Below are 144,179 nucleotides of genomic sequence, written 5' to 3'. Positions count from 1 at the left end.
TGAAGGGTAAACAGACTTTATTTATGAATTGACAAATAATAGTAATGCCTATAAAAACCAAACAACACAGAAAAATAAAGTAGCAAGTAAAAACTATCCAGGATATCTCCACAGGGCCATACTATTAACTTCTGGGTGAACATTCTTTTGTAAATATATATATTTCTTTCTCCCTCCCTCCCATTCCCATTCCCACCCCCACCCCCACACCTTTACATGCTTAGCAGGGTCAGGGAGTTAATGTGGAGGCCTGTTTCTGAAAATAAAGATTTGCCAGAACATAGCCACGCTCACTTGCCTATACATTGTCCACAGCTACTTTCACGCAGCCACAGGAGAGCTGAGTGGTGACAGGGCCTGTATGACTGGCAAACGTAAAATATGTACCACCTGGACCTGGCCAGTGTGCTCAGTGGTTGAACATCAAACTATGAACCAGGAGGTCAGGGTTTGATTCCTGGTCAGGGCACATGCCCGGGTTGCAGGCTTCATCCCCAGTAGTGTGTGTGTGTGTGTGTGTGTGTGTGTGTGCGTGGCGGGGGGGGGATGGCGGGGGGATGTGCAGGAGGAAGCCGATCAATGATTCTCTCTTATCGTTGATGTTTCTCTCTTTCCTTCTCCCTTCCTCTCTAAAAAAAAGTACTACCTGGCCTTTTACAGCAGAAGTTATACAGAATCATAGTACACATGCTATCTTATAAACTTTTTTTCATCCAACAATATATTATTAATATATTTACAGATCAATGAATGTAGATCATCATTTTAATGGCTGCATAGAATTTCATTATATAAAGAAGCATAGTTTATTTAGTAAATCTCTATTGATGGATAGAGAGTTCAAACTCTTCTATATAATAATCAATGCTGCCACAAACATCCTTACAAAGAAATCTTACCACATTTGATTATCACCTTAACATAACTTCTTAAAGTTAGAATTCTGGGATCAAATGCTCCATAAATATTACATTTGAAACATTTCCAAACTGCTTCACAGAATGAATTGAGTAATTTTCACTTTTTTAAAACAGAAGAGAAAGTGTACATTTTTCTCTACTCATTTGCCAATGCTGAGCATAAGCATGTGTTTGAATCATTGAAAAAAAGATATACCATTTGTTTCCATTTGTATTGTTTGCTTTATGATTATTGGCCATTTGAACTTCTTTCTTTGTGAAATAATGTACTGCATTACATTATTCTTACACAAAAATGTATGTCATGGACTTTGCCAATTTTCTGTTGGAGAACTTCATAAACTGATTGTAAGTGTGCTATATTTTAAATCATTCAACAAATATCTACTGAAGATAAAAGACAGGAAACACGGCTACTTGCCATCTAAAGAAGGAAATGGATATGGCTGCTGAATTCACAGTGACCATCTAGTAAAGAAAGGAGTTATCGTTTTGTTTGATGTATGAAATGTAAGGAGCTTCCTAAAATTCAGTGAATTATTTCAAAAACATGTCCTGGAAAGAGCAACATTATGAACAAGTCAAATCAATTCATTTGAAAATTAATATAATCACAGAGATACGGGCTTGTCTCTAAAGCCTGTACATTAATTAACAACCTCACCAATCAAGTTCTTAAAGTTTCCAGATGTTAATACTAGTTTTTTTTGCAAGCAGAATACCACCCCCCATTTTTCTAATGCTTATAAACCTAAACAATACAGAAAACACAAAGGAGAAAGTAAAATCTACCTGAATCCATCACACCAACATGCTTTTGTGTTTATTTTTACTTCTCCCACTGATTGTTACATAGATCTGAGCAAATGGTAGGGGATGAGGATAATAAAAGAGTGACATAAAGAAAGGGAAAGTTAAGAGAGACCGGAAAAGAAGGAAATCTGTCCAGAGAGCAGAATATAATAAAACCATCATCTCTGCTCCTGGCATTTTTTCTGGGGTTACAAAAACAGGCAGTTAGGAATTGAATTTCATACACAGAGTTACATTTTGAAATTCCACAATGCCTAGCCTGATCATTTGCTACAACTTTTCAAAATAAACCAAATAAAAAAGCATCCTCATATTTAAATTTATGGATCCTGGAAAAATACTATTGCACATGAAAACATTTTTTTAACTCTAAACATTCTTTCATTACCTGTTATAAAAACCTAATAGGTTACCATAAGCTTATAGTGCTGACAAAATGTACAAGGGAAATCAATAATAAAAAGCCACTGATGACAGATATTTATATCAAATTCACATAACTATTCCTAATTATAAATATAGATATACATTCCAGGATTGCCCACAAGTGTGTATTCCTATTAATACTTATCGCAGTTACATGTGCACATTGAAAGGAGATCTGCCCTTTCACCTTTTATGTACTACTCAGAAATATTCAGTATCACCAGCTGCCACAGAGGTCACACTGAATTTTGGGTGCTAATTGTGGTAGACTCCTATACATCACTTAATTTAAAAATAAGGATGTCATTTTAAATCTGCATTCTCATCTAATTCCTCCTGCTTACATGAAAACTAAAACAAAGTTTAGTACGAGGCCATGGCTCTATGGTGACTGGTCTAGGCAGCGTGTGAAACTTGATAGAGAAGTGAGTTAGCTTGAGCTGTCGCACGGAGCTGCCCCAGAATTCCCACTGACTCGATCAAGAATAGAGCCTTGTGCATGCATGTCCCGGGCTTGGGTTTGGAACATAATGTGGCATGTGGGTTGAGGTCAATGTGGGGTTAGGGGGCAAGAAATATTACTCTTTTAGCAAATGGTGTTGAGTATAAAGTTCATGCTAAGGTACACGATCTTTCCAAGGGCCACTTTAAGTGCTTGTATTTTAGTGCATGCAATAAAATGGCTCTCAAATTCCAGTCGTGGAATTTTGGACCTGTGTTACATTGAATTTCACACGTAAGTAAATTAACGTTTTTATAACATAATAATATTTATAACTTTTAAAAACTTTGGTGCTTTAACAAAACTTCGCTGAGTACAGCTACACAGTACTAACTCCCCTAAATGCCATTGCTTTCATCTGGGTGTTGTGGCTCCTTTTTCCTCTCTTGGTTTCAAAAGCCTTTCAATGCCTAAAGTCTAGCCCTCCAAGAGGCCCTACCCCCATGCTCCAGGCTGAGTTGTTTTTTCTCTGCCTGCTTTCTGCACTTGCCGTGGGCTCTCTCTTCGCCATCTGTTACATTGTGCCTGGAGAGTGGTTAGCAGCTCACACGGCAGCCCCTTGCTAGACCAGCTTACAGGTAGTAGACTGTAACTTACTTGAAGGCAAGAAATGGTTTTATTAACTTAGGCATCCAGTGAAGTGCCACCCACTAAAGGTTCAAAGGTTCATTCAATTCAATAAGCCTTTTCTCAGAACGACTGTGTGCAAGACATCATGCCAGCGAGCCAGGTATTTGTCATCTACACATTCACACCGTTTGTTCTCCCTCGAACCACTGGGACCAATACCTTGAAAACAACGTTTTCCAGAGTCCATTGCCAAAGCCATTCTGGCTAGACCCTGCCATTGGAAGGCACTCACACGAGATGAGAAGGTAGGAATCAGGTGCCATTCTTTTTTTGTTTCTGGAAGCTGCAAAACCTCCCAGGTCTTATAAGGCCATTAGGAGTGTTGGTTCCTCATCTCTGGTTAATAGAATCTTTCCTCTCTACTCCTCTCACTCTTCTAACCATCCCTCCTTCCCCGCCAAAAAAAAGCCAGTGTTGACAAACCCAACTTGGTTTCTTTCTGAACTCTAACTGATGTAGCTGGATGCTGGGGATGCAAAGATTTCACAGCCAAATAGGCTTTGTGGGCTACATTTTGTTGTCACATATTCTCTTCCTCCCTCCCTTTTCCTCTTTCTTAACAATTCTTTAAAAATGTAAAGCCAATAAGATAATAATTACCCGCATCATAGCTTTCTTATAAAGCTTTAATGTGATCAAGAATGGAAGTGGAGAGATTAAAAATGGCGGCAGAGTAGGAGGATGCTGCACGGACATGCTCCCAGGAACAAGCTGGAATTACAACTGAAATACGGAAAGGCTTCCTGAATAATCAATGGAAAACTCACAGGAGAGAACCCTGATACCCAAGGACCGAAGGTGGAGACCACATAGAGACTGGCAGGAGGGGTGGAGGCGCGAAAGGGCTGGCTGGGCACCCACATACGGGTAACTGAAGCCCCGGAGAGATATCTCAGCTGGGGGGGGTGGGACTGAGAACTCTGGGATCTAATCCCGAAGCTGGGCTCCCCAGCAGAGAGCACCAAACTGAGGAGGGTACACACATAACATCTAGCTGTGAAAAGCAGTGGGGTGTTGTCTGCCAGGGAGTGGCAGCTGAAAGTTCGGGCACCTTCTTGAAGGGCCAACACACAAAAATTCCCTGTGGAGCCACTCACCTTGTGCTCTGGTAGAGGGAGGGTGAAGTGGACTGGAGCTGTGAGACCAGAACCCAGGACTGGGGACTCGGAGAATAGAGCTCAGAAGGCAGACACCCCAAGTGTCCTGGGCAAAGTCATTCCCTCACACAGCAGAAGACATCTTTCCCACAAAGACATCTGCTTTGCCTGGGGGAAGACAGCCAACACACCCTATTGGAAAACACCTTGCCCTGAGGCCACTGAAGAGACTAAAAGTAACAATTAGCCTCCAGGCAGAAGCAACTGCCCCACACTATTGAAAAAACTCTCACCACACTTGAGGATGATTGCCTGGGGGCAATTCAAGTTGGAATCCTATCAGTCTGTAGACAGAGGCGTCTCTGGAGGCTTTGAGCCTTTGCCTGATCTAATTAGTCAGAAACAGCCTTTAACACTGTCCTGCACTAGAGATTGAGAGGTGTAAAGGATCTACCTAAAACATAGTCACAAACCCAAACAGACAATCAAAATGAGGAAACAAAGAAACAACCCCCAAATGAAAGAACTAGTGAATTCTCCAGAAGAAGAGAAAAATGAAGCAGAGATAAGAAATTTATCTGAAACAGAGTTCAGAGTAATGATGTTAAAAATGCTCAACAGTATGAAAAAAGATATAGTAACTATGAAAAAAGAACAGTCTGAGATAAAGAATGACATAACACAAAGAATACATTGAAAGGAATACACAGCAGATTAGGGAAAGCTGAGGACTGAATCAGTGAATTAGAAAACAGAGTTGAAAATATCACTCAATTAGAGAATATTAAAAAAATTAAAAAACAGGAGGACAGCTTAAGGGCACTATGGGACAATGTGAAACATAACAATATTAGGACAGTAGGTGTGCCAGAGGAAGCAGAAAGGGAGAAAGGAATAGAGAAGGTGTTGGAAGAAATAATGGTAGAAAACTTCCCTAACCTGGTAAAGGAAAGAGTCACACAAATTAAGGAGGCACAGAGAACCCCAAACAAGAAGAACCCAAACAGGCCCATGCCCAGACACATCATAATTAAAATGCCAAAAATTAAAGACAAAAAGAGAATCTTAAAGGCTGCAAGAGAAAAGAAAACCGTTGCCTACAAAAAAGTTCCCATAAGGCTGATACCTGATTTCTCATCAGAAACTCTACAGGCCATAAGTGAATGGCATGAAGTACTCAAGGTAATGGAAAGCAAGGATCTGAGACCAAGATTACTATATCCAGCAAGGCTATCATTCAAAATACACAGTCAAATAAAGAGCTTCCCAGACAAAAAAAGGGGCTAAAGGAGTTCATCACCACCAAGCCAGCATTACAAGAAATGCTAAAGGGATTGCTATAAGGGATTGCTAAGAAGGAGAAACAGAGAGAGAAACCTAGCCATACGGAATTAAAATGGCTATAAGTACCTCTCGATAATAACCCTAAATGAAAATGGATGAAATGCTTCAATCAAAAGGTATAGGGTAGCTGAATGGATACAAAAACATGACCCAACTATATGCTGTCTACAAGAGACCCACCTCAAAACAAAAGTCACACAGGATGAAAGTGAAGGGATGGAAAAAAATTTTCCATGAAAATGGAAAAGAAAAAAAAGCTGGAGTAACAATACTCATATCTGACAAAATAGACTTTAAAAGCATCATGCTAAGCGAAATAAGCCAGTCGGAGAAAGATAAATATCATATGATCTCACTCATTTGTGGAATATAATGAACAACATAAACTGATGAACAAAAATAGAGCCAGAGGGGGGAAAATATACTAGAATATAATAGAAGTAATCCTGTTATTTGAAAATTTTTAATATTTCTTACAACTTTTGTGATATTATACTATGTTAGTACAGTTTTGGTAATATTATCATACTTAAAATCCTTTTATTCTTGAAATATTAATGTTTATTGCATGTAATATTATTATATGTAAGATCATTTTTCTTGAATAATTGGTGTTTATTGCATGTAACATTATCATATTAAAAATCATTTTTCTTGAGATATTAATGTTTATTGCATGTAACATTATACTTAAGATTGTTTTTCTTGAAATATTAAAAAAGCCAATTTATATATATATATATATATATTTATTTTCATTTTTATTTTTTTTCAGAAATGAAAATAATTTCTAAAGCCATTCTTAGTTCCAGGTGTCCAAGCACAAGGAGGCAGGGGTTGCAGGAGTGGCTGTTGGATGCAGCCTATAGCCATAGTTTGCATATTGCAATGCACTATAGTAAGTATTATAGAAAAGAGGGTGCCTAACTTTGCCTAGAATGGTCATGTCGTGTTGAGAAAGAAGTCAAAAATGAGTAGACGTCCAGTAGACTAATAAGGCATTCCAGAAATAAAGAATGCCCAGTCAGGAGGACCTGAGCGGTTACAGACAGAGATGTCTTGCTGAGCGTAAATATGAATGGTTCAAAACTAGTCATATGCACAACAGCATGAGTGGATTTAAATCCATGAGGTTAAGTGAAAGAAACCAGACTCGAAAGGCAACGTGCTATGCATCTACTCCCATGCCACCCTGGGAAAGGCAGAGCTGTGGGGACGAGACTCGGGTCAGAGGTCCCCAAAGGTTGGGATGGGGATGGGGAGAGAGGTCAACGGCAACGAGACAGCAGGAGGTGACCTTTGGCGGTAATGAAACTTTCTGTGGCTCTTTTAGTCAGATAGTTTACTAGTACTTTGAGGCTAGGGTAAGTCTAGCTTAGAAAATATATATTTCTCAGTTATGTCTAGAAATATTGTCAAGGAATGCTTCCTTCATAACTGCAATTGTTTAATATTCTCCAGTTCTAGTGCTCATTTGCACCTCCACTGGACGATAGTAAAAGCTCTTCTGTACTGAGCACCAATATAGTACACCAGATATTGCAAAGAAAGAGGCTAAAGGGACACAAATTCAGATTTGAAACAGTTCCTGCTTCCCTTCTTCCCAACCCCAACTAAACTGACCAAGGACAATGTAAAAATAAGGAAAAGTTAAGCTGTGGTTCAAGGTAAGGGAAGAATGGCTGGTGCTCCTGTTACCATTGCAATGACCTAGTTATTACCCATGGGGAAAAGCAAAGGGAAGGCCAGACGTTGTAAGCGTGGTCGTCTGGGCAGTTTCCTGCAAATCACCTGGGGAAGGGACTGGACATGGGGAAGATGGGAGCATGCTCAGTAAAGTCAGGTGACATGGGAAGGTGCTGTCTGTTCAGCCTGGTCGAGGTACAAGAACAAAAGGTAGTTGTAATGAATCATCAGTGGTTTGGCGACTGATACCTTGGAAATAACAAAAAGGATGTCCCAAGACGATATCCTGTTTCTAATCTCTCCATAGGTGTCTTGGTTCCTAGACTGCTAGAAGTCTAGCTACTTAACTCTTACTCTGATTCTGTGGACAAGTCAGTATATATTCATAAATTTTCTTTTTTTAAAAAGTTTAGAGGAGAAACCAAGATGGCGGCATAGATAAATACCAGAGTTTGCTGCCTCGAACAACCACTTCAAAAATACAACTAAAAGACGAAACGGACATCATCCAGAACCACAGGAAGGCTGGCTGAGTGGAAATTCCACAACTAGAAGGACAGAGAAAAGCACACCGAGACTCAGAGGAGGCGCAGTGCGGAAGTAAAATACTAAGGTGCGGAGGTACATGCGGAGAGGGCTGGCGATTGAGGGCGCAGTTGTCTTTTTCAATTGGGAGGGAGTCTGAGCTCCAGTTCCAGGAGAGTCTCTGGGGACCCAGACTCAGATGGGAGAAGCAGGACTGTCTGGCATCGGTCAGAACTCGAGGGCAGCTTTCTCTCTGAGGGGCTAGCAGCGATTGCCCAGACACTGAGAAGCAGAGCCTCTGAGAGCAGCCATAACTGCTAGCCCTGCCCTGTTGATCCCGTGGGACCCGCCCTGCCCAAGCCCTGAAGGGAGGCTTTTGCTGGATAGCCTAAGGCAGAGGCTAGATTAGCACCTCCCTAGAGATCCAGGAGCCAGGAGCCACCCAGAGGTCAGAGTGGGACCATCCAGTTTGCAGCTCCGTGGAACCACAAAGGACACACTCAGGGGGCAGACTCAATGAGCACCAAAGCCCCATTGAAGCAAGTCTTGCCCCAGAGGGGTGTCTCCAGCACAGAAGTTCTCCCACTGCAGACACAGCTGATTCTCACAGCCAATTGGCCTGGAGGTCAATTCCTCCCAGTGATACCTACAACAATCAAGGCTTAACTACAACAAGACTGTGCACAAGGCCACAAGGGGGTGCACCAAGAGTGTCCTCCTCAGGTAATTGGGGAGGCTGAACCACTGGGCCCTAGAGGACACTTAGCACAGAAAACCACTTTATCAACACAGGGAAGCATAAAAAATGCGGAGACAAAGAAAAAGGACACAAATCACATAAATGGAGGAAAGCAAACTACTGGATATAGAGTTCAAAACCACACTTTTAAGGTTTTTCAAGAATTTTCTAGAAACTGCCGATAAACTTAATGAGACCTACAAGAAATCTAATGAGACCCTCGAGGCTGTGATAAAGGACCAACTAGAAATTAAGCATACATTGACTGAAATAAAGAATATTATACAGAATCCCAACAGCAGACTAGAGGATCGCAAGAATCAAGTCAACGATTTGAAAGACAAAGAAGCACAAAACACCCAACCGGAAAAGCAAAATGAAAAAAGAATCCAAAAATACGAAGATAGTGTAAGGAGCCTCTGGGACAGCTTCAAGCGTACCAACATCCGAATTATAGGGGTGCCAGAAGAAGAGAGAGAGCAAGATATTGAAAACCTATTTGAAGAAATAATGACAGAAAACTTCCCCTACCTGGTGAAAGAAAGAGACTTACAAGTCCAGGAAGCGCAGAGAACCCCAAACAAAAGGAACCCAAAGAGGACCACCCCAAGACACATCATAATTAAAATGCCAAGAGCAAAAGACAAAGAGAGAATCTTAAAAGCAGCAAGAGAAAGAAACTCAGTTACCTACAAGGGAGCACCCATACGACTGTCAGCTGATTTCTCAACAGAAACTTTGCAGGCCAGAAGGGGGTGGCAAGAAATATTCAAAGTGATGAATACCAAGAACTTACAACCAAGATTACTTTATCCAGCAAAGCTATCATTCAGAATTGAAGGTCAGATAAAGAGCTTCAGAGATAAGGAAAAGCTAAAGGAGTTCATCACCACCAAACCAGTATTATATGAAATGCTGAAAGGTATCCTTTAAGAAGAGGAAGAAGAAGAAAAAGGTAAAGATACAAATTATGAAGAACAAATACACATCTATCAACAAGTGAATCTGAAAATCAAGTGAATAATCTGATGAACAGTGCCGGGGGCCAACCCCAGCAGGTCCAGGGGTCCCCAAAGGTGTGGACGGAGTCGGCGAAGAAGGAATGACATGGAGACAGCTTTCAGTTGATCAGCAGCCTAGCCAGGATCTCCAGCCAGGATCTCCAGCCAAGTTCTGGTCTGGATCTCCAGAGAGGTTCTGCTTAGGATCTCCTGCCAGGGTCTGTGTCCATGTTCTCTTGCTAGGTTCTCCAGGTTCTCCAGCCAGGTTCTGTAGCCATGTTCCCTTGCTAGGTTCTCCAGCCAGGTTCTGTCCAGGTTCTCCAGCTGGGTTCAGTCACCAGGTTCTAGTCAGGTTCTCTTGCCAATTTCTGTAGTCAGGTTCAGTCCAGGATCTTTTGCCATGTTCTCTCGCTAGGTTCTGTCTCTAGATTCTGTGTAGGTTCTGTGTCGAGGTTCTGAGTGTAGGTTCTGTCTTCCTAGTTCTGTGTTCTAAGCTCTGTATTCTAAGTTCTGACTCTTGCTGTCTTGTTACATCTGTATTTATACCAGTTGATTCAATCCTATCAATCTCTATTACAAAGGTTAGGGCGTTTCTTATCTCCATTCCAGGGAGTAAAGATTATGTAGCTTAAGCATGATTGTTCGTAGTTAAAGTGATTAATTACCCACCTGGCACTTAGTTAAGAGGTTTTATTCCCTCCCTAACTTCAGGGGAAAATCCCTACCTGGGGAAACAACCTTTCTCAGAGACCTTGGTTAAAACACATAGTGCCAAGAAGGTGAGCAAACATATTAAGAACAGTATGCCATATATGCCAGGTCCTTTGAAACAGCAAGGATGGACCGGCTCCTGGCAGAACAGAATGAACTGGTGAATATAATAGAATCAGGGGCATAGAAAGGGAGTGGACTGATTATTCTTGGGGGGGAAAGGGGTGAGGGGGATGCAGGAAGAGATTGGACAACAATCGTGCACCTATGGATGAGGACAGTGGATGGGGAGTGAGGGAGGAGGGTGGGGTGGGAACTGGGTGGAGGGGAGTTATGGGGGGAAAAAGAGGAACAAATGTAATAATCTGAACAATAAAGATTTAATTAATAAAAAAAGTTTAAATTGATTTTTAGAGAGAGAGAGGAAAGGAGAGAGAGACAGAGAGAAACATCGATTTGTTGTTCCACTTATTGATGTGTTCATTGATTACTGTATGTGCCCTGACTGGAGATCTAACCCACAACCTTGGCATATCAGGGTGATGCGCTAACCACCTGGCCAGGGCTCCATATATTTTCTTTAATTGTCTATGTTAAGAACAACTTCTGTTGTGTGCATGCCCAAACTCTACAACTGAACTAGTTTCAGAGGCTCTCATAAGAGTCCATGTTACTTCAAATGTCCAAGAAAATTAGGTTTTTGTCAAAATTCATGCCTTACCCTGAACAGTAATAAACCAAGACTTTCATGGAAGGAGGACTCTGAGAGTTCATGGTCCCAAAATGTACAGTTGCCTGACTGGACACCTACAGCTTCTTAGATACCTGTTCTCTAGAGTGTCAGAAAGGAAAGTCAACTAGCCAGAGGCAGGGCAGATCAAATCAAGTCAAATCACCCCAGATAAGTGAGTCTGAGAGAATCACTGCTGGCATGCCCGCCCCACAAAGGCAGTGAGGAAAGCCCCCGGCTGAAAGGAAGGGCACCACACCACAACTCAATCCAGAGAGAATCAAGAGCAGCAAAATGGGAATTGTGTGCTGATATAAAAGACTCTAAAAATCTATTTTTCCCACAGGCAGTTATGTTTCTGACAACAAAGGAATTAAATTCAAAATTGGTGAGTTTAGTTCATTACATTTATTGAGAGTATTTACATTTCTGGACTTGTTTCTATAATCTTACCTTGTGCTATTTGTCCAGCCTTTCCTTTGCTTCTACTACTTTCTTGTCCTTTTTGGCAAAATAGGAGGATTGAGATTTTTATACCAGAAATTATGCACTCTATTCTTTTAGTGGTTACCCTTGAGATGTATCATGTGTGCATAACAACGTCTGAACTAAGACACTCTTAGCGTTCTGAATTAGGGGAAAGGCTCAGATGCTCAAAGATACAGCAGCTCGAGGAAAAGTTCCTTTCTTTTTCACGTAACAGTCTGCAGTGAGCAGCCCAGGTGAGCACGTGGCTCTGCTCCGTGCGACCACTCGGGCCTGCGCTACCTGCACGCCACTGTATTGCCCCCTGCAGGATGTGTCCTCTGCAGGGGCAACGGCAGACTGCTGCCATGGTGACATCCGAGCAAAGGGGAAGGGAGAATCCCGTGCAAGCAATTTTCTTCTATGCCACAGAGGTCGAAGTGGCACACATCACTTCTGTCCAATATCAAGAAGTGAGTAACATGACAATATATTGCTGCAACTCTGACTGGGAAATACAGTCTCTTGCTGATAATACCAACTACCTAGAAAGAAGGGAGAAGAGTTTTTGGGGGACACTAGAAGTCTGGCCATCAAAACACCTATGTCTACTTTCTTCCCATACATAGAAAAGACTTGAATGACTCTCTTTGGAGCATAATTCAAGATCCCATCTAGTCCAGGATCCAAATTCTCCACATTTCAAATGACTGCTCATAGTCCTGGGAGCAATATATTAATAGTCAAGTTATATAAACCTGAACCCTAGCATATGATGATGGAACACCTGTTAGATAAAGAAAGGAAGGATAAAAGATAAAGGAAGAATGGAAGATACAGAGCAGTCCTGGACCCACAGACAGGAAGAACACCATGCCGCACAGGAATGCTAACAAACCCTTTGGCCTGGTATTAAAAGAGGGCTCCTTGTTTACACATGGGTTCTGATATCTTACAAAAGTTCCTTTATCATCTGCAGTCTCTTTGCCTTCTAAGGTTCTTCACTGTCCAGAATCTGTGGTCATGTCTGGTTTTGGAGAGAATGTAGGTATGGTAGAGTGGAAATGGCCGGGGGGGGGGGGGGGCAGAGGTGTACTGTTTTAATAGCCCCTTCTTCACTATAGTAGGTTCGGAAGCCTGAGGGTTGCTCTAAGGTTTAAACAACCAAAACTCTTCACAAGATCTGACTTATAGACTCATTGACAATTCTCAAAACCCCTTACTAGGCTTTGGTTCTATTTTTTTCCTATTTGTTTATATGTCAGTTACCACATCAAATATTTTTGTTTTGTTTTTCAGAACAAGGTTTTGAAGCTAGCCTTTCTCTGACTTCCTGGCTCCCTCTCTCCTTTTAATGACAGCAATGTTGAGGCTATCTGAACAATATGTTTAGGTTGGAGGCAACATTCTTAATTTGCTATTTGTCAAAGGATTGCCTCTCTTTCTTTGAGGAAGCTTTAGGGAAAGTGTTTGAGTCAGAGTTTACTCCATGCTGTTTCCTCTAATGCGTTTCTGAAAGCATCGGGGAGTGTGTGTTGGCTGCTCTTGCTGCGTTTAGCAAGGTATTATAAGAAAAAGATGAGCTCAGGCGAGAATATGCCAGTTTGCAAGCAGAGAAGGAAGAGGATAGAGAATCCAGAAATTTGAGCCTCACAGGCTGGAAAAGCCAACTACTTCTGTCCCCCAAACAGCATAAGACCTACTGCCTCAATGCTAAGCCCTAGCGTTTGCCAAGCCAAATGCCCCGTATTTTAGGTTTCTGCGATTGTTGCCCATCAGTTCCAGGGACTGATTTAGTTAAGGTCGAGCTACTCTAGGAAAGACATCTACAAATACAAAGGGTTAGTGCACATTTCTCCCTCGTGCAATGGCCCCAGACACAGTCAGGTTAGCAGTACGGCTCAGTTCTACCGTGGCATTCAGGGACCCAGATGATTCCATGTCGCTACACCGTCTCCTACAGTCTGAATGCGTATGGTCAAAGCAAAGTCTCTCCACTGTCCATGTTCAGAGAAGAGAGAATGAGAAGTCCAAGACAAGCAATTTCCTTTTAAGCAAATCATGTGACAGGTGGCACGACTCCAGTTCACATCACATTGGTGATAACTCGATGCATGGCCATACCTCGCTGTACGGGACGCAGGGACGTGTGGTCTCTGGCTGAATGGACATTTGCCTAAGCAGGAGGGGGATCAGGGTTTAGGAAGGACAAATCCCTGTCCCCCAAAACAAAGCCCCTAGGATACTTTAACTATGGTCAGTGCTCTTTCAACTTACAGGCTTTTGCTCAGGATGGTATTTTTGTCTTTTGAAGATCCCCCCCCCCAATAGATAATATGGTTATTTTTACACAGATGTTAGTGTAGATTTACTTACATGTTTACCAATTTATATACACCTTTTTTGGTATTGTATTAGTTTTCTTTTGCTGCATAACAAATTACCGCAAACTTAGCAGCTTAAGACAACACTCACTCATTAGCAGGCAGTTCCGCAGGTCAGAAGTCTCGTGAAGCATGGAGGGTTCTAGAGCATCACAAGGCTGAGATCAAGCTGTCAGCTACATTGAGTTCTCATCAGAACGCTCTGGGGAGAATCCTCTTCCAAACTCATTCTTTTGGTTGACAGAAGGCCGTTCCTCGGTCCCCCTTTCCTTGCTGACCATCATCATGGGCCACTCTCAGCTCCTTCCTACGTGGCCTCCTGAGGCCGGTCACAGCCTGGCATGTGCTTTTGAGGCCATGGCGTGTCTCTCTCTGACTTCCTTTTCTATAATCAGATGAAGAAATACATCTACTTATATACATAACATGCAGACGTCAGTTTCTCAACTGCTCTTTGTATCAGTCATAACATCTTACTGAGTCAAATAAAATCTCTCATACTTGTTCATTTATATTTGTATGAATCTGAAAGTTACACTTTAATAGTTGCATCCCATAAAAGCTAGCTTGCCACAGGTTGCCCTATAGTAGAACTCCTAGTCATCAAGGCCCATAGATACGTAAGTGCCTACAATCAGCCTTTTGGTGCCTCGCCATTAAATCTGAATAAGTTTACATTTGGAGAAAGCCTCCAATATGAAAATATAGAAAAAAAAAATCAAATCAAAAGGAAACTGAGAGAATACTAGGAGCAGAAGAAAAGTTTAAAGAAATGATTTTTAAATCCTTAGAGAAACTTCTAGTTCTTGGTAAGATGGAGTAAGCATATTCAACCCCATCCTTGCTCAAGATTACAACAACCAAGCTGTGGGCAAAATACATACAGCAATTATCAGAAGACCCGGAAAGGTGGAGACCATGGGACCTGAGAAATGACCTGTGTGGGTGTGTGGGGTTTTGTTTTTCTTCTTTGTTTGCCCCCTATATACGTACTTGGCACAGACCCTCTAAATAAAGAAATAAATAAGTGCGCCCCAATGAAAACCCATTTTCTCCATCCAAAGGACTAGCAAGGAGGCATCTCTGCAGAACAGAACTCTTAACTGTACCCCCAATGCCAGGCAAACCTCATGGAAGAAGTAGTGCCCCTTCTCCTCCACACCAGTCACTGTGGCTAGAGCCCTGCCAACCGTTCCTGCCCTGCACCGAGGAAGTCCTGGGCACACCCCCAAGTGGCCCTGTATGAAGCCAATGAGAATCAACACAGAGAAAATTCTGAGAATTTAACTATGGTATAGACATTCCCAGGTTTCAAATTAACCTTTGTGAGGCAGGCCAGATTTACACTGCAATTGCTCTGGAAACTAATTTGACATTCAAGACATAGCCACCAAAAATGGGACAGGATGCATATTCTGAACCTAAAAGTATGACTGGCTGCTAGAAGATAAGACTTAAATAGAAAATATGGTACCGCCCGGCCGGTGTGGCTCAGTGGTTGATCTATGAAGAAGAAGGTCATGATTCAATTCTGGTCAAGGGCACCTGCCTGGGTTGCTGGCTCTATCCCCAGTGTGGGGTGTGCAGGAGGCAGCCAATCAATGATTCTCTCATCACTGATGTTTCTCTCTCTCCCTTCCTCTCTGAAATCAATAAAAATATATTTAAAAGAAAATATATTCTCATAGCATAATACTCAAAATATACATAATATTCAACAACCAAAAGTTATATTTCATATCAGGAAAATCTTGAATGAGAAAAGACAATCAATAAGACACCATGACTGAGATAATATAGCTGTTGGAATGATCAAACAAGGATTTTAAAGAGTTAGCATACAAATGCTCCAAGAAGCAATTAGAAACACTCTTGAGATAAAGGGGTCAAGGACTATAATATACATATGTGGTTATATATGCGTATAAACACAATAAAAAACACAATAAAAAGAGTGGCACATTTTTTAAATGCGGAAGGGAAAAAACACACCCTGTTATTCAGAATTCTATATCAAGTGAAAAATACAAATGCAATTACATAGAAAAAGAACAGTATTACAACAATACTTGGATGCCTAATAGGCATCATTGTCAATAACAGCATTCCATATTTGATATTGTAAGCTCCATTAGGTAAGGATGGTGATCTATCTTATTTACCATTATATATTCAGTTTCTAGCACATGAAGGCACAACAAATATTTGCTATTTCAGTAAATAAATTTGTGCTAGCATGAGTTTTCTTTCCTTTAGCCTGCAGTGGGAGTTCATCGCTAGCCTGTTAACGACTGACTTTAAAAAGGCACCTCTATAAGCCCATTGTAACTTTACAGAATGTATCGTAAATGTCAAGGGAGCAGGTCACACAGAGGTGGGGACAAGGACCATATACTATCCTGATTTTAATACCCCCTGGCTAGTCACATGGTAGGTCTCACTAGAAAGCTGTCTATTATCAATGCATCCCTTTTTAAAAAATATATATTTTTATTGATTCCAGAGAAGAAGGGGGAGAGAGAGAGAAACAATGATGAGAGAGATCATTGATCGGCTGCCGCCTGCACACCTCCTACTGGGGATTGAGCCCACACCCTGGCCAGGAATGGAACCATGACCTCCTGGTTCATAAGTCGATGCTCAAACACTGAGCCACACCAGCCGAGCCAATGTATTCCTTTTTTATGACATTGTGAGTCTCTGCCAGAAACTAACAAGCTTAATTAAATGTCCAGGAATCCTGCTAATTTATTCTATCTTCCAGAAGAAGCAGGAAAGAATCTGCTCTTCCAAGCATTAGAATCACTCTTTTGCTTTGCCCTGAGTGGATCATAGCAATCTATGGATCAACAGATTAGAAATGAACGTGTTATGATGGGAGGTGCAGGGCAGAGAAGCCCTGAGAGCTCTCCTCTCTTTTCCAGGTCCCTCCACTCTGCTCTCCCTGAGTGTAAGTACTTCCGGGGGTGGGGCTGCCACGCCCTCTATTCCACTCTAGTCCTGGATCTGAGGACTCTGGCTCTGAAACTGGTTTCAGATACAAGACAATCCTATATAATAAAAGGCTAATATGGAAATTGTCCCCTTGAACAGGAGTTCGACCGGGAGTTCAACCAGGAATTTGACCAGGGGGCGGCCCCTCCCCTCGGCTGGCCCCACCCCCAATTGGTCCAATTGGGGTGGGCTGGCCGGACCCCACCTATGCACGAATTCGTGCACTGGGCCTCTAGTCTAATAAGAAAAGTGATTTGGATTTTCTGCTTGCAGTCGTCTCACTGCTACCTTCTCCCTCAGGAACCTTGTGAGGATGGATACATCAGCCACGGCAAGATTTAGAGACCTGGGTCTCTTGAGCTAACACCTAACAGACAGCTACTACTATTTCAATAAATAATAGTAACGATCAAACATCGGTGTATGCCCAAGACAGAAGTTAATGTAGCCCAGTCTGGAACTGGTTCTGCCAAGTTGAACTTCGACTGCACAAACATAACTTCATTCATTCTTCCCATCCTTTCAGATGCCTATAGGCAGAAGTGGCTCAGTTGTTTTTTCCTGTGAAAAAAATATCTACACAAATGTTACATTAACATTCTTTGCATTTTTTGAAGAAGCCATTGAATATAATAAGTAATGACACCACACACATTTCTGGGTATTTTTTTTTCTCATTTCAAATGAATATAGCATTATCTACTGCCTCCAATAAAAATTATAAATGGATTTTAAGCTAACAAATCATGAAATATTTTCGTTGAGTTACAAGTGAACCAAATGGTCATACTTATTTTAACACCTGGAAAAAGTCAGGCTCTGCACAGCTGGCTGCTAGCTTGTCACACATTCCTGCGTTTACAATTACCACGCGTGTTCTCAGAGCGCACTGACAAGCAGGTGCAGGTGGCCGCGCTGTTTGTGCGGGGAACAGCTTTACTCAGCAAAACCCAATCACGTATCAATAATAGCATTTCCTTTGGAAAATGTCAGTCTTTAAGAATGGAAATTTCTAAATATTTTCTCACAATTATTTAAAGCATGCTTAGGACTGCTAATGGGAAATTTATAAATATCACTCCAATTTTGAAAAAAAATTCAAGTGACATTGTCTCCATTATTTTATTTTATTTCCAAGAAAGAGTTGATCTGCTAAAAAGAGTCTAATTGCTTAGAAAATTTCTATGGTGAAAATAGCCACCACCTTTATAACAGACGCATTCTCCTGAACATTGTTTCTGGATGTAAGGCAGCTAGTCTCCCAAAGAAACACATCCTTTCATAAGAGAATCACTTTCAGGTTTTTAGATTATATAAAGAGCTAAATTTCTATATTAAATATCTATACTAATAAAAGGGTAATATGCTAATTAGATCAGACATCTTCTGGACGTCCTTCTGGACAAAGCCGCAGCAGCTCAGGTGGCTGCGAGGCCAGGGGCTCACGGCTCAGGCAGCTGTGAGTCCCGGTGGCTGCAAAGCTTAGGGCTCAGTGAGCCATGAGCCCCAGCGGCTGCGAGGCCCAGGGCTCAGAACTTGCAGCCTCAGTAGCTGGCAGTGTCAGCAGCAGTGGGGTGATGGGGGCAGCGCCTTCCCCTGATTGGCCCAGTCGCCTCCCACAGAGGGAAGCCAGACTGCAGCTTAGGCCCACTCCCCGCATTAGTAGGACATTCCTTGTGGGCTCCCGGACTGTTAGAGAGGGCAGGTTGGGCTGAGGGACCCCCCCCTCCAGTGCACGACTTTTCGTGCACCGGGCCTCTAGTTTTATATAATTATTTAGAACTTTAAAAGAAAATATTGATAGAAAATAATATGTACAAAGAACATAACATGTAAATGATAACAAGAATGTTTACACAGCCGCACCCAGGTTAACAGCATGATGTCATCCTTGTGTTGTGTGTCCTCCTGAACCAACTGCCTTCCCCCTGTCCCTCAGAGGCCATCACTCCCCTGGATTTTGTGTTCTTTGTTTTCTTGCTTTTCTTCAGGGTTGAACTCCATAAGGTCTCATTCCTAATCAATTTATTGTTTACTTGTGAACATTCTAAACTTTATATAAATTAAGCAATTTTGTGAGTGTCCTTTTTTATTTTATTTTTTCCTTGGACACTGTATTCCTAAGATTCATTCAAATTATTACATGCAGCTGTAACTCATGCATTTTCATTGCAGCACTGCACTATGTAAAAGTAACACTATATTTTATCCATCCGATTGTTGATAGACATTAAGGCTTGTTTGCAGTTTTTCCTATTATCTAGTTTGCTAACGATTTTGCACAACTCTCTTGGTGCACATATGCAAGAATTTCTATTGGGGATATAATGACATATGTGTGTGTGTGTGTGTATATATGATGTCATCCTTGTGCTGTGTGTCCTCCTGAACCAACTGCCTTCCCCCTGTCCCTCAGAGGCCATCACTCCCCTGGATTTTGTGTTCTTTGTTTTCTTGCTTTTCTTCAGGGTTGAACTCCATAAGGTGAAATGTATATATATATACACACACATATACACACACACACACACACATATATATATAAATATAAAATGCCAAAATTATATGTACTATGTAAATTACTATATTTATGTCAAATTATTTTCCAATGTGCTTTTTATCAATTTATACTTTCACCAGCAGTACTCCCAATTGATCCATACTCTTGTCAATATTTGATGTTACCAGGCTTTAAATGTAAGCCACGCTGGTAGGTGTACAGCAGTATCTAGCTGGGGTTTTAGCTTTCACTTCTCCTGTTAACAATGAGGTTGAGTACCTTTTTGTTTATCAGTCATATTGATAAACTCTTATGAAGTGCTTGTTCAAGTCTCTTGTTTATTTCCTATGGTGTTGCTTGTCTTTTCTTAGTTGAGTGGGGAATGGTTCTTTATGTATTTTGGAGATTAATCCTTTGTGAATTATATGGCACAAAAATATTTTCCATGGCTTGTCTTTTCACTCTTTTTATGTCTTTTGATGAACAGTTCTTAATTTTAATGTAGGACTATTTAAGCATCTTTTCTTTGTTCAAAAGTATTTTTCATACTGTTATGAAATATGAAAAAAGATTCTTAATACAAAAGCTACAGTATACTATACTATAGAAATTAGGGAAATGTTATTCTATTATATAATATATATTTTATTAAATAACAAGTTAATATAAAAATTGTGGCTCAAATGATTGTTTAAATGATTATTCTTCTCTGTTCTTGGTGGCAGCTGACTTACTAACAAACTAGTTTGTTTGGCTGATAAATCTATAGCTACAAATAGCACAGATTTCTGAAGTTTTGTATAACTTATCACTTAACTGCAAGAAAACACCAGTGAAGACTGGTTGCAAAGACACACTTGCAGCATGTGAGTGAATAATGGAGCTGAGGTCATTTGTTTATCAACAGGGATCTGTGTGCATAAGCACAGAAGCATCTATGTAATGGAGTGAGGCTGGGGAAAGAGGACATTTTTTACTTTTCACATCTTAACATCACACCACACGCATGGATACCTTTGCAGTGAAAATCATGTCTGATATTCTTCAAGTGGAAGTGAAAATTATTATAAAAATGCTAAAATATTGTAACTGTATGTGGAATGAAAACTGCGATTTTACTAGAGGGCAGAAAAGACTAATTTTATGTTTTATGTAAGGTTTGGGAGTCTTATAACTGGTCTTAAAAATATACTAAGCAAAGTAAGCTTAAAAAGGCTAAAGCATTAAGTTGAAAATGCCCATAATTCTTAAGACTTTCTGGAAGGTCTTGAGATTGTGGATCTTGTTATTTCCAAAATGAAGACGACTTCCACATTAGAATCATCTGTGAAAATCTCTTATATCCAAATTTAGAAGAACAAAAGTTATAATGTTGGCAAGGCAAGGGAATGCGCCAAGCAAACAGTTAACAATGACAGTCATGTGACATAGATCAAACATATCTGGTTTAAGCTAGTTCTGTGTTAATTTTCTGAGGTACATTAAGTTTTTTTTAGTATATTTTATTGATTTTTTTATGGGTTGGCTCAGTGGTACATTAAGTTTTAAGGTATTTACATTGGGTTCTGTTTTTTAAAGACCCTGCCTGTGTGGGATGATGCAGCAAAGACATAAGATCTGTTTTGATGCTTCTCTTCCTGCTTTGTCACAGGATGGTGTTTATGAGAAATTTGGTGTTCTAAAATCACATCCTGATTAAAATGTGCTGGTTGGGTAGGTTAAAGATAAACTTTGTATAGGTCAAAGATACCAGAATGTATGTAACGATTATGGCAATTTAAACATCAGTAATGAACACACAAAAGTGCATAACTAAATGGTCTAATTCTGAGCAAAAATGCAGAAATTATTTTTGCTGATAATGTTTGAATGCTAGAAAAGTCACTGAAGGTCATTAATAAAAGAACTTATACAACTCAACTCCAGGTAGCAAACAATCCAACTGAACACTGGGTAAAGGACCTGAGTAGACGCTTCTCCAAAGAGGACATACTGACAGGCACATGAAAAAATGCTCAACGTCACTAATCATCAGAAAGATGCAAATTAAAACCACAATGAGATATCACTCATACCTATCAGAATGGCTACCAACAAATGACAAGTGCTGGCGAGGATGTGGAGGAAAGGGAACACTTGTACACTGCTGGTGGGAATGCAGACTGGTGCAGTTACTGTCAAAAGCAGTATGGAGTTTCCCCAAAAAATTAAAACTGGAACTGCCTTATGACCCAGCGATCCCACTTCTGGGAATATATCCTAAGAATCCCAAAACAATATTTTGAAAGAATATATGCATTCCTATGTTTATTTCAGCACAAATTACAATAGCTAAGATCTGGAAACAGCCCAAGTGCCCATCAGTAGATGAGTGGATAAAAAAGTAGTGGACATTTGCACGAGGGAATACTATGTACAAAAGGAACTCTTACCTTTTGCAACAGCATGGGGGAGCCTGGTGATTATTATGCTAAGTGAAATAAGCCAGTCAGAGAAAGACACACTCTATGACCTCACTTATATGTATAATCTAATGAACAAAATAAACTGACAAACAAAATAGAACCAGTGGCATAGATACATGGAACAGACTGACAGTATTGGAGGGGAGGGGGGTGGGAAGGACTGGATGAAAGAAGGTAAAGGGATTAGCCAAAGAACATATATGCATAACCCATAGACACAGACAACAGTGTGGTGATGGCCAGAGGGAAGGGGGTGGGGGCTGGTTGGAGATGGGCAAATGGCAGGGGGCGGGGGGGGGGATGGGGACATCTGTCACAGTGTCAACAATAAAAATAAAGTTAAAAAACTTCAATATTCCAAATGGATTATTCTGAGATATGCCAACAGATATCTGAAAAAAATAATAATTAAGTGAACTGAATTAGTCACTGATAAAAATGATGCAAAAATGTGTTACTTGTAAGAGTTTTTTAAAAATCTGTTGAATATTCAAGCACAAAATGATTTAGTGTTTATATATTTGTATGGTTTCTCATATAAACATATCAATAAACCAGAATAGAAATTTGGTCAAACCATGTACACTAATGATTTGCAAAATAAGTTACCATAGATTTAACTAGTGTGTGTGCATATGCAAATTTATCAAATTGTTACTTAAAATCAACTATATAAGACTGTGACTTCATTAAGTAATTTTCTTATAAGAAAATAAAATTTGATGAAGTAGATGTGCCTCTTAAAGTTTATACCAAGAGAGTTAGGAAGAAGGGACTTGAAGAATGGTTTTTGCTTCTAGAAATACCTGACTTAGATTATATCTCTTTTCTTCCCTTTCTCTTTCCTTCTCCGTAACATTGATCCTCAACTTGGATGTTCTTATACCTACCACAGTGGTCGGCAAACTGCGGCTCACGAGCCACTTGCGGATCTTCGGCCCCTTGAGTGTGGCCAAGAAATTTCAATCGCACTGTACGTGCACGCCCGCACGTGGTATTTTGTGGAAGAGCCACACTCAAGGGGCTGGAGTTTGCCGACCACTGACCTACCACATCGTCACCTAATCTCTTTTAACCCTCTGACTGTTTTCATTTTGGTAATGCAATTGAGGGATTCATTCATTCATTCAACATCACAAACAATAAACAAAATGGGTAGCCTGGTGGTTAAGACCTGGAACCTGAAGTCACATGACTTCCCTGCATCTTGGTTTTCACAATTATTTATTAGCCTTCAGACCATGGAAAAGTAATTTATCTTCCGCGTATGTTTCCTCATCTGTAAAAAGAGGGTATGAACGATGCCTATCTCATAGGTTGTTGTGAGGAATGAACCAATCAATATATGTAAAAGTCTTATAACTGTGCCTAACATGAAGTAAAAATCATATAAATGTCAGTTGCTTGTATTATTATTGCTGTTGTTGTTGTTTTAGCATCTATGTGCCAAGCATTCTACTACATATGTGGATTATATTGGTGAATTAGATAGGCAAGGCCTTTGGAAAGTCCTTTTAGATGCAAACTGTCCCAAGCTTACTATCTCAGATTCTTTCTCTTTTAATGTTATTTACTGATTTGAGGAGAGAGATAGAAACATCAACAATGAGAGAATCAACAATGAGAGAGAATCATCCTATTGGGGATTGAGCCCGCAGCTGGGGCATGTGACCTGACCTGGAATCAAACTGGAAACCTTTTGGTGCATGGATGATGCTCAATCAACTGAATCCCACCTACCATTGCTCTATCTCAGATTCTTAAGTGGAGCCTTGACAAAAAGTCTAGGCATGCTCTCACATTTAACAGCAGATACCAAAAATGTTAAATTTAAAACATCAAGAAAGATACAGTCCTAGGACTGGCACAGATAACAAACCCATCTGACCACCTATTTCTCATTTCTGTTGCTATCACCACATTTTTGTCCTTTGTTTTGACATTAATTCTAGCTTACACTTTCCCCCTTTCCATCATTCAACCTACAATTTTCAAATCCTAAACTATAAGTAACTCAATTATAGTGAAGACCGATCATTATTACAGTTACACAAGAATCAGCTTGTTAGATCGCCAAAAATAACACGGGAACACCCTCTGACTGTATATTCAATAAATTGTAAGATGTGGCGTTCCCCATCAAAAGATAAAATGTTCTTAAAAAGACACATGGCTGTATCCTAAGTATGGTGGAACTATTCGTCTTCAAAATTTTCATAAAAACTACAGCGGGATTTTTTAGATATTAAAAGGCTGCTCTTTCCACTCCTTGTTAACTTTCATTTACCTATTTATCTTCATTTATAAATATTGCCTTCAGGGAAAAGAATGAATAAAACCTTAAAAGAGCTAAATCCTAGGCTTAGAATTCCAAAATAGACATTCATAGTATGAGCTTTCCTCGCCCCCCCCCCTCCCCCCACCCCCCCCCCCCCCAAGACTGAGGAACTCACTGCAGGAGAAAATGGTTTTGCTTCAGTTCCTTCCACAAGGGCCTGATTGCGAAGCTCAGAAGCTCCAGCTCTGAGGCTATATCCCTGACCACCTTGGGGGGCAGGGAAGACCTCAGGGCTACCCTCAGCCCTTCCATGCTTCCAGTGAAGGCTCTGCTGAAGGTGAGACGGGATGATCTGTAACCTCACAGACGCTCTAACTTGGAGGCCCGAGCAGGGTATCTGGGGAAATACTTGAGGACAGCGAAATAAACGTTGGTAACCGATATCCAGTTTACCTACAGATATACTTCCCTACCCTCCATATTTGGCTTTCATTTAACGAAAAATTGAAGAGTTCAATGTAAAGACAGAACCATAAAAGAACAGCAAAGATATAAACAAGTATATAAGCTTGGGATGAAAGGCTTTCTGAGCCCAGCACCGAAGTCCACCCAAAGGAAAAAGCATGGATGCGCTTCCAACGGGCTGCGGGGGCTGGAGCGCGCTTCCGAGACGGCTCCCTCACGGGGCTTGGGCGCGGCCTCTGCTCTTGGCTGGTTTGGGCCACAGACCTGAGCTCCTAACCACCGGCCCATCCCTGAGCTCCTAACCACCGGCCCATCCCGCCGGGCTGCCCGAGAGCCCAGGCCCGCGCCGAGGCCTTCCCCAGCTCCCCGGGCCCTGAAACACAGACACACCTCCGACCACAGCACGTCAGCATCGAGGACTTTCCTGCCAGTCCCGCGAGGGCCCGCTCCTCGCCTCTGGCCTCAGCAGTGGGTTTTTGTCGTGTGTGTGTGTGTGTGTGTGTGTTTAATGTTGTTCATGAAGCTGCTGGGGTCATGCACAGTTACAGGAGCCGCGTGCCCTGGATTAGCAAGCTGACGTCCTTCTTTCTGCACGGGGGGCGGAAGCTCTGCCACGGGCAGGCAGGAAGGCGAGTAAGGACGAAGACCGAGGCCCCCACAAAGCCGCCCTCAGGGGCTGCCGAGAAAGGCGGCACCGCGTTGTTAAATGGCTGAGACGCGGCCCTGCTCCAGTCTGGACATCGTCTTCCCTGCGTGTGGCCTGGAGCTCCTCTCCTGTGCGGATGCTGGTCCAGTCTGCTCCTCCCGCGGCACCTGCCTCGGGGCCTAGTGAGCTGGAGAGAGCCCTCCTCCTCCTCATGGCTGACAGCCCGGCTCCTGCCCTTCTGCCCGGAGGAGCTGGGCTTCTGTCCCTGCTGGTGCTTGCGCTTCCTAGGCTAGAACCTCAGAAATGGAGCCACGTCGTATGCAGCTTGTGTGTAAGGCCTTCGCGTGGCCTGCTTTTGAGTTCAATCCTGTTGTGTCAGTAGATCATTTCTTCTTATTGCTGAATAGAGTTTCATTATCTAGATAGATCTCAAAAACACTCCATTATTATTATACTTTGAATTTCATCAATAATATAGTTGTAGACATAGTGCTTTTTCCTCTTGCTATGTCAACAACTGCATAATATCTTCATTTTGCTTCTCAGCCTGCAGACACTAAAATATTTCCTACCTAACCCTTAAAGAAAAAGTGTGCTGACCTGAGACTGACAGGGGGGTCTTTAGCTAGGAGCCCCACCCTAAAACTATTGAATCAAATCTGGATTTTAACAAGCTCCCAGGTAATTCATACGCACATCAAAGACTAAGAAGCACTGGTGCTTCCCCCACCCTCACAATTCCAGCAAGAAACAGTACATATTGTGTATGCAAAAGGGTACAAGCTTGTGTGTATGTTTATCGATAAGCACAATAGTGTCATTCATATCTATGACTTTCAGAAAATTATTATCCAAAATAAACTCATAAAAACCCCACAAAATATATAGATATGTACAGGTTGGAAATTCTAATTCTTATTTTAAAATTACCTTTTTAGATATAAAATATTCCATAATCTTACGAGTATAAAGTAGTTTTTACAAGTTCCTTGTTGAAGCATTTTCCAAAAGAGCAAATGCAGCACAAATAACTATTCTGTCTTCTATACAAGGAAGTGCCAGTGATTAGTAGAGATTAACAGGTGATCATCTTCATGCATGTGATCAACAAGACCAAAGGTCACCAGGGTTTTAGTTTACCATATGCTGCAAAATTCATGCAGCAAACCCACTTGGCATGTGCTTCCATTATACACACCTTTTAACCCACAAATTAAAGTTAAATATCAAACCATTTACTTGCATTCCTAGTAATATTTGCTCAAAAGGTATCTGGAACTGAAGCTTTTTCTCCTCTCTATGCAAAACTATTTTCAAAAACAGAGAAAACAAATTTGTATGTACTAATTTTAAATGTACAGTAAGCAATAACAAACAGCAGTTTATTATGAAACTCAGATAGATGTGCAGTTGGTAATCATCTAACCAACAGCTGTAATCTTTCTGGATTTCCTAGATAACATTTGAAATTAAATGGTATTTATGTAACTACAATTTTAGATAAAGTTTCACGCTTTCACTGATTCAGTTCTATCAATTTTAAGTTCCCATTTGAGGCTCTTCATAAAATCCTTCAAAATAAATCTCGTTTCCTTATTTATTTCATTAATGCTAGCCAGAAAATAGAAATTTGTCCTTTTCAAACAATCTTTTCCAGAATTTCTTGATTCACTTTGTATCTTTTTGCACACGTTAGTTCTAAATATACATCTGAACTCTAAATGACTTCTGTTCATATTAATAGTCCATAACAAGCTATTAAATCTTCCTTACAACAGGCAACAATATGCCAGGACATTTGCTCTGTATTTTGGTACTTTCATGAAAAGAACCTACAAACACCTCCAAAATAATAATACTAGCATTTCTTCATTAATGAATATTGTGTTTTCTATTATTATCACAAATTTTAGCAATAGTCAGAAACTGTCATAGAAATTGTTCAAAAACAAGGACTTTTTGGATTTATTTAATCTTACTTGATAATGTATATGCATTATGCTTAGAGAGAGTATTTGGGCCCTTTAAGTCCCTCAGATAGTCACCTAAGTTAGTCCTATTCTGGAAGATAAAGTTGTTTCCGTGTTATTGTTAAGATCTTAGCAGAATAAAATAAGTAATATGAGAGTACATCTTTTTGTTTCTGTTTGGGGTTCTACTAATATTTATTACTTACTCTTCAGAGAGCAAGTTGAATTTGTAAAAAACAAAGCAGATATATTATATTCTATAATATCTAGTTTTTAAAGTGTTAATTTAAAAATAGAAAAAATGTAATTAAAAGAGGGTTACAGTTAAAATGATGTGCTTCTCTGGAAAATACAAAGGGAAAATGAAGTATATAAAACCCATATCTGACAAAAATGTTGAAAAGGGCGCGCTAAAATAAAATTCTAGTTAAATATAAGTGATTAGAGAATTTATAGGTCAGAATGCGATAAGCTCTAATTTTAAAAAATCACCAAAGTGCTTCATCTGACAGACAGCCTTTCAGATGTGCAAGGCAAGGATGGAGAGAAGCAGGAGTCATTAATGATGCCTGAGTCAGAACATCAGTTTAGAGGAAAAGCCAATTACAATGTGGAATCTGCATCTGTTCGTTACAACGCTGTCCGTTTCCAGAACATGAGACCAGGCGGTTTTCACAAATGACGTCAATGGAAATTGTTTAGAAACAGCTAAGCAATGTGTGCAACATGCAAAAAATGTGATGTTACAGCTGAAAAGGAATCCACTCTTCTTCACATTGCTATTTATATAGACTCCTCTGGGTTCTATTTCTATGGACCTTTTTCTTACTTGGTATAATTAAAAGACTGACTCAACATTCCTTGAATGTTTAAAATTTCTACTACTGTTAGGCTACAAAATATCTTCTACCAAGGTGTATGGAATGGCTTACAGAGAGCCTCAATGATTTTGAAAACTGCATTAAATTTGCCTGGTGAGTGTGTGACAAATGTTTAGATGAGTAATCTTCTTATGGTCATTTCCATTTCAAGGGCTCAGCTTTAGAGGAAATCAATAGACCTCTTAGGGCATGTCATATTTGGGGGCACTGTCCTTCCCTAAGAGGTTCACAGTGTACAAAAACACATGAAAGGCTCAGTGAGCAAAGTGCAGAAAAATTACCAACCTCATTTGTTCTACAGGGAATTCCTACCCCACTTTGAAAATGTCAACCCCCCGCCCCCCTCCCGAGAACACAGTTTGGGAATGCTTTAATAGATAGAGATATTTAGGCAGCAAAATGTTAAAATGGCCTGGATGTGAAAAACTATTAAGTTAAAAAATAATCTAAAGGAATTCGAGATAAAAGAAATTGTCGGGGAGCCTTTCCCCTTGCTATTATCCATTCGTTCGACGGATGTTGACTGAGCACAAGTAGGGCCCAACAGAGCGCTAGGCACTGGGTATGCGGCTTAGCCTTCCTGGAAGGTGCTCCCACCCCACCCTCATATTCTTGCCCGCCCCCCCAGACTAGGAACCTTTTGGAGAAAGACTTCTGTACACGAATAAATGCCAATTTCAACTCTTATGTAGTGTCAACCTTGTTTCACAAGCACTAACATTAGCAAAGGCACTTAACAATCAAGAAAATAACTAAATGCCGATTATATGAAAGCTCTCTCAAAGTTGAAAAGTGAACATGAAGCAGCGAACCTTTGCCCAAGTTAAGCATGACAAAGCAATGTCAGTGAAAATACCTTGTTCTCAACAATGGCCAAGAGAGGGAGGATAATTGAGAAATGCTGATAAGCACATGATGAATAATCTTTACTTTTTAGGAATATAATGATGATTCCCATATTTTAAATAGCTTTATGATTCAATAGATAAAAAATGCCATAAACCATACGATTTTTAAGTAATTAAATGGTAGCAATGCTGCAAAACAACCCCATTTTTTAAAAAAATATATTTTATTGTTTTTTTACAGAGAGGAAGGGAGAGGGATAGAGAGAAACATCGATGAGAGAGAAGCATCGATCAGCTGCCTCCCGCACACTCCCTACTGGGGATGTGCCTGCAACCAAGGTACATGCCCTTGACTGGAATCGAACCTGGGACCCTTCAGTCCCCAGGCTGAGGCTCTATCCAGTGAGCCAAACCGGCCAGGGCAACAACCCCATTTTTATAGGGGATGTGTTTAATCAGAATATAAACCAGCCGAGAAGGCTCTAACTCTTCAAATCTGGGATAATTTGAGCACAAAATAAATGATAGTAATGAATTTTTAACTATAGAACGAAAGACTTCATGAGTTCCTACCAATATAAGTAAATAAATAAAGGAGACAAAGTTTTTTCTTAAAATAGAATTTCAACTAATAAAAGTGGTAGAAATGATAGAATTAGAAAAAAAAATAATTTGTCATGAATACCCCAGACTGGAGGAGACTAACAGAGATGTGCCAACTGAATGAAATAGGGTCCTGGACCAAAATGAGAACAGCGGAATACTTAACAAGATTTGGAACAACTCTTTTTTCTTTTTCTAGAAAGGGCACTGGTGGGACAACTGGCACAGTTTGAATGTCTAGAGCAGTGGCTTCCAATGTGGGGCACAAGCCCCTGTGGGGCTTGTGCCCCACAGGGGGGAAATTTGAATTTTAAGGGGGAGTAATTCGAGAATGAGTTATTAACAGTGAATTTTTGACATTTCTTATGGTTCTAGGGGCCTCATATACAGTATATATAGTGACATATTTTTGCATTTCAGTTCTCTATTATATGTTTTGAAACTTTATTTGCTATTTTTTCATATCATTTCATTTTATTATTATTTTTAAGCAATTTCTCAGTGATTTCTTCCTCAGTACTTCAACTGTCCTTTCGTTCTTTTATTTCTCTCTTTCATGGATGCCATGTTCTTTGGAAGCTTGTTTAGGCCAAGTTAATGGCCTTTTAGGCTTCCTCCCTGTGAATAGTTCTCTTTTTGAATAATAAGAATTATATGTCACAGGGGGGACATCAGGGTTTTAGAGATGCTTAGGTGGGGCATGGCCAAAAAAGGTTGGGAACCACTGGCCTAGAACATTACTGTGCAACAGAACTTTATGCAATGATATGTGTGGTTTCTACATCTGCGTCCTCCAATACCACAGTCACTGGATGCTGAGTGCTTGAAATGTGACCAGTGTGATGGAGAAACTGAGTCTCTAATTTAATTGTACTTAATTTAAATGTAAACAACCACATTTACATTTGGCTAGTGACTATCATATTGGATGGCACAGGTTTATAGATTAGATAATAGCATTATGTCAATGTCAATTTTCTGATTTTGATAATTGTATTGAGATAGTGAGACTCCTTATTTTTAGGGTGCACATAGTGAAGTTTTTAGAGGTTCAGGAGAATTTGTGTGTAACCTCAAGACTTTAAAAAGTTTCAAAAAAAAGAAAGGAGAGAAAATGCTAAAGCAAGTATGGTGAAGTGTTAATATCTGGAGGAAAGGGCATACAGAAATCATTGTACTATTTTTGCAACTCTTGTTTAAGTCTAAGATTATTTCAAATTAAAAAGAAAAGAATAAAAAAGTTGCATAAAATTAATGTTGTTTTCACCAGAACTTATTTGTAAATATAAATTAACCAAATTCCTATTCATTACTATATTTTTAACTTAGTTTTTTTTTTTTTTTTTACTGATTTGAGCGAGAGAAGAAGGGAAAGAGAAAGAGAGAGAGGAACACTGATCGTTGCCTCCGTACATGCCTCTGACAGGGATGGAACCCACAACCTGGGTATGTGCCCTGGCTGGGAATTGAACCGGCCACCTTCTGGTGTACAGGACGACGCTCCAACCAACTGAGACACCCCAGCCCAGAGCTTTTCACTTAATTTTTGCAATGGGAGTTTTCAACTATTAATTTAATTTTCATAAAAAACTCCTCCATCACTCAAACAAGTATTCACTCCTTGCCCAAAAGTGCATAATATAAGTTATTCTAAACTTTTGCAGTTAGCAAAGAAGAAAAGATAACAGAGCTCATATTTCAGCTTGAGTACTAATATTTAAAGCAGCAAAGGCATTTAAAAGTTAGGGTCACTCAATAGAACACAGATAAGATGTTGGACATCTCCCTGAGAACGTGGAACAAGTACAGTCATTCCCACAGAATGAAATGGGAAGCTCTGCGATGAGTGAGATTTAGTGGGTTCGACCTTAGGAAAATAAATTGTAAAATGCCTATACATTCCAGCCATACGTGAACAATCAAACGTCAAAAATAAACACTGCAAAAGTTGTTAACTAGAAAACTGGGACAATAAGGAACAAAAAGTATCTAAATTAATTTCAAGTCAGATTTCTCTTTTCTACACAAACATTAATCCAGTATAATCAGATTTCTACTATCACTTCACTAAAATCACTTTTTCAGCAAGATCATATGTTTACTTTTCACTAATTTTTTGTCCTTAATGTCTATATAATGTTTGATAATACAGACTATGCCTTCTTAAAACATTCTTTTCTCCTGGCTTTAACCATATATATTTTCTTATTTTCCTCCTTTCTTTACTCTGCTTTCGTATCCTTTATTCATTCATTTTTTTTTAAATTGATTTTCTTTTATTTCTTTCCTTTTTTTTTTTTTTTTAAAGAGAGAGAGAGGAACGGAGAGGAAGAAAGAGAAACATCAATGTGAGAATCATCAATCGGCTGCCTCCTGCACGTTCCCTACTGGGGATTGAGCCCGAGACCCAGGCTTAATTGTTATTTCTTAAGATTCGATCCTAGGCCCACATAATCTCTTCTCATTATACACACTATCCCTGGGTGATTTTATCCCACAGTCCGGTCTAACTCTGCATGCCAAACATTAAAATCATCCTCTCTGACGCCTATGCTTCCTGCCTCCCCTGAAACTGCTCTTCCTGCGTTCCCTCCTGAAAAATGGCACCACCATTTGCTTGAGATAGAAGCTAGGACTGGTCTTTGTTCCTCTCCATGACCTCTATTAAAAGGCTCATCAAGCTTTGTACATTCTACCATTTAGAGTAAATTCTCATTATTTGCAGTAGAGATGTCCTACCTGAAGTACAAAGTGAAGGTCACTACTGGCCTGGGCTCTTCCTCCGTCTCTAATGCAGGCATTCACAGCTCCCAGTCGTTTCTTACACTTAAGAAAAGGAAAGCCCAGGCAGCAGCAAGCCATGGGCACAGGAATAAAGGACTGTGTCCAGCTGCGATTTGGGGCCATGGTGACCTACACTTACGACAAACTAGACTCAGTTGAATGGGATTTGAGAGGATTTTTTACAGAAGTCACATTCCTTCCTTATAAAAGTGTCTATTTAACCACTAAAGTAAGCGATGGGCTACCAGAAATGCACCAGCAGGAAGTGGATCCCACTGAGAGCACATTCTTGAATTGCACTTTAAGTGTGGCCATGGACAAGAACCTTCGAGCAGGAAATCCAGAGACCACAGCAGACAATGGACAAGAGGGTTCCTCCCAACAAGCCCACCTGGGTGAAAGGGGAGGAGGAAGGCGAGACTACTGTGTGCAGAAGTGGGAATGGATACTCGGGGAGCCTGCTCTCTGTCTACTGCAGTGTCTGAAACCATCACAAACCTAGCAGCTTGCAATATGCACATTTATCCCACAGTTTCTGTAGACGCTGCAATTTATTTTATGAAGTTAGTGATACCCTGACACCAAACCACAAAGACAGTCCAAAAAAAGCAAACTACAGACCAATATCCCTCATGAATATAGACACAAAAATTCTTAACAAAGTATTAGCAAATAGAACCCAGCAATATATAAAAAGATTTACTCACAATGACCATTTGAAGCTGATTCCAGGGACACAAGGCTGGTTCACTATTTGAAAATCAATGTATTCCTGCATGTTAACAAGATAAAGAAATATCACAATGAATTGATGCATAAAAAGCATTTGACAAAATTCAATACCCATTTCATTTTAGAAAACTCAGAAAAATAGGAATAGAGGGAACTTCTTCAAGTTGACAGAGTATCTATAAAAAACCTATAATTAATTGAAAAATGGAACACTTTTTCCCCTACAACAGGGAACAAGGAGAGGATGTAACCACTACTCTAACATAGTGCTGGGAGGCACAGCCAGGGCAGCCAGGTAGAAAAGGCAAATAAAGTGCATAGGGACTCAAAAGGAAGGACCTGGGCCCTATTGGCAGATGACCCGACTGTCCATATAGAAAATCCCATGCTTGAAATGACAACAGTCCAGGAGTGGGGCATAGATGAGCCGCTGTCGTGGCCAAGGGACCGGGTGGAGTGGAAGCACACAGCTGTGAAAGGTGACACGAGGGATCCTCGTGGTGATGGAAATGTCTGTACCCTGTTTTGCCATCAGTGTCCTGGCTGGGATATTGTGCTATGGAGTTTTACTGGGGTAAAGGGGACATGGGCTCTCTGTTTTATTATTTCTTAAAATTACAGGCAAATCTACAATGATCTCAAAATAAACTTTCACTTTTAAAAATTCTTCAAAAATGGCCTAGTTGACATGGCTCAGTGGTTGAGGTCATGGTTATGGAGGTCCTCATTATGGAGGTCATGGTTCAATTCCTGGTCAAGGGCATGTGCCCGGGTTGCAGGCTTAATCCCTAATGAGGGGTGTGCAGGAGGCAGCAGATCAATGATTCTCTCCCAGCATTAATGCTTCTCTCTCTCTGTCTCTGTCTCTCTCCCTTTCTCTCTGAAATCAATAAAAATATATTTTAAAAAAGTCTTCAGCCCGGCTGGCATGGCTCAGTGGCTGAGCGTTGATCTATAAACCAGGAGGTCACAGTTTGATTCCAGGTCAGGGCACATGCCCGGGTTTTGGGCTCGATCCCCAGTGTGGGGCGTGCAGTAGGCAGCCGATCAATGATTGTCTCTCATCATTGATGTTTCTATCTCTCTCTCCCTTCCTGTCTGAAATCAACAAAAAAGAATAAAATTAAAAAAGTCTTAAAAAATGTAAAGAAAAAAAAACTACCAAATAATTCTGCCTGGGAAATCTCTGTACTGCATAAAATAACCATTTCATTGTTTAGCTCATGTTCTTTGTGTTGAATAGTTAGTTTTAATGAAGACACACAAAAAACAATTTGAATAAAGCTGTAATGCTGAATATAGGCTAACTAATTAAATTTAGTAAAATATGTAAAATATTTATTAAAAGCTCTGATAACGTGGAATATTATTGCATGCAAAAAGGTGCCTATACTTATGATATTTCAGACAGCTTGCATGCAAGAACATTTTTTCTCTTAAGAACCACATTACAATGGACTTCTACATTATTCAATTTCTTCTAGCAATACCTTATGACATTGCTTATTCTAGTTAATCTTATGAACAGTCTTATCACTGTGAAGAGAGAAACTACACTGATGTAACCATCTGTTACAGGTGGAAATCGCAAAACTTTCTACAAAAATAATTAGCTGAATACTTTTATATTTCTAGTTTTTTAACAAATTAAATGCATACAAATAGCATTTACTTACTGTGATCTTGGCCAATTTATTTAATTTTTTTGAGTCTTAGTTTCTTCATAAATACAATGGGACATTTCCTATGACAAATGACAAAATAAGAGTATAGAAATAATTAATAATTTCTGACAGAAAATAGTCATTTAATAAAACTCAGCTCCAATAATAACTGACAGTTCTAGGTGAAGGCATTTTTAAAAATAATGTCACGTAGGTAGAAATTACATCATGCTGCTCTTTAAAGCCTCTTGAATCAAAGAAAGGTTCTTTCTTCCTCAGCCAGAGTGGCTCAGTGGTGGGGCGCCAGCCCATGCCCCAAGAGGTCACTGTTTCGATTCCTGGTCGGGGCGCATGCCTGGGTATTGGCTCAATCCCCAGTCTGGGTCGTGGAGGAGGCAGCTGATCTGTGCTGAAGTTCTCTCTCATGGATGTTTCTAACTCTCTCTCCCTCTTAAAAACATCATATCTTTTTTTTAAAGAATTAATATCTCTCTCTCTCTCAAAAAAAAAAAAAAAAAAAGGTTCTTTTTGGGAAAGGGAAGAGACTGTGGGAGAAGTTTCTGCAAAGTAGCACAATTGGATAAAGTCTGAAAGGGTATGTGAGAGTCTTTCCCAGTGCAGACCGTGTCATCACACCTGAGAGCGAGACACTGCTGACGGCAAAGAGCATCAACATGGTCATCGTGGGTGAGACACCAGGATCGGAGCTCTCCGCTCTCCGTAAGTCCACGCGTGTGTAACTGTGCTTGCTTTTTGGGCAAGAGGACTGAGTAATATCATCATCACTTTGGGATGCACACAGTGGCTTCAAACACAGGACACTGTCAAAGTTCACATTGCACATCACTTCCCCTCTGTATAATGTCGATATTAGATGCTAACGGCAGGGAAAAGGCAAAGTTGTTAAGAACAAGAGGCTTGAGGCCTGGGTTTAATTAAATCCAGTCTCCACCACTTCCCAGCTATAAGACCTGCCGTTCACTTCATGTCCCGAAGGCTGAATTTCCTCTTCTAGAAAGGGGGACCAGAATGTTATAATATGTATAAAGTTCTGTGCACAATATTTTTCATATATTGAATGCAATAAATATTAGCAATTAATGATAATAATAATCTTAGGTCAAAAACTGCTCTTAGAGCTTAAATATGAAAGTGTTAATTACTGAAGTGGTATCTAAAATATTTTCTTTAACAAGGGAGATGCAAGGATTAAGACATAATTAAACTGCAAAAGGCTACAAGTTGAAATTACTTGCAGGATGTTTTTGCTCAATATGGTCAACTTCCTAAGAAAGTATTATGTACTCTGTGCCATAAATATTTGATAAAAATATAATTTCCTATTTAGTTCATTGATGACAGTTTTAAGCATAAAACTAAACAAAATTATAATAATAAATAATAATCTTCATATTCATGAATAATTTACATTTTAAATACTTTAACAGTTGTTTATCCTACTTAGAATATTAGTCAATTCATGCAAACAATAAGAATTTTCTAAACAGATGAATTTGTATCCATAACAGTCAAATAATTTATCTTTAGAAATCAAATTATAATAAACTACATTATGAAACACTTTAAGATTAGAAAATAGATCTCTAAATATTAAAACGTTTGGGCCTGCGAAGGAGAAATTAACTAAGAAATTCCATCATTGTAAGTAACAGCTGCACAGTCAATATTTAATCACGATATTGTGGGACAGTTCAGGAGTGGAAGACAGGATTAACATATTGCTTTAAAACATTCCATTACTTTCTGCATCTGTTTACTGATAATAAAAGACACAGCTGTTCTAAGCGAAACACACTAACAGGTGGAAAGTGCCAACTTGGCATTTTACATAAAAGTTACTCTCTTTATTTCCTTTTGGAATACTCTAAAATTATACTCCAAGCATAGCTACCAATAACTTAAAGAACTTTTTATACAAATTTGGATTATTCTAGTCATTAAGAAACAGATATGCTCCTTTCTCCATGAACTCAAGATTATTTTTAAACAGCGCACATCCTGAACTAATTATAATTACCCCAGATGTTTTCCATAAAAATGGTCACACATTTAAACAGGGTTTCTTTAGCAACTGTTCTATATCAAATTTACTGCAAAGAGCATCAAAAGTATGAAGTAACACTATATCAGATTCACTGTGTAAACGACACATGATAATGAAGCTTGAGCTTATCATTTATTTTGACAAATACTCAGCCACTCTGTAGCCATATGCGTGTAATCCAAGGCCATCACGAGGAAAGCTAATATTTTGTAATAAACTCTCAATCACTCACCTAAAGCATGTCAAAGTAACCAAAATTTGTGAACACCATAAATGATACCTTTATAGTTTTTGTTTTATTTTTAAGACACAATACACCACAATAAACTAAAAATGTACTGAATTTAAAAAGCTGACCCTATTTTAGTAATTTAATAAACCTCAATAACTAATTTTTAAATTTTATAAATTAAACAGTGATATGCTAAGACTACTACCTATGTCAGTGAAAATATAAGCATATTGTTGATAAGGGAGAACACTGAAATATTTAATTTAATATATAAAACTTAGATAGGAAAAGTTAAGGGAGAATATCAAAGGAGTCCAAAGCATTCCAGTACCTTTCTTTTCTTTTTCTAAAGTAAAGACATTTGTCATAGCTTTAGAAAAAAAGGTTCACTAACATGTACATTTAGAGTCCTTGACTACATCTATATTTTGAGATACACACCTAAGAAAAAAACATAAAGTATGAATATTTTGCTTAAGATTATACAAAGCATTCCAATCTTCCCCCAATGGTTCCTTTTCCTTGTTAGCTCAGGTATAGATGATTTTACATTTAAATTAAATACTCTACAGCTTTGCAGTAAAGTGTCCTGAGTCAGGTCCTTTTGTTACAATAGTTTTTCCAGTCCTTTTGGAAATGAATTATGATCAATGAAAATTCTATTAGTTTGCTGTTTAAGTTTTTTTAAAATTCTTTATTGTCTAAAGTATTACATAAGTCTCCTTTTCCCCCATTGACTTCTCCCCGGTTGCCCACCCCCTCCACCGCCCCCCCCTCCAGCACATGCCCTCACCTCTCCCAATCTGTGTCCATTGGTTATGCTCATATGCATACATACAAGTCCTTTGTTTGACCTCTTACCCCCTCACCCACCGCCTTCCCTCATCAGTTGGACGGTCTATTCGATGCTTCTATGACTCTGGTTCTATTTTTGTTCATCAGTTTATGTTATTCATTATATTCCACAAATGAGCGAGATCATGTGATATTTATCTTTCTCTGACTGGTTTATTTCACTTAGCATAATGCTCTCCAGTTCCATCCATGCTGCCTCAAATGGTAAGAATTCCTTCTTTTTTGCCCTAACCCATTTGATTCAGTGGATAGAACGTTGGCCTGCGGACTGAAAGGTCCCAGGTTTGATTCCAGTCAAGGGCATGTACCTTGGTTGCGGGCACATCCCCAGTAGGGAGTGTGCAGGAGGCAGCTGGTAGATGTTTCTCTCTCATTGATGTTTCTAACTCTCTATCCCTCCCCCTTCTTCTCTGTAAAAAATCAATAAAAATATATATATATTTTTAAAAAGAATTCCTTCTTTTTTTACAGCAGCATCGTAGTCCATTGTGTAGATGTACCACAGTTTTCTAATCCACTTGTCTGCTGATGGGCACTTAGGCTGTTTCCAAATCTTAGCTATTGTAATTTGTGCTGCTATGAACATAGGGGTGCATATATCCTTTCTGATGGTGTTTCTAGTATTTTGGGATATATTACTAGAAGTGGGATTACTGAATCAAATGGGAGTTCCATTTTTAGTTTTTTGAGGAAACTCCATACTGTTCTCCACAGTGGCTGCACCAGTCTGCATTCCCACCAACAGTGCACAAGGGTTCCTTTTTCTTCACAACCTTGCCAGCACTTGTCGTTTGTTGATGTTGATGATAGCCATTCTGACAGGTGTGAGATGGTACCTCATTGTTGTTTGATTTGCATCTCTCAGATGATTAGTGACTTTGAGTATGTTTTCATATGTCTCTCTGCCTTCTGTGTCTTCTTTCAAAAAAAGTGTCTATTTAGGTCCTTTGCCCATTTTTTGATTGGATATTATCTTCCTTCCGTTAAGTTGTATGAGTTCCTTATAAATTTTGGAGATTAAACCTTTATTGGAGATAACAATGCCAAATATGTTCTCCCATGCAGTGGGCTTTCTTGTTGTTTTGTTGATGGTTTCTTTTGCTGTGCAGAAGATTTTTATTTTGATGTAGTCCCATTTGTTTATTTTCTCCTTAGTTTCCATTGCCCTAGGAGCTGTATCGGTAAAGATATTGCTACAACAAATGTCTGCTATTTTGCTACCTATGGCTTCTTCTAGGATTTTTATGGTTTCCCATCTTACGTTTAAGTCCTTTATCTATTTTGAGTTTATTTTTGTGTATGGTGTAAGTTGGTGCTCTGGTTTCATTTTTTGGTATGTATCTGTCCAATTTTCCCAGCACCATTTATTGAAGAGACTGTCTTGACTCCATTGTATGCTCTTGCCTCCTTTGTCAAATATTAATTGAGCATAATGGCTTGGGTTGATCTCTGGGTTCTCTGTTCTGTTCCATTGGTCTATATGTCTGTTCTTGTGCCAGTAACAGGCAGTTTTGAGAACAGTGGCTTTGTAATATAGTTTGATATCTGGTATTGTGATCCCTCCAACTTTGTTCTTCTTGCTCAAGATTGCTGAAGCTATTCTGGGTCTTTTTAAATTCCAAATTAATTTTTGGAGAGTTTGTTCTAAGGCCTTTAAGGTATGCCATTGGTATTTTAATGGGAATTGCATTGAATCTATAGATTGCTGTGGGTAGTATGGACATTTTAATGATGTTGATTCTACCAATTCATGAACACGGTATATTCTTCCGTTTGTTTATGTATTCCTCTATCTCTTTTTTTCAGCATCTTGTAATTTTCTGAGTACAGGTCCGTTACCTCCTTGGTTAAATTTATTCTTAGGTATCTTAATTTTTTTGTTGCAATGGTAAATGGGATTGTTTTTTCAGTTTCTCTTTCTGTGAGTTCATTATTGGTGTATAAAAAAGCCATAGATTTCTGAGTGTTAATTTTGTATTCTGCTACATTGCTGAATTCATTTATTAGTTCTAATAGTTTTTTGAATGGAGTCTTTAGGGTTTTCTATGTACAATATCATGTCATCTGCAAATAATGACAATTTTTCTCCTTCTTTTCCAATTTGGATACCTTTTATTTCCTCTTCTTGTCTGATAGCTATGGCTAGCACTTCCAGTACTATGTCGAACAGGAGTGGTTAAAGATGGCATCCCTGTCTTGTCCCTGTTCTTAGGGGAAATGGTTTTAGTTTTTGCCCATTGAGTATGTTGGCTGTAGGTTTGTCATATAAGGCTTTTATTATGTTGAGGTATGATCCCTCTATCTCCACTTTGCTGAGAGTTTTTATCAGGAAAGGGTGTTGAATTTTGTCAAATGCCTTTTCTGTATCACTTGATATGATTGTGATTTTTGTCTCTCAATTTGTTTATGTGATGAATCACATTTATTAATTTGCAGATATTGTACCAGCTTTGTATCCCTGGAATAAATCCCACTTGGTCATGGTGTATAATCTTTCTAATGTAATGCTGGATCCGATTTGCTATAATTTTGTTGAGGATTTTAGCATCTATGTTCATCAGGAATATTGGCCTGTAATTCTCTTTCTTTGTAGTGTCTTTATCTGGTTTTGGGATTAGGGTAATGGTGGCTTCATAGAAAGAGCTTGGAAGTGTGCCTTCCTCTTGAATTTTTGGGAATAGTTTGAGAAGGGTAGATTTTAGTTCTTGTTTGAATGTTTGATAAAACTCTCCTGTGAAGCCGTCTGGCCACAGGCTTTTGTTTACTGGAAGCTTTTTGATGACTGCTTCAATTTCCTCCTTAGTTGTTGGCCTGTTGAGATTTTTTTGGTTGTCTTGATTGAGTTTGGAAGGTTATATTTTTCTAGGAATATGTCCATTTCCTCTAGATCAGGGGTGGGCAAACTTTTTGACTCGAGGGCCACAATGGGTTCTTAAACTGGACTGGAAGGCCGGGACAAAAGCATGGATGGAGTGTTTGTGTGAACTAATATAAATTCAAAGTAAACATCATTACATAAAAGGGTACAGTCTTTTTTTTTTTTTTAGTTTTATTCATTTCAAACGGGCCGGATCCGGCCCGCGGGCCGTAGTTTGCCCACGGCTGCTCTAGATTGTTTAGTTTGTTGGAGCAGAGATGTTCATAGTATTTTTTTTACAATCTTTTGTATTTCTGTGGGGTCTATTGTTATTTCGCCTCTTTCATTTCTGATTTTGTTTATTTGGGTCCTCTCTCTTTGCTTCTTGGTGAACCTGGCTAGAGGTTCATCAATCTTGTTTATCCTTTCAAAGAACCAGCTCTTGGTTTCATTCATCTTTTGTATTTTTTTTATTTCTATTTCATATATTTTTGCTCTGATCTTTATTATCTCCTTCCTTCTGCTCACTCTAGGTTTTTCTTGTTGCTCTCTTTCTAACTCTTCAAGTTGTAGAGTTAGATAATTTATAATCTACTGTGGTCTGAGAAGATGTTTGATATTTCAATCTTCTTGAATTTGGAGAGACTTTGCCTGTGACCCAATATGTGGTCATCTCTGAAAATGTCCCATGTGCACTTGAGAAGAATGTATATTCTGTAGCTTTGGGGTGAAATGTTCTGAAGATGTCAATTAATTCCAACTGATCTAGTGAGTCATTTAGGATTGCTGTTTCCTTGCTGATTTTTTGTCTAGAGGATTTATCCAGTGATGTCAATGGGGTATTAAAGTCCCCTACTATGATCGTACTGCTGTTGATCTCTCCAAGAAGGTTTTTTATGTATCTGGGTGCTCCTGCATTGGGTGCATATATGTTTACCAGAGTTATATCCTCTTGTTGTATCGAACCCTTTAGTATTACGAAGTGGCCTTCCTTATCTCTTGTTATGGCCCTCACTTTGAGGTCTATTTTGTCAGATATAAGTATTGCTACCCCAGCTTTTTTTTCATTTCCATTTGCCTGAAAGATATTTTTCCATTCCTTCACTTTCAGTCTGTGTGAGTCTCTTGTTCTGAGGTGGGTTTCTTGTAGACAGCATATATATGGGTCATGTTTTCTTATCCATTTGGCCACTCGATGTCTTTTGATTGGAGCATTTAGGCCATTTACGTTTAAAGTTATTATTGATAGGTACTTGTTTGTGTCCATTTTTATTTTTTTGTGCCTGTGTTCCTTCTCCCCCACCCCTTTTTTCCCCTTCTTTTTACAACAGTCCCTTTAGCATTTCTTGCATTGCTGGCTTAGTAGTGATAAACTCCCTTAGCCTTTTTTTTTTTTGTCTATGAAGCTCCTGATTTCCCCTTCAATTTAGAATGATAGCCTTGCTGGATAGAGTATTTTTGGATTCAGTCCCTTGCTTTGCATCACTTTGTATACTTCCTTCCATTCCTTTCTGGCCTGACATGTTTCTGTTGAGAAATCATTTGATAATCTAATGGGAGCTCCCTTGTAGGTAACTTTCTGTCTCTCTCTGGCAGCCTTTAAGATTCTCTCTTTGTCGTTAATGTTTGCTTTTGTAATTACGACATGTCTTGGTGTGGGTCTTTTTGGGTTCATCTTGTTTGGGACCCTCTGTGCTTTTGTGACTTTTCTTCCCCAAATCAGGGAAGTTTTCTGACATTTCTTCAAATAGGTTTTCTAACCCTTGCTCCTCTTCTTGTCGTTCTGGCACCCCTATTAAACGTATGTTGCTTCGCTTTATGTTGTCCTAAAGCTCTCTCAAGCTCTCTTCTTTCTTTTGATTTTTTTTTCTCCAATTGCAGTTCAGATTGGGTGTGTTTTGCTTTCCTGTCTTCTAATTTGCTAATTTGGTCCTCTGCTTCTCCTAGTCTACTATTGAAAGCTTCCATATTGTTTTTTATTGTAGCTATGTCACTCCTTATTTCCTTCTGATTCTTACATAGGTTGTTGATTTTCTCACCCATCCAGTTTATGAACTGTATGAACTGTATTCTGAATTCTTTTTCTGACATATTGCATGCCTCTGTTTCATTACTTTTCTGACGAGTCCTCCTTTTCTTTCCTTTTGGGGGTTGTTCTTCTGTCTCCCCATTTTTGCTCTCACCAAAAGATCTAGGTGTCGAGTTGTGTGGGGCCTGTGGCTGCAGCAGTGGGGTTGGTGGTGGGTTGCGCGGTTGCAGGGTGGCAGCTGCTTGCAGGGCAGCTGCTCCTTGCGTGGTCGCGGGGCAGTTGCTGCTCCTTGGGCCATCGCGAGGCTGCTGCTCCTCAGAGGGGGGGTGCAGTCATGGGACGGCCGCTCCTCGTGCAGTTGCAGCTGGTGGCTGCTCCTCCGGCAGTCATGGGCAGTGGTTGCTTGCGTGGCTGTTGGAGTGGTCATGGTGCCTGGGGCTACTGCATAAGGTTCGGCTATTTGCATGCATGGTCACGATGCCTGGGGCTAAAGCATCTGGCTGACAGGAGGAGAGCACACTCCTGAACTCACAGGAGCCCTCAGCTGGGGAGGCTGGAGTCCCCGTGCCCTTGGGGTGGCAGCCGAGGCAGCAGGTCCCTGGCCGGAGTGGCTGTAAGATCCTGGGTAGTGTCTGAGAGCACCCTGGGTGGAGGTGAGACTGGGCTCCTAGTCATAGCAGCTCTCCCCTTCAAGATTGCGCAGCCTCTGCAGCAGACCCGGCACTCTAGGAGAGATTACAGCAGTAGCAGAGGCTGCCGGCTATGCGAGCCTGGTCCGCCAGCCCCCTAAGGTCCTGCGAGATCTAGCTGTCCCTCACTCAGACACACACACACACCACACGTCCACACACTCCCCTTTCGCTCCCTCACTCTCTCCCTCACTCACTCTCTTCCTCATTGCCGTTCTCCCGGCCACTATCTCGGAATTTCCACAGCTTAAGTTTTGAAAAGAAACATAGGGAGCAAATTTGTAGAGTAAATAAGGCCTTCAGTCTTCATAAATTTAACTACCAAATGAAACCATTTACCAGAGGAATCTTAATCTTTATCATATTTAAAAAAGGGTTTATTATTTGAAATCATGTACATGCTGTGGTGCGCCAATTTATAAAAAGTACAATGCACCCTGCTGCATGATAAAGATAAACAGAGGTAGGCCCTACCCAGTGGGGCACAGTTGATTAGGTGTTGTCCTCCCAAGCACCAAGAGGTTGCTGATCCCATTCCCTGTCAGGGCACATGCCTGAGTAGTGGGCTTGGTCCCAGTGGTGGCTGTGCAGGAGGCAGCCAATGGGTGTTCTGCTCTTACATCAATCCTTCTCTTTCTCTCTCCCTCTCCTTTCCTCTCTCTCTATAAATATCAATATAAATATATTTTTAAAAAGTTAACAGAGGTAATAAAACTACACATAAGAAATGTAATACAAAGTCTACTAAGCATTGAATGAGTGGTAGACAATAGTGCTAGGGTATAGGAATAGTTACTTTATTGTTCTAAAAAACACAAAAAGTGAGTTTTTGGCCAGCTGAAGGGTGTCCAGGCAGTGGGGTTAATGATTAGTGCAGAGTCCTATAAAGCATGAGTGAGTAGAAAGAAATAAAAATACACAGCTCTTGTGGTAATGGAACAGCGCAGGTCCCTCCAGCCCTGAGCTCTCTTCCTATAGCCTCCGGGGAAGCGCTCCACGCACAGTGCTTCTTTTTTGTCTTCTGTGTCTTTCCACTTTCTCTTTCCTTAGTATTTAATTGGAATATTTTCTTTATGTTAATGGTTTTTAATCTCATTTTATTTGGTCTTTAATTGTAACCCACTTTAAATCCTTTTTGGAAATAATGTACAAGTCATTTTTCTTTTTCTTTCAAAGTCTCCCCCCTTTTACTAGTGTTGTTCTCTTAACTGATTCAGTAATGAGATATTTTTAATATTTAATATTAATACTATGTTACATTTAATTCTAAATTTTAATTGGTATTGTCACTCCATATCTGGTGTCTGAGCTAGTATGGCTGCACAACGGAAACCAAGTAGTCAAGCATCTCTTTCTCCACATGGCACTTCACCTCGCTATCGAGTACTTTCATATAGACCGGCAGACACAGGGTAGACTGACTTCTTTTTTATTGATTTCAGAGAGGAAGGGAGAGAGAGATAGAGATAGAGATAGAGAGAGAGAGAGAGAGAGAGAGAGAGAGAGAGAAACATCAATGATGAGAGAGAATCATTGATCGGCTGCCTCCTGCATGCCCCCCACTGGGAATTGAGCCCGCAACCCAGGCATGTGCCCTGATCGGGAATTGAACTATGACCTCCTGGTTCACAGATCGATGCTCAACAACTGAGCCACGCTGGCCAAGCTAGATTGACTTATGAGGTAATTGACTTACCCAGAGAAACTGTTTTAATGTAGCCAGAGGAAAGCTGCCAGGCTTCTGTGACTTTGCCTTGGGAGGCAGGTTGACTCACTTCTGTTATAACCTAAAGGTCAAGGTAGTCATGAACTAGCCCAGATTGAAGACAGTGAATGGAGAGACTCCACCTCTTGATGCAGGAATGTGTGGACAGGACAGTAACTACTGATCGTGCCATTTGGGAGCCAGCTACCTCAGCAACATTGTTCAGAATATATAAACCAAACTTCTTAAAAAAAAAAAAATGATGTTCCATAAGAAAAACCTGTTTCTTCTTGTCATTCATTTTTATCTAAATTAGAGAACATAATTAAAATGCCTGTGAGAAAAGCCAAGTCTAAGTTTCCAAAGCGAATGGAGAACCATAAACAGACTCATATTCTAATTAAATTTTAGTATATGTTTGAGTTAAAAAATGTATTTGTATTCTATCTGAAGAGCCTAGCACTTGGTCAAAGGTTTATGTACGTCCTTGTTAACCCAAGTGTGGTTCCTAAACCAGTAGCATAAGCATCACCTGAGAACTTGTTAGAAATGCAAAATATCAGACCCTATCCCAGACCTACTGAATTACCCAGGTATTTTTACAAGATGCCCAGGAGATTCACATGCATGTTAGTTTGAGAAGTGCTGGCTTAGGCCATACCCATATACTAGTGTACACAGAATATCCTCAAAGTTGTCACCTGGAGAAACCCAGAAAACATGAAGTACGCTTCTTCCAACTTTGGGAACAGAGAAAGATTGCACACTTTACTTTGGTTTTAATTGTAAAAATAGCTAAAACTTGATGGCTCCTATAACATCTTTAACAAGTTAGAAACTGCATGTGTTGAGAGGAAATCTTATTTTTATCTGGAACATCAAGGATCATCACTATGTATGTGGGAAAATGTTTGCTCTATAAGATTTTTATGTGATTCGGGAAGTTAAGGAGAAAAGACCAATAAAATTGCAAACTTCCAAGTAGATAATAAGTACCTCATATACATTTACCTATTTACATGTAAAAGCACATGGAAAATTTTTTTGCTATCATTATCAGTGGATTACTTATAATACATAGATGCTCCTCGACTTACATTAGGGTCACATCCTGATAAACCCATCACCAATTGAAAATATCCTAAGTCAAACATGCACTTAATACACCTAACTTCCCAAACATCATAGCTCGGCGTTATCTACTTTAAACGTTGTCAGAACACAAACTAAAAACTGCCGGTAGCATACTACACTGTAAAGTACCGGTTGTTTACCAACATGATCATGTGCCTGAGAGGGAGCCGTGGCTCACTGTTGCTGCCCACATCATGACAGTATCATACAGCCTACCGCCTACCATTAGCCCAGGAAAAGATCAAAATTCGAAGTTTCTACTGAATGTGTATTGCTTTTGCATCATGGATAGTTGAAAAATCCTAAGTTGAACCACTGTAAGTTAAGGACCTACTATATTTTGGTGCAGAACAGCAACACTGTCTTGCAAGTTAATTTGCTATAATTGATCAATGTCTTTAGTAAAATAAAAAAATTTTTTAAAAGATGCCTTTCTAAATTAAATAAATTAACTTTTGAAAACATACCATTTTCTTCCAAAAATATGATCCATTCACAATTTCTTGCCTGTTTCTTCTTGTTATTCATTTTTTATGATCTAAATTACAGAACATAATTAAAATGCCTGTGAGAAAGTTCTTAACAATCAAGTAAGTTCAACATTAAAGATAATTCTAAAATTTTCAGCCATTCCTTTGTCTTGTTAAGCATCTAGACATAAATGCTACCTAAAAAATTATATTTGAATATATAAATCCTTTATAAGTAAAGATGTTTCATTTAAGGGACTAGAAACTTTAGGTTGGTTTCCAAAAGGCCTCAGATACAAGACTAGATTAAAATGCAAACACCAGATTTAATCATCTTTTAAAAAGATAATGAGTGGCTTTCGTAGTCTGTAAGGAACTCAGGACTGGCTGAAATCATACTAACTTCTTAGTACACAAAGGAATGGCAAATGACCTTCCATTCTTCCAGTAATCTGTTAACACCATAAATTAACAAAATAAGGAGATACCTTTTTTTCCAGTTTGGTTCTATTATGGCATCACCCCAGAGAATCTAAAGTGTACGCTGTGAGGCGACGAGGCCCTCAGTAACTGTCAGACTTTGTTACCAGAGCCTTTCACTCTGTGGATCACATGTTGTCTGAATTCTCAAGTAGCCTACTTACTTGCCCTGACTTAAATTTGGCTAAAGTGTTCTGAACCTTATTGTGTACTTTCCTGATTAAAACTTTAATGGTTTTGCCAGCCGGTGTGCTCAGTGGTTGAGTGTCGACCTATGAACCAGGAGGTCATGGTTCAATTCCTGGTCAGGGCACATGCCTGGGTTGTGGGAGTGATCCCCAGTGTGGGGTGTGCAGGAGGCAGCTGATCAGTGAATTTTTCTCATCATTAATGTTTCTCTCCCTCCCTCTCTGAAACCAATAAAAATACATTTAAAACACACACACACACACACACACACACACACACACAAACTTTAATGGTTTTCACAATCCTTAGGATAAAATTTCCCCAATCCTTAGAGCTTATGAGAATCTTTATGATGAAGGCACTGCCTAGCACTCTAATCCAGTCTTCATTTACTCGGGATCTAGTGACACAGAATTCCTTGTGCTCACAATGAGCTGGCACTGCTGTTCCCTCTGCCTGAAAGACCTTCCTTTCCTTTCTCCCAATTTCTCCCATAGATTTCTCCAAGTTGGGAGTGGATACCCCTTTATGCTCCCACAATATATACATGTCCTCATAATACATCACACCACAAGTTTTTCTCCCCTGGAGGGCCAGGGATGTCTTCTCTGTTGTGTTCAGCACTGAGTGTGACATTCACTAAATGGCGCTGACTAGGCAAAGGAATGAGTAGACCACTAAAGTGCAGAGGGCGGGTTTGTTACAGTGACTGCAAGTTCAATGTGCGTAGGGTAGAAGAAATCTACCTTTCCCCTAATTCATTTAAAAGATTTTATGGAAAAAGTGGGCTAGCTCAGGGGCATTTAAATATGGTCAATAAAGTAATGTAGTGGTAATTAACTGAAAAGAGGTCATTCCATTCCTGCTAATAAATATTCGCAACAAAAAAGGAAGAAACAAAATTACGGAATCATATGATTGTGTACATGGGGGTCAAATTCAACATCTTCATTTTAGAGATGAAGAATTAAATGTCTAAAAGTATGGTCAGGGAGAGGGCTTAAATTTTACCTTGTCTTTTTTGTTACAGAGATGGCAGATTTTGGTAAGAATCAATAAGAAAAACTAAACTGGACTTGAACCCACCCACTGCTACTACCCCAGGCCCCCCTGAGAAACAAACGTTGCAGCCCGAAGTTGATCTAACACCCCCTAGAGTGGCATCAGGAGTCCTTTATACTTCCATTGTCCCCACTTTCGTTGACCCTAATGTCTCTTTAGGGCTTATTTTTCACTGCAGGTAGATAACAGTGGTAAAGAACTCGAGTTCTGGCATAAGTCTCAATAGTACCTACAATCCTAAATTTGTTGTGAAGATCAAATAAGATCATGCAAGGTAATGCACAATGTACTCAGCAAACAGGTGGCAAATACCTGCTCTCATTACTGCTACCCTGATTGGCAGAATCCAGACCTGGAAAAAGAAAGGTGTTTATTTATTCACCCCAGAGGTCGCTGAAGGACATCTTAAACAATCACACACTGACTCAGCTAGAAAATGAGCCCAAAATTTCGCTTAGAGCTGGTACAAATGTAATGATGCAAATTTCATCATCCTCTATATTTCCATGAGCTTCTTTTCTCAATTTACCAGTAAGTTAAAAAATATTTCTCCAAGAAAGGTCTCTCTGAGAAGGGGCCCCAATTTCTAAAGGGGTTAATGAGGAAAAAATAGTATTTAAGTTCTGGAAAACAAGGCAGAGTTGACAGGAGAAAGGCCTGGCTACGGGGAGAATTCCAGGAATCACAACTTGCATCTCTTATATAACTCAAGGGTCTTAGGAATTAAAAAATTCTCCTTGAGAAATATGGGAGGTGGTGTGAATGTGGAGATACTATATCCTATAGTGTATTTTACTTCCTACAACAAACATATTCATTGGAAATCATATTTCAATTTTTTATAAATTATTTTGATGCATTGTGGGACCTGTTTTCTGTTTTGTTTTTTAATATATTTTATTGATTTTTACAGAGAGGAAGGGAGAGGGATAGAGAGCCAGAAACATCAATGAGAGAGAAGCATCAATCAGTTGCCTCCTGCACACCCCCTACTGGGGATGTGCCCACAACCAAGGTACATGCCCTTGACTGGAATCGAACCTGGGACCCTTCAGTCCACAGGCCGACGCTCTATCCACTGAGCCAAACCGGTCAGGGCGGGGGCCTGTTTTTTGAAAGGACACATGGGGAATGAATAATCTTAACTTAAATATTCTGTTAAAAATGTAGATCTTGCCCTAGCTCGTTTGGCTCAGTGGATAGAGTGTTGGCCTGTGAACTGAGAGGTCCTGGTTCCATTCTGGTCAAGGGCACATGCCTGGGTTGTGGGCTCGATCCCCAGTGGGGGGTGTGCAGGAGGCAGTCAATCAGTGATTCTCTCTCATCATTGATGTTTCTATTTCTCCCTTTCACTTCCTCTCTAAAATCAATATATATTTTTAAAAATGCAGAACTTCCCATGCCATCTGACAAATTTTAACCCCAAAGCCCAATAACGTCCATATAAGAGAGGTAAATGGCAGAATTTTTAAAGTTATGTTTTGTCTTCCTCTTCATTTTCTCATGTTGTCCCACTTCCTGTCTCACCAGCCTTTGAGCAAGGACTGACAACTTGTCAGATATGCCAGCCGAGTCTGTAGGATCTCTCCCTGCATAGGGTTGAGCTGGTATCTTAGCTCAAACTGCCTTAACAAATACTATAGACTAGTGATGAAAACTACAGATATTCTGAGTCCTAGAGGCTAAAAGTTCAAGATCAAGGTACAGTATGGTTGGTTTCTGATGAAGGCGACCTTCTCTCCATAACCTCACACTGGGGGCGGGGTGCTGGGAGGGAGAAAGGAGAACAAGCCAACTCTCTGGCGGCTCTTCTTCTAAGGGTAATAATGCCACGGTGATGGCCCCACCCTCATGACTTCATCTAAACCTAATTACCTCTTCAAACACCATCACATGCGGGTTAGGACTTCCATATATTAACTTTGGAGACACAGTTCATTGAATATATTGGGTAGAAAATTCACCACCCAAGAATACTGTGTATTTTCAATTTTGTTGCTTACAACCAATTATTATAAAGGCTGGTTCTTCAAAATAAAATGAATAGTCTATATTAGTTTATTTAAGTTTTCTACAGTTTAAAAGTTTTCAATATACAAATAAGCCAGTAAATCTTCACTTAAAATAAGTGAACCAATGAACACTGTTCAGAGATAGTTCAAACACTGATTCATATTATTTATGACCAAATCAATTTCAACAGTAACTAATTTTCTTAAATATGTTTAATCATGTAGCTTCTGGAAGATGAGTTAAATGATGAAAAAATGGGCGACCATGAACACACCCTTTAATTTCATTTCCAAACTGGTGCTTCATTCTGTAGATGATGTCTTGGATGTCCTCCTTTGGTAAGTACATGGGTAATTGTCGAGATAGACGCACCGCTTCTCCCTGTGAAGAGAGCCATCAATTTTTACTGTGAGATACCGGAAGCAGAAATATGTTCTTCCTGGCAAGAAGGAAGACAGAAAACTGATTATATATTTTTTATTATTCATTTGTTCAACAATATTTATTAAACACCAATTATGTGCTAGTCATTTTTGTAGGTTATAGGAATACAGCAGAGAACAAGACAAACAAGATCCCGGCTCTTGTGAAATTTACATTCTAGTTCAAAGAAACAGAAAACAGAGAAAAGACAAAGAAAACTGCAGTAATATGTACAGAATTAAACTGAGCAACATGATAGAAAGTAATTGTGTGGTTAGGAAAAGCTTTCTTGAGGTGGGGTGACATTTAAACTTCAATTTAAACAAGGACCCAGGATGCAAGTATCATGGGTAAAAAAAAGCACTTAGGCAGAGGGAACAACAGAATCAAGTCACCCGTGTAAGTGCGGCCTCGTTACTAAAGGGGAGAGAGGAACAAGACAGGGAGGGAAGCAAGGGGCACATCACCCTTGAAGACGGGTGAGCAATGTGGGTTTTCATCTTAACGCACAGGGAAATAACCAGAGGGCTTTTAAGCAAGAGCCTGGCATTGCTTTTACAATTCACATCTGGCTCCTGTCTGAAGGAAGCATGGTTTGAGGCAATCTCTGCAGTCCTAGTGACTGTAGTGGACATGGAGGGAGGTGTAAAGGCTCCTGCCATGAGCTGGAGGTAGTCAAGACTCACTGAGGAACTGGTTACGAGGGTGCAGAATTGAGGACCATGCCCGCATTTTTGATATGGTAATGATGTGAAGACTGAGAGTTTGGGGATAAAATGGTATTAGTAAAGCTGGCTTCTTTTAAGATTAAAAAAAAAAAAATTGTACTTCGAAGATTTTAAATCCTAACCTTATTCTAACCACACAGCCTCTCCTATTATACTCCCAACCATCCTACTCCTTTATCCCAACTAAACCTATTCTTTGTCTTCACTTTGACCTTTAACCTCTACAATCCCTCCTTATTCTCCTGGTCCACTAGCAAGCACCCTTCTGTCATCTTCCTACATAAGGTATGCCTAGTGAGTAAGAAATAAAGGACACTGTGTCTAGCTTCCTGCATTCCCTTTAGACTCCAGCTAAAATCTAACGCCGATTCCCAGTAGAATGTCATTAATCTTTGTATCTGTCTCACACCTAAAATGGTTTCTTGTATTATAGCGTGCTCAAATTCCTTCACATACCCTCTTGTTCTTCTACCAGCCATGCTGCTCCTCTCCACGTCTGGATAAATTCTGCCAAGCACTGCTGGACAATGACAAGACTGGCTGGATCCAATACCAATGTTAGCTCTTATGAGGCCTCAATGCCACCTGAAAATCGTATTCTTCTCTAATCAACCTCCTCATAGAGGGCCGACAGCTCTTATTTTCTTACCTTTTCCACTATTTCCAGATCCCCAGTGCCTCTCCAGCCCCTTCACTCGCAGCAGATAACTCTCCTAGTCCTTTACCACATGAATCATACATGACTTCTCTCAATTTACCTCAAAATATTTTACATTCGCTTTCCCTCCCCTCTTCTGCTCCTGATTCAGAGGACGGTTTCTCCTTTCTAAAGTTTATATCATGCTGCATCTTCCTTCCTGCCTCTTTTGGAACATCTGCTCTCCTACCTTTCATAGTCAATGTTTTCTACCAATTCAGTGCAATCACGCTAACACCTCTTCTCTTCCTTTCACCACCTCTGGCTTGCTGCCCAGTTTCCACCATGACACACATCTTTCAGCCTATTTCCCCTGTGGCTCTCTTCAGGGCTATCACTTCCATTTAGCAGCCACACCTACTGGTCTTCAGCAACTACTACCCTATGAAGGTTGTGATATTAATATTTACATTTCTTTCTTCCCTTGAACCCTCCTCTTGGTTTTACTATAGTATCTTTATCCGTTTCACCTAATTCAACCTGACCATAAATGAAGCATTCCTGTGGTTGTGGTTCTGATAGGCGTTCTCTTTTATCCTAGACTATCTTCCTTTAAGAATCACACCTTAATATAATGGTAGGTATAATAACAGTAAAAATATTTGTATCTAATCCCAAATACTTCCATTATTTCTGAAATCTTATTTCTTCCCAAATGGTTCTTCAATGCACAATCATGACCCACAACTCCTTCACACACACACTCCTTTTCTATCCCTAGAAACTGGCCGTGTTGAATTGCCCGTGTGGGCTGGGAAATCCCACAAGACAAAGCTCCTGAAGGACTCAGAATGCTTTCATACAATCTTCAGAAAAGGTGAAAGTGGACTTCCCTGCTGAGGAAGCCTGGCCCTCAGAATGCAATGGGCAGACCAGGGTAATAGTCTAAAACAAAAACAGCTCCTTTTTTTTTTTTAAGGGAGAAAATAAACTTTACTAAAGATAAGGTTCACTTTAAAAATAATACCAGTCAACCTTGAGGGATAAAGGCTCAAATAGAGACAATTACTATTGTTTTCCCACCACTATTAAATTTGGACATTTAAAAGTTTATAATCTTCCTCCACCCTCTCTTACAACATATTTTTTTATTGTTGATAGTATTGTAGATGTCTCCCATTCCCCACCCTTACCCTCTATTACTTTTGAGTTTATTTTTTAAGCCCACTGCTGCCTATCTCTAGTTTTGTGCTAGAAAACTACAATTTCCATTTACTTAATAATCTACCTCTTTCATTTCCTTTCTCCTCTTTTGCTCTTGAAAATCACATTACAGTTCTTTTTACACAAGTATTTGGTATTTTGATGGAGCAATTTTGAATCCTTTCTAAAAAAACAAAAACAACAAAAAGAACTTCACTACAAAAAGTCTCGTGCATAAGGCTCTTCCTCAGTATGTACTCTAGGAATAACGTTATAGTAAGAATCCACAACAGTTTACCACAACCAGTTTATTTTAAAGGAGTTTTCTTTTTTTTTTTTAATAGTATTTCCCTCTTGCAAACAATAATAAACCTTATAGAAACTTTACTATTTTAAAACCATTTATTATTTTATTAAGGAACAGTTAAGTATCTTAAAACCTTAGCCAACATAACTGAATAATGCATACCTCTAAATAACTTATCACTTTGCGAGGTCTACATTCATAAACTTCTTTTGCATTTTTGTTGACTATAGCATTAAGAATTTCTTTTAAATCCATCACGCCATAGAACGGAAGACAGTTAGCCATTCCCTCTATTTCTAAGTAGTTTTCAGCAATGGAAACTCCTAGAAGAAAAAAAGAACACCAAAAAAATACCATATTTATCATTAGTTTGGTTGTGTTTAAATTATATTCCAGAAAATACCTATTAAAAACAAAACCACTGTTTGAGTATGTAGTGAACCTTCATAGAATGTAATATAGTCAGGACAAAGTTTTGTTCCTTAGTTGGGAGAACAAATAATAATTTCCCACAGGATTTCACATTCCCAGTAAGTCATATGTGTTTGTAGAAACCACATGAGCGTTATATCATTTAATCTCAATGACTGCTGTTCTGTTCCCTGCATTTGTTTAGAAGATTTCTTTCTTTAGAGAGAAAATGGAGTCCCATGATATTTATTAAAATAAATACTGCTCTAAGTGTTTTAACAACTGCTGCTGTTCAAGTTCAAGCCTACTGGTTTAATATCTAACTTAAAGACGTGGATTATTTCAATGATTATTTTAACTTACAAATTATAAAAATACAGCTGGAATTTTTTTCCAGCTTTACTGAAATATAACTGACATAACATTATATAAGTGTAAGGTATATAAAGTATTGATTTGATAAACATATGTTGCAAAATGGTTACCATCATAGTGAGTAGCTTATTAATATACTAGAGGCCCGATGCACAAAATTCATGCAAGAGTAGGCCTTCCTTCCTCTGGCTGTCAGCACCAGCTTCCCTCTGGTACCCAGGACCCGGGCTTACCCTCCGGTCGCCGGCGGTCACCTGGGACCTGGGCTTCCCTCGCAGCCCCGGCTTTGTCCAGAAGGACATCCAGTCTAATTAGCATATTATGCTTTTATTATTATAGATTAGTAATTTGAGGAAATGAAATGCTAATGTTTATTCAATATATTTTACTAGGACAATGTATAAACTGACATGTTATCTATTATTTAAGCTATTCTAAATAATTTAATGATTAAAATAAAACTAAAAACTAGCTATATCATTGAATATAAAACTAGGTAAAATATTCATAATAGCATATATTCATTCCAAAGCATCAAATTTTGCATTAGAATGCATGTTATAGTTTTGGAAAATAGCAGACTTGTTTTCTTTGGCTATATCTGTGTAACAGTATTCTTAACATTGAAGTCCATAGAATGTTACTTTGAAGTAAAGAAAATGCGACAGTCCAAAGTTGGAAAGTGGTATAAATGAGCTGTAAATGGATGGACAAAAACAAAAAAGAGGAGTGGTGTAGCTTGAAGAGTTTCAGACCCTGATATGGCGATGATCCTAGCCCTAGTCTGTTCTCAGTTAGACCAGGCCTTGACGTGGACGGCAGATGCAATGCAAGTGGCACACTAGGCAGAGCAGCACCCAAATGCTCTTCCTGGGAAACAACTGACAACTAGAATAAGCACATGTAAGATCAGCCAGTAAGTGATAAAATACGGACTTCAGTGAATGGAGACAAAATGAGAGTTTGAGCAACCAGGGGAACTTAAATGGGACTTGAATCAGGGGTTAGACAGGCAAAGAGGAGGTAGCAGAATATTCTAGTTCACATCTTCTTACATATATATCGATATGGAATTTACAAAAATATCAGTCAAGAGACTTGTTACTAATATGATTGGATTGAAAAGTCTAATGCCAACTATATTTGCTCTGAAAAACTACACATTTCAGAGAATGACTTATGGACATGGATAAAAAGCATTTGGCAACAGATGAGGAAACTGAGCAATATTTTAATCTCTGTGCTTGCAAAATTCAGATATAAAAAACTTAGATATCTGGAACCATGTAACTATAAACTTTCAAGACATTTCCATAAAATTCTGTGAAATGCTTCCCAATTTTCAGGGAAAATACTCCAAATTAATAAGTGGTTTGACAAGTTTTCACTTTCTAAAATATGGAATTCTTAATGATGCAGAACAAAAAACGATGCCATTAATAAGCAAAGTTTTTAGGGTCACATTCAGAATCTTTTCCCTCAAAGTCAGATGTATTCTTCCTATCTTTCACTGCCTGGATCCAAAGATGTTTTGTAAAAACTTGCAAATTGTTGATCCAAAGTTAAGTCCAATACAACAAAACTCTCACTAAAGAAAAAGAAATGGGCTTTAAGAAACATGGCATAAAAATTAATAAAGAAAAATAACCAAAAAATTAAGAAAGAAAACATGAAGGTTTTTAATTTGATCTGTTATTGACAAGATATGCTCATGATAATCTGTTAATTCCAAACAAATCAAGTCAGTTTGCAGATGACTGTCTTAGTAATTTTTACACCTTTGATGCCATGCAAAAAGTACTGGCATTCAGTCAGACTTAAAAAACACTATCTACAAGCTAAGAGCTGACAGCATCTGTCAGAAACTCACTGGGTAGCTCAAAAATAAACATGCTCTTGGAATAGATAGAGCAGTTACCCTAATTTAAAAAAAAATGGCTGTGATGACATCTTTCGAGAAAAAAATGGCACCAGCCACCAACACCAAAGAGTTAATTAGGAAATTAGATTAAGTCAAGAAAAAATATCTTGCTACACACACACACACCTTGTTTCACACTGCAAATAAATTAAAAATGTGCCAGGGTCCTGAAGATTTCTAGAAGGAGTAAAAGAAATGACTCCAAAGGACGGGAAGAAAAGAGAGTATTTGAACACCTATCAATCCATTGCTACACACTATGCTAACTGATCATGCAAGTACTTTGTTTAGTTACTCACTACTTCATGATGTAAATATCTCAATTTTAATAGGGAAGCAATATAACAAATTCATTAAGAGCCAGGCTCTAAAAGATAGATTACATGGGTTCAAATCCTGGTTCTACCTCTGCGAACCGCTAAGCAAACTTAACTTCTCTGTGCTTTGATGTTACCACCTATAAAATGGGGACAGCAATAGAGCCTACTTCATAGGGCTATTAGAATAATAAATTAATACATTTAATATTAAGAATATTCAATAATTACTAGTTGTTATTGATGAAGAAATATCTAGGCTAACTCACTTTCCCATAAACAGTGTTTAAATGGCAGAGTTGGAATTTAGACACTCTACTCCAAATCTAACTATCCAAGACGGAGGCAGTGAGTAGGTAAGAAGTTTAGGGTAGGTATCCTTAAAACTGAAAAAGCCAAGTAAAATTAAAGTTCAGAACACCAAAGTATTTTCAGCTTAAACCCAATTTCATGGTTTTGTACATTGTTTTCACTTATTTTCTTTTGAGATCTCAGTAAAACATTCCTTTAAAAATCGTCAACACTGTTTTGACTGAACTTGTTTTTCTACACTTTGGTCACAAGTTTAGGCGTGGGTGGAAGAAGGAACAGTATTATCACTCTTGGTGGTGCCTTTGTGAGCCCTGCTGCCAATTTAGGAAGCTAGGGCAGAAGGCGGTGAAGTCCGGAAACAATGAAAGAACAGAGAAAGGGCCAGCCAGGAAAAACTGAAGTCTCCAAGCCTGAAGGAGCCTTTTTTCCTCCCCACCAGTGAATTTCCATAGCAACGAGGAGTGCTATCACACAGCCTTAGTAAAGCCAGGGGATCCAATCAGCCACTCTCCAAATAGCAAGAGGGCTGGTGTTACACGTAACTGCAAAGAAAGCACCAGAATGATTTAAGAAAAAGCAGGAGGCCCGTTTTTGTTAGGTTACACCAGGGGCTACATATTTACCTGTTTTACCACCTGAATGAGCATTTAATAACTAGTTAGACAGAGCAGGAATTTGAATCCTGTGACAAAGAATGGCAAAAATTAGAACTACTTGATTAGTTATGGAAATGCAATTCAAGCCAACAGAATGAAAGAGATACCAAACCTGCTTATTTCAGACAGATGTGACATGTCTGAAATATGGCTGTTTTTACGTGACTGACGTACTTTTAGTGAGACAAAAATACACCATGATATCTCTAAATTATGAAACCCAAATGTGTCTCCTGGAACAAGATTTATTTTTCCAAGAGAGGAAATATTAAACCACATCATCATACCTGGTATCAATTTTATCTTGAAACCATTTGCTGTAAGACGAGGATCGGACAGGTAAGTTGATCCACTGTAGCTTTGGTCACCTGCTGTCATTTTATATAAAATCTCTAAATAATGAGATCCATTAAAAAGACTGAAAAAGAAATAATGGTCCTTTAATTTATTAAATATGTAAAATAAAATTTAAAATTTTATGGAAAATAGTTAATCTAAAGGCCTTTTAAAAAGTGTTATTAGCGCCGAAACCGGTTTGGCTCAGTGGATAGAGCGTCGGCCTGCGGACTGAAGGGTCCCGGGTTCGATTCCGGTCAGGGGCATGTACCTGGGTTGCGGGCACATCCCCAATGGGAGATGTGCAGGAGGCAGCTGATCGATGTTTCTCTCTCATCGATGTTTCTAACTCTATCTCTCTCCCTTCCTCTCTGTAGAAAATCAATAAAATATATTAAAAAAAAAAAGTGTTATTAGTAACCAAAATACAAAGGCATCAGCAACTCTGTAAGGAAGTTTACTTTTTTACATTTCTGTTAATATTTTATAGAAGACCTACCACATATAACGTACAGAAGGAGGAAGAATACATATAAAAGACAGTTCCTATCTTCTACGATGTTATAAATAAAATGTAAAATAAAAAAGTGTGCTCCCTCAATATAATACAAATGAAAACTATACCTATAAATGCCATTTATACCTTTAAACAGACACATAATATATTGCCAAGTTACTCAAGTGGTACAGCCTACATAATTTCCAATTGTTAGTCAATAATAAAAAGATAAGCATATATATCTTTCTCCCAGGAACTTATAAATTCAGTAATTCGGAGCCTGGGAGAGCTTCCTTCAGCCATGGCATGTTTGCTAGCGGTGGCGTATGAGTGGTATTGGCTTTAGGCAAAATTCTGAGGTAGCCAAAGATGCTCTAGGGCACAAATTAGCCTTTCCTGTTGGTTATAGGCTCAATCACAGTGCTCAAACATGTTATTACAATAAAGTGTCTGCTGGGGTTGACGTGTGAGAGGTTACCATTTTCCCATTCAGTCAATGAATACTTGAGTGCCTAGCAAGTGATAGATACTGTCTTAGGTGTGCAGGGCTCTGTTCTATGTTTCTGTATAAGATTTTAAGCTGCTATTTATTCATTACAGCCCTGAACCCTTGAAAAAGTAAATGAATAGATGATTTTTTGCTTATCATCTCTGAAAGGCAAAGGACCCCACTGGCTATGACAGATGTCACAGAGTGGAAAACTCTGGCTTCATATCAGACGTGCTCTCTCTGGTCTAACCAAGATTCAGAAAACCAATCTGAGAGCCAGAGATGGTGATGATATAGCACAGCAACAAATGGTGCAGGCTCTACAGTTACTGTCTAGATTGGACGCTTGGATCCAACTATTTATTTATTAGCCATGTGAGCCTGGGTAAGTTACTTAACAGTTCTATGTCTCAGTTTCCCCACCTATAAAATAAGGATGATAGTACCTCTCTCATCAGGTATGAAGATCATGAAAGCAAAGGGCGTAGTAAAGCTCTTTCATAAGTAAGTGCTCAGTAAACATTAGACATTGTTGAGAATAACCAATGGATGAAACATTACTCTGTTTTACAGCTCTCTAAATTGCTCCCTTCAGAGAGAAGCTACACTGCCCTCAGGAGAATTCTAGTGAGAAAACAGCCCAACCCCAAATGACCCTGTCCATAGCTCAGTTCTGAAAAACTTACATTATTAACTGTAATGGGGACGTCACATTTCAGAAAACTCCAGATACACCCTAGCTCTTTTTAAGGAAATAAAGAGAAAAGTATCAGATATTTGAACTGTTTTAATTCAGCTTAAGGCTGCATTCACTCTTTTTCTGATTCTTCTTTTGACAGTCCTAAGCCAATCTATACTATGAGAGATGCTGGATTTCAGTTAATGTGGTAATTGTAGCCTTAATTATAAAAGACAGTTTACAAATGTTCGGCCCCATTTCTTTTTCCTTCTGGTACAGGGCCTTTAACACAGAGGTTTTAATATATTTTATAAGTAATTTTTTATTTATTCTTAGAGGTCTGAAAGAATTATCTGCGGATGTGTCCTAGAGAACAAATTCTAATTATCTTTCCATTTCAGGTTTTTATCTCCTTTGATGTACCTGTGATTCTCTTCTACCTATGTCACACTAAAAAAGAAATATTAAGTATAAAAAAGGGAAATATTAATGTGATTAGTTATTCATTTTTACAGAAAATAATGTGCTCTATAGTATGTAAAAAAGAAACTCCCTGGTTTGGCTCAGTGGATGGAGCGTTGGTCTGAGGACTGAAGGGTCCCAATTTGATTTTGGTCAAGGGCACATGCCTGGGTTGCAGGATCAATCCCCAGTGGGGGGCGTGCATGAGGCAGCTGATCAATGATTCTCTTATCATTGATGTCTCTCTCTCTCTCTCCCCCCCTTCCTTTCTTGAAATCAATAAAAATATATTAAAAAAATAAAATAGAATCTGTAATAAAATTAGTTCCAAGAGAATAACCAATGGATGAAACATTAGATGGAAAGGTTGACAGGGAACTTAAGGTGGGAGATCAGGCTGTCACCTGCTGACCCAGGGATAAGTGCCTTTGATGGGACTGAATACAAAGCACATGGCACCGTCTATGAGGCCATCTCACCAGAAAGTGGAATCTAAATCCATTCCATCCTCCTGAGCTAACCCCCACTGAAACACGGGAGAGGGAAAAACAAGCTGACCACCATTGCATGGGAACAAAGAGACAAATCGAGACGAGACATTCCAATGAGCAAGTGCCGGTATTAATAAAAAGTTAATGGAGTGGTGTTCAGATAGAGTTGTGAGCACACCAAAATGTAACGGTTGGACGTTGACTAGATACAAATTAAAAATTTTAAAACTACAGGAAAGACATTTTGAGACAACAAGGAACAATTCCAAGGAATTATTATTGTGTAAGTTATGACAAAGGCACTGTGGTTAGCTAAGAAAATAGCCATTTTTGAGAGAGATATACTGAAAGACATATGGGTGGGAATTGTTCTAAAATACTTTAGCAAAGGAAAGAAAATATGCATATATATACATACACACACGCATACATGGGCAGAGTAAATGTGGCAAAATCTTGAAAATTGTTGATAAAGGTATTCATTGTACAGATCTATTTTGGTATATCCTTTAAATGTTTAAGAGCACACACCAAAGAATTATTATGGCAACTTCACTTCAAAATTACCCTAGGGAAGTCACTAATGTACAGGTGGAGAATTAAGCTTCATATTTATTAATTGCAGAACTACGTAGAATATTTTAAAATTATTTACTTAAAAACAATTACTTCCACTGAAGATCAGAAATGAAGTTTTTATAAGATTTCTTTAAATAAACACTTTTCCCTATTAGGAAACACTTTCAACTTTTTACCTCCAATTTCTAATCTAGTATGGATTAATAAATGTTTTTAGAGTAAGAAATGTATTACTTCACCATACCTCTCTGTTAATATAATTGGTTTTTCCAATGGCTCTGCAGGAAGTTTATGATTCTCAAGAAGTCTTTTAAAGAGCAGGGCTTCTTCCACTCTATATGGATTTAGCAACATTACCTCTGTTTTGGATGTAACTAGCCATCCATCAGGAAACTTGAGATTGTGGATTAAGCAAAGTTCGTCCTTCTCTTCTGGTTCAAATTTCTTGTGTTTCTCTACATTTTTTTTAAAGTTTTCCATAGAAAAGTGAATTTGAACTATTTTAATGGTTTGACTCTTTTTTTTTTCAACTTGGGACTGGAAAAGCTCATCCAGTTTTGGCTGATTAGATAATGATGTTTTCAACTTGTGCTTCTGTGCCAAACTCCACGAGCTTGTGGGTTTTATCTTTTTTCTGCCATCTTGTAGTGAGGCTTGTGACTCCTGTTCAATGGCTCTCTTGATTTGCCTATTGTATCGTTCCAAGTCTTTAGTAGCCCTCTCTTCATATCTATGAATAGATAAAGAGAACTAATGAGTTCGTAATCAGAAATACATTAACCATCCGAAATAAATTTTATAAAAAAAGAGTGGCCCGATGCACGAATTTGTGCACATTGGAAGGCAATTAGAGTATTTTAATATCACTATTCGCCCTTTCTCTATAATAGAAGTGTCAACCAAATTCACCATCGACAATGACAGATCGAAACACATGCATGCGATTGAGGCCAGCAAGAGCTTTATATGTAACGCACATGCGCGAGTCAACTTAGCCTTTTATACATAGAGAATAAACTTGCTTAATTAGGCCTGCTTCCCGATGTAGCTAAACTTTTTCCAGCCCAGTGAAGCACCCCAACTTCTCTTTCAGGTAATTCTCAGCAACACAGCAGTAAATATCAATACAAAGCAGATTATTGTTGTAGATCACACAGGGAGAACAAAGGGTATAATATTTAACAGTAGCCGTGTTTGACTATATTCTGTGCAGTGAGAAAACCTGAAGTCATTTTCAAGGTCCACCATTTCTTACTTCTTTTCAGTCAGGTCAAGTTTCTAAGCTTTCTAAATCTCCGTTTTCCAGCTAATGAAAAAAAAAAAAATAGGATTCCACCGAGTCTCCTATCTACCTACTCCAGGACTTCTGTGAAGATCATGAGATGAGGCACGGACATTTGGTTAAAGTATAAAAGGTTTCCACCTGGTTATAAAGCAAGTCGTGTTCATAGGCTGAAGAAAACTGCAAGGAAGCTAGTTGCTAGGGAGAGGCAGCCCGGCGTTGCTACGTGATGTCATTACCTGGCACTCACAGTCACCGTTTCCAGGCTGGGCTAGGCTGTGGGCCGCATTTTGCACCATGGAACCTTGGCAGTGTTGGCTGCGATTTGGTGGGGTGTCACTCCAGGGTGGTGGCGGGGCCTGTGTCCCACTTGGGGGAAGCCAAGTGTTGCTTCGTGGGTGCCAGGTCCAAAGTGCCGTTTCTCTGTAAATGGCCAGTGCGCGTCATAGCAGCTCCTGCGTTGAGTATCTGCCCCTGGTGGTCAGTGCGGGTCATAGCGACTGGTTGGACACATAGCATTTTATATGTATAGACAAAGCTGGCATTCCAGGCCTGGTAATTGTGAAGGAACTATATTGGGCTATCCCTCCCATATATAAACAAAATAGATACCACCCATTTAACATAGGTACTGAAGAGCAGGAAAAGCAGGCAGAAACTGTAATGGGTTCAACCCTTGAATAAACAGAACCACATTTATACAGCCTTTACCCAGAGAGCAGTTCCCAGCATTAACAGGAGTAGGAGTGGCAAGAACTCCCATCAGAAAGCTGCACTGCCATTAGCTTGAGTCAACCGAACACAGAGCTAGCTCCTTGATTCCAAAACAACTGAACACTGAGGGAGAAAACCCCATGTGTGGGAACCCAGAGGGTAACAATCACCAGAAGGCTAAATGCGCCAACCAGGAACTTCAGTGGCTACTTGCTGCAATTAGAGAGAGAGAGAGAGAGAGAGAGAGAGAGAGAGAGTGAGTTTTTGGAGTCTGAATTCCACAGAATTAGATGGCATAGTAAACACTTTGGGCTTTCAGTTAAAACTGAAGGAAGACCACATTTTAGAGGTAATAAAAAACAACTGTCCTGTAACTGTGGAAGCTGCCCTAGGACTAAAGGCAAAATTTAGTCTCCCTACTGAAGTGTAAACAAAGCTTCCATAAGCTCAAGGTTGTCTGTCAATAATTTAAATGCCTGGCAGAACAAAAAACAACACTTTTCAGAAGAAAACAATCCAGATTTTCTACAACATATGAGCCATAATGTCCATTATATAATCAGAAGCTATCACTCAACCAATAAAAAACAGGAAAACATGATTCATGGTCAAGAAAAGAAGTGATCAGTAGAAACCAACCTCAAGATGACTCAGATGTTGGAATTTGCCAAATAAATAAAAACAGGTTTTTATAAGTATTTAAGGTCTTAAAGGAAAAGATTATCATAATGAGAGAATAGAAGGGGGTAACTCAACAGAGAAGGAAAATTATCAAAAGGATAAAATGGAAATGGAAATTCTAAAACTAAGAAACACAGTATCTAAAACAAAAATTTTACTGGGAGGTTTAACAGCAGGTCAGAGATGGCAAGGACAGGGTCAGTAAAACAGAATACAGCTCAATAGAAATTATCCAATCTGAACAACAGAGAGAAAAGTGATTGAAGATTGAAAAACACCTTAGTGACTTATGGCATAAACAGCAACCCAAAATGTAAGTTACATATAAACAATAAAAGTGAGGGGTGGAAAACATTTGAAGAAATGAAATTATGGCTGACACAACCAATCTGGAGACACACATTTTACATATCCAAGGTCAGTAAACCCCAAGCAGGATAAATCCAAAGAAATCCACAGCTAAGTATATTAGAATCCTAACTGCTGAAAACCAAAATAAAGATAAAGCAGTCAAAGGAGAAAAAAGGTATTACATAATTGCTAAAAAGGAAAGGTAATAATAATATTCTGAAAGGAGTTAGATAAAAAACAAACAGAGACATTACAGAACAAACAAACACCACCATAAAAATAGACACTTTCAGAAAAAATGTTGAGAATCTATTTTCAGCATCATTGTACTATTGAGGAATGACACCAAATGGATATTCAGAAATAATGAACAGCAGAAATGGTAACTGTGTAGGTAAATAGAAAAAAAATCTTTAAAAAATTATTTCTGAAAGATAACTTTAAATTTAAAAATATAGTATTTTAAAGTGAGGTTTATGTTGTATGTAAATATAAAATACATGACACCAACTGCAGAAAGGACAAAAGTGGTAAATGGAATTATACTTGCCTAGTTTTTATACCGGGTGAGGCAAAAGTAGGTTTACAGTTGTTCATATGGAAAATAGTAATAGTAATACAAGAATAAACTCTCACATACTCACAACTATAAACCTACTTTTGACCCACTCTGTATTTGTGTGAAATTATATTCTACAAACTCTTACGTGATAAATTAAGGATGTATAAAATATTCCCCAAAGCAAAAACTAATGCAAAATTAATAAAGGAATTAAAGTTAACTATTAAATTATATTCCTTTAACCTGAACAAGGCTGTTTCCCCAAAAAAGGAGAAATAGAGGAACAAAACTGGTGAGATGCACAAAATAAGAAAATGGTAGACCTAAACTCAACCCTGTCAGTCATTACATTACATGGACTGAATATTCCAATTAAAAGGCAGGTTGTAAGGCTGAATTTAAAAAGCAAAATAAATAAATAAATAAAAAATAATATATGTCTACAAGAGTTACACTTTAAATATACAGACACAGACTGTTCAAAAATAAAATACTTATGTATTTACTCTAGTATACTTTTTATTGTTATTTTAGAGTATATGCCTACTTATTTAAAAAAGTTTGCTGTAAAACGGTATGCTGGCAGCAGCCTCATATATCTTGTGTTTATTAAATCTCTTGCATCATTTTCTTTTGTGCCGGATTTAATCTCATGCTTTACACATTAGTGTAGTCTAAATGAACAGCGTTGTAAAATCTACAATAGTGTACAGTAATGTCTTAGGCCTTCACAGTCACTCATCACTTACTGACGGACTTATTCAGAGCTCCACTCCTGGTAAGTGCCCTATATAAGCATACTATTTTAATCTTTTACGCCATATGTACTGTGTCTTTTCTACATATCCCCATCTTTAGGCAGTGCATGACTATATATTTTACAATTGAATATAATCTATTAAAAATAAACTATACAGATACACTCAACAAATATGATGAAAATCACTAAAATATTTTATTGAGGGGATGATGCTAGGTATAAACGTACATATGATTTTATATATATATATATATATATATATATATATATATATAGATGTATGTAAAAACTGGAAAAAGCAAGCTAGTGTGATGGAAATCAAAACAGGGCTGTGTATGGAGATTGGCTGGTTCAAGTGGCATAAAGGGACTTTCTAGGGCAGCCGTGGGCAAACTACGGCCCGCGGGCCGAATGAATAAAACTAAAAAAAAAAAGACCGTACCCTTTTATGTAATGATGTTTACTTTGAATTTATATTAGTTCACACAAACACTCCATCCATGCTTTTGTTCCGGCCCTCCGGTCCAGTTTAAGAACCCATTGTGGCCCTCAAGTCAAAAAGTCTGCCCACCCCTGTTCTAGGGTGATGGAAATGTTCTACATTTTGGGGTGGTGACCATGGGTCTACACATATGAAATGCAATGAGCTAGATATATGGTTAAGCTCTATGCATTTCACAGCCACTATATTTTACCCAATTTAAAAATCCATGTAAGAAAGCACTGCAGGCACAGGCACTGAAAAAACAACAAAAAGACAAAATAGTCAATCCCAGCTCCAAAGAGTTCCTTATACTTTTGCTATCACATCAACACGGAATAAGCAATTCCCTGAGCACTGCAAAAGAAAATTTACAAACGTTAATATTCCATTTACTAAATAGATACTAGTAAAGTTAAATTCAATACAACAACAAGCAAAATTACAATGATTAAAATTATAATGGTTTCATAGCTAAACATTTATTTTTTCAGTTACTACTTATTTCTCATTTTAGAGTCATCAATGAAAAAAGGTACGAAATAATGAACATTTTAAAATTTTACTGGGTTCTAGCATAATTGTTAGATCAACCCTTTTCTAAAAAATCGAAGTTTCTATTTCTCCAGGCCTAGGCTGAGGGCAGGCAGCACTGTTTTTTAAAGAGTTCTATGGGTGATCCTAATGCATATCCAGAATTGAAAATGACTATGATTATGGTCAGCAAAGTGTAGCAGCAAAGAGCGCAGACCACCGAGACAGACTGCCTGGTTTGGCTCTGCCACTTAGTAGCTCCGTAAATCTCGGCAAGTGATTTAATTTTCCTGTGTCTCGGCATGGATAATCTACAGCTCCTTCACAGTACAGTACTACCTGGCACATTGCAAATGGTGATGTTTGATACTATTATTTTCTATCAAGAAACATAATGAAAAGGGAACACAATTTGACTAATGGTTAATAATTATTTAAGCAACCTTACTAATTTCTTTTTTAAATTCAGTTTTAAATTTGAGTCTAGAAAATGTTATCTCTTGTTTTAAGAAATGTAAGAAACGGGCTGAATTCCACTGTAGGTAATATGCATAAAACATTTTTAAGAAATATGAATAGATCCGTGTCAGAAAATAAAAATGCTATTAGTTGGAGAGCTGTATTAAATGTTCAAGTGAAATTAAGAGACAGGAGACCGTAGTGTGCTGTTTCGTTGGCACTTAGTACTTGTTTGTTAAATAAAGAAATGCTATCTGGATGAGAATGTAAAAAGACCTTGTTTCTCTGTAAACTAGGCAAAAAATGCCTCTTTTGGTTAGTCACCATGTCATATTCATAATTTTTTACGTTATTTTCTCTCATTTCTACTTAGAATCCGAACTTGTGGATTAGCTATATAAAACACACGATTAATTTACTTTCAATTTACTACAATTAAGTATTTTTAGCTCCTGGACATTCAAATTCAAGATTTCCTGTACGGTGGAAATGAGTTCAAGATGAAGGTCACCATTTGTAATTAATTATAAAGTGCAAATTTTCACATATGGTACTAATCTTTTGATTTACTCAAGAAGTCAATTTCTTGAGTTTCTTGGGAAATATAAAAAGTTATGTCCAAAGGAATATTAAGTGAATGTTAAGTAAAAACATCTGCTACTTTTGACTTAACGTCATTAAGGGATTATTAACTAGAATGGAAAAATTATAATTCTGATTTGACCAGTAATCAATTAAAGTGATGTTTTAGTGACTAAAGATTACATGTAGTTACAAAGTTTATTTACCATTTTCAATAATGTCCCAATTACAATTTATTCTTAGCTATTTTAAGTAGAACTATGTTCCTACTGACTGCAAGTAAAAGTTCCAGTTAACATCAATTGACTGAGAGCCCAGTGGCAGGTCACATGCCAAAATCTGGTTTCTAATCCACTGAAGGAGAGGCAATCATGGGGGTGGGGAGGGACACGAGAACCAGAAAGGAAGAACTGAAAGATGGAAGTACTCCTGCTCCAGTCTGTCCTAAGTTCTCAGCAGAAATCCCTGATTCTAGTTTTTTCTCAAGCTCTGTTATGGCTTACAGAGCCCCTTCATGATCTGGCCTGCCTTTCTCCATCTTTCTTTATCACACTCCCATCAATTCAACTCCTATCAGAGAGGGCACCCTTCAGTTCCCAAAGAACATCATTTTGCTTCTAGTTTCTGTACCTTCTTACATGCTGTTCCTTCTCTCTAGAAAACTCCCTACACCTTTCTGATTAATTTCTATTCAGGGAAGTGTTTCCTGTCCCACAGATGAGAGTAAGACCAACTGCTAAGTGTTTTCATAATTCCCTATATTTTTTAAATTGGGGGGGGGGGGAGGTCAATGGGGGAAAAAAGGGGACATCTGTAATACTTTAAACAGTAAAGATTTAAGAAACTCATCATATTCTATGATTATTACTGTAAAACTGTCTTCCTCCCTAGGCTACACCATTTAGAAGTAGAAAATGTTTACTTATGACTGTATTTGAAGTGACTAGCTATGGTACATAGGGCCTGGTACACTGAATGCCCTCAACATATATTCCCTCATTTAAGGAAGGACAGAGGGAAGGGAAGGTGGGAGGGAAAGGCCAAGAGCGGGTCAGCCAGAGCAAAAGCAAAATTTTCTAACAAAAAAGTGATGCCAAAAAAGGTACTCTAGCCAAGTCAAAAGGCATTTTCCACAAGTAAGAAGTTAAAAATTTTTTTTGTAACCCAGTGGATGGAAATATTTGAACATTCAGGTCACATGCAAGCTCTGGAAACTTACTTCAGCTTTTCCTCTTCACTCAATGTCTTCCACAGTTCTTCCATCTGTATCGTTGCAGCCTCCAAACTGGTCTGAGGATTTTCTGTGAGAAACTGAACACGATGATCGTGAACAAAAAGGGCGCTTGCTGACATGGGTTTCTTGATGGCGCGACGGCTGATTAAATCGTAAGCGGTCAGCTGTCCTGACTTGTGATCCACCACGTTTGACTTTTTGTTCCAGGACCCGTCACTGGGATTCCCCTGGTCAGGGCTTGGGGGGCTCCTCTCACTTCCTTCACGTGCTGACCTTCCCGGAGGCACTAGGATCTGCACAGGCTCGATGTTTTCTCCCGTCGCATTTTTGAGTGCATTTCCCCTGCTCCAGTCATCGGCACAAATTTCCACAGGCTTCTCAGGAACTGCTGCTTTCTCACTTCCCGCCCTCTCATCCATACGGCCTTGACTGCCATTTTCTGATTGGGCGTGCGTCACAGACCCTACAAAACAAGTTTCAGTATATTCCTTCTGGGTGTCCTCACTTGATAAATTATCCACTGGGATCTCCAGAAATGTATTTTTAGTGTTATCCATGTTAGAATTTTCACTAATAAAATGGTCGTCATAATGGTCATGAACGTGAATATGATTTAAACAACCGTTAACGTTTTCTCCGGATTCATCAGCATGCACATCATTTTGAAAAGAAATGCTCGAAGTATCAACATTTGGATAATTACTTCCAGATGATTCCGTCTTATTAAAAAGCACATCTGTTTCTGCTTTTTTACTAACAGCCATGTCAGCTGAGGAAACATCTGTTTTACTATTTTCATAAGAATTTGTACTAGGTAGTGATCCGTAACAAGTCATCATCAGATTTTCAAGAGCAATTAAAACAGATTCCTACAAATACAAATTAACAAATGTTAGGAGAAATTATAGAAAAATTAAATAGACAAGATTTAAAATAATAGTTAAAAAATAGGTACAAACAAGCAAATCTCCTTTGTCACACAAAAATGGTTAAGATAGTATAAGTTTGTAAATAACATAAATTCAAAAATTTATCTAAAAAAGTTTACCTTGTTCTGTAACAATACTTGACTTTTATCCGGTGTTAAATTTACATCCACGTTAGCTGTAGGAACATCAATTTTCAGAAAGAAAATGGGATACAAACGAGTAGATTCCTTTAGGCACTTCAGATTGTAATAACGCCGGATTAACTAGAAATATATATAATGAATAAAAGACAAAAAAAACAATATAAATAAATATTGCCATCCATAAAATACCACCAAAAGAAGAATATTCAACTGAGTGGATGTAACTGCTTATCAGAAAAATCAGTATCTAAATAGTAGCATTCATTTAGAGGCCTTGAACCTATGGGAATGAAGTACAAGCATTCATTAAGCAGTACAAACATCCAAGGCAACTGGCTTCATAGTTAAAGATCATCAACCTACGAACCAGGGGGTCACAGTTCAATTCCCAGTCAAGGCACATGCCCAGGTGGCAGGCTCCATCCCTAGTGTGATGTGTGCAGGAAGCAGCCGGTCAACGATTCTCTCTCATCATTGATGTTTCTATCTCTCTCTCCCTCTCCCTCCCTCTCTGAAATCAGCTAAAAAAAATAGTAATTATATATATATATATATTTATAGATAGATAGATAGATATGTGTGTGTGTGTGTGTGTGTGTGTATCTCCACAGTGTCAAAGTCCAGAGTTCAAATCCAAACTCTGTTACTTCCTGGCTATGAAACCAAAAAAAGTAACTAACATTTCAATTTTTTTTTCATCAAAAATAAAAAGAAAATAATATATCACATAGTTGTAAAGGCTCAATCAGACATCATATGTAAGGTACCTAGGAAAGTATTTAATAAATATTATTGTATATCTTTCTCCTTTTCCTTATCCTATATAATAAAACCCTATATGCAAATCGAGTGAACAGCGGAACGTCCAGTTGCTATGATGTGCACTGACCACCAGGGGGCAGACGCTCAACATGGTAATGGGGGGGGTGGGGCCAGCCAGCCAGCAGGCAGCGCCAGGCCACTAGCCAAGGCAGGTGCTGGGGGTGGGGGTGGGGGGTGGTGAGGGGGGGGGAGACCCGACTGCCCCACCCACTGGTTGCCTCACAGATTGGCCCTGATCACCAGCCAGGCCTAGGGACTCTACCCTATATATTGGGAACTGTCTCTCAGATTTAAAAATTAAAACCTGGCAAAGGCTACTCTAACACTGAAAAAACAGGATGATGCAACAATGACATGCATGGACTCTGGCTTGCACATTTTGTGGTCAGCTCTGATTCTGTCACTTATAACTGTGTGACAAAGCCAATTACTTAATTTCTCTCTGCTTCAGTTTTTCCACCCATAAGATGGGGAAAATGGTACTACTGCCTCAGAAGGATCATGTTATGTATACTTTTTATAGTCAGGACAAAAAAATGTAGCTGCCCATACAACAGCAAGATGCCTTTCACCTGTGTGAAAAGTACGGTCACTGGTGCATGCAGCGTCCTGGATTGGGAGAGGGATGTCTGACTGCTGGTTTAGGCTCGACATCCCCCGCCTCCCGTATATGAATTTAGTGCCCTGGGCCTCTAGTTTCAGAATAAAGTATTAGCAGTAACCCTTGTAACAAGTTGACAAATTACAGAGCTAGTTTTCGTTTCTGATAGAAGCAATGCTTTTTTTCTTAAACAGATTACCTTTAATATGTCTTTTTGGTGTATTGGTCGACTGTTTATAAAGATGAAACTCCTTTCTGGGGTTGAAAGACTTGTGGAAGAGTGGTCTGCATCATGCTTTGGAAGAAATCCACTTAGATAAATCTATAATTGTAATTATAGAATTAATATGCAATGTAACAATAAGTGTGGTTCCATAGGTCTGGCTACATACTATACATTACAAGTTATCAAAACATACATACATTTTCATCTTATGGTCTGGTAACCCTGTCTTGAGCATTAACTTTAAATAAAATATTGGAAGCATGTTAAATTGGTGTTCTCTGCCTCTAACTCGTTCTGCAATTCTATGTTAAGGAAAAATTGGCATTCATAAAAGCTTCATGAATGGGCATATATTTTACTGCCACAGACATAAATACTGCTCTCTCTGCTCAACTTTAAATTCTCCTTTTCCTTATCCTATCTAATAAAACACTAATACACAAATTTAAAATTTTCTTTCCCCATATTGTGACTTTCCTCTGGCTGTTTGTCCTTTTCTTTCAGCCACCTTTTCCTATAAAGTAGTAGCTGTTTCTATATTTATTCAGAGTATGCTATAAAGCCAATCTGACTGGGTTTTATTTCTGAGTTAAAAATCTCTTGCTCTTTGGATTCCAAGATGGCTGCAGAATTCATGGAAGCTACACCAACCTGCTACCGGCCCAAACTGGATTTATAGCTAAATTATAAAGCAATCAACCAGAATAACCAACTGAAGGCTAGCTAAACTGAAATATAATAACCAAGAATTTACAGAAGAAGCCATGTAGAGACTGGTAAGAAGGGCAGAGACTCAGAAAAGGCTAGCCCCCACACTCAGATGTGCTGGTGGCTGTAAAACTCCCTCTCCTAGGAGCGTGGTGACAGGGATCCCCACCAAGAGCAACATCAGGAAGAGGAGCCCCACAGCATCTGGTGGTGAAAATGGGTGGGAATGCAGTCCGTCCGGGAGAGCCAGACACCACCTTCCCGGGGAAGAGCACTCCTATTGTTACAGCACCAGCCTGGGGAGTGCAGGGTCCAGACTCCAATTTCTGCCTCCAACTGTGGGCAAGGCCACACTGCTGTATTTAGTCCTAGAGGGTCGCTGGGTACACCTAGCAGTGACTTTAAGGGGCCCTCTTTTTTCTGGGGGGAGGAGAGGAAGGGAGGCTCAAAGCTGGGACACTCAAAGTGTTTGACTCTTGAAGGCTATTGTCTGGGACTTGGATGAAGTGCTTAGCTACCTCCTATGGGCTGGATGGGCTTGGTGAAGTTAGGCAAGGTGGGGGCGGGGGCTGGGGAATGGGGCCACCTATAATAGTGTCAACAGTAAAAATAAAGTTTAAAAAATATCTTGCCCTTTGACATTGATTACAGTGTTGTATTTTATCTTATTTTTCATTTAGAGAACTCTTTTACAAACAAACCAATGATTTATTCATTATTTTTATGCATTCTTTCTCTATTTTACAAATATGAAGAGAAGGAAGAAAATGAAGAAAGATCCTAGAAACAATTACCACTGAGAAGAGAGACACTGAGAGAACAGGAGGCAAGGACTAAGCTCCCACTTCTACTTTTAAAGATAATATCATCGTTAAGAATACAGTTTAGAGCCAGACTGACATGATTTAAATTCCAGCTCCACTACTAGCTGTCATCTTGGTCAAGTTATTTAAAATACTGGCCTATAATCTATCTGAAACCAGCAGAACCAAATGTGTTATTAACCTGTTAAATAACAGTAAACTTTCAGTTTAGGTTTAGAAAAATCAGGGAATCTGTGGGGTTGCTATTTTCAGTTACCCAGAAACCATGAGGCTCCTTAACAACACAGCCTGTAGGCCGCCACCTATGTCTATGGCTATTGCTGCCCTGGGAAATAAATGTTTAAGGAAGACACATTACCAATTTTAGAACGCTAAGTGCATTATTGTCACAGTGCCAAATTGTGCCAATCTTAAAAAGTAAATTAGTAAAGCTGGATAATCCATTACAAAATGATACTACTTAATTAACTGTAAAACTTCACAGCACTTAGCAATGGTTGTATAATTAAACAGGTAACATGAGACCCTTCTTAAAGCACCTGCTGAGCATCAGGGACAGCCGATTTAGTCTCTAAAAGACTTACTAAGCTTGTGGATTAAAAAAAAGTCTGCCCCAGATAGGTAATTATGAAGACTCAAATGAAGAAGAAATTGTTAATACTGCTACTGTTTTCCTTTCATACCATCTTGATCGGCCACTGAATAATCACTATTACTTCCAAAATATTGAGCTTTTAAAAATGGCTTAGGATAATCTTCAGAACTAACAAACTACATTTAAGTTATATGGAAAGAGTAAAATCAAACAGCAAAGTTTTATAAAATACTATAAAAAGTGAAAATCAAGCTAGTTCATGGAAAAATAATGTCTATACGAGACCAAATCAGTGCAACAAAATAAAACATTAGATAAAGAGCCCTGCTACCTACCCAATCTGTCAAACCCATCTCTTCTCTTCCACCCCAATTCTGTTGAAATAATAGTAACTGGTTTCCTAACACTTGTCCTTCTCCCATTTCAGTAAACTTCTAGAACACCATGGAGTTATGTTCCTAAAGTAATACTTTAAGTACTTTCTTCGGTCAGGATAATGGGATAAGTCATGTAGAAATTTCCTGCTCCCTCATCCCAACTATAAATAGATGACACAGAGAGATAAAATTAGTTTTTACAATAATTTCAAAAGACCTAACCATTTTTTAAAATGACAAACATAAAAATGTTACGTGTGAAAAACATAACAGGGCGTAATGGCTGAGGTCAAGAGCCCCATGTGCTCTAGGATCAGACACCAGCTATGTTAGCTGGAAATTAAATTCTGTATGGAAATAAGGAGAGAGAACACACCCATAAAAACATGGAATTGAAACCAGTCTTTCCAACTTAAATGGTTGGCTGTGATATCCTCCCTCCAACCCAGCCCCCCAAAATGCTTAAAAAGACTGTGTGTGGCTGTTTGCAAGGGTCACAGAAAGAGCACACACAACTCCAAAACAAAAACAAGGCTAAGCCAAATCAGCTAGGAAAAGGGTCCCTAAAATCGTGGCAGGATGAAAGGCAGTAACTACTAATTATAACACCTCATTCTGAACTGGGGCTGGGAAGGGGGGTAGTATCTGCCAAAGTATGAGGAGGGAGAGAAAGGGAAAGAGGGAAAAAAATCTAAACAACAAAAATGACAAATGTGCATTCAAGGTGATTTTGCAAATTAAAATTTCAAAGCATCTAAAACAGCAGGGAATGAGAATATTCTCTCAGGAAAGTAGAAATGATAAAAGAATATGAAAAGGACTTTGACGTTACTATGTATACCATGCTTTTAAAAGAGTAACGAAAAAAAATCCATTCTATAATAACCCAGAAGATAAAGAAATCAAAACTAATAGCTATAAATTAAGTTTAGAAGAGAATAGAAAAATGAATAAATTCTGAATTCTAAAAATAATATCAGCTAGAAGACAGATGTCAAAAAACCCCAAAACAGAACTGGAGGAGCTCCATGAACCCAAGAAAACCACACAGGGAAACACCTAGCCAATGGTCCCACAGCAGTGGTGTAACTGGGGCCACCGCCGATAACTGGAGATTCTTCCCAAGTGGAGTTCCTGTGCAAAGAAAACCGACCTTTAACGTTAAGGGAAGAGACACATAGAGACTCTCTACACCCAGGTCCCCAGTGGCCATCTAGCAGCCAAGTCCAGGGAGGGCACTGATGACTAAGCTCCACAATGTAAAGGTGTGTGATGGGGACACAGATGCAGTGAGGGGCAACTGCTGGCAGCTGGCAAACAGACTTAAGACTGCCTTTGGCCAGAAATGGAAAGGTGCCGAAGACTCTGACATAAAACAACTCTCCCTACAAGCCCCAGAAAGCATGCAAGGGTGACGGGTGGCTGCTAGCAACGTAAGAGAATACCCGTCTCGACAGAAGATGGTATTTAGATTACTCTCACCAGAGACACACTCAAAAAAAGTTTATCATTCTGATAGCCCATGGGACTGGAGCCACTCAGCAACACGTCTTCCGAATTCTCCCATGCCTCAATGCCAACATACCCACATGAAGGTGCATCAAAAGTTTTGGTATCTCCCATAGATTACCAACAGCCCTTATGAAATTCTACCTCAAGAAAAGATTTTTAAAAAAATCAATAGGCAAGCATGGATCTGGCAACACATCTCGATACACATCAGAGGAAAAAACTCCCAACTGCAGAACTGGCTCATGAGACAGTCCCATCAACACACGGAACCATACCTGGTAAAGGCCTATGTCAGCACTTTTCATGCTTCAATGCGCACCTGGAGACCTTGTTCAAATTCAGACTCTGATTCAGTGTGTCTGGAATGAGGACTGATTCTTCGTTTCTAACAATTAGCTCCCAAGTGATGCCAACGCTGTTGGTCTCCAGACCAGCCTATGGCAGTTAGAACTTCTAGCACACAATTCCACAGACATCAAGCAAGGACCTCCTGTCACAGGCTTCCCGAGCTACCAGTGTAGGCAATAAAGTCCCATGAAGCCCCAGGAACCTACGGGAATTTAGACAATACCCTGACCATCCCAAGTCAGCCACCATGACCAGTCTTAGGTGGCATTTGGGTGTGTCGAAACCAAGTGAGTTCTGAAAAACAGGATCCATGTCAGATCATGGCCATTCTCCAGGCATTGCAGCTGGCCACTAAGGCTGGCCTGACTCCTTCCTGAGGCAGAGAGAACTCTTAAGGCATTAAGTGAGCACAAGTTCCCATCCAAGACTCTACTAAAACGATAATAATTAAAAACTCAGCACTGCAAAGAGAATAAGAGGGGAACCAGTCGTAGAAAAGAGATTCCCACAAATTAAGAAAAGAGAGAAGAGCAGAACCCAGAAGCCAACTGTCCAGTAGAACAGGAAGCTTCAGGCTTAGTCAGCGGACACACAAGAATAACAAAAGAGCTCTTCTTAACGGAAATGAATAAGGACAATCTTCCATAAGCCAATTACAATTTAATTTCGTGCTAAGAAAGGGGGGACAAAGGAGGAGGAGGAGGGGGAGGGGGAGGGGGGGGCGGAGGAAGGGATGGAGGGAGATAAACTGAATTTCCCAGGCAGTGTGCATGGGTGCAGAGGACGCCTCAGCCCCAAATGGACTGTGATCCCCCCAGACTCCAGGAACAGGACCAGGACCAGGATCTTCATAACTTAACATTGAAGTGGAGCCTGACAGCCACAAACACCAAGTTCCCAGTTAGACTTGCCATTCAGGGGAAAAGACAGCGAAAGAATGAGAGGCTTGGAAAAAAAGAACCTGATAAGCAAAATGAAACTGGCCTCCTAAGAAAAAAGATTATTTAAGGAACAAATAATTAAAAGACAAAAAGATATAATCTTCAGAAAGATTCAAGATTTTGTATCCATAAAACAAGAATAAGTTACTAAGAAGCAACACAACTTTAAAATGCTCTTAGAAATTAAACATAGCACTTTCAGAATAAGAAAAAAATTCAGTAGATGGGGTAAAAGAATCAGAGAGATCGCCAAAAACTTACAGAAAAAAGGAAGATGAAAAACTTGGGGGAAAAAAAAACAAAAACAAAAGAAAAATAAGAGGTCCTAATCAACAATAGGGAGCTTTCATTAAAAAAAAAAGTCTTCAGATTCAGGTCTCACACCAACAGCTCAGCATATTAAGCAAATGTATAATAAAAGACACACACCTACACATATCCTCATAAAATTTAAGAAGAAAGATAAAGGAAAGAGCCTAAAATTTTCAGGTAGAAAAACACATTGACTCGCCCTAGAAAGAAAGAATTGTAATATATTAATCTTCCCATCAGCAACAATGGATGGTCAAAGATATTCAATGTCCTCAAAGCTCTAAAGAAAAATTATTTAATCTAGAATTTTATGTCCATCAGAGTATCAACAAGAGAAAGTGAAAAATAAAGTCACTTAGACATGAAAGTTTACCTCTGCAAAAGATATTTAAAAATGTATATCAGATAAACAACAATGAATTCCAAAAAAGAGGAAGGCATGGGACACCAGAAATAGTTGAAATAGCGAGTACTCCTATGAAAAGAAAGCCCAGGATGAGAATGCCTGAAACAATCAATCCAAATATGAAATAAGTGAGTCTGGGAACAATGAGCGCAAAAAGAATGGAATGAAATGGGTTACCAGTAATAGCTAGAAAACTGAAAGATTTTATTGCTGACATAATAAAGTAAGTTTCTTCACTAAAAAAAGAAAAGAAAGAAAAATTTGGGAAAGTCCAGAAAAATAAAAAATAAGATAGTCCATATAAGAGGCAAAGAAAAACATGACAAATTTCATGTAATTGATGGGGAAAGAAACAAAGAGATGCCATTTAATTGGGACAATGGGAATATTCTCTATGCATGGCATAGAGAGATATAAAACTAGATCCCTACAGAGGGAATGTAATGAAGATTATTTATATAGTGCTGTATACCCCATATATAGTTTCAACTTTTATAATCAATCTTCAAACAAACTATGGAAGACTTAAGAAATCTCTATTATAAAAGTCCTGTGGCCCTAACACCAAAGACCAGCACGGGTGGGCAGGGCTGCAAGCGTGGCAAGGTGCGAGGGTAGGCGGGGCTGTGCGATTCTGCGTGCTGGGCTTCTAGTGGTTATATAAGAAAATTGGTTATTAAACTTGGTAACATAAAAGTAGAGTTGACATGACGGAGAGGAAAGGGCAAGCAGAAATAAGAGTGGGGTGTTAATAACCACATCCAATATAATAGGAACTCAAGAAACACTGTGTGAGGGTGATAGATCAAGAAAAGGAAGTTGGAGCTCTAACTGGTTTGGCTAAGTGGATAGAGTGTCGGCCTGCGGACTGAAAGGTCCCAGGTTTGATTCCAGTTAAGGGCATGTACCTTGGCTGTGGGCACATCCCCAGTAGGGGGTGTGCAGGAGGCAGCTGATCGATGTTTCTCTCTCATCGATGTTTCTAACTCTTTATCCCTCTCCCTTCCTCTCTGTAAAAAATTAATATATTTTTTAAAAAAAGAAAAAAAAGAAAAGGAAGTTGGAGTATATATTTAGAACAAGAAAGGGAAAAAAAAGTAAGAGTTAAAAGTCTTTTTCTTTCATAGTGGAAAGTAAATAGATGACATCCTAAATTTAAAAAATTTAAAAATTAATGTAAGTACAATAGTTAAAGGCTCTTGCCCCCTCAAACCTGCAATTGGGAAATAATGTAACAGTTTCCTTGGCAATGAGACTTTTAAAGACCATTTCTGTGTGTACCTGAGCTTCCTCCGAGTGGTACTGAAAAGGCTCCATGTTGCCCATGACAGCAGTCCCCAGAACAGACAGGAGAGCCATCTTATGATCGGATGCTCTCGTTTTCTGCCAAACCACTGCCTGGGGAGAAAAGACACAGATAACTTTTCACTGTTTAGATTGACTACATTCACTGCACCACTGATTTCTATATTTAGCCTCCGTTTATATCTTCAGGATCGTTTAGAAGAGATGCATGGAAAGAACAGATGCATGAAAAGGCTGACAGAGCTCTGGTTCTGAATTTTAGTAGCTGGGTACGTTGCAGCGTAAAACTGATTTCACTTCCCTTAACCTCGGTTTCCTCCTCTCTACATGATAACTAAGAATATTTACCTCTCAGAGTTGCTGGGAAATGAAAATATATAATGGAGGCAGACACATAAGGCAGTGCCTGGCATAACACAGTTTCATTATGTATTAATTTTCTCCCTCTTCTAAACTTCAGAGTATATACTTCAGCATATATTTAAATTAAATTGTTCCTCTAAATAAAGTATTATTTGATTAAGGATAGACTATTCTATAAGGTTTCTGTAAATAGTTGAACTGGAATAATAATTTGGAATAATGCATACTTTTAAAAATTACCTTCATACTTACCTATTATATACAGAGAAATTACAAAAAGCTACCTGAATCTCATAAACTCAAAAGCTGAATAATGAGCTTGCATTTTTCCACTGCAAATATGTAGCTGGGTGGTTTAAGAGAAACATGGACCACAATCAGGTGTGCAATATTGCAATTTCTTCAGTTAACATATGGCCCAATTATAGTCAAATCTCTTGAGAAACCGTCAACACAAGTACATTCGTTCATTCAACAAATATTCACTTAGCCCCTCCTCAATCCCGAGGAAAATGTGTAAAGCATCACCTCAACGTGCAAGGGACAGGCAGAGGAAGGAGAGGAGCCTGCAAAGGTGTAGTCAGGGAGACAGGAAGAGCCGCAGAACAGGACGGTGAACAGAACAAAGACGTTTCTAAGAAAGAAGACGTAGTCCTATGTGACTAGTGTCAAGAGATCAAGTTAAGAACAGAGATGTGGCGATCAGGAGGGACAGACTAAGGAATCTGGGATGGACTAGATGTGACACGGTGGCTGAGAGCCTGAGAAGGTGAAGCACAGAAGAACCAGGATGTGACTGGGTCCCTGGTACCAAGAACACTGTCGGGGCCCAATAAACACCAATTTGTTGAAGGAGTGAGGAAATGGGTACATTTTTTCCTACAGAAAAGTAACTCTAGTGAAGTTGAAAACTAGCTCTTTGTTTTGAAAGATTAAGACTGCTGGTTGCCATACCACATACACATTAGGAATCATGTCTTAGTAACTAAGTAGTAATTTTGCTTTAGGAAATCCAAAGCAACCTTTGATTTTCTTTCTTTTTTTAAAAAATGTAACAGTTTTGAGATATAACTCACACCATTACAATTCATTCATTTTATGTATACAATTCAATGGTTTTTACATTTACAGAGCTGTGCAATTATCAACATAATCTAATTTTAGAACAATTTTATCACTTCAAAAAGAAACCCTGTACCCATTATCAGTCACCCCCATTTCTTCCTACTAAGTAATCACTAAATTACCTTCTGTCTCTATAAATTTGCATTCTTTGGGTATTTCATGTAAATGCAATCATACAATACACAGCATTTGTGAGTGGCTTCTTTCACTTAGCACAGTGTTTTCCAGGTTCACCCATGTTGTTTACCCATCAGTACTTCATTCCTTTCACTGGCTCCCTATGGCTCCACTGCATGGACATACATTAGAATGACCTTTCATCAGATGACGGCGTTTGTGTTGTTTCCACTTGTTAGCTATTATGAATGATGCTGCTAGGAGAACTCATGTACAAGTTTCTGTGTGCCGTGCTTTCATTTCCCCTGGGTACATACCAAGGAGTGGAACTGCTAGGTAAGGCAGTAACTTTATTTTTGGAGGAACTGCCAGACTGAAATCTGCACTGCCTGTGTGTTTGTAAATAGACAAAGAAGTGCTGCTTCTGCTATCAAGGCTGTTATTTTAAGCTAGCCAGGAGCTTGTGCTTTAAGGGACAATATTCAAAATAACAGCAAGTAGGTCAAGTTCTGAATAATCTGCAACTGTATTGGAGTGAAATGACCCCCTGCCCCTGCTCCATACTTTCCATATCACAAGATACTTTTAACAAAAAATTGTCAATAAAAACTTATTCACAAAATAATTTATCTCTTCAAAGCTATGCTAGCTGATACTGACATACACCTATAGAAAATATGCTAAAAATAAAGTAGTGAAAGTATTTCAAGAAAACTTATGGTTCAAAATTCCTGCTTTAAAGCCTGTGATACTTGTAATGTAAACATCACATTATTTAGTTTGTATTAGAGTGATGCCTCAGGTGAGACCTAAGATATAAATCTTTGTTGATTAATATATAAAGATGCTATTTCACTGCCTGATCTGCTGAATAGCTACACAGAATTATAAAAAGGTTACTTGAGGAAATGGGTTCTAAAAAAGCTATGAAACATGAAAATCATTAAATGTGAAAAAAAATGTTTAAGTAAACACTGCTAGTAGTTCTGGAGTATTATTTCACAGCAGGCAACTATTGCACCAAAGGGGCTAATTTAGAAGCATTTTCTAAACTAGCCTTACAGTTGGGCTAGCAATAAATGATAAAGAGGTCTCCCAACAAATTCAATCTTCACTATTAGGCAAAATCCATTATTAAAGAAATAGACAAAAAAATGATAATTAAAAATGAAGAATCTAGAAGAAACTAAATTTTTAAATACTACATTTTCTATAGTAAATAGTTTTTAGTTTGCTTTCCTTACCATTTAATTAATCCTATATTATTCTCTAAAACAGATATTCTTCTCACTTCCTGAAGTTTTCATATATTTTGCCCTTAGGCCGAAAGCTTAACCTGTGCTAAAAATAAACACACATGCCCCCATATGTTTCCTATTTAGGTCACACAAAGTTGGAGCATCTAGATGTGCCAACTAAGAATCTGACTCTAGTCAGTATGATGACAGTGCAAAAAACACCTCAATCAAAAATATATTATTACATGCACACCATGTAGTTGATTGAAGATATATAAATATATCTTGCCACTGTTCCTACTTAATTACATGTACTATTTGAAGGAAATAAAATTATATGAGAATACTCAATATTTAATTAGTATACCTCAAATGTGAAGGCAATTTGTGATAATGGGGAAAAGGATGCTGCACATAGATGATGCACACTCCTATATAATAAAGAGGTAATATGCAAATCAACCCTCACGCCCTCACAAGATGGCTGCCTCTATCCAGGCGGGAGGGGGGCTAGTGAGGGACAACCAAACGACTGAACAAGCAGGCTGTGTGGGGCGACCAGGCCGGCGGGGGAACTGTGAGGGGCAACCAGGCTGGTGGGAGGTGGGGGCAGTTAGGGGCGACCAGGACAGCAGCAGGGGGCAGTTTGGGGTGACCAGGCCAGCAGGTAGGTGAGCGATTAGGAGCCAGAGGCCCTAGGATTGGGCCTAAACCAGCAGTTGGACATCCCCCAAGGGGTCCCGGATTGGAGAGGGTGCGGGCTGGGCTGAGGGGACCCCCCCCCCCCAATGCATGAATTTCGTGCACTGGGCCTCTAGTTAACTAATAAAGGCAATGCCAATAAGACTGTCTGAGCAAAGGAGACTCCTTCATTAATATGAAAAAAAAAGTATACATATTGGCCTAATTATGTGCCAATTATATGCATAGATGGTCTATGACGTTTTAACTACTTCCAAGGTCTTATACTAGTAAGTTGATATAAGTGATCAGTATATCTGCTCCTGCATATGTACTTGTACTGACTCTGGTTCAGAAAAGGGCAGGGGCACAAAATATTATAGGGAAGATCAGCTTCTTCCACCCTGGCAATCTGACAATGATTTTAGCTACAGAAGCTTATCACTAAGACAGTGTTAAACGTTTTGATTCAGTATAAAATTATGATTATCCCATCACAAAATCAATACTAGTGTTAAGGAATATCACATTCTATTAACATAATAAGTTATGATTTGATTCTTCTAAGTAGCCTGAGACTTTTTTAAAAGAATTCTATCTTGATAAAACATATTCAGCATGACTCTGAACTTAAAATCTCTTACTCATACTTTTATTCTGCTTAAATGTTTTTTATTTTATATTCAGTTTTTTAATAGAGTATGCATAATTACTTCTCCTGAAAGTTACAAAGAAATGGGTAACTTTACCTTTTTTCTTTTCTTTTCTTTTTTTGTTTTGGGGGGGGGGGGGTTGCTTATAAGAGCCAGGCAGACAAGAGATAAAGATGAGAGTAATTTTTTTACTTTACTTTTTCATATTTTTTGGCTTTTGCACCATGTAAAGGTATGACTCATTTTAAAAAAGTAAATAAAAATTTAAAAACATAGTCAATATTTGCATAACTTTCAAAGGGAGATGGTAGATACTCATTGTTTGTGATCTTTAAAACAAGAAAGAGTATTTCCAATTGCTCATCAACTCTTGTCACATCTACATGAGAGATGTTCTTGTCTAGACCCTCTTCCCTGTGCTCTGCGCAACTACCCAGCACACTGACCCAGCCTCCTCAATCACACTACTAAACGCCATCTGACCCTCCTCCAACTGCCATGAGAATTACCTCATTTTGTTAGAAACTCCTTATTGTATTGCCTTTTAGCCATTTGCAAGAAATCCAAATTCCCATGTAAGGCAGACAAGGGCCTTTAGAATGTTGACCCAGGCAACTTTCCTAGCCTTCCCTCCCACTTCCCCACCCCATTTTGAGCTTTTTCTGACCTCTGATGACTTATCAACCTTACATGTCCTTTAAATGCCTTTGCCTCATCTTTCTCAAGAGCCCATTCGAAGGCTTTTCTGAACCTGACCAGAGTCTATAACTGCCTCCGGATTACCGTACTTCTTACTATTGTTTATAGGAGGTCTTGAGATCGGCCTTTCTAAACAACTCTTTAAACCTGGAACCCCGAGCCAATCAGCACTCCCTCCCACATTTAATTTTATGGAAAAGGTTATTTGCAAATCAAGCTGCTATTGCTTTACAACAATATTTGATTTCAGCTTTTCCTCTTTTTTCTCACTGAATAGGGAACCTTATCTATTATATTTTGTTTTTCGTAAGACTTTGCTTCTCCAAACTTGCCTTTACTTCTCATTCTAAATGAAGCTACCCCAACCATCTCCTTTGCAATGCAACTCCATCCTCCACATGGTTCTCTAGTTGTTATCTTTTCAGATAAAGACCAATAATGGATAGAAAACCCAGATCAATGAGTAATCAGAGGACTTGAATAACACTACAGACCTAATAGACCAACGCCAATCACTCTTCCCCACAGCAGCAAAATACACATTCATTCCAAGCTCCTATTTCCCCAGGATAAATCATGGTATGTCACAAAACAAATTTAAGTTTAAAACATACCAAGCATTTTTTCTGGCCACAATAGAATAAAACAAAAAATCAATACCAGAAGAAAACTGGAAAATTCACAATATGTGGAAATTAAATAACACATTCTTTAAGATAAATAAAAATGAAAACATACCAAAACTCTTGAGATGCAGCAAAAGCAGTACAAACAGAGAAGTTCATTGTCTACCTTAAAAAAAGATGTTAAATAAACAACCTAACTATTCACCTTAAGGAACTAGAAAAAGAACATCAACCTAAGACCAAAGCTACCAAAAGAAAGAAAATGACAATGATTATTACAGAGTAGAAATAAATACAATAGAAAAAGACAGGGAAAAAATGCACAAAACTAAGAGTTGGTTTATTGAAAAGAAACAAAATTGACAAACCCTTAAACTAAAAAAAGACTCAAATAAAATTAGAAATGAAAGAAGAGACATTACAGCTAATGCCATACATATAAAAAGAATCACGAGCCTATATGAATATTTATATACCAACAAACTGGCTAACCTAGAAGCAAAGGCTCAATTTCTAGAAACACATAACCTAACTAGTATCACTGCTTTTAGCCTACTGTAATTCTTTCCTGTAACCACTGCCAAACTAATGGCCAGAGGGTAACACATTGATCCAGCGGTTCTCAACCTGTGGGTCGCGACCCCTTTGGGGGTCAAACGACCCTTTCACAGGGGTCGCCTAAGACCATCCTGCATATCAGATATTTACGTTACGATTGATAACAGTAGCAAAATTACAGTTATGAAGTAGCAACAAAAATAATTCTATGGTTGGGGGTCACCACATGAGGAACTGTATTTAAAGGGCTAGAAGGTTGAGAACCACTGGATTAAGTCACTTCCCTACTCCCAATTTTCCATTAAAAAAAAAAAAAAGACAGCCAAGCATTCAGAACCCTTTATAACCTAGCCTCAAATTATCATTCAAGATTTATCTTCCTCTATATAAAACTAGAGGCCCACTGCACGAATTTGTGCATGGGTGGGGTCCCAGCCTGGCTGGCAATCAGGACTGATTGGGGCCGGCTGGCCAGGGGGTGGGACCACGGGAGGTTGGCTGTGGGAGCACACTGACCACCAGGGGGCAGCTCCTGCATTGAGCGTCTGCCCCCTGGTGGTCAGTGTGCATCATAGCGACTGGTTGTTCGGCTGACCGGTAGTAACAGTTGCTTAGGCTTTTATATAGATAGAAGATACCTACTCACCTAAATTGATTTATTCACCGCTCAGCATTGTTAATGTTCACAATATTTCTCTACTTAGAAGGTGATCCATTTATCTGTATTACCAAATTTGACTGTAGTAGAGTCCCCGTATGGTGCACTGGGGGAGGAGGTCCTAGGTGAGATCACTTTTACATGTTGCCTCTACTGTACTGAATCAATAACACCTGTCATGTGGCCCAAGTCAGCCTCCCTCTTCTGTAACTTTCTAGGAATCCCCCAACGGGGCGAATGAGCCAGCAGAACTGCAGCACCTGAAGACGTGTTGGAAATGTAGACGTGCAAGCCCTCCCTGACCTACTGAATCAGAATCTGCATTTTTAACAAGATTCTCAGGTAATCTGCATCCATGATAAAGTTCTTTAAAGCACTGGTAGGAGACCAGAAGGGAAAATTGACTACAGAAACACAGTGTGAACACTTGGAAGCACTAAGATTTGTGATCATGATCTAAAGTGGTACTAGTCAGGAGATGTGTTCCAGCTACATCCAACTGTACAGGCTTAGGCACCAAGAAGAGAAAGAGATGGATTTAGCCAGGATTTAATTAGTCAAACAAGTACAGTTTAGTGAGAGAGGAGCAAGAATATCGAAGGAGCTTCCAAGGAATGCTAATTATGGACAACGTACTGTAGCAGGGCAAGGAGAGAACTGAGGGTAACAGGGACAAGAAACGGTTAAAAGGCAGCAGAGTCAAGGATCAGAGGTCCAATAGAGTCTAAGGACTGGCAGGGAGTTAGCTGGAGAGACGGAGGTGGCAGGCAGAGGTAAACTACTTAACACTGAAATTAATGGAGGTGTCGTTTTGGACAATGACTAGGCCTACAGTGTAGCCGCAGGAATTAGTGGCTGAGGCAGGGTGGAGAACAAACATTACTGGAGAAGAGGAGTAAAAGACCTGGGACTCTAGAAAAGACTCCCTATGGGGATATTGAATTCACTATAGTGATAATAATCTAGGAGTCTAAAGAGCAAGATTCAAAGCTGAATGATATTTTAGTCATTCAGTCATCATTTAGATATTTAGTCGTCATTTGAAAAGGCTGCCAGGGATACAAGGTTCTCAGAAAAGCCAGATTTCAATTAGAGCAACATGAGCGAAGCAAAGGCTAAGGACACGGGAGATTTTACTTGACTTACCATGAAACGGCGCACTACAGATGGCCAGGTGTGAGAGGCAGAGTTAGGAAAAGCAATGATTTGTATGAGCAAGAGTCCCGGGTGATAAGGGATGATTTGGGAGACCCAGGCTTCTTGTGTTAACTGACATCAACAGGAATAAAAACATGATATTAGGGCTGATAGTCCCAAAGCAGGTAACAGTTGCAAGATTCTGACTTTTAAGGTCTTGCCATGATTGAGTTGTGGGAATCCTAGCTGACAACTGCAGATGGAGGCATAGAAGAGAGAGGAGTGGTCTTATTCTGAGCGCGGAGGCCCTCGGAACACATCCACCAGAAAGCCTTCCCTGACTGTTCTAGCCCAAGCAAAGGTCCCGTCCTCTCAATGTCTATAGTATTGATCGATATCATTCAACAACCACTCAACAAGTTTTCATTATTTCCATCTATTAAATGTTCAGACACTTTTGCAGTATTTTCTGGCTTATACTGTAAGCTATTCCCGAGTGCAGGCCATCACATAACTGCTCCAGAGCACCTACTCAAAGCTCTGAATCTAGCAGCTGTGAAGAAGCCAAAGGAGAATGAATGATGCATTAAATTATCAGGGGGCCGGGGGAGCTGGGTAAAGTTGGGCAAAGGGGAGCAGGAATGGGGACATCTGTAATAGTGTCAACAATAAAAATAAAGTTATAAAAACAAATAAATTAAAATCGCTCAGCTTCTCAAAAAAAAAAATAAATAAAATATATCTAAAGAGACATCTGCCTTCATTAACTAAAAAAGAAACAAAAACAAAACCCACCCAAACTTTCAACATTGGAACTGAAGGAATAATTTCTTCAAAAGGAAGCATTAAAGCACAGCCCTCACCTGACCTTTCTCTTTAACTACTCTGCCTCCACAGCCCTGGCCGGGATGGGGAGAAGGGCGTGCCCCTGTAGCAATGATCCAATGGTGGGCAGAGGACTTTTCCTTGATTCCTCCTAGCACAGCTGACACAAAACCAGGACATTAAAACATGTTGGGGTAAAAGACTAAAAGATGCAAAGAAGGATAAAATGGTAAAGACGCAAAAAAACATCTTTGAATGTAAGGGACAGATTATAAATGACCACTTACTTATCTTTAATTTATAATCCAATAAACTAGCCCCTTTCTCATTCTTGGTCACCCCCACCCCCAAATCTTTGACCGCCACCCCAGAAGAGTAGCCTCCTAGGAAACCCAAAAGCTTTGTCCAGTGGGAGCCACCAACTCTCCATGGCCAGTTTCCTGTTCCTGACTAAGGCCCTGCCTCCTCCCAGATTGACGGACACTAGAGAGTCAACTCTTCAAAGCTAACACCATTCTTCCAAACCTCAAAAATACTTAAACTGATCCTTAGCATTCATTACATGGAGGTGGGGGATGTGGGAAGTCATTCCTTCAATTACTTCTCCTTTGTACCAGTTAAAACCTTTTTATATCAATGATATCCAATTTAGCTTTTGCAATATCAGTGGGCTTCTAATTATGAAGACAAAAACTGAATTCCAAACAATTTTAGAAACTACAAACAATATTTTGGGCAAAAGAAATATCCACAGAAAAACAACAAGCATGAAGTATGAAAGTATTTCTTATCTGAACTCATACATTTAACATTATGTTCTGAACTAGTGATATATAGACTTACTCATGTACATATGAAACAGCTAAGAATAGTAAATTGGTTTCAGGTATTATCACACTGAGAAAAACTTCTAATTATGGAAAATTACTTTATAAATGAAAATATATGCTGCCGGACTTTACAGGAACTCAGTTATTACAATTAAAGCTGAAAATTGTAGTGCTCGTCCTAAGGAATGGCTCTAGCATTTCTCCAAGTAATAAACTCACTGAGTCCACTTGTAAATTATTTGAATAAACTCACTGAATCCACTTGTGAATTATTTCCCTTTAGCTGTCTTATTATTCAATACGCTTTCAAGGAACATGATGATGAAAGAAGAAAAACACTTCTTTCTAACATAACCATACTGGCAAGAACATTGACATTATCAGTATTCAAAGAATGTCTTGGCAGGTTAAACCTTCATAAAAAGAAGAAACACTATCTAATCCAAGATGTCAAAATAGCAATAGTACTTCTCATATTATGTGTAATGTGATTGTTTGCTTCTACAGCAAAAATTTTTTTTCAAAAAAGGAAAAGATGCCGACATGGTAATGTTTAAATTTTAAGCAAAGGCACAAACATTCTTCAGAAAAGCACATAAAATAGGGTAAGAGTAAGCATGTTTAAAAGAAAAAGACTAAGATCAGAACTGCACTCAATGTTCAAAAAGATTTAAGAAAATGTGGCAATGCTGTTTTTGGAAGTTTAACAATATAGTTTAAAATTCGAGGCACAACAGCACTATTAAGAAACAAAAAGTAGAAAAACAATTTGTACTGAGAGAAAAAGGCTTGAAGAGAGACTGCTTGCTGTGGCTTAGTCCGTGGTTCCCTTGTGTAATGGAGCTAATGCCTAGGTTCACGGGAAGACTTTTGGTAGTTGGACATCCCGTCACTGCATGACACGCTCAGCACACTCTCCAGGGCCTGACATCACTGAAGGCCATCGAGGGGCTGGTGTTTGCTCAATGTAGTTCAGACACGTTGCCCTCCAACACCAATAAGATGCAGTATATTATAAAGTTCTACTTTTCATTCTTAAAATACCTATACAGATGATCTTATAGTAGCTGAGAAAATATAAACTTACCCAAAGTTTATATATATAAATACTCATTTTATATATAAAATGACTTTAAATACTCATTTCCATTACATGAGGCAATAATCTTTTTATTCTTTGATTGTTTTCTCTTACTTAACTTTCTTCTTTAGTTGTACTCACTTCTATATATAGTTCCTATCTTAATATTTTACCTTTTCCATCACTTTTCTCTTCCTGATCACTATTTCTTCTGACTTTGATCTTTTCTTAATTGGTTACATTCAACTTTTAATTAGTAAACATCCTTTGGATCAAGAGGTCCTCGTGTTATTTATATTAGCAGGACGAGCCTCCACCCATTGACACCCTGAGGAATCACAGCATGGCAGAGCTGGAAGAGATCTCACAGTATCATTTGGTTGAGCTCTATGCCAACAGCAACAGGTGGCTGACTATTCTTAATGTTTTTCTTTCTTTTTTATTTTTTAATGACCAAAGACTTTTATCATAAATGTTCTACCACAGCTTGGTTTAATACAAAACCTTAACAAGCGAAAACATGTGGAGCAGAAAGACAACTGGGTGAAAACAGTTCTGACCTAAGCACTGTTACTTACTAGAAAATAAAATTTTTCCTTTGATCGCTTTGGGGAAAAAAATCCTTTCATCACTCTGAGCTTCAAGTTCCCTGTGCAAACAGAAATAATGCTGTCTGACTCACAAAGTTTTGTAAGTGCTCTGAAACCTGGAAAAGAACTATATAAATATTAGAGGCCCGATGCACGAAATTTGTCCAAGAATAGGCCTTTGCAGCTGCCCCGGCTGCCTAGATCCCTCCCTGGCTGCCTAGATCCCTCACAGCCCTGGTGGCTGCCTGGATCCCTCCCTCACAGCCCTGGTGGCTGCCTGGATCCCTCCCTCACAGCCCCGGTGGCTGCCTGGATCCCTCCCTCACAGCCCCGGTGGCTGCCTATAGATCCCTCGCAGCAGAGCAGCTTCCTCAGTCCTGAGGCTGCAGCCCCTGCTTTGTCTGGAAGGTCATCCGGAAGGACGTCTGATCTAATTGGCATATTACGCTTTTATTATTATAGATAAAGTACTATCACAATGGGAAACAACAGAGGGTAAAGACCTGCATTCTGTAGGCATGTTCGTTTCAAATCCCATCACAGTTTAGCAGCCATGCAACACGGAGTGAAGTACTTGACCTCCCTGAGTTCATCTCAGAGGACAATTGCAAAACTGATATGTCTACCTCACGTGATTGTTTATGGGAGTTTAACGTACCTACACAGGTCCTGGCATTATGTGGGTTCTCAATAAATGTTAATTCCTTACTCCCCACCAGGATTCCACACTTCTGCTGTGTGGTTCTACTCTCCTTCCATGAACTATTTCAAGGTACATATGTGAAACTTTATGAAAAACAAAATAATCAGAAATTATGTAAGCCTTTCTTTCCCCTAAGATTCATACAGCAACAAGAGTTCCTCATCAGCCCGGCTCTGAAAAACGGGAGAATATAAGGTAGAGTTTCCTTTAAAAAATAAACTCTTCCAAAGAAGGAAGGGATTAGAATAGATAATGGGAAATGTCACTAAATTGTGAACTCCTTAAAGGAAAAGAACAAGTCTTTATTTATCTTCATATTTAGGAAGCACAGAAACATTGCTTGCGTGGAAGAGTCTGTAGGTGGAAATCTCTGATCTTAGAAATTAATAAATGAAAGGTTCCATCAGATTTTATACAGATATTAAGTAACAAAATAAAGATTCTTTATTTACTGAGATCAAACTAAACAAATGAGAACAAATTTTAAGAAGACTCTTTATATGTTTGATTTAGATAAAATACATTGTTCCTTTAATATATCATATACCAAAAAGATTTTACAGAAATACAATAATGCATACCTTGTTATGTATAAAAAGAATCCTTAAGTCAGGTTTAAGTATTCCATAGCTTATGAGGAGATCTAGGACCTTTTTTATTTCATCTTTACATTTTTTAGTAGTTGAGTAAAATTGCTTTCTTACAGGTAGGTTCTTAAACAATCTTAAAGCAGTTACAGTTGTACCTGTTGGCAGATAAATGAAGAGCATATTTAGATGTGGAAGGAACTTCAGATCTTTAAATCCATATACAATCAGTAATTAACCCCTTCTATCACTGAAGGCCAGTCCTCCTCCAACTTTGGCCCAAAGAAGATCAACCTTGCTATTCTGATTCTATGTTGCACTCTTCTATTGTAACAGGACTGACCTGCTAGGTGTGCTCTCTTCTATGTGGTAAAAGCAAAAATAATCTTATTTCTACCACTGCAAAGAAACATGGGCTTACCGGAATGTAGTATCTTAAGAATTCTGCTGGTATTCAAAACAACCTCGGGATGATGATTATTCTACACTTAAAGTATAATATATAGGTAGCTACGCAGCATATATGATAACCTTAATTATTCCACTAAAAATTCTTATCTGAAATATCTAATTGCCTGGTTTGATTTACCCTCATCTTCTGAACAACAAATATTCAAAACAGGATTTTTTTTAAATTATGCATTTATTTAACTAAAAGTTGAATACAGGTATAAACATTTATACTGCTTAAATATTGGGTTTTTAATTAGCTCTTGTTTTTAAAAAAAATGAAATTAGGACCATTTTCCCTCCAAATTCTTCAGCATAACAGTTGTTTTAAAAGTTCTTATCTGCTAATTCAAATATCTGGGTCATCTGTGGGTTTGTTTATGTCAACTATTTTTTCTCTTGATTACGGATTCCATTTTCCTATCTTTGTGTCTCTCAATATTTTTATTTTCCCCAGACACTGTGCATAAAAGGACAATAGGTAATGAAGGTGATAATACTTTCCCCCAGAGAAGGCACTTCATTTCCTCTGTCAAGCAGCTAAAGAGCAGATCTCTTCAATACAATCAGGAGTTTATCTGTGTTGGAGCCGAGCTGCCCCTTCATTTAGTTCCAGTTCACTTCCAGTTTCTAATGTCTTGAGGATGGAAATATGTGTCTTCCTCTAGCAAGGCTCTGACACCTAAGCGCAGCAAGACTTAAGATTTTTCTTTCTCTCTCTAGCTTAGTCCCAACTTTCTTAATCACTTGTTACTCAGTAAAAGTCCTGATGAAATTTAGGATGAGGTGAACAAGCTCCATATGAGAGGATCCCATCTTCCAATCTGTCATGTAAACTCACATGTGGCTATGAAACGTTCCACTGGTTCCTCGGAGGACCAAAGTAGGTCTGCTCTTCTGTCTTGCTGGGCCTCCAGTCTCAGTTACTGTTCCCAGGGACACCAGTGGCCACTAGTTTCTTCTTGTCTAGGAAAGGGTCGTCTTTCTCTTGAACTTAATTCATTTAAACTTCTTTGTGACATAGTTCTTCAATGGTTTTTAAATAATACAAATTTTAAAAATTATGTGCTTTTCTCTTCTTTGCTACATAGAAAGCAATGGTCTCTTGAAATCTTCTATATCCATCTTGCTGAAAAGTTATACTGCCATCCCTTCTGACCTACCATTTTCAAATTCAAATGTTCTTTTCTGAAAATTCTGTTAACTTTACTCTTAGCAGCTGGTGGCTACTTTGTATTGTCATTATTTATTTACTCATCTGTGTTCTCCACTCATGAGTTCCTGTGACAAATATAAGGGCATATACTGTAGCTGTGAATAGATGGTGTGAAGGAAGGCAGGGAGAAATCAGTAGGACAAACTATGTTTACGAAAGGAAAAAATATGCTGATTTTTAAAATATGTTACATATCAGAGATCACAATATACCTAATACATATGTTAATTGATAAATAATTGCTTTAGCAGCTAAAAATATTCTCTCAGAGTAAATTGAAAATTACCAATAAGCCAAGAATGATGTGTTGGAATAAAACTTAATGACGGAAAACTTTGCTGATTCCAAATGAAATATATAGCCTTAAAAAAAAAGTAGCAAGTAATATTGGCCAAGAGGGAGGAGGCCCTAGTATACTATCATATTTTACAAGAGAACTGTTCAGCTCTCTAACTTTAGCACATTCTACAAACACCAGGATGAAACTGCAGCCTGTGATATGCTCCCTGTTATATTTTTACATGATGCCTATGTTATGCCACTTATATAGGCAGTGATTTATGTTCCTAATGTAAAGAGGTATGATTGTTGCATATGTCAATTTCCTTAAACTACTTAATAAAATTCCATTCTCAAAATTAAAAAAATCTTTCTATATATGCACAATCACACACAGCAGGGATTTACAAAAAACATGATGCTCTACTCTAATAACAGGGTAGGGAAAGGAAATATCCTGATCAGAATACTTTAAATACACTATTTTTGACATGTGAGAAATTCCTAAGGCAGAAGAAGTATTAAAAGGTGTTAAAAGAATTTTTCTAGGAAGGTAAATAAATTTAGAAGCTTAATACTGATTATCTAGAGTAAAGAGAATAGAAGTGATGACAAAAAAGATATGACTAAAACAAATAATTTAGTCAGAGTACTTGGTAAAAAGAATTTAAAAGCTGAAGATTTAATTTTATATTTCTTATTAATTTTTTAAATGTCTTATAAGGTAAGGGTAATTATAAATGGCATACTGTTAAACACATAAATAATTTTAAATGGCTAAATTAATCCATAAAACAAATAACTACACCAGAACTGGAATCTCCAATAAACTATTTTTAAACATTTTAAAATATGTTTCTTAAAGGGGTAACAAATTTCCCAATGCTTAAAAAAGATTCAATTGTAATTTGTTCCTGCATCTACAGTTAGGCTATCTGCAGGTGCCATCCTATTAGATGATATGAGGAGTAACTGCTAAGTAAGGCTGTTACACCACAGCAAAAATTAATCTATGAGAACCCTAAATGCACAGGTATTAATTAAGATGGCTGAACTGTAGTTTTATCTTACACAGAAAATATTTAAATGGAAGCTGAATGACAGCTGGTGAAATGTGAGTCCGTGATTCAATCACTCAAAAACTATCAGCACTAAGGCAATATAAATGTAAAATGCTTTTGAAAGTGTTTGTGGATTTCAATAAGCTTGATTTTTGTGCTGTTTTCCTAGCCAATAAACTGTAATTTAGAGAAAAAAGTGATCTATGAAAGGCAATTACTACTAGTTTAGCAACTACTGACTTTCCAAGTATGTTGTTTCTTAAGGTGAAAGAAATATTGTAAAAGAACACCAGGTTCATCAATTGCCTGTAGAAATTCCTTAATATGCATACCTGATCTCACTAAAAGTAGAAGATGTAGGTCAACAAGAAAAGAAAAATCAATCAGAAAACAGGCAAAGATCCGAAGGTTTCCATATTTAAGAACTGTTACTTCATAGTTCTCATGGAGATGAATCCAGGAAAGCATGAGAAATGTGGGTGATGCAAAGTCACTGGCCATCCAGATTAGACTGGCTACTAGGTAAGATAAAAATAAATACATTTAAGTTTTATAAGGTGACTAGATTACTTTAAAGTACTCTACTGGATAGCCAGCCACTCAAATAACTCCTAATGGTTTCCTAATTTGAACTTCTAAGAACTGGGGTCAGAGCATTTCTGGAGAGGAACCATATTTTAAAAGGCCTTCTCTTTGTCCTAATCTAAATACATGAGAAAAACGTTAGTGTGTTGTCTTAAGAGTTTCTATTTACTCCATGTATATACAAAAATGTTAATTTTTAATGGGCAAAACTAACAGTAACTAATTGGAGATTTATAAAAAAAGAAAGAATGAGAGAATCTGGCATCAGTGTTAAGGTACAAGAAAATAAATTTCAATGAAGAAAGACAAGACATTTGAAAAAATAAATCCAATAATTTAACATTAAAACTGGAGGGAAGAGCCCTAGCTGGTTTGGCTCAGTGGATAGAGCGTCGGCCTGGAGACTGAAGGGTCCTGGATTCGATTCTGATCAAGGGCACATGCCTGGGTTGTGGGCTCTATCCCCAGAAGGGGGCGTGCAAGAGGCAGACAATCAATGATTCTCTCTCATCATTGATGTTTCTATCTCTCTCTCCCTCTCCCTCTCTGAAATAAACAAACAAACAAACAAAAAAACCTAGAAGGAAGAAACCATAAAAAAAAAAAGACTGATAAATTATAGGGAGGGACCACAAAATTAAAAGTGAATTTACAATACAAATTGGAGAAGAATGGTAAACAACAACAAAAACACAAGTCCCTCTACAGATCTAACAATTCTTTTGGACATGACTCTAAAGAGGTCATACCTTTAACGTTCTCTCAACTTGAACATCCTATTAGAAGTTAGCAGTATGAAAAAGATTAAAGGAAATATGTGAAACACAAGCCTAAAGAGATTATTTTCCCCTTAGAAGTAAATAGTAGAGGTACTTAGAAACACAAGATTAAAAAACAATGAAATTATGTAAGTGTATAAAACACTAAAAAAATGAAACTAGACCACCAACTTACACCATACACAAAAATAAACTCAAAATGGATAAAGGACTTAAACATAAGATGGGAAACCATAAAAATCTTAGAGGAATCCACAGGCAGCAAAATCTCAGACATATGCCGAAGCAATATCTTTACTGATACAGCTCCTAGGGCAGTGATGGCGAAACTTTTGAGCTCGGCGTGTCAGCATTTTGAAAAACCCTAACTTAACTCTGGTGCCGTGTCACATATAGAAATTTTTTGATATTTGCAACCATAGTAAAACAAAGACATATTTTTGATATTTATTTTATATATTTAAATGCCATTTAACAAAGAAAAATCAACAAAAAATGAGTTCGCGTGTCAGAGGTGTCATAGGTTCGCCATCAGTCCTAGGGCAATGGAAACTAAAGAGAAAATAAACAAATGGGACTACATCAAAATAAAATCTTCTGCACAGCAAAAGAAACCATTAACAAAACAACAAGAAAGGCCACTGCATGGGAGAACATATTTGCCAATGTTATCTCCGATAAGGGTTTAATCTCCAAAATTTATAGGGAACTCATACAATTTAACAGAAGGAAGATAAACAACCCAATCAAAAAATGGGCAACGGACCTAAATAGATACTTTTCGAAAGAGGACATTCAGAAAGCCAAGAGACACATGAAAACATGCTCAAAGTCACTAATCATCCAAGAGATGCAAATCAAAACGATAATGCAGTACCATCTCACACCTGTCAGAATGGCTATCATCAACAAATCAACAAACGACAAGTGCTTGTGAGGATGGGGAGAAAAAGGAACCCTTCTGCACTGCGGTGGGAATGCAGACAGACTGGTGCAGCCACTGTGGAGAACAGTACGGAATTTCCTCAAAAAAACTAAAAATGGAGCTCCCATTTGACCCAGTGATCCCACTTCTAGGAATAAATATATCCCAAGAAAACCAGAAACACCAATCAGAAAGGACATAGGTACCCCTATGTTCATAGCAGCACAATTCACCATAGCTAAGATCTGGAAACAGCCCAAGTGCCCATCAGCAGATGAATGGATTAGAAAACTGTGGTACATCTACACGATGGAATACTGCGCTGCTATAAAAAGGAAGGAACGCCTACCATTTGCAACAGCATGGATGGACCTGGAGAGCATTATGCTAAGTGAAATAAGTCAGTTGGAGAAAGATAAATATCACATGATCTCACTCATTTGTGGAATATAATGAACAACATAAACTGATGAACAAAAGCAGATCCAGAGACAGAAGCATCAATCAGACCGTCAAACCCCACATGGAAGGCAGGGGAGGGTGGGGGGAAGGAGGAGAGATCAACCAAAGGACTTGTATGCATGCATATAAGCATAACCAATGGACACAGACACCAGAGGGCATGAGTAGGGAGGTGGGGGGTGGGGACAATGGGGGGATAAGGACACATATGTAATACCAGGGGTCCTCAAACTACGGGCCACATGCAAATTCAAATATTGTATTTGTTTTTTTACTTCAAAATAAGATATGTGCAGTGTGCATAGGAATTTGTTCATAGTTTTTTTTTAAACTATAGTCCGGCCCTCCAGCGGTCTGAGGGACAGTGAACTGGCCCCCTGTTTAAAAAGTTTGAGGACCCCTGTGTAATACCTTAATCATTAGAGAAAATAAAAAACCCAAAAAAAGAAAAAAACTAAATGACCAATAGCAATAATTAATATATTTACTTGATTTAAATGATACAAAAAGGGAGGCAGTGGGTGAGGTATTAGATGAAACATTAGTAATGAGTTGATAATTGAAACAGTGAGGGGAACACTGTTCTATCCACTGTGTACATTTTTTAAGATCTCTGTAAGTAAATATATTTTAAATTATTGGTTTAATCATACCTTGAGGGTATGGTTTATTAGTTTGATTACTAAATCAATGTTTTAGGCATTTCAAGAAAATATTATCCTTCATGTATAAAAGAGTCGATAGTAATCCAGCAAGAGTGAAATAGCGCTCTGACAGTTTTTACAAGAGGAGTAACTCATCAATGTTGTTGTCCAAAGTCTTTCATACAGATCCTCTTGAGACCAATTCTAAGTATTTAAGAGACTGGTGGCTAACGCACAGGCTGAATGTTCACTTGGAAGTTAACTAGCTATTATCAGGACCAAACCCGAAGCAATCAATATATTTAAATTTTAGAAGCAAGAATTTTTAATAACTAAACTATTAAGACAGAAAAGGCATCGCGGGGAGGAAACCAAGATGGCGGCATAGGTTAACGCGGGAGATTGCTGCCTCAAACAACCACTTCAAAAAACAACTAAAAGACGGAACGGACATCATCCAGAACCACAGGAAGGCTGGCTGAGTGGAAATTCTACAACTAGGAGGAAAGAGAATATCATACCCAGACTCAGAGGAGGCACAGTGCTGAAGTGAAATACTAAGGTGCGGAGTGCACGCGGAGCGGGCTGGAGGCGGAGGGCGCGGTTGTTGTTTTCAATCGGGAGGAAGTTTCAGACTCTGAGCTCCAGATCCGGGCGAGCCTCTAGGGACCCAGACTCAAATGGGAGAAGCGGGACTGTCTGGCTTCTGTCGGAACTCGAAGGCAGCTTTCTCTCCGAGGTTTACAGCGGTTGCTGGGACTCTGTGAGGCAGAGTCCCTAGGGACGGGACTGAGAGCAGCCATAACTGCTCGCTCCGGCCCCCCTGTAGATCCCCCGGGACCCGCCCCGCCCAAGCCCTGCGCAGAGCCATTTGCCGGACAGCCTCAGGCAAACGCTAGATTAGCACCACCCTAGAGATCCAGCACAGAAGCTCTCCCACTGCAGACACAGCAGACTCTCATAGCCAGTTAACCTGGAGGTCAAATCACCTCCGGTATTGCCGACAACAATCAAGGCTTAACTACAACAAGACTGCGCACAAAGACCACTAGGGGGTGCACCAAGAAAGCATAAAAAATGCGGAGACAAAGAAACAGGACAAAACTGTCAATGGAGGATATTGAGTTCAGAACCACACTTTTAAGGTCTCTTAAGAACTGTCTAGAAGCCGCCGATAAATGTAGTGAGATCCTCAAGAAATCTAATGAGACCCTCGATGCTATAATAAAGAACCAACTAGAAATTAAGCATACACGGACTGAAATAACGAATACTATACAGACTCCCAACAGCAGACCAGAGGAGTGCAAGAATCAAGGCAAAGATTTGAAATGTGAAGAAGCAAAAAACACCCAACCAGAAAAACAAAATGAAAAAAGAATCCAAAAATACGAAGATAGTGTAAGGAGCCTCTGGGACAGCTTCAAGCGTACCAACATCAGAATTATAGGGGTGCCAGAAGATGAGAGAGACCAAGATATTGAAAACCTATTTGAAGAAATAATGACATAAAACTTCCCTCACCTGGTGAAAGAAATAGACTTACAGGTCCAGGAAGCACAGAGAACCCCAAACAAAAGGAATCCAAAGAGGACCACACCAAGACACATCATAATTAAAATGCCAAGAGCAAAAGACAAAGAGAGAATCTTAAAAGCGGCAAGAGAAAGAAACTCAGTTACCTACAAGGGAATACCCATACAACTGTCAGCTGATTTCTCAACAGAAACTTTGCAGGCCAGAAGAGAGTGGCAAGAAATATTCAAAGTGATGAACGCCAAGAACCTACAACCAAGATTACTTTATCCAGCAAAGCTGTCATTCAGAATTGAAGGTCAGATAAAGAGCTTCAGAGATAAGAAAAAGCTAAAGGAGTTCATAACCACCAAACCAGTATTATATGAAATGCTGAAAGGTATCCTTTAAGAAGAGGAGGAAGAAGAAAAAGGTAAAGATGCAAATTATGAACAACAAAGACACATCTATCAACAAATGAATCTGAAAATCAAGTGAATAATCTGTTGAACAGAATGAACTGGTGAATATAATAGAATCATGGGCATAGAAAGGGAGTGGACTGGCTATTCTTGGGGGGTAAAGGGGTGAGGGGGATGCGGGAAGAGACTGGACAAAAATCGTGCACCTATGGATGAGGACAGTGGGTGGGGAGTGAGGGCGGAGGGTGGGGCGGGAACTGGGAGGAGGGGAGTTATGGGGGGGAAAAAGAGGAACAAATGTAATAATCTGAACAATAAAGATTTAATTTAAAAAAAAAGAGGTAATCTGCTAAAAATAAAAAAAAAGAAAAGAAAAGGCAACGCATGTTACAAAGCTACTCTCTTACCTTGACCAAGATGTGAAGGTTTTTGAGAAATTATGTGGCCACTGCCATCTAAAACATACTGGGTGCTAAAATTATCAGCAGCTGTCCTAGTTGTAATTAAAACCTGGAATAAAAAAAAAAAAATCTAATAAAATTATGATTTTTGCAGAGGGCTCATTCTCAAGCCATATTTAAAATAATTAGCATATATTCACTTAAGATTAAAAATAGTTTTACTTAATAAATTCTTATACCCACTTCTTTTATAATATTCCTTAGAGTTATACTAATAAGCAATAGGTCAGTTTATAAATTCTTCTGTTTAATTATTCATTTTTTAATATTTTTCTCTACATAAAACAATCATATATAAATCGGAATACCTGAAATGGCTATTTTTATTATATGTATTATGTGACTTACGCCTGTAAAATGAAATACTTCAAATGCATTAAGGAAATTTGTTTTTTAACAGACTACTCACATAAATTTGTTGGTAAATAATCCTTTTGTATAGTGATCATTTCCTGCACTTCTGTATTTCAAGTTAATGGTTCAAAAGAATAAACACAAATCAACACACATATGTATGGCCAATTTTTTCTTAAACCCAAGCTTTGAACTCACTGTTTAAATGTAATTTTATTATTTAAAAAAATTTAGCATTAAAACATGTAAGTATAAAAAAGGATTTAATTCAGTATGAAACATTTCCTAAGATGTTACAGTCATAGAAATATAAACTTAAGAAGGTCTGCACTCTCCCTCAGCTTTCTGTGTACTTATCTTGTGAGGTCAGTAGGCGAGTATAACAACAGTGAGCCATATCCCTGCCAGAAAATGCTATAAGTGGGGAGTGGGGATGCTGGCAAGTAAAGCAGGTGGATTCAGAAAAGGGTAGCCTCCTCACGCTTCTGGTGAACAATGCCAACCCAAAATTGGAAGCAATCTTTCTTGGCCATCCTTAGACTGAGTACAAAACTAGAGGCCCGGTGCACAGAATTTGTACATGGGTAGGGTCCCTAGGCCTGGCCAGCAATCAGGGCTAATCGGGGCCTTCCTTCATTCCGAGCTGCCCCCTAGTGGTCAGCACGCGTCATAGTGAGCAATCGAACTCCTGAGGGGACAATTTGCATAATAGGCTTTTATATAGAGAGAGATAAATCTATATAATTAAGGAAAAAGCCATGAAGATCCAGGTCCGCTGCTAGAAGTCAACTAGGTCCAGTTGAGTCTACATCTGATGGTTCTGTCACCCTGTACTAGCCATGCACTGACTTACTGTAGGCTACAAGCTTCTGTGGCACATGTGGGTATCCTGCAAGCAATTGCAAAGTCACAACGAAAACAGTACAGCTTCTCTAGTGTCAGTACTAGTTCAGTCTACTAGATTGTCTCTGAGGGTGACATCTATAAAATCCTTATTAGGGGAATTGCTTCAAAGCTGCTACTTCTGTGATAACTCTTCTCTAATAATCTAAAACAATTATTTTACTTCTTCTAAAAATATATTCCATGGTTCAAAAGTTGTATAATTTAAAATTTTTCCTGATAACTAATCTTAATTTTCCTGCTATGTCACAACTCCACTGTGCCGAAAAGTGATTTCTTCTAGTAAAGGCTGTCAAAATAAAGAAGACAGACTGCTAGAGATTTTCTTTGTCTCTAATTACTCTGATTGTCTCTTTAAAAACAATTCTACATTTAACCAACCACTTCTCCAAAATGCCAAGGTCAACTGAATTCTATTTCTATTCTCCAAAGAGCTAGCCACCTGACCTAAAGTTGGTGTCACTGAGCAAAGGCAGCCCTGGAACTCTGAGTTCTAGTACTAACTCTGCCAGTGGCTTGCTCGATGGTCCTGAATAAATTACACTATCATCTTTAAGGGGAGGGTGATGATAAGATGAAGATGATGCTAATACTTTATAAGGTTACACGGGTTTTCGCTTCAACTACGTCAAAGTACTTCACAGATATTAGCTTGTTCGTCTTCAAAACATTAATGAATAGTAAATATACTCCAGCCTTGATGAATAAACTGAAGTACTAAAAGGTAAAATAGGACCTATGAGGTCATAATGTAACATTTATGTTAAAGCAAAAAGATAGAACACAATATTATTCCCAACATTAACATTTAAAAAATTAGAATGTTCAGGGTACTATGAAAAATTATTTAGATAGGAAATTCTCTGCAGTTCACTACTGAAGACAGTGCAGGATAAAACGCATAAGCATGTTTCACCAATTCATGAAATACAGTGTGTTCTTCAGAGGAAGGAATTGTATTTCAAGAGTTCATTTCATCACATGACCCTGTGTCCTGGGCAAGAACCCTTTTCTTGGACCAGGCACAGGTTCAGAATGTGTTAGCAGTCCAGTAGCTAGCATTTGAACCCGCAGTAACTCCACCTCAGAAGCACCTCGAATATTACAAATTATTACTGGTGCCTCTTACTGGAGATACTGAGGAACTGTGGCAGTGAATCAATCTAGTGATGTTAATTAAAAAAAATTTTTAAATTTATTCAGATAATTTTAAAAGAAGTTTATTATAAAAGGAAAAGTTTTAGAAGTTCTTAGAGGACTTTAGCGGTTTATTACTTACCAGTTATTAAAAACTAATTCTGGTTCAGTTACTGAGTTTCAAGAAATTATAGTACTATTACAAAGCTAAAGTTACAAAAAAGCATTTACAGTTTAGATAAGCACAATTTTTCTCAATGTTTTAGATAAAATGTAAATTAAAAACTTAGAATATATCCTGGTAATTCATGCAAAGAAATACTCACTTGACAAAAATTCATTTAAGGTAATTATGTCATAAATTGTGTCTTTATTTTTTACTAACTTTTGGAAGAATGCCACACAGGAACATGGGTCTGAAAACTAAAGCAAATGGTCCTCGTGATTGAGCTGAAACGCGGGCTTTGCTGGATGGCCGACATGTCTTTCTCCTACTGTGCGCGTGCCCGCCTGCCGTGCAGAGCCGGACACTGACAGACGCACGCTGACGTCAGAGCCCTCTCCCAGAGACTGCACTGTGGGAGGAAAGCAACAGGCGGACCTGGCCTCTGACTTTTCATTTTCAACAGGGTTCTATCACCTGTGAGCAGGTTGTTTTTAGGAAGAGAATCTTCAAAAATTCCTGTGCCTATTCTAACTACAGCTCTCCCACCGCGCTCGAAAGGACACAGAAGGCACCTTCTCCATGGAGCCGGAGGCAGGAATCGTCAGGATGACAGCAGGGGCGTCCTCTGGCCGTTTACAGCTGAGTGGGGCCGCTAAAAGGGAGTCTCAACCTCCATCTTCAACACAGAACAACTTAGCTCCATTCTGTCCCCGTAAGCCATGGAGGGTTAATGTAACATAAAACTGTACCAAGTCTACAGATCCCGTATTAGCTCATCACAAAATTATGTTTGGTGAACTTGATAGATCAGAATAATACCCAGCACGCTGTAACTTCTTTAAGAAATGTTGGCTGAATAAATCAATAAACAGGAGTATTATGCAGAGCATGGCTGGCAATTCTAATTCTTCTGAAGGAAAACCAAAAGGAAAAAACATGAATTTATGCAACAAAATAAAGGCCTTTGGTGAAAATTAGAAGGAATTTTCCTAGGAATGGCTATAAAATTTTAGAAAGGATTTCCCCAAAATATTGAGGAGTTTACATAAACTTTGAAAGTTGATGTGAAGTACTGCTTGCCAACAAGGGAATGAGAAGACTGGTGATCTCATCACCTATGTGATACAGCTGCTACCACGTTCCACATTCAAGACCAGAGAAAACGAACTTCCACTGCATGGCACGTGACAATATTCAGGACACTTTAATATGCATTATCTCCTTTGACCCTCAAATTATCATCATCACTTTACAGACTAAAAAAATAAAAAGGCACTCAGAAAAGTTAACCTGTTTTATGCCTTTGGCCAACCACGTCTCTTATTCAAACACTTGGGAATGAGAATTAGGTTTTTGATTCCTAGTTCAGAGTTTGTTCTGATTTTAAGAAAACAAATCTGCTCTGTAGTCTTCCCAAAACTGAGATATAATTTAGCCTCCATTTAAAATCCAGTTTAAAAAAAAAAACTTGTATGAGTTTCTTAAACATTTCTTTGGAGGGGAAAAAGATCATTTTTAATATAATGCCTGTAAAATATCTACTTATACAGAAATATAATATATTTTATATTTTATTATGTTACAGGGACAATATATACAGTCTTCATAAAAATTGTATGAAGAGGTCAAAATAGGATTTTCACTCTCTAGCTCATTCTATTCGGTGTGCTTAGTAATTAGGACCAGGAATTTAACATTGAGAAATGACAAATATACCAAAATTACTACTCTACAAACAATAATGTATTTCAAGAGAAGTTATGCTTAATATCATTTAAAGAAAATCATTATCAGTCAATTTGTGCCAGTCATTGATACATTAATGGTTATGGAATCAGTAATCCATTTGAAAATACCAATAGGATACTCTGTAGATATAAAGACAATGTTTTACTCCTTTGGACTGTTTAATTCTAAGATTGAAAGTCATTTTATTATTGACAAAGTAAAAAACTGCCCATTCTTTTAACGTGCATAAAGAATATAGGATTAGATGTATTTTAAATTTCTCCAGCCAATTTTGCTGCAAGTATACTTTTTTCTTTCTGTAACTAAAATTAACATTATTACTTTTATTTTTTTGTTCTTACCCGAGGATATGTTTACTGATTTTAGAGAGAGAGGAGAAGAAAGGTGAGGGGAGGGAGAAAGGGGAGGGGGGAGAGAGAGAGAGAGAAACATTGATGTAAAGGGAGAAACATCAATCGGTTGCCTCTCGTACATGCTCCAACCAGGAATTAAACTCACAACCTAGGTATGATTTCCTGACGGGGAATGGAACCAACAATCTTTTTGGTGTACAGGACAATGCTCCAACCAACTGAGCCACCTGGCCAGGGCTAAAATTAACATCTTTAAAATAACCTAACAAAAAATAATTTCAATAACTGGAGTTTTGGGAAATAGCTGTTTAATATTGTGCAAAACATTATCCTAATTACATACAGGATGGGGCAAAAGAAAGTTTATAGTTGTTCATATGGAAAACAGCAGTAATTAATAAATAATAATACAAGAATAAATTCTCTTTCACATACAACTGTAAACCTACTTTTGCCCCACCCTGTATTATTAATCTAATGAGCCTGAGATCATTTACAACTGTATGACTTTAAAATTATCTGCATTAGTTAGTTTGGCAGATAAAATAACAAAATCTACAATTTCTGCAATAATATAATAATATAATAACTGCAATCTCTATCCAAAATTTTTCAAAATAAATTGGAGCCTTAAAATAAATAAGCAACTTCTATAAATGAAACTTCAATTCTAAATGAAGAATAGTCATTAAATTTAAGAAGTGATTTCCCCCCCAAAAGGCAATCATTAAGTCTTCCTGAATAACTTCATTTATTTTTTAATGCAATTGACCTTAACAAGCATCTATTGCTTTTTGTATTTCTGAAACACTATTCAGAACCTTCCCATGTAAGTTTCAACTTGACTTCTCCTTGACAACCTATCTTTTGAGCTTACACTGCAGGCCTGGATATTTTTTTTTTTACTATTTAAATACTAGATATTTACTATTTTTTTTTACTATTTACTATTTACTGGATATTTACTATTTAAATACTAGAGCCCCGAAATTCGTGTGTGTGTGTGCGTGGCGGGGGCTCAGCCTGGCCTGCACCCTCTTGCAATCTGGGACCGCTGGCTCCTAACCACTGGCCTGCCTGCCTGCCTGATCGCCCCTAACCACTCTGCCTACCTTCCTGATCACCCCTAACTGCTCGCCTGACTGCCTGCCTGATTGCCCCTAACTGCTCGCCTGCCTGCCTGATCTCTCCTAACCACTCTGCCTGCCTGCCTGCCTGATTGCCCCTAACTGTTCTGCCTGCCTGCCTGATCGCCCCTAACTGTTCTGCCTGCCTGCCTAATTGCCCGTAACTGCTCGCCTGCCTGCCTGATCTCTCCTAACCACTCTGCCTGCCTGCCTGATCGCCCCTAACTGTTCTGCCTGCCTGCCTGATTGCCCCTAACTGTTCTGCCTGCCTGCCTGATTGCCCCTAACTGTTCTGCTTGCCTGCCTGATCGCCCCTAACTGTTCTGCCTGCCTGCCTGATTGCCCCTAACCGCCTCTGCCTCAGCCCTTCGACCGTGGCTTTGTCCAGAAGGACGTCTGGTCTATCTGATCGAATTAGCATATTACCCTTTTATTAGTATAGATGAGATACTTTTACACTTACAAATGCCTTTTAACCACCTTAACAAGAAGGCAGCATGAGCTACTGTGGAATACTCAGCACTGGGAAGCATGATATTGGAACTAAATGATTGGTTTCATCATTAACACATTATGTATCCCTAAAGAGGCTATAATTTTCATGTTCCATTTAGTTCTCTATGCACAGTTCCTCTGAAGTAAACTTCGCACAGCACGATGCATTCAGACAATGAAATCAGCTGACTGGTTATTAGACTGTGTTTTGAAGTTGGGGTGAGAACTGGCATTTGGCCTTCACAAGACCTGTTTCCTTGTCAGTATTATGAGATGGAGCCATGAACCCTCACTGTGGGGTGGCTGACACAGGAAGCAGACGCAGACGGAGACTAGTGAGAAGGACACTTATCAGGAGTGCTCCCAGGATGACCTTCTGTGGGGGCAGGGCAGAAAGAGAAGTGGGCTGCGCACAGTCACAGGCCTTGGGGGCCCACGGGCCACTCTGGAGCAGACAGCATGGCTGGTGGAGCTGTGAGGTGAAATAGGGCCTTTACAACCCCTTGTCAACCAATCACTGATGCAGGTGCCCTGCATGGTTTAGGTACCTCTCTTCAGCTGAGGCAAGGGCAGCCTCAGAGGGAGACTGCTGTGAGCACGCAGTCAGCAATGCTCTTGGGAGCTGGGAGAATCAGTGCTCAGCCTGACAGGGGGATCTGGCAGTGACTAGGGTCTATTACTACTACCACCAAAGTTCTGTATTTCCTTTGGCTTTCAGGCACAACAACAACAACAAAATCTGTGGCAAAAATAATACATATTGTAAGATTCCATTTAGATCAAGTTCAAAAATAGGCAGAAGAACTATGTTGATATAGGTCAGAATAGCGATTGCTTTGAGGAGTACAGCCTGGGAAGGGCATTAAAGAACCTTCAGGAGTGCTGACAATGGTCCAGATCTGCAGTTCACATACATAAAAATTCATTGTGATGTGTGTGCATGTGTGCAAGTTTATAATTGTCTATTATTATGATACTTTGACAATTCTTTTACTCCTTTTGTAATTCTGATGAGCAAATTTATTTAAGTATTTATGTTCAAGGCATTCAAATGCCTCAAAAACGGAAACAAAAGACAAAATGATAAACAGATATCAAGTAGGTTCAAGTAATCAAATAAAGAAAAAAAACAGAGAGTGCTACTGGATAAGAGCTTGCAAAACAGCCATCTAAAATCAGAACTGCAGTGTCGATGTGGATAAATCATATGGCCTATGTGTAAGTATAGTGCTGCCACCTAGCAGACAAAGTTAATAGTGACTGATTTCCGTTCTCAAAGGTTATATACATCTCAAAAAATAATGAAACACTAAATTATATACTTTTCAACAATACTCTGCCAAAATAAACCTTAAAGACTACCTGCCAAATTTGGACAACAGCTAAAAAAATCAAATACTTATGTTATCACTTTATTATCATGAAGTAAAATTATATGACTTCTAAAACAGCCACTGAGAACTTAACCAATAGTAGTAGTACCGGGAGCTTCAGAAGTTCTCTGGTACAAATCCCACCCCACTTTATAAGGTTTTCTGCAAGATCCTCGGGCTCTAGGTTCCCATATACAGTCTCTGGGGAAAATGATGGGCATTGCCCAATTGTAAGTTACTCTTCCATACTCTTTGGAGTCTCAGTGAACTTAAAGTAAGTGCTGAGAAAAATCACAGAAGCATGGGCTGTGCTAGTTTGGGAAAGAAGTTTTAAGCAGCGTGCACTTAAGGAGTCACAAGGTCTTCCCTCCGTTAGTGATGTTTGAACACCTGGCTTTTGAGCAAGGGCTCATAGTCCCCTATGCTGAGGAGCAATGCCAGCCACTCCAAACTCCACCTCAGTGCTTCCCAACCTCGTTTATCCACGCCCCTCCTAAGCATCTCTAAAATGGTGATGCCCCCCCCACCCGTGACATATAATTCTTATTATTCAAAAAGTGAACTCCTGTTCATGTGGAGGAAGCCTAAAAGGCCATTAACTTGGTCTAAACAAGCTTTCAAAGAACATGAAAGAGAAAAATAAAAGAACGAAAGGACAGTTGAAGTACTGAGAAAGAAATCACTAAGAAATTGTTGCCGAAGCCGGTTTGGCTCAGTGGATAGAGCGTTGGCCTGCGGACTGAAGGGTCCCAGGTTCGATTCCGGTCAAGGGCATGTACCTGGGTTGCAGGCACATCCCCAGTGGGAGATGTGCAGGAGGCAGCTGATCGATGTTTCTCTCTCATCGATGTTTCTAACTCTCTATCTCTCTCCTTTCCTCTCTGTAAAAACTCAATAAAATATATTAAAAAAAAAAAAGAAATTGTTAAAAAAATAATAATAATATGAAGTGATATGAAAAAATGGCAAATAAAGTTTTAAAACATATAATAGAGAACTGAAATGCATAATTATGTCACTATATATATATATTTATATGAAGCCCCTAGAACCATAAGAAATGCCAAAAATTCACTGTTAACTCCTTCTTGAATTGCCCTCCTTAAAATTGAAATTGCTCCCCCTGTGGGGCATGTGCCCCACATTGGGAACCACTGCTCCACCTCCACCACCCATAATTTTTCTTTCTTAGACATCACATTACAGAGAAAAAAGAATAAATGAATACCTAGCTGGGGCCCTTTACTTACAGACACACGCACACACACACACACACACACACGCACACGCACCCATGCACGCACACACACATAAATAATGCTGGCTTAGTTTTGTCTCACTTCTAATATTCTGTAATTATAAAATCACTAAAATAGTATAAATTACCTTACCTCAGCTACACAACAAATTGATCCCAAGGCTTCACCACGAAAACCGTAAGTTCTCAAATTTTCAAGATCTTCATGACTATTTATTTTCGAGGTGTAGTACTTCACTGCCATCACAGGTGCATCAGTGGCCTTGATACCTTCACCGTTGTCTCTCACTTCAATTTTATCAAATCCATAATTCTCCTACACAAAGTTAAAAAATACTTTTAGCATCTTAAGACATTAAACTGTTACAACATTTAGAAACAGAAACACAAGTGAAATAACACTGTCATTTATGTACCTCTTATGGAAACTTAATCTTAAGGAAGAGTTTAATTCCTTAAGTCTACTAACTCCTAGTTATGGTACAATGGGCAAGTCGCTCATTTTCCCAGGACTCAGATTCAACTGTAAAATCAGTTTCATCTTTAAGGTTCTCTTGAATTGCCTCAGTATCATAGGTATTTATGTTTAAATTTATGCTTAAACTTGACTAAAGAAAGTTCTTCTAAATTACAAATACCTTTGTACATGTAATCTCTCAAACAAAATAACACCGTAACCATCAAAAACAACACCCACCAAGAGTCTAGCAATTATCATTATTCAACCTGATTTTTAATACTTTATCCCTTGAACTACTTGTTCAGTAAGGAGTTTAAATATTTACATTACAACTTTAAATTTCTTTCTGCATAGTCACCTAACAGGAAACTGCTGAGAAAATACACCTAATTTGGCAATCTCAGTGAGTTTTTAATTTGAAAAATCAAGGGAAAAAACCCTCAATTCATAGCTTAGCACTCTTAGCTAATACTAAAAATATGTATACATAACAAAAAAATCTAAATTCCTAAAGTGATCACACTTTCTATGAATGCTACATTCTAAATTTGGTACTAAACTTCTATGATAAACTTGACTTCACAAAGTTTTATGTGTATGGCCATAGATGCAAATTTTAAAGGGAAAAAAATCTTCCTTCATTTATAAAGACTCTGGTATTTAAAATGGTATCATATCTTTGTAATAGTCTAAAATTATTTAATACTTTTATGCCAGTACTTTTTAGATAAAATATATATGAAAGGTATTGGGGGAGACATCCAAATTTAGTTCCTCAGCTCTTTCCAATTTAAAATTAAATTATCCAGGGAATAGCTGGTCTGTTTTTTATAGAAAATCATTAACTACAGAAATGCAAAACTTTAAATATAAATAAGAACTCTAGTCATCTGAGAAAAAGAACACAAAGATCCACTTAAATGTTTCAAAAAGTATTATCTGCTTAACTAATTAGGAAAACATTCCTAGCCAGTATAGTTACTATTGCATGAAACCATAATAAAACAGGCCTTATTTTCTATAGCAACACAGTTATTTCAAAACTCCACAAAGCAAACAAAAAGAAGCTGATAAATCTCATGGGATTAAAATACATAGCCAGTTAAAAATGTGTACTTTCATTTACTTTTGTAAGAGGACTTCTGTTGGCTTTATAACGTGACATTTAAAAAAAATTCTTTATTGTTTAAAATATTATATATAGTATTACATATGTCTCCTTTTCCCCCCATTGATCTCCCTCCCCCTTGCATAACATGACTTTTAAAAACTGTTTTCCAAAACCGCATAGAGACTGGTGGTTTTGCCTGGGGAGAAGACACTTGACTCACCCTATTGTCTGTGCCCCTGCAGTGGAGTTTCTGAGGTCCATTAGGAGACTGAAAATAACAATTAGCCTCCAGGCAGAAGCAATTGCCCCACCCTGTTGGAAAAACTCTCACCACACCAGAGGATGACTGCCTAAGGGTTAAGACTGAATCCAGTCAGTCTGCAGGCAGAGGTGTTCTCTGGAGGCTTTGAGTCTTTGCCTAATATAATTAGTCAGAAAGAGTGTTTGACACTGTTCTGCACTAGAGGCTGAGAGGTGTAGCAGATCTACCTAATACATAGTCACAAACCCAAACAGGCAGCCAAAATGAGGAGACAAAGAAACAACCCCCAAATGAAAGGACAAGAAAATTCTCCAGAAGAGATAAATGAAATAGAGATAAAAAATTTACCTGAAATAGAGTTCAGAATAATGATGGCAAAGATATTTTCCTTCCAGAGAACTTTAAGAACAAGATGTTTGTCTGCCTAAGATTCTTAAGTGAAATACATTCGATATAATTATCTAGTACTATTTAATTACTATTAGTTGTAATAGAATCAGACTAAAGTGAATATAGAAAATGTCCAAGAAAAATAAATTGTCTTTCTTTGGGTTTAATCATTTTTTTCATGTTTATAAAGCTTATATTTAAAAACAGGTTCCATATGGTACAGAATAGCCATTCTCAGCATCAACTAGAAATCTGTTAGAAATGCAAATTGTTTGGTCCCACTGAGAATCTGAAATTCTGGGGCCCAGTAGCTGTTTTAACAAACTCCTTAAATTATGATGATGCACCCAAACACTATGAGAGTCACTGGCATGTAGGAAAGATCTTGAATGGGTTTGAGTCAGAAAGATCTGAATTCCAATCTCAGCTCCCCTATTTACAAATTACATGCCTTTGGGCAAGTTCTCAGAACCTTATTATTTGTATAATGGGAATAGTAGTAGTTAATACACAGAGTTTTTATACGAATTTTATAAGATACTAGAGGCCCAGTGCACAAATTCATGTACAGGTGGGGTCTGGCTGGCCCCCCCAATGGGGGCCCATCAGGCCAGGCCGGCAGAGGGGAGGGGCAGAGGGCAATTGTCCAGCCGGCCCCGCCCCCAATCAGGGGTATTGGGGGCTGATTGGCTGCTGCAGTGCACGTCATAGCCACCAGCCGTTCTGGTCATTCCGCCGGTCCAGTCGCTGGGCTTTTATATATATAGATAATTATATACATGAAAAGGGTAGGTTCCTTTTCCTACAAAAATATATTAGTATTACTTCTAATACTGTAATACCTGAAATAATGTAAATATCTGATAATTAGGAAACTACAAAAATGTATTCATTTGCTCCAACAAAATTTTATTCACCATCTATACACTATTTATATACCATTTACTCATCTTTTATGTAGCAGGACTGGCTAGGTACAGGGACACAAAAAAAATGAAAAAAAAAAATATAGTCCTTACCTCTATGAGCTAGTAATTTATAACAGGGGAGGTAGACATGTAAAATAACTATAATAAATCATGAGTGTCATGTCATGTTAACTCAAATTACTTAATATATAGCACTTAAATTAAAAAATGTGAAAACCGCCGAAACCGGTTTGGCTCAGTGGATAGAGCGTCGGCCTGTGGACTGAAAGGTCCCAGGTTCGATTCCGGTCAAGGGCATGTACCTGGGTTGCGGGCACATCCCCAGTAGGAGATGTGCAGGAGGCAGCTGATCGATGTTTCTCTCCCATTGATATTTCTAACTCTCTATCTCTCTCTCCCTTCCTCTCTGTAAAAAATCAATAAAATATATTAAAAAAAAAAAAATGTGAAAACCATGAAGCAACAAAGAAAACAGTTTGAAATAAGATTAGGTAAAAAATAAAATGCAAATAAGAATATATAAATAAGTATAGTATATGTCAATAACCTAGAATAAATTATTATTAGGAAATACAAATTAAATTCATGTAATGGAGTCCTAAATATGAAGTTTTTGTGTGTTTTTTATAATTTCCTTTAGCGTTACTAATGTCGATTTAAATCACAATTTATTTTTGAGAATTTATTCTTAAACAAAACAAAGGATACAATGTCCTATGAATAATTTACTGGAAAGGTAACAGCTGTAAGGAGAAAATATCTGTCCCTTTTTGCTTTAAAGGTCTTTGGCTTCTCAGGGACACTCACCAGTTTGACATCTATGCTTGTGGCCCCTGCATCCAAGGCGTTTTCAATGAGCTCTTTTACAACACTGACCACTGACGTGATTATCTGGGAGCTTGAAAGGAGGCGAACCGTTGCTGTAGGTAACTGTTTCATTCTAGCTTTTAGTAGAGTACCTAGAAGATAAAAATGAAAGTTGTAAGAATAAAAACTTAAGCATTCCCATCAGAACTAATAGCAACATTAATAATAATAGCAGCTCACATTTATGGAGACTCACTGTATGCCAGGCTCTATTGCATGCACATACAGTATTAAGTAACTTATGTCTTAACACTCTTTGACATAGATGCCATTATCATCTCCGTTTTATAAGACTAAGGCACAGAGAATGAGTTGGTAAATCCCATTATGGTAATAACTGAAGAAGGGTAAGCACAACTGTGGCCTGTGATCTGCAGGCTGTGAATGGCCAGGGTTGCCGTCGCTTTGGGATGCACGGAAACATTAGTCATCGTATGTTTTGATGAGTTACAGTGTCTTTTTAAATGACTGAGCTCTTTTGGAGTTCGGATCTCCTGAACCTAAAATTACTGTGGGGAAGCATGGGTGGTTGGAAAGTCTGTAAGGAGGATTCCCTGGAAGGTCAGAGGCCTCTGGGGGACCTTGCCGAAGCGGCAGACTCTGCCTTGACTTTTCCACACAGGTCTGAGCCCAGGCGTTTACCAGAATCTTTATGTTTAGACTTCAAACATCCTGGTTTGAAAGACACTAAGATGCAGGTGTTTTCTCAAGGATGCTTACCCTGCTGATTGTATCTAGAGGTTAGTCTTAGTTCAAGCTGTTGTGACAATAAAAGCCTAAGGAGGCAGGCAATCGGGGCTTTTTTGGCTCCTTATGCCAACTAGCCTGTGGCCTCTCTTTCAGATACGTGCAGAGTGGTCATTCATCCGTCTGCCGGTCCCGGCAAATTACCATTGATCCGAACTAGTCAGATCCCAGACATATCAGGTAACTACCCTTTACACGACTCTGCTGAAAACATTCAAGTCGTGGGCTCCCCAAAGCCAACGTAAGATAAAGCTCCCTCTCCCAGCACGTGACGGCTGCCTTCCCTCATTCCCTGACACACTCTGTTTTCACTGGCCTCCACTAGGCCTCCCTTAGCTCCCTGTATCTCCTCACAGACTCTGTCCTGAACCAAGGCAGGGCCTTATCTCCTAATACCTTCTAAGTACCATCCCCTAGATGACCTGCAGGCATCCTACACCGAACGCCTCCCAAACGGATCTCAGAATCTCCCTCTCATTAACCTTCTATATACATAAACCGCCTTTTATATAACCTGTTATATACATAAAACCCCATTTAGTCCTCACAACCACCATCCGTGTATTATCATTCTTCTATCTCAGGTTAGGTTTAAAAGCGTAGTAACGCGTCTAAGGTCACACAAATAGCAAGTGACAGACGCACACCTGCACACCTGAGCGTGCCTGCCTCCGAAGGCCATGCTCCTCTCACAAGACAAAACTAGAAACCTTGCCGTCGCCCTAGAAGTGCTCCTTACTCCCGACACCTTGCCACCAAGTCCTCTCTCCTACGGCTTAAACGTTTCTCAAAGGAGTCCTCTCCTTTCTAGAGCTACAGCTGCAGCTACTGCCTCTGCTCGGCCCTCAAAATCGCACCCTTGTACTTTGCAATAACCACCTAGCAGACATTTCGCCTCGAGTCTCAATCACCTGTAGGGTTTTCTGCCTGTAACTTAAATTTCATCATGTTGCTTCCCTAGTCGAAATGCTATAAAGATTCCCAACCACTAACCAGGTGCAGTGCAAACTCCCTGGCAGCTGGGCCTCTATCTAATCCCAGCCCGCTGTTCTCCAGGCTCCCAAGGCTCACCCCCTCCAGCTGTGGTTCAGGGCCCACCGACCCTCGAAGCTTCCTTCCTCTCCATCCCCCAGCGCCTCTCGCTCACGCCAGCCCCACACCCCTCACAGGTGGCTCCGGCCCCCGCTTCTCCGTCCCCTCCATGGCGCAGGGGTCTCGAGGACAGAGGTTTTGTGTTCATCGCCATCCCTTCGCAGAAGCTCTGCAACACGGCGAGGCTGACACGGCGCATGCTGCCAGCGGCACCTTTGGAAACGTGAAGGGTGGGTATGGGGCGTGCAGGTCCCAGCCGGGATCCCGGGGGCGCCAGGACTCCGCCTGCAGGTGTGCGGGGTGCAGGTGTGCGGGGGTGCAGGTGTGCGGAGGGGAACGCACGCCCTGACCGTCAGGGAGGGCAGCGCTGGCCCGACACGAAGCGGAAGTCAGAGACCAACACAGTGAAAAGGTTTACTTAATGGACATAGGAAGTCTAACACAACTGTCCACAGAGCCAGCAGAAATGCAAGGAGTGTGTGTGTGTGTGTGTGTATATATATATATATATATATACTTATATATATGTATATACATATACACATACACTAGAGGCCCAGTGCAGGAAATTCATGCACGGGTAGGGTCCCTAGCAGCTGCCAGAAGGGCCTCGCCCCCTGGTCGAACTCCCGGACAAGGGGACAATCTGCATATTAGGCTGTTATAATATAGGATATATCTATATCTATATCTATATCTATATCTATAGCTATAGCTATAGCTATAGCTATAGCTATAGCTATATATCTATATGTCGTCATTCCCGAACACCACCTTCGACATGTTGCTGACAGCGACCTCGGCGATGCGCATCCCAATCCCAAGCTTTGTGCGCGGCCAAGTCATGTAACGCGGTTTCAAATCATGGCTCCCAAGACTCTCCATTCTCCCCTCGGTTCTCAGAGGAAACCAACGCTTCGCACCCCCATCTCCTCCGCATGGGGCGCAGGAGCCGCCGGCGCGGAAAAAGCCGGCACCGAGGAGGGTGCGCGCCCCGCTCGCTCGCCGGGCGCCACGCACGGCACACACCGCGCCGCCAGCTGCCAGGCCGCCGGGCCGGCCAACGACGCCGCGGGCCTGGGGAACCGGGGAACCGGCGGCCACGGAGGCCCGCACACGACTCGGCAGGGGCAGACCCAGGCCGCCACTCCCCCGGCGGAGCCACGTGCGCGCGCCCGCGGCCCGGCTCGTCCGCTTCCCGCCCGGCCTGGGGGAGGGGCGCTCGCGCGCGGGCCAGGGCGAGCCGAGGGGAGGGGCCCGAGCCCACAAGAGCACACGAGTGAGTGCCCGGGAGCCACACGACACTACCTTCTCGCTCGCGCGACGTGGGCCACGACCAGCCACCAGCCGCCGTCCCGCCCGCAGCCCACGCCCGGCCTCGCGGACGCCGGATTCGCCCTCGGCGCGCGCGCGCAGGGTGGGGGCGGGCTCAGGCGCAGGCGCGTGGCCCTAATCCCGCCCCCGAGCGTGGGATTGGCACCGCACGCAGCCAATCCGCGGGCAGCGCGTCCGGCGCCGAGCGCTTCCGTGAGCTGAGCGGGGCTGCGCGGCTCGGGGGCGGGCCGCTGGCGTTTGGCTGCGAGGACACGCGACGCCGCGGAGCCGGTCCTTCTCCGTGCCGGCCCCCGGGCGTGTGGTGGAGGGTGAGTGGGAGCGGACGGCGGCCGCGGGCGGGCTGCTGCGGGCGGCGGGGAGGCAGCCCAGTGGGCCTCCGGGAGCCTTGGGCGCCGGCCGCCTGCGCGCGCCCTTTGTGGCTGGCGGAGCGGCCCCCAGCGGCCTCTGAGCGAGGCTCGCACCCACGACGTGTCGTCGGGCCTCGGACGTGACGGACGTGCCGCTCCGAGAGGAAAGGGGCGGAGGGGGTGCGGGGCGGCGGTGGCGATCGTGGAGCCGGTCTTCAGGGCGTCGGGCGGGCGAAGGGCGCTCCCCGGGGGCTCGGGCGGGCGGGGCGCTGGGTGGCGGGCGGGGCCTGCGGGGCGCTGGGTGGAAGGCTGGGAGCCCTCCCCGTCGCACCACGGCGCCCTCGGGGCCGCGCGGGGAGGCTTTCTCCGCGTGAAGCCCGCGTCCCCGCAGCCCCCCGGGAAGGCTCCGAGCCCGGGCAGGACCGCCCCCCGCCCCGGCAGCGCAGGCGGCTTTTGGGGCGTCTTTGGAGCACCCCCAACACACACACACACACACGGGCAGTGGGAACGGCGTCCGAGCGGGGTCTGTCCCCCCACAGAGACCGTGCGGTGCCGGGGTGTCGGGACGGGACTTGCAGGTGCCAACCCGAGGCTTCGCTGCGTGTCGGCGTCACCAGCTGTCGCCGCCGGAGCCCGGCTGCCCCGCGTTCTCCCAGAGGGTCTGTCTGTTGTTTCTTTGTACTAATTGATTCTGTTGATCAGTTGAGCTCCCGAGTGTTCCCTTTGCTCTCACGGCATAAGAAAATGTAGGTTCTCTCTCACTTTGAGCTCTCCTGCCCATTATCTCATTTAGTAAAACCAGCATGCTAGAAGACACGTTGTCATTAGGAAAGGGGTTTAAACTGTTTGTTTTTTCCACAAGAACTATAAAAACAAGTCTTGTTTGTCTTACCATCAAGTCAGATGGTAAGAATTCTTGACTGCCTTTGTCAGCACCTGCAAGTAGCATATTCGAGAGGGTGTGTTTGTTCCGTGTCAGAACAACTAGGAAAAAGAATAATCCTGGTTACCGACACTTATTTGATCAGGTCAGAATTGGGGTTATTTAGGTTCCAGCTATGTCGGTGCTGATCCATGTCACTGCTTTCCTACAGGGCAAACATGAACGTTGGCGTGGCCCACAGCGAGGTGAACCCCAACACCCGGGTCATGAACAGCCGGGGGATATGGCTGACCTACGCCCTGGGCGTGGGCTTGCTTCACATCGTCTTGCTCAGCATCCCCTTCTTCAGCGTTCCCGTGGCCTGGACCTTGACAAATGTTATACACAACCTGGTAAGGACTCACCGCATCCTGAGCACGGGAAGCTAAGGCTTAATGGGCAGGGATGGGGAGGCCAGGGTGCGGAGTTACTGTTTAACGGGGAGCGTTTTGTTTTAACTTTGCGAGATGCAGCGTTCTGGAGATGGATGGGGGAGCTGTTTGCTTATCAATGTGAATGTACTTTATACCACTCCACGGTACACTTAGAAAATGACTGATATGGTACATTTTATGTTACCTGTACTTAAACACAATTTTTTAACAAGCTTAAAAGTTTTCTTATAAAGAACACATGATTTAGTTTTTTTTACGATATATAATTCACATAATATAAGTCACCCATTTTAAGTGTCCAGCTCAGTGATTTTAGTGTCTGGAATGGGAATATATTTTTCTATTATACTTTATATTTAAACATTGGGCCCTTTTCTAAGTAAGACTTTTTTCCTTCTATTGGTTTTCTAGAATCTAGAAAATAGTAGGTCATTTTAGCAAAAATGTCAAAGACACTGTAATTCAGGCTACTACATTATATTGATTGACCAGAATACTTCAGAAGAAGTAATATATTTTTGGCTAATTGGAGTCTAATGAATATTTTTTTGTTTCAATCCTTAAGTCTTTCTAAATTTTATAAGTATACTTTCCTACTTCTGTATAGACATTTTGAGCTTAATCATATTTTATGTGATTCAGGACCTTATGGTGCCTTAGCTTCTTCAAGTTGATTACCACACTTCTGTATTATATGATAGCTCTCAAAAGTATCAGAGGTTTGATCAGCTCTGCTGACCATATTATGTAGCCTTGGAACTTAAGACAGAAAAATGTGGAATAGATTTTTAAAAATTAATATTACTTATTTTATTTCTAGAGAGTATTTAAAGTTGATGAGAGGAGGACAAGGGTGATGTGGTAAAAACATGCTGATGTGCATTTATTTGGTCCATTTTCAGTGACAGATTTTGGTAGGGCAAACACCATTTTGAAATAGTAACTTCTCTGAAATATTCGTCGTTAATCAGATCCCTTCTATTGGAATTCTTTTCCTTTGGCGGTCATGGTATTGCTTTTTCCTATATATTTCTGATCTTTTTTCTTTCCTCTTGTACTTCCTGCTTTCTTTCCCCAGGGTTCTTTTCTTCATCTCTTCTTACGCTATATATTCTAAGTTACCTCATCCTTCCATAGTTCCAATTTCTACTTTTAGAAGAATGATCATCTTTCACCTTAAACCAAACAAGTATAAATTGAGCCCATTCCTGATCTATTTCTTACTACCCCCAATCTAGTCCTTTGACTTTGATCCTAATCTAAAAGCACCACTGTCTTACAAGCCAGACAGCTGGATGACAAAGGAAAAGAGATTAATATAGTATCATCCAAACAGGCTGTGTGGAGGGTAAAGGGACTGTAGTATGAACTGCTCGACGGAACAGGTGTAAGTCAGGGCCGCCTTGCAAACTAGCAGATGTGGTCACCCCAGTCTTCAGGTCACCCCCTTTCCTATATGTTTCTATTCATTCAGCCAAACCCTGTCCATTCTGCCTTATTGCCTCTCCACTTAGTCCCCACTGGCATTGCTGTAAATCATGCACTTGTTTTTCTGTCAATTACTCGAAAAGATCAGCCATTTCAAACAGTGTGCGGGAAGAATTTTTAAACATGCAATATCTGCTTATTTAGTCAGGGGCACTGATCTGTTTTCCCTTATTGTCAAATGAAAAAGACAACAGCCAACACAACAATAGGCAGATGTGAATGAATCAAAATTATACATTTTTTTTTGTCAGATGGGCAAAACATGTATTTTTTGGTGTGCCGCAGAATTTTAGTAATTAGCTTATGTGTGCCATGAGCTGAAAAAGGCTGAAAATCGCTGCAATAGATAAATGGTCTCCTTGGTGCTCCTCTTCTTTCTTCTATTCCAGCTTGATAGTTTGAAATGCATGTCTGCTCAAGTCACACTGTTTAAATCCTTCAGTGATCCCGTTACATTCAAAGTAAAATGCCAAGTCCCTTGTGGGATACAACACCTTTTGGTAACTGGAAGCAAGAAAGGGAACTCAGTTTGTTACAGACCATCTCCAGACACAAGCTACATAGTAACGATGATGAAAATCGTCTTGCTCTCACGTTTCTGCCTTAATGTAAGCTCTTGTATTTAATGGCCCTGCCTTCTTCCTGCTCTTCCTGATTCCTCCTTGTTCTGGAAAACTCTACTCAAGTATCACCTCCTCCAGGAAGCTGCACAACACCACGCTGCTTTCTTGTATTTATGATAGTTTTACAATTAGCAGTTTATCTTTGTTATTTTTTATTTCTGTATCCCCAATACCTATTTCAGTGTTTGCTGAATGAATTAGTCTGTGTAGTCCTGTAATTTTTCCTTCTCCTATGACATATGTACTAAATGTACTTTAGAAGTCCTCTTACTCCCTCGTGTTTTTAGTTGGGTTGACTGAGATTGAGGCACAGTGCGTATATGGCCATGGAAAAGGATAGGAAATTGACAACATGCAGGGAACAAACTGCTGACGTAGGTCACCACACTAAAAACCTACCTAACCAGACATAGCTGTAGCAATTATGTGACTCCAAATTTAAGTTTCTTTTGAAGATAGCCTACATTAAAACAATTAAAAATGTGAGCTACATGCTGAATGCTTTTAAATACAGGAAAGTAGACCTAAGTGGTATCCCTGGTTAGAAAAAATACAGTCTTTGCCTTTCTGAAACCATGCAGTGGACCCCTTAGTGACTGTTTTTCTTCGTGTTACAGTTCACCTTAGAGGTATTAATACTTTGCCAAATTTTTTGCCTAGCTTTTAAAATGAATGAGAATTCTTTTTGAGTCAGTAAATATTTATTAAGGGCTAACTATGAGCTACATTTTTTTCCTAATTCTTTTCTTTTTAAATATATTTTTATTGATTTCAGAGAGAGGAAGGGAGAGGGAGATAGAAACATCAATGATGAGAATCATTGATCAGCTGCCTCCTGCACGTCCCCCACTGGCGATCAAGCCTGCAACCCTGACCAGAATCAAACCTGGGATCCTTCAGTCTGCAGGCCAACGCTCTATCCACTGAGCCAAACTGGTTAGGGCCCTAATTCTTTTGATGTGGGTATAAATTGCTAAAATTTCATAGAAAAACTATTAAAAATAAAAATAATAGAGTAGCCCTAATGGGTTTGGCTCAGTGGATAGAGCGTCGGCCTGCTGACTGAAGGATCCAGATTCCATTCCGGTCAAGGGCATGTACCTTGGTTGTGGGCACATCCTCAGTAGCGGGTGTGCAGGAGGCAGATGATCAATGTTTCTCTCTCATGGATGTTTCTAACGCTCTCCCTCTCCCTTACTCTCTGTAAAAATCAATAAAATATATTTAAAATAATAATAATGATGATAAGAGTAGAAGATATATGACCAGATAAGGTTTTATTCTTTTTCATTGAAAATGATATATACAATGAATATTACGTATATCCTAAATACTGATGGGAAAACCAGGATTGTTCGTCTCTTGATAATTCTAACACATTATGTGATCTAGAGTAGACAACAACATACTCCTAAGAATCTGAAACCATACAATTTCTGTCTCATATTTTCCTTTAAAGCCCACGTGAAAATGTTTCCCTTATGCTAACAGAATAAACATTCCTTGGCTTAATGTCATCTTGGCATCATATCTAGTACTTGCTGTATACCAGCCCTTGTTCCTGACGTATTCAGGCTAATGGGAAAACAAACATTATGTAAACAACTCCAGCACAATATATGTATTGTGCTATAATAAAAGTATTACCAATAAAATTCAACCATGCAGACAAGAGGTTATTACTGTTGTGGAGGGCTGCACAAAAGAGTAGTCATTTGAGCCGAACCTTCAAGGATGAGGCAGTTGACAAGGTAGCATCGGGCTGTTGCCTCAGCAACAAGGAACCTTTTTCCCTGCATCTCCCGAGTGCCCTGATTGTACAGTTGCTGCCCTGCATTCTGGTTGTTTGTACATCTTTTTCCCTTAACCATCTCTTAGGAGATTGATGTTTTTCAGGCTGTGTGTCTGTTCAGTTCATATATGCACGCATGTCCTGTGGTGCGTACATTTAACTTATTGTATGTTGAGTTAAATCCAGTTGAACATGATCATTACTGTATAGCTTAGCTGTTATTGCAGCTAAACAACTTTTGAATTGCCTAATGGAATAGGAAGTAGACTAAGCTTTGAAAACAAGGGCTCTCTTAACCTGCACTAATGTCAAATTTTAAATCACCAATTTTTCTGTGTGTTTTTTCCATATATTTGTTGAAGTAGGAGTAGAAAAGGCATCACATTATGACTTCGAGTGGGAAAAGCTGTCATAATATTTAGACTTAATTGTTACCAGTTCCTCAGATAGGATCCTGCAATGAAGCCCTACCTAGCAGTCTAACTGGGTATCATAATCACAAGGGAAAAAAATCTAGTATACATTGTTTTTTTCCTAATTAATTACAAAATTAGATATTTCAACATATTACTGAACACATTGGCTTTTAGTAATATTTTGTTTATTTTTTAAAACTTCAAAAGACACACTTTTGAGGCACAGTTGTGACTTTAAAAGCAAGTTGAGTAGAACATTATGCCTACAGCAAACCATCTCTGTTGCTTTGGAAGAGAGCTATTGGGACAAAGACAGTTCTAATGTTAAATATTTTCAAAACCATTTTTTCTGATACAGAGATTTTGTTTATGACTATTATTTACTAATTTGTCTTTTTTATTTTATAAATATTATCAGACTTACTAATATGCCACAATAAACTTTTCCTGCCCATTGGGGAAAATGTCACCCTATTTCCTCACAGGAAAGGTCGTAGAAGAAAATCTAAATGTAATGATATAAAGTTACCCTGATACACTTTTTGCTTATTTTCAACTTAAAAAAAGATGAAAGCAGGTTACTTTTGGTTGAATTTTCACTGGTTTTCACCAAATGATATTTATCTGCCTCTGGAAGTTTTATTGTACTCTGAGGAAACAATAATGAGAAAGGTTAAAACTTGAGCTGTAAGTTAATCTCATACTTTGTCACAAATGGTCTGGAACTATCTTAGTGCTGACTGACAAATAGCACTTTCGTATGTGTTGTTGCTGATACGCTCCGTGTGTGTTTTCCAGGGGATGTATGTGTTTCTGCACGCTGTGAAAGGAACACCTTTCGAAACTCCTGACCAGGGCAGAGCAAGGCTCCTAACTCACTGGGAACAACTGGACTATGGAGTACAGTTTACGTCTTCACGGAAGTTCTTCACAATTTCTCCAATAATTCTGTAAGTGGTGGAAATTTTTAGGAATGAGGAGGATTAGACGAGAGGCAGCTATTGTTTTATTGGATTGAATTTGAATTAGAAATAATATTTTGTTAAAAACTTCTGTCAATAGCCCTAACCAGTTTGGCTCAGTGGATAGAGCATCGGCCTGCGGACTAAAGGGTCCCAGGTTCGATTCCGGTCAAGGGCATGTACCTTGGTTGCGGGCACATCCCCAGTGGGGAGTGTGCAGGAGGCAGCTGATCCATGTTTCTCTCATCGATGTTTCTAACTCTCTATCCCTCTCCCTTCCTCTCTGTAATAAATCAATAAAATATATTTTTGAAAAAACACAAAAACTTCTGTCAATAAATAGCTACCTCAGATAAAATATAAAATGCAGGCAAAATCTTTAACAAACTGTAACAAAGCAGTTTTCACTTCAGTCAGTAGCATATGGAGACAACAGACCACGCCCATCAGTATGCCTAGGCATTCTGGGATATACAGGTCAAATGTGTTCCAGTTCATGTTCATAAGTTGCTTGTAAGAAAACTAAACACATAGTCTTATTTACAGTCCACTACAGATTGATCTCTCTAAACAAGGGCTTGGACAGTTTCAGACATACTTCATTGACCACCTGCCCTGTTTGGATGTTCAAACTCCTTGGGAAAGAAAGCATGGTTTTAAGCAGTGATTTTCAACCTTTTTCATCTCATGGAACATGTTTATTACTAAAATTGTGTGGCACGCCAAAATGTATATTTTTTTTGCCGATCTGACCAAAAAAAGTATACTTTTGATTCATTTACACCAGGTGGCCATTGTTGGCTGTTGACATTTTTTTATTTGAGAATCTAGGAAAAGAGATCAGTGCCCCTGACTGAATAGTGAGGTACTGCATGTTTTAAACATTCTTGTAGCACACCAGTTGAAAATCACTGGTCTAGACCAGGGGTCCTCAAACTTTTTAAACAGGGGGCCAGTTCACTGTCCCTCAGACCGTTGGAGGGCCAGACTATAGTTTAAAAAAAAACTATGAACAAATTCCTATGCACACTGCACATACCTTATTTTGAAGTAAAAAAACAAAACGGGAACAAATACAATATTTGTATTTGCATGTGGCCCGCGGGCCATAGTTTGAGGACCCCTGGTCTAGAAGATAGTGTAGACCTGGGTTGAATCCTGGATCAGTTGGCCAGTTTAATTTGCTCATAAATAAAATTCTAGCCTGTGGCATCCTAATATATAAAAAGCCAGGGGCTGTCACGACTGACCGAACAGCAGGCTGCGGGGGGCAACCTGGCTGGCAGGGGGTGCAGTTGGGGGCGACGAGGCCGGTGGGGAGGGGCAGTTGGAGGCGACCAGACAGGCAGGTGAGCAGTTAGGAGCCAGCGGCCCTGGATTGTGAGAGGGATGTCCGACTGCCGGTTTAGGCCCAATTCCTGGGAACCAGCAGTCGGACATCCCCCGAGGGGTCCCAGATCGGAGAGGGTGCAAGCTGGGCTGAGGGGACCCCCAACCCCCGTGCACGAATTTCGTATACCGGGCCTCTAGTCAACTATAAAAACTAAATGATATAACATCTGTAAAGCATTTAACCTTATATCTGGCATCTAATTAAATTCCTTACATAACTGAAAAGACAGCATTAAAACCATCTATATAGCATTGATACTATTTGGTGACAATAAGACATTTTCTTATTTGATCATTATTTGTCAGGTGGTGAGATGTGAATTGTTAGCCCAAGTTTTTAAAAAGAAACAGTCTCAGATGCATTGCCTTGCTCCAAATCTTGCAGGTAGTTGGAGCCAAAAGCCCAGATGAAACCCTAAACTTCTGGCTTCTAATACAGGTCTCTTTCTAGAATATTCTTTGGCAAATAAACACTATCACACTGATTCCCACTTGGTTTTGTATCTCCTTGGAAGATTGTCTAGTTTTTTTGTATAGTAAAGTAATTTTTATATAGTCTACACACACAGTTTTTGTTCATTAAAACAGCAGTCGCCAACCTTTCAGACCACCAGTGGTCCGTGGACCACCAGTTGGCGACCATTGCATTAAAAGACATAAAGGGGACATATGCTATGGTATGATAAATTGAAAACATTCTGAGAAGATTTATTATTTCTGACAGATTATAGATTAAACCCATAATGATGATGGGAAATTAAATAAGCTTACTAAATGCAAGTGGTATCCTATTTTGTTCATTGAATGAGGAAAACAGTGCTAAAGTATATGAAAACAGGAAGAAAGGATTTAAAAGTAAAGATTAAGGAATATGGATTATTCTCAAGAATTTTCTGACTATATAGTTTGTAAAGTAAGTTTAAGACACTAGAATTTCTTAATTTAGATCTGAAAATGATGTGCACAGCTCTGATATTTTTAGTCATTTAAAAATAGCTTTTGTTTTTTAACCATATTTAAATAGTTATCTCCCTTATGAGAAACTAACAGCAATACTTAGGCGAAAAGCTGTAAGAATACTTTCCTGTGTGCTCTAAAAATACGAAACACCCATATGCAAACTAACTTCTTAGTTATGATATTTTATTCTCTAAATCTTGTCTATATTAGGGTACTGTTGTTAGGGGCCAGATGATGTGTCTGTGCTCTGATGTAGTGCTTGGGTAAAACTAGATTTTCTGACTCGATGATTTATGGCCTTACAGTTGGGTTAGGCTTGTTAAATTCTCAGGTGTTGGGTGTCTTTGAATATGTATGTGTATGTTCAGTTAATAGCAAAACAACTGAAATTTTACAACAGCGTCTTTCAAGTTTCCAGTTAAACTGGTTGTAGATTTGTTTATCTACAGTATGGAAATGAGACCATTAAAAAGGGCAACCAAGTGTTTGCTTTTGTTCAAAGACACTAATTATACTGATGCACTAAACCCCATTTTTCTCAACTTCACAATAGTGGTTCTTAACCTTTTGGTGGGCCACAGAACCCGTAGAGCAGTGGTTCTCAACCTTCTGGCCCTTTAAATACAGTTCTTCATGTTGTGACCCAACCATAACATTATTTTCGTTGCTCCTTCATAACTGTCATGTTGCTACTGTTGTGAACCGTAATGTAAATATCTGATATGCAGGGTGGTCTTAGGCGACCCCTGTGAAAGGGTCGTTCGACCGCCAAAGGGGTCGCGACCCACAGGTTGAGAACTGCCGCCTTAGAGAATATGATGTATCTTTGGATCTGAATCTTCTCTTCGGAAACACACAAATATAAAACTCCACCTGAAATTTCAGGGAGCACGTGAACCCTCGTTTGAAAGCCTGCCGTAAAGGATGCTAAGTAGCAAACATATTTTATTAAATGCATTTAATAGAATTGCAGAAGTGAAAATGTGCACATATGCCTTCATTATAAGTAATTTTATTTTTAGACGTTAAATATATTAACTTTTATTTCTACAGATATTTTCTGGCAAGTTTCTATACGAAGTATGACCCAACTCACTTCATGCTGAACACAGCTTCTCTCCTGAGTGTGCTGATTCCCAAAGTGCCACAGCTACATGGTGTTCGGATTTTTGGAATTAACAAGTATTGAAAGGCTTTGGAACTGAAGGAAAGCGTTTACAGCTGCTGAGTTGCCTGTAAGGAAGGAGTGGTCAGTAAACTGCTCCCATGATAGTGTGAAATGAGAGGTGTTTACGTTGGAGAGCCTAGTGCTGGTTCTTCATATGCTGTGTGAAGTGCACATTCTTACGGGAGGATGCCTGTGCTTAATGCACCTGGTACCTTTCTCAAGAGAGGCTTTAGAGGGAGGCTGGGCAGGCCCAGCTTGTAAGTTAAATGGCTATAAAATGAGGGTGTAGTAGATACTAAGACCAGCTTAGTTTATAATGAATGGGCATTACGTTAGGAGAAGAAACTTTCCAATCATTCCGCTATGGTCAGTTTAAGCCAACTTACATGTACACCAAAATCATCTCTTTACAAGTCTAATGTAGATTGTTTTTATTGCCATATATATTCCTCTTGTGCTGTATAAGAGGATATAAGCCAATTCCTACCTTGTACTTTTTTCCCCCTCATTTTGCTGGCTCAACACTGTGTGTTGAGGGATGAGATCATTTTCACATTGATTTAAGTTACTGAGTTCACGAAGGTCCATGTTCAAGACTGACTGGCGATAGAAGATAGTTAGGCATCTTACAAACAGCCTCTGAGTCAGCCTTCTAATTTTGAAACAAAATGGGGTTTGCTTCCTTTGCAGACCCAAGGCTGCTAAACCAATTAAATAAAATAATTTATTTCACAGTTAAACTATATTGTAACTTAAAAGTCTCTGCTTATTTGAGCAATCTAATTATTTAATTCATTCTTTAGAAAAGGAAATACAAAATGGACAGTTATATAGCCAACTTGTGGTTTGGCAGCAACTGCTTCTCTAGCACTAGTACCAAAGTAATTAGTGGAGTCTTTTCCAGCAGGTCTGCAGTTAAAGATAATACCATCTTTCCTTAGTCCTCCTGCTCTCAGTCCTCATACTTTCCCCAATATTTGGACTTTCAGTACTTGAGTCTTCATGTAGGTAACCCAATATGGTAACTATTTCCAGAGCAGCAGCCATACTGAATTCTTGTGACTAGAGAAGCTCCCTATATTTGCTGACATTAATTGCAGGAAGTAACTATATACAACTTTGAGAAGTAAATATTTCCAAAAAACAGATCTGATATGGGATGAAACTGAAAACCCTAGGAACATTTGTAAACAAAATTGAATGAAAAGTTATAGACCAACTTAAAATCAGTTTGTTTCAGTAAACTGACTTTTGGGGATAATTGTTTTATATTTCAAAAGTATTGACTTTAGAAATCAGCTGTATGATAATGCCTCTGTATATTTGTCTTTTCCTGTGTATTCTTTTTTTTCCGTATATTTTTAAATACTTCAATAAAAATTTTCTTTGGTGTAGGATTATTGCAAAATCTCCAAATTCAGTCATCAGTGTTATACTGTTATTTTTCAAGGTGTATTTTCAGCAACTGAATTTGTAAAAATAAAAAGTTTAAAATAGTACTTTGTTTTTCTTAATTTTTAAACTTTATCTCCGAAGGCTTACTATTTTTGCACATACTTCAGAGATAGAAATCTGGCTGTAATCCAGGCCTTCTGCTATTTTTCCCACTTTCACCATGTTTTAAAAATATTTATTCGCCGAAATCGGTTTGGCTCAGTGGATAGAGCGTTGGCCTGCAGACTCAAGGGTCCCAGGTTCCATTCCGGTCAAGGGCATGTACCTGGGTTGCGGGCACATCCCCAGTGGGAGCTGATCGATGTTTCTCTCTCATCGATGTTTCTAACTCTCTATCTCTCTCCCTTCCTCTCTGTAAAAAATCAATAAAAAAATATATTAAAAAAATATTTATTCAATAGATATTTGCTGTAGGTATTATTTCAGGTATTGTGGATACAGTTTGTAAACAACACAAACCAAGTTCTTTCCCTTATGTGCTTATAGTCTAGCTGGAGAATAGATAATAAATGAATAAATGAATACATATCATTTAATGTAATAATAAATGCCATGGGGCAAAAAATTAAGCAAGTAAATGGCAGTCACTAAAACCTCAAGTGTTCAACATGTAGTGCTGTTAAATGATGGTTTTCTTTTCATGATCAAAGTCATAAAAACAGAAACAGTGGTGGGGTGGTTGCCAGAGGCCAGAGGAGGTGGGGAGAAAAGGGTCCCACAGTAATAGGGAATTAGTGTTTAATGGATACAAATTTAGGGAAGATGTAAAAGTTTTGGAGATGGATGGTTGTGATGGTTGCACGACAGTACGAATGTACTTAATACTGTTAAACTGCACACATAAAAATGGTTAAAATCATCTTAGGGTAAATTTATGAAAGAAGCATAATGACTCAGCAAACAAAGAACAAAATATCTTCCAAAGATGAGACCTGCTTGACAGTATTACCATGAATGAAAGAATGTTTCATATCAAAAGATATTTCTTAGCAAAGGAAAAGAGAGGCAAATGACTATTTTTTAGCACAACCGAAGCTACGAAGACACATTGGAAGCACCAAACCCATTTCTGTTGCTTTCATTCCCTATTTACTAAACAGTCCTCCGATTCTGGCTTGAATCTGGTTTTCATTGTGATCTGGTCAAGGTGAAGACCAGCCAGGTCAACTGTCCTAGCTCATTGTTGCATTCCTCATAATTAACATAGTAGTATAATAGTTTTTACATAGTTTATTAGCAAATTGAATGTGTGCTCTGGTACCGCATAAACCATATTCATAAACCAGTTTGAAGCTATATAAGAATCAGATGTTGAAACCCAGCACTCGCACCAAGGCCTGCTAGGTTATGGATACATCTGGAAGCTACACCACCTTAGTGCCCTTTCTCAACGTACACTTTCCCTAATGCTGTATTGCAATTGCCTGTTGTTAGACTCGGTTCTTTGAAGATAGGGAATGGATAGTTTATCTCTTAACAACTAATAAGTTCTGGCCCAAAGGAAAGAACCCCCACAATACGTGTTAAAATCCAATTTAGTAAGATGTAAGTAGGGAATGAGAATTGTAAAGATTCTTCTGTATATAATTTTCCTCTATACAAATGGGAAGTTAGACGATAGAGACAAACGAACATGTTCAGATCTATTTGGAACTCTCAGTTCAAGCTGAAGTTTCAGTGGTTAGGCCATCTTTCGTTGAGAATGCCGGTAAGTGGCACTCAAACCATGATGTGATCAGATGAAAGCCTAGATGCCCCGTCCAGAGTACCCATGCCGTTCCTCCAATAACTTCTCCCCTAGTGCAATAACGAGCATGGAAGGAGGACACCTTTACTTGCCAAATACAGCACGTGCATCGGGTCTAAGTTTCTAACATGCACTCAGTCAAAGGCGGAATAAAATTCCCCCCCACTGTGTCCTAGAGTTCTGCTGTTCCACCTCATGCAACGTTCAGACTCCGCGTCAGCCAAGAGTGCCTGGAGGAGGATCCACCAGTGACACGAACACAACAGAGGATAATGCTGGGCAGCACAGGCGGGCACTGGGCACCTGAGCCCACTGGTTCACGTGGCAAGAGAAACCGCCACGCCAGGCGAGATTTCAGTGCATAACAGCCACCTCCGACCTGCCATGGCCAGTCGGGACGACTAATTCTTCTCTTTCTTTAGGTCTTAATTTTTCTCTTTTTGTCTCTCTGGGGTCAACAAGGCAGCCCAGAGAAAATAGGAGTTACCGGGTAGTTAAGAAAACAGACCAGAGCCTGACTCTAACTCTGCACCTGGTAGCTGGATGCCCACATCCTGTGAACCCGCTTTTCCCGTAAATGAAGACGGGAGTCCCTCACGGGTGGCTGGGAGGGTTCAGCAAGTTAGTCTGCATCGGGCCGGCGATGGGAAGTGCCCACGGGAAGCGCCCCTTCATTGCTCATTATGATGACTCCACACAGGATTAAAAATGTTGGAAACGGTAAGTTTCACCTGAAAAGCTGTCCCTAACATTCTAATTATGAGTTTACATGTCTGTCTATCACGAGACCCTCACTGATTCCCCCCTGGTCTCATCATCTTACTAACCGGAGCTTCACCTGCCAGGCGCCGGCGCTGCCCACCTGGCATCGCAGGGTCCCCCTTAGTGAACCCCGAAGCCACGCAGGAAGACGGCCTCGGGGGACAGACCTGCCCCAACCAATGGTGACAAGTCCACCTGTCAACAGAAGAAAAATAAAAGGGGAGCAAGAACACGAGGAAGACTACGCTGCAGGTCTGTGCACGATGCACCCTAAAAGTCGGGCATGAAGACTTTAAAGGCGTGAATTTTTACAACCCCCTTTGGTTTTCACCGCAGAACGAGCCAGCCCTTTCCACCGGGAGCAGCGGGAGTCCGAGCGGAGAGGCTGCCGTCCTCTGGGAACCCCGCGCCCTGCGGCGCCCCAGGCCCACGGCCCAGAGGATGTGGGGTGTCGCAGGCCGCACCGGTAGGTGGATGGCCCTCGGGAACGGGAGGACGAACCCCTGCCCAGGCTGCTCCGACCGGGGCGTCCGCGTCCAGCCAGACGGCGAGCGTCCCTAGCAGCCCGGCGCCCGGGGGCAGCCGGACTTCCCGCGCGCCTCCTCGGGGCGGTGACGCCACCGGCCGCCGGCCCGACCGATGACATCACGTCCGGCGCCGGGCCGGGCTCCAGCCCCGGCCGGCGGAGCGCCCTCGCGCGGAGGGAGCAGAGGCGCCCGCGGCCCGCGCTCAGGGTGAGTGGCTGCTGCGGGCTCCCGCGCGTCCCGGCCCCGGGGTCCCCCGTGCAGCTGGCGGCCCGCCTTTCAGCGCGAGTTCCTGGGTTCCAGCGGGAGGGGAGCGGGAGGGAGCAGCGTCCATGACGGGGCGCGCGGACGGCGGCCCCTGCCCGCCCCGCGGTCGCAATCAGCCCGCAGCCCGGCCCGAGCCCCGGCCGGGGACTAGCCGTGACCTCCCGGTTCCCGGTGCGGCCCCGCCTGAGCCGGGCGGGCACCCCCGCCTTCGTGCGCGCAGCTGGCCGCGCCCGGCGTCCCCGGGAGCCCGCGGGCCCAGCCCCTCGCCTGCCTCCAGGGGTGGCCCGTCCGGTTCCGGGGTGTCTGCCTGAGCCGAACCCCCTGTTCTCTGTGCATAGATGGATCGCATCTAACTCTGCCCGCGCCGCAGTGCGAGCCCCACACCTGTGCGCTCTCTGCTCCGCGCGGCCCCTGTGTGTAGGGAAAGGGCCGCTCACACGCCCAGCACGTTCTGCGGTGGTTCTGTTTGTGTTTTGTTAATCCTCGCCTGACGGTAGTGACCATTGACGTTTAGAGAGAGAAGTCGAGAGAGGGAGAGAGAGAGAGAAACATCACACACGGATTGGCTGCCTCCTGCCCCTGCCCAGACCGGGGCCGGGGATCCAGCCCGCAGCGGAGGGAGGTGCCCTTGACCAGAATCGAACCCGGGCCCTTCAGCCCCCCGGGCTGTGCCCTAACCGCTGAGCAACCGGCCAGGGCAGCCCGCAGAGAGTTTCAGGTGATCTGGGAACATAAAACTAGGTACGTGGCAAAGTGGCACCGCCAGGGGGCGTTGGTGATGGACTGCTGCTGTGCTGGGAAACAGAGGATTTGGGGACATCCCTGTTGTGATAAACCTCTGGCAAAAAGGTAAATTTAATTCGAAAAATTGTAACTAGTGGATAAAAAAGGTAGGCGGTTGCAGTCTCTTTAGTCGAGATATGGTTCATGTGAGATGACGTTATGAGAACACTTGTTTGTAAACTAGCTGACTAAAGCTTATTTTGTGTATGTGCTGTTTTTGCAAATGATTACATTTTATTTTGAAAGATGTTTCCAGGAAATAGAATGCATTTGTTTTTACTGATCCATTTTGCCTTTATCATTTGATTTAAAAAACAAACAAAAACAAAACCCACATTTTGTCTTAATGTTAGCAGTCACAGAAATAAATAGCACTTTCCGAAGGACTATTCCATGCAACTGTTATACTGTAATATTAGCTGTTTTATAAAGAATAAAGAAGGGTTTGGTAAGAACAGCACGAGAGTAACAGTAATCCAAAAAAATGTTACCTCTGACTTCCCTATTTTCCCCCTTAAAAAGTATTACATTCATTCACACTGTTATTTATATTATAGTATATAAATTATATAACAAGTTGCTTTAAATTTTTCTGCTGACTTTTATAAGACTTAACTATAATTTTATAAAACTACACATTAAAAAATAAACCAAGCTTTCAGAATTTTTGCTTCACTGAATGGTCGAGTGGCTAATGCCAATTCCGAATGATACTTAGTTTGTTCCTTTCATTCTTTTCCAGGAACTATCAATAGAGCAAGCATGCTAATATTGAATAAGGCAGCAGGAGTTTTTTCTAAACCATCAAAAGGGAAAATTTATGAGTATTTAAGAAGTTCCAACTTTCATCCTGGGAAAGCATTTCTGCACAAAGTCGTGTTGGGAATTGAGACCAGTTGTGACGATACGGCAGCTGCTGTGGTGGATGAAACTGGGAATGTTTTGGGAGAAGCAATACATTCCCAGACTGAAGTTCACCTAAAGTAAGTAGGCACTCTCTTGGTAGAGTTCCACTTTCTCTGGAAAGTGTAAAATGAAATAGTTCTTTTCTGTTTATCTTGTGTAAAAGTTCAATTCCAGGAGCTAATTGCTTCTCTTGTACAAAAGCTTCTAAGAACTGCTGTTGTTAGCCGTCCGCCCTCAGCCTGGCCCTTAAGGCTCTCCACAGTGAGGCTCGGACCCAGCTAACCCCATTGCCAAAAAGACACCACGCTTGTTCCCAGCTCCAACATTTATCCATGATTTGCCCTCTTTTGTTCACCTGTAAGTTTCATGTTCTCCACTGAAGGCCTAGGAGAGCCTGGCTTGACTTCCGGCCTGTGTGAATCCCTGGAAAGAACAAATGCTATTCCTGTTTCTAGACACAACTCATGTTGGCACTATAATAACAATATGCTGTTGTGTTAAAGCACGGCAGGTGCAAGGCCTGTAAACCTGGATGTCCCCACCAGGCAGGGGACAGAAATGAAGGGGCTGGAGAGAAAGTGGAAAATACCCGCAGGGAGTCACTGCTCAGTGATTGCCATGCAGGACTATCGACCCTGTTTGTTGGATCAGACTCCTCGAGAGAAACGTGACTGTAATATCTCCAGGTTTTTAAAATTAGTAGCTAATTCAAAATGTGTTGAAAGTACTGTACAGATCAAAAACACCTTGAAGTCACTAATTTCACAACATCTGAGTCGTGAAAAAGGTTGATATTTTGAGATCACAGACCTGTATTTGAATCATGAATTAGGCATTTGGTATTGGCTGACTTTAGGCACGTTCTTTATCCTCTTTTTTCACGCCATAAAGTGGGAAAGATAACTGCCTTATAGGATTGGGGGAAGTATAACAGGAATAATACAGAAGATGATAATTAGAAGTAATGGATAGGCCTCTCGTGCGTGCGTGATACATAAAAGGGACAGTGAAGTCCCGAGAAGTCCTTGCTCTCAGGAAGCTTGACCTAGTCTCTAAGACATAGCATGCAGTGACCCTTGGACAGCATGGGTTTGAACGGCATAGGTTCACTTATGCATAGATTTTTTTCAGTAAATGTATTGGAACATTTTTTTGGAGATTTGTAACAATTTGAAAAAACTCGTCACCGAATCACATAGCTGAGAAATATTAAAAAAATAAGAAAAAGTCATGTCATGACTGTATAAAATATATGTAGATATTAGTCTGTTTTATCATTGACTACCATAAAATATACACAAATGTGTTCTAAAAAGTTAAGATTTGTCAGAACGTCTGCATACACTTACGGACTGCACGTGGCGCCATTTGCAGTTGAGAGAAACGTAAGCAAACGGAGAGACGAAGTACGAAATCATAACCGCGTGGAACCCACTGCAGTGCGTGCTGTACTCCTGTCATAGCTTCGTAGCCCCTTCCTGTCGCCACTGCAGTGAGCTCTGATGCTGTGAGCATCTGCTTAAAACGCTGCGTGGCTCTCATGGCCTCTCCATAAGCAGCTCATCCCCAGGAAAGTGTGTATCCCAGGAAATGTGACCTCTGCGGGTTCCTCATGCAGCACCATAAACTCTGGGTAACACCCTGGGGCCCACGCGAAGTGCTGCTAGTGAGGCGCAGAGGACAGTCTCGGCCTGACCAGGAAAGCTGGCGTGCTTGGTCTGGATCGAGACATGCCCACCAAGCCAAGGCCCAGGAATCCAGCGGAGGGACCATCGTAAACAGAAAGGAAGCTTGCGAGGCCGCCGCTGCAGCCGTGCCAGCAGGTGTAAAAGCCTGGCCCTTCGTATGAAATACCGTTTATCTCGTGTGTCCAGTACTTGGATGCCCAGCGTTACTGCTCCGTATCAATCTACAGTGTTCTGTAGCATATAAGGCAGTATTGATGTGGGCACTGATAGGCGATTCATCTTGTAAGCAGACAGTATGAACTCATGGTATCAACGACGGCAGTACAGTACTAAACGCAGCTTCTCTTCGGAGGATTTTCTTCATAGCGACTTCTTTTCTCTAGCTTTCTTTATTGTAAGAAGGCAGTATGTAAAACATACACCAAATATGTGTTCATTAACTGCCCATGTTATCAGCAAGGCAGCCAGTCAACAGTAGGCCCTTAGGAAAGTGTTGGAGCAGTCAGAGTTATCCGTGGCTTTTCGACGGCACGGGGTTGGCACCCTGAGCCCTGCGTTATTCAAGGGCCGACTGTATTCAGTAAATAGTCATTGCACGCCCCTACTGAGGACTTTCATTTCTTTTATTTTTATTGCTTTCAGAGAGGACGGGAGAGGGAGACAGAGATGGAAACGTCAATGATGAGAGAGAGTCATTGATTGGCTGCCTCCTGCACGCCCCCTACTGGGGATCGAGCCCGCAGCCCTGGCATGTGCCCTTGACCGGAATCGAGCCCAGGACCCTTCAGTCCGCAGGTTGACGCTCTATCCAGAGCCAAACCGGCCAGGGCAGGGTTTTTATTTCTGTTTATATACCCAGCAGATCTTCAATATCACACATTTAAAGGTGTTGTGTTCTTTCTGAGATTTGGGGTGCGTGTTGCAGATCTCGTATTTGATGGCTGTGCTTCTCTGCCACATGCTGGCACGTGTTTTGCTGGCAACTTCACCCCCTACTTCTTTGCTCTTGACGTTCAGAGTGCTCATCCACTGCTTGTCCCACATGGACCCAAAATCAAAACTCCCGACTTCATTTCAGATTGCAGGCTGTCGACTGTCCTGCCGTGGCTGCCAGTGCGGAGGGTCTAAAAATAAACTCATCTCCTTCACTAAACGGGCTTCATGTTTCCGTCAGCCTTTCTCTTCTCCCCGTCATTCCAGCTCCCGGCCTGACTCCCCTCCGATGCCTTGGCCTCCCTCCCCTGATACCCACCTAGTGATTACAGTGGCCCAGGCCTCTGTCCCTTTCTTTCCATCCCCACGGTCACCCCGTTTAAGATGTAATCACCTTACCCTTCTGCGGTAACTGTAAACATCTTCTAAAATCTTCCTGCCTGCAGAGAGAGCCGTTTTTCCAAAGTCCAGTTTCATCTTGTCCTTCCCTTGCCCGAGAGTTCTTCCTTGGCGTTTCTCAGATGATTTTGGCGCTTTCCTTCAGCGTGCAGAGACACCACACCCCGAATCACTGCAATCTGGGTTCCAGCGGCTGCATCGTAAGACACGTTTGAAAATACGTGACTGACATTGTGAGCTATCTAGTGATTGATTTGAAAACATGCCTTCAGCTCTCGTATACGATTTTTCTTCCCGTTTTTACAATCTTAAAATTATAAAAAGCTTTTTTAAAAACCTCTTTCAGAACCGGTGGGATCATTCCGCCAGTAGCTCAGCAGCTTCACAGAGAAAATATCCAGCGGATAGTGCAGGAAGCGCTGTCGGCCAGTCGAGTCCCTCCGAGCGAGCTCTCCGCCGTCGCCACCACCACCATGCCCGGCCTCGCCCTGAGCCTGGGCGTGGGCCTGTCCTTCAGCCTGCAGCTGGTCGGCCAGCTGAGGAAGCCCTTCATTCCCATCCACCACATGGAAGCTCACGCGCTCACTATCAGGCTGACGAATGAAGTGGAATTTCCCTTTCTCGTTCTCTTGATTTCTGGAGGCCACTGTCTGTTGGCCTTAGTCAGAGGAGTTGCAGATTTCCTGCTTCTCGGAAAGTCTCTGGACATAGCGCCGGGTGACATGCTTGACAAGGTAACTCAGATTAATTTCTACCTTATTTTTTGTCAAGGTGTCCGTTTCAGTTGAGGCGTGATGGCTGCACTAGTACCATTCATCTAAATATTTCTGAATGATATCCCATTAGACCGAAAAAATATGTGTAGGGTAAGACAAACAGAAAAAGTAGTGCCTAGTTTACAAAAGATTCTTTCTGTCCCATTTCAAATAAAAGGTAGGAGGTTTACAGCAGCCCATAAAGGCTCACATAGTTCGCAAATGCAGTTGTTTTTTTATTTTTTTAAAATTCTTTATTGCTTAAAGTATTACATATAGTATTATATATATATGTCTCCTTTTTCCTCCATTGACCTCTCCCCGGCCAACCCCATCCCCCAGCGCATGCCCTCACCCCCCCTAGTGTCTGTGTCCATTGGTTATGCTTATGTGCATGCAGACAAGTCCTGTGGTTGATCTCTCCCCCTTACCCCCACCTTCCCCTGCCTTCCCTCTGAGGTTTGACGGTCTGTTCAATGCTTCTCTGTCTCTGGATCTGTTTTTGTTCATCAGTTTATGTTGTTCATTATATTCCACAAATGAGTGAGATCATGTGATATTTATCTTTCTCCGACTGGCTTATTTCACTTAGCATAATGCTCTCCAGGTCCCTCCATGTTGTTGCAAATGGTAAGAGTTCTTTCTTTGTTATAGCAGCATAGTATTCCATCGTGTAGATGTACCACAGTTTTCTAATACATTCATCTGCTGATGGGCACTTAGGCTGTTTCCAGATCTTAGCTATGGTAACTTGTGCTGCTATGAACATAGGGGTGCATATATCCTTTCTGATGGTGTTTCTGGTTTCTTGGGATATATTCCTAGAAGTGGATCACTGGGTCAAATGGGAGTTCCATTTTTAGTTTTTTGAGGAAACTCCATACTGTTTTCCACAGTGGCTGCACCAGTCTGCATTCACACCAGCAGTGCACGAGGGTTCCTTTTTCTCCGCATCCTCGCCATCACGTGTCCTTTGTTGATTTGTTGATGATAGCCAGTCTGACAGGTGTGAGATGGTATCTCATTGCCTGCAGTTATGTTTTTCATCAAATAGGACAATATATGTGAAAGAAGGTGTTTTGTGAAGTGTCAAGTACTCTAAAAACGTGAAATGTGAGGATATAGGAAGATAAGGACATTAGAGACGCACAGAGTTCTGTGGTTAAATGTCACCATTACCAGCACTACCACCACGCAGATTGCTGCTTCCTCTGTGGCAGGATCCTACAGAGATCCTGCTGCCAGCCACTGGCACGGTGGGAAGCAGCAGGGCAGATTCTTATGGAAGAAGCGGCCATTCTTAACTTCCAACCTGTTTCCCATCCCCAGTGGAAGAGCAACAGTGGACGGGGAGGCAGTGCCGGCCGCTGTCGGTGGGGTTGTCAGAAAGGCAGGCCTGGCCGTCTCCCTGACCAGCTGTCGGCCGTGTTTGTAAAGGCAGAGCATGTCTTATTCGTCCAGGTTTGGTGTGTTTTTCGTTTCCTTTGCATCTTGGTTTCAAAGCGTGCAATTTTCTGGCTCATTGTAAGATGTTGTGTCTGTTTCTGACAGGTGGCAAGAAGGCTGTCTTTAACAAAACACCCGGAGTGCGCCGCCATGAGTGGTGGGAAGGCCATCGAGCATCTGGCGAAACAAGGAAATAGACTGCGTTTTGACCTCACACCTCCCATGCATCGGGCTAAAAACTGTGATTTTTCTTTCACTGGACTTCAACATGCTGTCAATAAGATAATAACACAAAAGGAAAAAGAGGAAGGTATATTTCTAATAAATAAAGGTGGACAGCCCTAGCAGGTTTGGCCCAGTGGATAGAGCGTCAGCTTGGGGACCAAGGGTCCTGGGTTCGATTCCGTTCAAGGGCATGTACCTCGGTTGCAGGGGCCCAGGCCCTGGTCAGGGCTCTTGCAGGAGGCAGCCAATTGATGTGCATCGATGTTTCTCTCTGACTCTCCCTCTCCCTCTCCCTCTCTCTGAAAATCAATGGAAAACTATCCTCGGGTGAGGGTTAACCAAAAAGAAAGTAATAAAGATGGACAGGGGAGTAACCCCAGACTGTGCTCTGTCTGTAGGCGTGGAGCAGGGGCAGGTCCTGGCCTCCGCTGCGGACATCGCGGCCGCCGTGCAGCACACCACCGCCTGCCACCTCGCCAAGCGCACGCACCGCGCCCTGCTGTTCTGCCAGCAGCGAGGCCTGCTGCCGTCCAGCAACACCGCCCTGGTGAGCCCCCCGCCCTGGTGAGCCTGTCCCCCTGGAGTAGCGGCGCCCTCTGTGCTGAGGCTGTTCTGGGGGGGAGTGGGGGGGGGGTGGCCCAGCCGCCTGAGCACCTGAGGGAAGGGCTCTGGGCCACATCCAGTGCCCACGTGGGCAATGTGCGGAGTGGAGACCACGTCCCTTCCCTGTACAGGCGGCAGCGTTAGGGGATGTGTGCACAGCCGTGTGCCCAGGAAGCCCCGGGCCGTCTGCCCGTGCATTTCAGAGGCTCCACGATTAGAAGGAACGGCAGGAGCCGGTGGCTTGGTTTTTAGGAAAACGGGTTGATTTCCTTAACACTTGTGCTCCTTTGATGAACTCCCTCGCGTGTGTTTACAGCCTTGGTAAACCTCGGGTAACTGTGTCTTAAAGTGCGGTTTTCTGAAAATTAGGAAGTGAGACGATATTTAGATGGTGGTAGATGCACAGACTGGAATATCAAAGGCAATCGTTCTTAAAGGATTGTTTAAGAAAAAAGTGCTTATAGGTAAAAACTCCAGGGCCTAAGGCCGTGGTCGGCAAACCGCGGCTTGCAAGCCACATGCGGCTCTTTGGCCCCTTGAGTGTGGCTCTTCCACAAAATACCACGTGCGCGCGCACACGTACAGTGCGATTGAAACCTCGTGGCCCACGCGCAGAAGCCGGTTTCCGGCCTGGGCGAGTCTGTTTTGAAGAAGTGCTGTTGATATTTGGCTCTGCTGACTGATGAGTTTGCCGCCCACTGGTAAGGTATCGTACGTACTCTGACTGTCCTTAGAAAAAGGCCAGAGGAAAGGAGCACAGAAACGGGAGGAGCGGTTACACGCCGATGTGAAGTGTTTTGTGGTATTTTTCTTCAAGTCGTTATTCTGCAGATGTTTCACCGCCCGTCGCCCATCTGTCAGATGCGGTGTTTGATCGCATGCTGCCGTGCCCAGGTTAGCTGCCAGCCTGGCTTACACCCGTACGTGACACCTGTTCCTCTTGCTCTTCTCGGCTCCTCCAGGTTGTGTCTGGAGGAGTTGCCAGCAACTTCTACATCCGAAAAGCTCTGGAACTTGTAACAAACGCCACCCAGTGCGCTCTGCTGTGTCCTCCCCCCAGACTGTGCACGGACAACGGCGTGATGGTCGCGTGGTAAGCCCTGGGACGCGTGCCTGCCTCAGCACGAGGTCAATATGAACCGCCCTTTCACTACGCTCCGCCTTCTTCCTTTAACTCTGGGCTGCTCACGCTGTGTAATGATCCTGGTTTAGGAACGGGATTGAAAGACTGCGTGCCGGCGTGGGCATTTTACACGACACAGAAGGCGTCCGCTACGAACCGAAGTAGGTAGCACCATTCCTGTCTTTACGCAAGTTGCATTATCAAAGTCAAAGCCGGGATGTTGCTTTTATATGTGAGGTTTTCATTGATCTTCTGGTTACAGTCATTTCTTTCATGAACCTATCAGGTAGATACCTTATAAGAAGTGTGTTTGCTACAATTTCAAATGACAAAAAATCTGACAAATCACAGGTTAGAAACAGGTGATGGGTAAGGGTGATGGATTCCTTCATTTGGAAACAGTGGAAACCAGGTCCCTGGCCTGCCTTTTGCAACGTCACATCCATCTCAGAACCAGCGAGGATGCTGGGAAACGGAAGGGAAATGTGCACCAGGCATCCTGGTGGGGACTGGGCTGCGAGTGTGCTCTTCCCCGTGCAGCTGAGAACGCGGCCCAGGCAGCTGCTCTCTGCACGCCTTCCTCTGTCTCCCGGGTCCAGCGAGGAGCACGGTTTCCCCGTCTGGCACCAAGTTCCGGGCTCAGTTAGTCCTGGACTCGTAAAACCAGCGGAGGATGGTTATGTTTCCTGACCTAACAGTTCTGTGTCTACATTGTTTCATCTGATGCTTTAAACTTCTCCGTGTTGGAGTCCTTCACTGTTGCTGCATGAACTCGACTCTCAGGGCTGATTACAAATGAGCAGAGTTAGCTGGTGGTGGCAGAACCCCCCCCCGGCCCCGCCCCATGTCGATGGCCCAGCCTCTGGTGGAACCCACCGTCTGATGCCGTGGTGCCTCCCCTGGGCAGTGTGGAGGCTGGAGACGGTGGCTTTCTCCAGGTTGGGTAACAGAGTGAAATAGCAGAAATCAGAAGCCAGAATTATGAACTAAGGAAGAACAAAGAAAGAGGGTCGGATCTCGCCTCTCCTGCCAGTAGCGACCGAGGAAGGCAGACAAGGAGCAAGCCAGGTGGTGACGCTCAGAGAGGAAGCAGTGGGAACCTGGGGGATGGGTAGGGTAGGAAGGGGTGCAGATTTGCCTTCAGCTACATGTGAACTATTTCGCCTTCTTAGCTTTATAGAGAATCATAAGACTTTTTGTTATTTTTCTACTTCATTTTAAGTTTTTATTTATTTACAGTATTTGAGATGTGTAGAATTGTTTCTTTCAAAACATCTCAATCCCCAAAGTCATTGAGTTGTATATATTAAATATGTGTAGCTTTTTAGAAATGTCAAATATACCTCAAAGTGGTTTTAAAAAGTCTCCAAGTTTAGATTTATTAATGGAACTGGCCTTTCTTCACCCATTATTCTGGTTTGAGATCCTATTTGTATTTATTTAAGAGCTACCAACCCCTGGGATTAATTATAAATTAGATATGCATGTTGTTAGAATTCTAAGCACACAGTCTGTAGAACGAGGGACAGAGGAGGAAGCCAATGTTTGCAGTAACGTGATTTGTCTGACTCTGATGCAGATGTCCTCTGGGGGTGGATATATCCAAAGAAGTTGGAGAAGCCGCCATAAAAGTCCCACAATTAAAAATGAAGATCTGAGCCCGGCCGGCGTGGCTCAGTGGTCGGGGTCGACCTACGAGCCAGGAGATCCTGGTTCAATTCCCGGTCAGGGCACAGGCCCGGATTGCAGGCTCGATGCTCGGTAGGGGGCATGCAGGAGGCAACCAGTGATTGACGTTTCTCTGTCTCCCTTCCTCTCTGAAATCAATAAAAATATATTTTTATTAAAAATGAAGATTTGATTTGTGCTTTTCAAAAATCCCTAAAGGTAATATTTCAACATTTCGGTTTGGATTTTTTGGATATCAAATTGTAGGAGATATGTAATATTGCTCATCAAGACTTTCTTCTGTTATTCCTTCTCTTGCGTTTGATGTTTAGCACCTGCTCTCTTGAGAGATTAGCCGTGTTATTGTCGTATAAGAGGACATATGTTTTTAAATCAGAAACCACAGGAGAGCACCTGGGGGGGGGGGGGGGCGGCAGGATGCGCTGATGCTGCAGGTAGAGAACCAGCCCTGCAGGGAGAAAGGCGGTGGCTCTGCTGAGTTCTGGCCCGTGTGTGCAGGCCTGGGTCATGTCAGAGCAGGGGGAGCTTTTTCAGGGGAGCAGGCGGGGGTGGAGAGGCGGAGGGGGGCGTCTGCTGAAACATTAGCCTGACTTTTTCCAATGAGAGAAGAGTATTAGAAAGGGAGCCAGGCCAAAATCGTGTCGATCACAGAATTCTAAATCAAGACAAAAGGTAACTTTGTCGAGCGGAATGTCTGTTAAGTATAAACGTGCCCGTCACACAGGTATGTTCTCTGGAGCAAACAGAATGTGTCTACGTTTCTGAAAACCCATCTGAGATTTTAACAAGTGGCGTGCAAGTAACTTCTCGTTGTGCATTGTACTTTTAAAAAAATTCCTCTATTGTTGAAAGTATTATGGTGACTCCCCTTTTTCCCGATTGACCTCCTCCCCCCCCCCCCCACCCCGCACCGGCGCCTTCCAGGCCTTCACCACCCTATTGCACTGCCCTTTTCAGTTGACCACATATATTTATATCCATTATTTGAGAAATTTTATTCAGTTGATGAAAGTGTATGTGACGAAAAGGGTTTGGTTTTGTTTGGGGATGATTTCCTTGAATCTGGAACTTTGTACTGCAGGTGTCCTAACAGCCTGTCCCCTTCTCCCTGCCTGGATTAGAGCGACGTTAACTGTAAGGACATTGCTATCGAGCGTTCGATGTCCTTTGAGAGATTTCACCAGGAGCTTTTCTATGATGTCATCCATGTGGGACAAGGTGTTAACTGCCTAGTCAGTGGCTTGCTGTATGGAGAGACTAGGACAGTGATGGCGAACCTATGACACTCATTGTTTTGGTTGATTTTTCTTTGTTAAATGGGATTTAAATATATAAAATAAATATCAAAAATATAAGTCTTTGTTTTACTATGGTTGCAAATATCAAAACATTTCTCTATGTGACACGGCACCAGAGTTAAGTTAGGGTTTTTCAAAACGCTGACCCGCCGAGCTCAGAAGGTTCGCCGTCACCGGACTAGGAGGTAAGGCTACAAATCTACGATGACAAGACTCCTTAGCTTGGTCCTGCCTTAAAGGCACTTCCCTTTGGGGACTTCCATGAGTAACTCGCCCACCCCCGCCCCAGTGGCCCTGAGCCACAGGGGAGCCCCTCTCCGTGACACCCCGAAGGAGGCCCTCAGTCGGCATGGCGCTGGTCGAGGCGGCCGCCACGTTTCTCAGCCACGCCTTTGTACCCGTGGCCGTGAGCTGGGGCTTTTCTTTTTAAGTAAATGTTTAAAGGCACACATTTCGGGTGTGAGAAGCCTCATGCTTTTGTGGTGTTGATCCTTCGATGCCTCCAGGCATTACCGTGAGCGTGCCCTTGTGGGCCGCGTCCCCGTTTAAACGTCTTTACAGCACGTGACACAGGTACCCACGATGCCGCTGGCCAGCGGCTCTGCTCTGGTGTCAGTGCAGGACTTCCCTTCCAG

At 40.3% G+C, this 144,179-nt stretch overlaps 3 protein-coding genes across 31 annotated transcripts; 2 read left to right on the top strand and 1 right to left on the bottom strand.

Annotated features, from left to right (window-relative positions):
* Positions 1–50,605: 50,605 nt before the first annotated feature.
* Positions 50,606–116,588, bottom strand: PMS1 (PMS1 homolog 1, mismatch repair system component). Of its 19 annotated transcripts, none has more exons than XM_036318924.1 (14): positions 116,450–116,588; positions 113,243–113,394; positions 109,417–109,599; positions 100,315–100,417; positions 94,908–95,093; positions 91,564–91,727; positions 79,075–79,191; positions 71,744–71,866; positions 70,098–70,241; positions 69,035–69,918; positions 61,654–62,139; positions 58,161–58,291; positions 54,044–54,204; positions 50,606–50,964 (listed from the first exon to the last, which is right to left on the bottom strand). In XM_036318924.1, the coding sequence occupies exons 2-14, from the start codon at positions 113,372–113,374 to the stop codon at positions 50,800–50,802; spliced, it is 2,979 nt and encodes a 992-aa protein (XP_036174817.1). In that variant the 5' UTR covers positions 113,375–113,394; positions 116,450–116,588; the 3' UTR covers positions 50,606–50,799. The 19 variants fall into 19 exon arrangements, 18 of the variants coding, with proteins under 18 accessions (XP_036174817.1, XP_036174818.1, XP_036174819.1 ...); XM_036318925.1 differs by lacking the exon at positions 116,450–116,588 and adding an exon at positions 115,916–116,240; XM_036318927.1 differs by having other exon boundaries at positions 50,821–51,022.
* A 38-nt stretch (positions 116,589–116,626) lies between these two features.
* On the top strand, positions 116,627–128,440 carry ORMDL1 (ORMDL sphingolipid biosynthesis regulator 1). 2 transcript variants are annotated; one of them, XM_036318943.1, is made up of 5 exons: positions 116,640–116,784; positions 117,363–117,482; positions 117,918–118,098; positions 123,258–123,409; positions 126,827–128,440. In XM_036318943.1, the coding sequence occupies exons 3-5, from the start codon at positions 117,925–117,927 to the stop codon at positions 126,960–126,962; spliced, it is 462 nt and encodes a 153-aa protein (XP_036174836.1). In that variant the 5' UTR covers positions 116,640–116,784; positions 117,363–117,482; positions 117,918–117,924; the 3' UTR covers positions 126,963–128,440. The 2 variants fall into 2 exon arrangements, with proteins under 2 accessions (XP_036174835.1, XP_036174836.1); XM_036318942.1 differs by lacking the exon at positions 117,363–117,482 and having other exon boundaries at positions 116,627–116,784.
* A 3,120-nt stretch (positions 128,441–131,560) lies between these two features.
* OSGEPL1 (O-sialoglycoprotein endopeptidase like 1) lies at positions 131,561–143,598 on the top strand. Of its 10 annotated transcripts, none has more exons than XM_036320089.1 (8): positions 131,561–131,639; positions 133,222–133,462; positions 136,752–137,139; positions 138,712–138,916; positions 139,230–139,378; positions 140,397–140,527; positions 140,647–140,718; positions 142,137–143,598. In XM_036320089.1, the coding sequence occupies exons 2-8, from the start codon at positions 133,242–133,244 to the stop codon at positions 142,213–142,215; spliced, it is 1,245 nt and encodes a 414-aa protein (XP_036175982.1). In that variant the 5' UTR covers positions 131,561–131,639; positions 133,222–133,241; the 3' UTR covers positions 142,216–143,598. The 10 variants fall into 10 exon arrangements, 6 of the variants coding, with proteins under 6 accessions (XP_036175982.1, XP_036175981.1, XP_036175983.1 ...); XM_036320088.1 differs by lacking the exon at positions 131,561–131,639 and adding an exon at positions 131,648–132,545; XM_036320093.1 differs by lacking the exon at positions 131,561–131,639 and adding an exon at positions 136,453–136,638 and having other exon boundaries at positions 133,323–133,462.
* The last annotated feature ends 581 nt before the right edge of the window (positions 143,599–144,179 follow it).

Source organism: Myotis myotis, unplaced genomic scaffold, assembly GCF_014108235.1.
Source record: "Myotis myotis isolate mMyoMyo1 unplaced genomic scaffold, mMyoMyo1.p scaffold_m19_p_8, whole genome shotgun sequence".
NCBI classification, from domain to species: Eukaryota; Metazoa; Chordata; class Mammalia; order Chiroptera; family Vespertilionidae; genus Myotis; species Myotis myotis.
This window is presented reverse-complemented; position numbering and strand designations above follow the sequence as displayed.

Excerpts from the sequence above, each read along its gene's own strand:
- OSGEPL1 (XM_036320089.1), top strand. The coding sequence starts at position 133,242 with ATGCTAATATTGAATAAGGCAGCAGGAGTTTTTTCTAAACCATCAAAA. Across the intron at positions 138,917-139,229 it reads ACAAAAGGAAAAAGAGGAAG|GCGTGGAGCAGGGGCAGGTC; the intron begins GTATATTTCTAA and ends CTCTGTCTGTAG. Across the intron at positions 139,379-140,396 it reads CGTCCAGCAACACCGCCCTG|GTTGTGTCTGGAGGAGTTGC; the intron begins GTGAGCCCCCCG and ends CGGCTCCTCCAG.
- PMS1 (XM_036318924.1), bottom strand. The coding sequence starts at position 113,374 with ATGAAACAGTTACCTACAGCAACGGTTCGCCTCCTTTCAAGCTCCCAG. Across the intron at positions 100,418-109,416 it reads CAATTTGTTGTGTAGCTGAG|GTTTTAATTACAACTAGGAC; the intron begins GTAAGGTAATTT and ends TTTTTATTCCAG. Across the intron at positions 70,242-71,743 it reads ACCAAAAAGACATATTAAAG|TTAATCCGGCGTTATTACAA; the intron begins GTAATCTGTTTA and ends ATATATTTCTAG.
- ORMDL1 (XM_036318942.1), top strand. The coding sequence starts at position 117,925 with ATGAACGTTGGCGTGGCCCACAGCGAGGTGAACCCCAACACCCGGGTC. Across the intron at positions 118,099-123,257 it reads CAAATGTTATACACAACCTG|GGGATGTATGTGTTTCTGCA; the intron begins GTAAGGACTCAC and ends TGTGTTTTCCAG. Across the intron at positions 123,410-126,826 it reads ACAATTTCTCCAATAATTCT|ATATTTTCTGGCAAGTTTCT; the intron begins GTAAGTGGTGGA and ends TTATTTCTACAG.